Genomic DNA, 144,179 nt, shown 5'->3' on the forward strand with positions numbered 1-144,179 from the left:
GCGATTAAGTCACAAAGAAGGGTGTTCATTAAAGCGTTGTAATAGCCAAAACCTGCACATAACTTAAATGGCCACCAATAGAGGAACATGATGTAGCCATTATAAAGAACATGGCACATTTATATGTACTGACATTAGAATATATCTTCAATTTATTAAGGGAACTAGAGATGCAGAACAATTTACAAAATATAATTCTATGCTGGGAAAAATGATCTGTGCAACCTGCTTTCCTGCAACTTTACAAAACATTTTGTTGTTGAGACAGTATCTTGCTCTAACACCCAGGCTGGAGTGCAGTGGCACAATTTTGGCTCACTGCAACCTCTGCCTCCTGGGCTCAAGCAATTCTCCCACCTCAGCCTCCCAAGTATCTTGAGACCACAGGTATACACCACCACACCTGGCAAACTTCTTTATTTTTTGTAGAGACGGGGTCTTGCTATGTTACCCAGACTGGTTTCCAACTCCTGAGCTCAAGCAGTCCTCCTGGCTTGGCCTCCCAAAGTGCTGGGATTACAGGCAGGAACCACCCTGCTGCCAAGTTAAAAAAAATTTTGTAAACGGATTAAAGAGTTTGGAAATATATACAAACCTCTGTAGTGGTTCTCTGGATAGAAAAATCAGCTTAAGAAAATGAAGTTTCACAGTATATGTAATTCAATTTTTAGAAAGTATGCATCATGTATGTTTAATTACATTTAAAAGATTTTTTATGATAAAATATTCTAGAATCCCAAGAAAATCTGAAATTGGTAGAGACTGTTTATACGTCTTATTTATATTTTACTAATTTATATTCATAAAAGTAACTTAGGCCAGGCACAGTGGCTCATGCCTGTAATCCCAGCACTTTGGGAGGCTGAGGCGGGCGGATCACGAGTTCAGGAGATCGAGACCATCCTAACACGGTGAAATCCCGTCTCTACTAAAAACACAAAACATTAGCCGGGTGCGGTGGCAGGCGCTTGTAGTCCCAGCTACTTGGGGGCTAAGGCAGGAGAATGGAGTGAACCCGGGAGGTGGAGCTTGCAGTGAGCCGAGATAGCGCCACTGCAGTCCGGCCTGGGCGACAGAGCGAGACTCCGTCTCAAAGAAAAAAGGCAACTTAATATCCAACAGTGGAGGATTCTTTTACTGGTACAGTCACGTTATAGACTACTATACAGCCACTGGGCCAGGTGTGGTGGCTCACACCTGTAAATCAAGCACTTTGGGAGGCTGGGCAGGCAGATCACTTGAGGTCAGGAATTCGAGACCAACATGGTGAAACCTCGTCTCCACTAAAAATACAAAAATTAGCCAGGCGTGGTGTCAGGTGCCTGTAATCCCAGCTACTCAAGAGGCCAAGGCAGGAGAATTGCTTGAACCCGGAAGGTGGAGGGTGCAGTGAGCTGAGATGGCGCCACTGCATTCCAGCCTGGGCAACAGAGCGAGACTCCATCTCAAAAAAAGAAAAAAAAAGAGAATATTATACAGCCAGTATAAATCATGCTGTAATTTTTACTAAAATGGAAAGTTCTCAGTACGTCAAGTGAAAATGAAAGGTTACAACATATTATGTGCAGTTTGCTTGGCATTAGTTATTACCTTTGGTAGGATTACAGGTGATTTTTCTCCTTTTTCAGTCTCTTCTTTTACACATTTACTAAAGTTTTTCTAATTTCTTACAATAATTATGTAATCAGGGGAAAATGCCATTAAAATATATGCTTATAGCTAACTCTAAGCTTGCTTTAGAGCTTGGGTATTACGTAACCATGATGCGAATGACTGGTACAAATCCAAGTAACACTTCAATACGTTTGTAAGGGATTATAATTGAAAAGTCACCATTCCCCTGGAACCTTAATAATAAAATGTTAAAGACATTAGTTTATCAAAAGAATTTATTAGAAAATATTACACACTACATACATATTTATTTAAGAGTATAATTTCAGTAGACAGCACTCCAACTTCATAATACAAACAATATCTCATGGACCCTGGGGCAATCACTGTGCTTCTGAAGCTACATCTTTTGGATGGAACATTCCAGCAGTACACACTGTGGCCATTTAAAGGAAGGTAAGAGAAAAAAATGTGATAATTACCAAAACAAATTTTAAAAAGCACAAAACTTTTGGAATGTTAATGGATAACTACTATTAGTCTCAAAATTCTAGGCATTTCTATAAAACATTGGTCAATGTGACTAGTAAGTTAACGGGACCAAGGTTTCAAAGATCAATACTGAACCTTGATAAATAATAAGAGGAAATGTAACTCCACAAAATGTTTCTGATTAAGTTTGTGCCCATGCAAAATTAACATAAATTTCTTAACTCAAGAATGAGGAATATTAAAGCAATGTATTTTTTCAACATAAAGCATGCATTTTCTAATACATTCTTAAACATTTCAAAATTTTAAAAGTTCGAATTCTAATCAAGTAGCTATTAATGCAGTCTAACCAGTGCCCCAAATCAGACATGGAACACACACTTGTTACTGTCACGGAAATAATTCATGGGAGTGCTACTAAAGATATATGAGACTTCAACTCTTGACCACATCACTTTTTCTCCAAAACTTTAGAACTTGTTTGCAAAAGCTAAATGGTATAAAACACATTTTAAAATGTCACCCAATTCTCAAATGTCACTGAAAGAAAATGCAGGAAAAGTATGTATTGTGTGATTAATCAGCTTAGGCTTAACTCAAAATACTTTCAATGTTCACAAAATTGTTTCTAGAGTTCTAATCTAAAACAACTAAGGAGGTGTGCCTTGATATTCTGAAACACTGTCTTAATACTTTATTAGAAGAAATATGCTTGAAATTTCTTTACCATAATCTAAACGCAAACTTTAAAAATATATACCAGTAGAATACCATATTACAAATGCCCAGAAATGTAGAATAAAGGTCAAAAACTGCTTGGAAATATTTTTATGATTACACTCATAACAACAAAGCTTATGAACTAGCACAATCATTATGGGACCAACATTTCAAAATATTTTGCCTATCAAAGCTAGCACCAGGAAAAGTATTATGCACATAAAATTGAGAAACAGATAATCTTTACTTTAGAAAAGCACAGTTCTACAGAGTATTGCTCTGGCTAAATAGTTTAGCTAGTAAAAAGGTCAGTTTATCTCACTGAGGCATGTATCTCCTTGGATCTATTAACTTATCTGAAGAACTTTCCAGGTACTTGGTATGTACTGAAAATTCTTACTGGAATCAGTTTATCATGGAGAAAACCTACTGTTCTTTCAAGATGCCAGTTAAAATAATGGCACAATAAACATTTTAAACTTACCTTTTATAAAAACTGAGATATTCTAGTATTAAAAAGAGAAAAAAAAAAAAACCCAAATCCCTAATCCCTGAAAGGCTAACCAGGACTCCATTATTTAAATTTCCCCTCTGTTTCTAAAACACAGGTTTTACTGTCTAGAATTTTGCAACATGGCTAATGGCTACCACCTGGTCACCAAATTAACACTTCATTCATTGTAAAGCATTTGGGGATTTTCAAGTGTGAAAATATTTCATCAGTGATTAGATAAACAACAACTTTACGCCAGTGCCATGAGTCTTGTAATTCTTAGCCCCAAGGAAGGGAGGATAACAGCCTAACAGCAATTCTCGAATTGGCACAAATAATTTATCGTCTGCAACGGGTAGAAGAAGATACTATGAAAGAACATAATTTCTACAAAGTCAACACTTTTTTTTTTCTTTTTTTTGAGACGGAGATTTGCTCCTGTTGCCCAGGCTGGAGTGCAATGGCATGGTCTCGGCTCACTGCAATCCCCGCCTCCCGGGTTCAACTGATTCTCCTGCCTCAGCCTCTCGCATAGCTGGGATTACAGGCGCCCACCACCACGCCTGGCTAATTTTTGTATTTTTAGTAGAGACGGGATTTCACCATGTTGGCCAGGCTGGTCTCGAACTCCTGACCTCAGGTGATCCGCCACCTCGGCCTCCCAAAGTGCTGGGATTACAGGCGTGAGCCATCATGCCCGGCCGAAAGTCAACAATTTTTCCAAATCTTTTTCCTCAAAGTCTTCAACAAAGACTTTGAACTGCCAAAGTTGTAATCTAGTAAGTCAAACTGCTTATCTCAATTAGGGGTAAACAAAGGCACAAAAGAAAAACAAGCAGCATAACCTTTATTTGGTCATACAATAGGTGAAGAGTGTCTCAATGTTTTGAACACTAAATTTTACTCGTGATAATTTTTTTTCTATCTAGGCAATTTATTCAGATATGTGCTTTAAAAATACACATTAGGAACTTTGCAACTGATATGTTCTATTTAATATTAGAAACATTTTTCATGGTAATACATTATTTAACTTTCTATAATTAGAGGGAAAAAATCATAAAGATCATACTTTACATTTTAACCTGACAGAATAAATGCATTATATATATCTCTTTGAAAACCAGTGCACTTAGAAGTTTCTAATTTATGCACTCCATTGCCCTAATCAAAAAGCTATACATTTTCCAGTATCCACACTATAACACAGTCCTAGTAAAGATGCACATTCCTTTAAACCCTTTACTTTCCCTTGAATTTTGTGGGGGAGGGTGGAGGGGAAGGAAGGATACAGAAGTTGCAGTGCAGACCTATATTTATTTAGAACAAAACATCATATCCTATGTTAAAAAAATAATTTTATCAAAACCAAATTTCAATCACAGTTATGTATGATTTTCAGTTAATGGTACATGTTGAAATTGCACTTTGCAGATATCCTGATAATGTCCTTGACAGCGTTCCCCATTTCAGCCTATGTTTTTTTCAGTAGACACAGGTTCTTCCAGAGTTTTCTTTTGGCTCCCCTTCCGTGAATATTTGTATTTGTCTACATAGGCTTTAACCAGATTTGCCACTTTAGTAGAATTTACTTCTCCACTCTTACTATGACAAACCTAAGAAAAAAGGGGTGGGGGGTAAACTTTTTTCATGCTTAAAGGGATTAAAGCCAAAATAGAAAGCTTTGTGAAAAACAACCCCAAAGAGATAACCAGACTTATTTTCATGTTTCATTATCTCACACAAACTAATCAAAAGGCAAAAAAGTAGACAGGAATTAGTAGGAGCTAGCTTTTATTATTTTAATTAAACTTCAGCATTCATTTATTAAAACAGAGGTGGTTCAAAACAACGTGCACATACTCCACTAAAGCCATAACTTACTTTATCTACTGCTTTCCGTACAATTTCTTTATATTCTTCCTTGGTGATATCTTTATTTTGGTAAAATGGCTTGATGGCCAATTTTACCTCTTGTGCTGCTTTTTCTTGAATTTGCAATTTCTGATGAGAAGAAAATGTATAATTTATTATTTGCCAGTCATACTGCTCTCACAAAATCCCAAACAAGAAATTGAAAATACTTCATATTTACAATAAGAGACTCTCCAACTATTAACGTGACAAATATAAAACAGTTTATTTACTAAAACATATCAAACATTTCTAAAAACAATTATAAAATATTACCAGTAATTTACTGGACATCAACACATCTAGAGAGAATCCTTCAAATAATAATGGCATTTAGACAGCCAATAAGAAATTCCCTTCACCACTCATACAATAAAAAGCTGATATTTTTTCTCCTTTATCATATACAGAATTATGAAGGTTGCTCTCAACCTTGAACTTGCCTTGTCTGTCTTCGAGCTATCTGCGCTGGCTTCCACTGCAACACTTACTTTGCTTTCTGCCAATTTTACAGCAGCATTAGAGGCTTTGCTGTGACTTGATGACGAAGTATTACCAGAACTTGGTCCCTGAACCATTCCCGTATTTCCTGGGGCTGCTGTCGGAGCAGGCAAAACTGGTGTACTCATGTTATTACTTACATGAGAAGAACTAGGAATACCCTGTTTTAAAGAGTTATCATCAGTTAATGAATTACTTGTACTCGATAGAAGTCTTTTAGTGATGCATTAGAAATAACATTAAAAAACACAAAGCAAACCAACCTTAGTACTAAAGAAAAATGCATATTTCAGGTAATTATATCTAAAGGGCCCTTTAAAGAAAAATGAGTAACATTCTTAAACGGGGCCTTATTTAGATATGTCAAGATGACTTTTAAATTATATATATGTATTGTAACATTTTGACAGCAATACTAAACACAAGGAGGAGAATAGCATTTAAAGAATTATATCTTTCCTGCAAGGATCTTTAGGAATATTAACAAATATTAAAGTGCCCTCACTTTAAAGCCTGGAAAAAATAAGGCAGTAAAGTCAAATGGCTTGTAGTAAGTTGACAGGAGAAAAAAGGCTTGCAGTAAGTTGACAGGAGAAAAAGATTAAGATCCCAAATACTAAAATCCAATTTCCCTATTCCTTCAACTCTATCTTACTGTCAGGATTCTATTTATTTTATTTTATTTTAATTAATTATTTATTTATTTAGAGACGAAGTCTCACTCTGTCTCCCAGGCTGGAGTGCAGTGGCGCGATCTTGGCTCACTGCAATCTCCGACTACCAGGTTCAAGTGATTCTTGAGCCTCAGCCTCCGAGTAGCTGGGATTACAGGAATGCATCACCGCGCCTGGCTAATTTTTGTATTTTTTTTTTTCTAGACAGAGTCTTGCTCTGTCACCCAGGCTGGAGTGCAGTGGTGCAATCTCGGCTCACTGCAACCTCCGCCTCCTGGGTTCAAGCAATTCTCCTGCCTCAACCTCCTTAGTAGCTGGGATTACAGGCGCTTGCCACCACACCCGGCTAATTTTTGTATTTTTAGTAGAGGCAGGGTTTCACCATGTTGGCCAGGCTGATCCTGACCTCGTGATTCACCCACCTGGGCCTCACAAGGTGCTGGGATAACAGGCGTGAGCCACCATGCCCGGCCTAGGATTCTAAAATTTTTAAAAGGCAGTCATAAAATTATAAGCAACAAATTGTTTGCAAATTATTCAAATTTTCTATGTCTCACAGAGGCACTTCTCCTTTCTTTTTAGCATGATAAATTCATGAAAATGAAACACAGATGGTAATGGATAATAAACAGCTTTATCCAGTGTTTGTCTGAACAAGACAATAAAAGCTTCATCACAGTACTTAATCACTAGTTCCCACCGTCCCCATATACCCCCTAAACAGTGCAAAACAGGGGAAAAATGTAAAGCACCCACCACTCGATTCTAATTTGGCTTATAATTTGGTTTACTTAATATGAATAAAAAAATCCTGTTCAGATATAAGTAACAGCATATATGTAGCTTGGATTTGGTAATAAGTATTTAATTAATTTTCTAATTTGGGAGTTGGGGGGTTTTGAGAAGGATAGTGAAAGAGGGATTATGAAGGTTTACCATAACTGAAATCAAATAAACAATTGTTTTTGAATGCCAGGATGCCTTTTTTTGAACATCTGTCATGAACAGCTAAATGTTTACAATGGCTATATTGATTAAACTTGAGTTGCTAAAAACATACCTGCAATTGCTTTCCATCTGGTTGTGAAGCAATGTAGTTGACTTGTTGGGATGGTGGGGGAGGGGGTGGTGGTGGTGGTAGTCCCTGAGATACACTGGTAGGAGTGGCTACCTGCATGAGGGGCACTCCTGTGTGGAGATGCAAGGGTAGCTGAGGATGAATGTTAAATGGATTGCGTTGGATGTTCATCAAAGGAGCATGAACACCCACTGGATATGGGAAGATATTCATAGGCTGGTGTTGTGCATTCATTTGTTGCTGCATTACATTCATTTGCGGTTGCATCATATTTATAGGTAGCTGAGAACCATCAACTTGCTGGTTTGTTTGGTCTTTTAGGCTAGAATCTATCAAAAGAAAAAAAGCTTGTGAAAAAAATCATGTTATAAATCTCTTTAGACAGAGAAACAAAGAACCACTGGTTACAGTAAAATTAAATAGCAATTAATAGGCTCAGTATACCAATACCAATCTCCAATTGCTTAATTTAATCCTGTCATTTCTAAATAATGTGGACTGACTTTCTAATGAAAGAAAACATTTGGCGAGGCACGGTGGCTCAAGCCTGTAATCCCAGCACTTTGGGAGGCCAAGGCGGGCAGATCACCTGAGGTCAGGTGTTCGAGAGCAGCCTGGCCAACATGGTGAAACCCCGTCTCTACTAAAAAAATACAAAAATTAGCCAGGCGTGGTGGTGAGCGCCTGTAATCCCAGCTAGTCAGGAGGCTGGAGAATTGCTTGAACCCAGGAGGTGGAGGTTGCAGTGAGCAAAGATCATGCCATTGCACTCCAGCCTGGGCAACAACAGAGAAACTCCATCTCAAAAAACAAAACGAACATTCACCTGAAAATATTTTTAAGAATAAGTTCATGCAAAACATACATCAACAATCAGTAGCTCAAGAAACTGACTAGTTAAAAAAAAAAATCACATAAAATTTAACTACTAAATTATAAGGTTATTCAATTTTTACATCTTCAACAGCCTTTATCTTGCAATGTTCTTAACAAGAAAAAAAACAAGGAAATATAAATCTTTACTATTAAAACAATGGCTTATTTTATTTGTATGAGAACAATTATCAAAAAAATTAAAAGTGTACATATCTGAAATAAACAAATTAGAGGTTAAATCCTGCATAGGAATATCCCAAACTCTTCTATTGTAGCAAACAGTGCTGAAAATATTTAAGTCTTTGGCAAGGTTTGGAGCAGAGGTAGCATTAATAATATACTTATGTAGATAAACGTACGTGTATATATATTTATATAATGCTAAGTGACTTGTAAACAACTAAGGTTCAGCTTATTATAAAAACTACAAATAAGGATCATTTCAACTCATACAAATAACATATTAAATTTATAATTCTTCAAATAAAACAGTATCAATAAACCAACAAGAATACATTACCCTGTCCAGATGTTTCCTCCTCTTGTTTCATCCATCCAGACTGTGGACCTGAAGAATTTCTGCCTCGTCGTGAGTAGTAGTTTTGTACATCTGCTGGCAAAGTCTTTCTCACGGCCCAGCTGGATGCAGATGTCCATCCAGATCTATCTGCTGGTGTATCAAATGAGAACTCCTGTTCACTTTTTCGCTTATAGGATTGCTGTTCCACAAACTTGAAAGATTCACTCCCTGAACTGTTTGAATTCCCTGAGAGGGGTTTTCGATTTTGCCACCGATTTTCATTCTGATCTTTATAGGCAAAACTACTTCTGTAAGTGCCTCTGCCACGGTTGCCTCTGCCTCTACCACGGTTAGATACCCAACCAGAACCAAAGTTTTTATTCCAAGAATTTCCTGAATTTTCATTTCTATTTTCTTCCCAATGAGACTCTTTCAACTTTTCTGGATTTCTGGTTCTTGGATCAGGCCCAGAGTTTATTTTTTCTGTTATCCAATTGGGACAGTCATTTCTATGTTTGTCAGCAGAATTTGGATCATCAGCATCTAGATGGATGTCATTTTTTTCTTTTCTTGTATTTTCATTCTGTTTCTCTGGGTCATTCTTTCTGTACCGATCATTTCCTCGTGGACATCTCCAACCATCATTTGCCCATCTTCCCTTCCACCGGGGAGAGTAACTATCTCTGTCAATTCTACCAAATGATGAACTCTTACTTTTTGTTCTACATCTTGAGGGGGACCTAGAATGAGATCTGGACCTAGACCACTTTCTGGTTCTCCTTTCTCTCTCTCTCCTCTGCCCATCTCTATCACTTTCTCGTTCTCTGCTCTGGGACCTGGATTTTTCTCCTGGGGAAGAATCTTTCACTCTTGGCTGAGATCTTTTGTTCTCTCTAGAAGTTTCTCTTCTTGGGGACAGTGATTCAGATCTTCTGCTTTCCCTAGTAGTATCCCTTTTTGGAGACCGAGACTGAGATTGCCTCCTTTCTCTTGCAATATCCTTTTTTGGGGACTGAGAACGGGATTTTTTCCGGCCTCTGGCTGACTCATTCTTAGGAGATGGTGATTGAGACTTCCTGCTTTCTTTCCCAGTTTCTCTTCTGGGAGATGGAGACTGGGGCCGCTTCTTTTCTTGTGGAGTGTCTTTGTTGGGTGACCAAGTTGTAGATGGAGAATGAAATCTAGATCTTCGAGTACGAGGCTTTTTGGTTTTATCTATGGTATCTTTTGGGCTTTCAGATGGTTGAGAAACAGTTTCAACCTTTTCATCCGCAAGATCAGAAGACGGCATATTATTTTCAGAACAGTGTGTCACAGAATTTTCATTCATTTGTTTAAGATCAGCATTTACAGATGGTTCAACTTCAGATTCATTTTGGTCACTGCAAAATGAATCACACTCCATAGGTATCATTTCATTGTTGTCCTCACTAAAATGCTTCTGAATCTGTTCAATGTGTGTTTTAGGCAACTCTGTAGATCTAGGATGTTCGGTCAGCGATTCATTCTTTTCTTCTAAAGATTTTTCCAATTTGGTGTTCAGAAGATTATTTTTTAGTAAGTTATTTTCAGAGTCTTGAATATTATTGAAATCTTCATTCCCAAAAGTATCACATGTTGCAATTATTTCTACATCTTCAGTTTCAACATGCCCAAGCAATTGAACCTCTGGGCTCTTAACAGATTGTCTGTCCACTGTCTGTATAATTTCACCCTCAGAAGATTCTAACTTGGGGCTCTCTATAAGCTCCTCTGTTTTTAGTGTAAAATCTTTATGTTCAGTAATTTCTACTAGGGAACTCTCTGTTATTTTTTCTTCATTAACCACTGACTCTACATTCTCAGATAAGTCACTTAGGGGACAAGATACAGGTTGGTACACTTTGCTTTCAGATGTTAAACATGTAGGAAAATCATTTGGAAGATGAACTGTACATACATCTGTCTTTACCTCTGATTGTGAAAGTCCAGATATCTGGTCTTGCTTTTCCAATGGATCACCTCCTTTTTCAAGAATATTTTCAGAAATCTCACTTTCCAAACACAAAACATTAGCCTCTATACCTGTATTCTCGAGTTTTTTAACTTCCCCTTCCTCACCAACTAGCACAGGAAGATCTTGAGCACAAGACTCAGAAGATGAAGATCCTACTCTTTCCTCTGTATCATAATTTGCAGTATGCTTCTCACTTTCTTCTATTTGCTCATTGCAACTTTTCAAGCAATTAGCAGACTGGTTTTCTACATGAGTCTGCACAGTACAAATGTTACTACTGTCTACATCTGGTTGGTGCTCTTTTTCTAACACAGGTGATGTGTCAGATTCTGCTGTTTCTTCATCTACTGAATCATTGGAAGATGATTTTTCAGGGGCAGCTACAGAGCTCCGAAGTTTCTTTTTCAGTAAAGGTGGTTTTCTTCCTCTTCTTACAGACTTCCGTTTTGGAGCCTGTCTTGTTTGCTTTTCTGACTCAGCTGAAGAGGGAACACTTAAAGATGGATTACTGTTACCTGGGGCATCACACCCAGAATTGTCTGATATTGGGGATCTCTGAGACTGACTGGCTGTTTCAGCTCTTGTGTTACGTGTAGACCTCCTTGTAGGAGTTGTCATTGCAGGTTTTCGTCTTGATCCTCTGGTATTTGATGTACCAGAAGTTTGCTTCTTTTCTTCCCCTTCTTGAGTATGTGCTAATGCATATCCCTTGCAAGAAGTACCTAATAATATTTAAAAAAAAAAAAAAAGTAAAAAATATGTTTTAAGAAATAGTAATTTGGCTTTAGCTAATTTTAGCATAAAATAGTCTGCAACAGAGTGAAACTAAATACTTATAAATAAAACTATTAATAAATGCATAGCTACTAACATCTGAGTAATATGACTTATTCATCAACTTTCTTAATGACACTGAAATAAGTTATAACTAGATTTGGTCCAAATGGGCAATTTTATAGAGAAAAAAAAAAAGGAAAATAACTTTTGGTCTTGTAACTGCTACTTGCTTAATTTTTTTTTTTTTTGGAGACAGGGTCTCACTCTGTCACCCAGGCTGGAGTGCAATGGCGTGATCACTGGAGCAATCATCGCGCACAGAAGCCTCAACCTCCCAGGCTCAAGCGATCCTCCCACCTCAGCCTCCCAGGTAGCTGGGACTACAGGCATGCACTACCATGCCCAGCTAATTTTTGTATTTTTAATAGAGACAGGGTTTTGCCATGTTGCCCAAGCTGGTCTCAAACTCCTGAGTTCAAGTGATCTGCCTGCCTCGGCCTCCCAAACTGCTGGGAATACAGGCGTGAGCTACTGTGCCCGGCCATGATCTGGGATTATCTAAGCAAAAGGAGAGAGAAAATGGTCAAGTTATCCATGAATTAATAAAGACTCAAACTATTTATTAATAATTAATTAACAGATGTTACTTCTAAAGATCTATGGTTTGGATATGAAAGCCTGAAACAGAAAGGAGACTTCTAATCAGTTCCTCAAAGCCTCCAAGTTGTAATTTCAAAAACTACAACAGAGTTTCTAGTTGGAATATTTTTTATTTTTAAAACTGACTAACAGATAAAACTGTGTTTCTCATGTACAACATGATGTTTTGAAGTACATATACATTGTGGAATGACCAAATCTAGCTACTTAATATATGCACTACCTCACATAGTTATAATTTGTTTAGTGAGAACACTTTACGTCCACTCTCTAGCAATTTTCAAAAATACAATATAGTCGACCCTTTAACAACACAGGGATTAGGAGCACCAACCCCCAACACAGTCAAAAATTGAAACAGTTTTTACTCCCCAAAACTTAACTGTTATTCACCAGACTCCTTACTGATAACAGTGAATTAATATATTTTTTATGTTATGTGTTACATACTGTATTCTTACAATAAAAGAAGCTAAAGAAAAGGTTATTACAAAAATCATAAGAGAAAATACATTATAATGCTGTACTGTATTTATTGATACCCTAAGTTTATATCATTTGTTTACAAGATGAATCATCTGTCTGAAATGGCAGGCAACTGCAGCTATAGATCTCAATCTGTTCCTATCAAGGAATTAAACTTCTTCTTATAAAGCCATAATTTTGCTTCTTGGGAGCACTTCCTACATCACTAATGGCACTTATGTGGGTCCCAAAGGTGTTACTCAAGGTTTACAGTATTGCACTAAACACTATGAAAAATATGCATGCACTGCAAGAGATCACTTTTTACTGTGATATGCAATCTATTAGAAAGACAAATGCTCACATGGAGATGATTACATTAAACCAGGTTTTGCGTTGTGTTTTGTTTTTTTTTTGTTTTTTTTTTTTTTTGAGACAGGCTGTTGTTCTGTTGCACAGGCTGGAGTGCAGTGGTGCAATCATGGCTCATTGTAGCCTCAACCTCCCAGACATTCACAACACTTGAGTACACCAGAATAGCAACAGGTGGCGGCCACAAAAATTGTTACACTGGTAAATACGTACTATATTTAATTTTACACAGCTATGATTTAATACTGTATCTTTACAGCTGTTTACATTTCTTATGACTGCAAATGGTGGAACCATGTGGTTTGAGTGTGTATATGTTTTGATAAATTTTAACTTGTTATCATAGATTTGTATATATTTTATGGTAGTAAATGATGAAATAGACTAGTACCTACATATATTTTATACATTAATGACATACCTTTTTCTTAATTTTTTTCACTATTTATAGGTTATGCGATTTTTCTGTTTTTTCAGTGTTGCAAATCTCCAAACATTTTCCGATATATTTATTTTTTAAAATTCATGTATAATGTCGCCACCCAGTTAAAACCTATGTTGTTCAAGGGTCAACTGTATTATTATAGTCATCACGTTTCACAATTGATCTTTAGAACTTATTCTATCCAGCTGAAACTGTATCCTCTGACCAACAACCTCCACCCCACCACACCTACCCCACCCCCTAATCTACAATCTAGTTCTACGAGATCAACTTTTTTAGATTCCACATATAAGTGAGATCATGTGGTTATGTGCCTTTCTGTGCCTGCCTTATTCACTTAGCCTAATGTCCTCCAGGTTCATCCACGTTGGCACAAACAAGATTTCCTTCTTTTTGTGGCAGAATAATATTCCATTGTGTGTGTATATAGATATATGGAGAGACTATGTATCTATCTATCTATATATACATACACTCTAGTTGAAGCAATTCTAAAGTTAAGTCATTGTCCAAATATTTATAGACGTATTTACAAGTTACTATGCCTTACTTTACAGCTTTTCTAAGTCATCAAACACACATTTTTATGAAACTGGAAGAAACTAATAATAATAATTTTTAAAATAGAAAATGATTTCACAAACTTTACCAAAATGTTCGAAAGATATGGTACTTGTTGGAAAAATAGTTCTTGGCAACACAGAAGAAATGAGAGGAAGGACTTCTGTTTCAACATTCCAGGGTATAAAACCAATTCTGAAAACATAATAAAGACATTTTTGTTTAAATGGTTTAAAAAATTAAACCACCAATTTAAAAGTATTAATTCTCTAAATCAGGTTAGCAATATTAAAATACAGTGCTTAAATGTTTTTTGCCCAAATAGCTAAAAATGTAAATTCAAGGTTACTCCTTGTCTAAAGATAGCTACCAATTGGCTAAAATTCAGAAAAAAACCTTTAAAAGTATGTTTTTCTGATAAATTCATGGCAAAGAAAAGATGAAAGCAACTTAACACAGATGTTTCTCTTTGAAATAATTTATGTAGTATTTTGTCAAGAATTTTTCCAGCTTTCATCATGTTCTTCACTACTCTAAAAAAATAAAATCAACTTTGAGGTGTAATTCAACATAAAATGCAGACTTTAAGCGTACATTTGCTAACTTTTTACCAAAGTGTGTGCATATATATATATATATGTCTGTGTTAACCACCACCCCAATCAAGAAAGAGAACATTTCTGCCCCCCTAGAAAGTGTCCTCACACTCCTTTGTATCCTTCTCCCTCCTTTCCAGGCAACCAAGGAACTGATTTATACCACTATGTTATATTCTAAAATTCCTCGACCTGGTGATGGCTCTTCAAAGTTCTCAGTGTCCCTAGAGACCTGTTAAGACCCCCTCCTTCAAATTTTCTCCATTCAAACCCAAACCACTTCTTGGCTTTCTTTTTCTTATTCATTTAGGTCTCCTAACAAAAGACTATCTGATTCAATATAAGGTAAGATTCTGGAGTAGGAGAAGCATGGGAAAAAAAATGTAACTTGTACATGTATAAAAATATGTAACTATAAGGAAGGGTTTCATAGTACATACATCTGGAATTCTTCATCTGACTTCTATTATGTTCTGCCATCATTCTTAGAGGGTGAATGCCCTATACAGAACTATATTATAGTGACATATAAAATAAAGTCATAATATGTTATAGGAATTAATATAAAACTCAGGCAGCGACCCTAATCTTTACTTAGGAGCTTGATTTAAGTATATATTATTTATCTAGCACCATCTTAGTAGCTTCAAGAATAAACTAAGAAATAAAAAACTAGATTACAGAAAGTCATGAGTGTCAGGGTAGAGTAGGCACTTGATCAAATAGTTATTTAGAAAAACATTTTTGAGGAGAGGAATATGGTAAAAGCGTGATTCAGCGGACAGCACGCAGGTAAGACTGGAATGGGAGAAGAGTAGAGGAATGATGACAGATGTATTACTAACAATAAATCTTAATATTCGGGTTCTCTCCCTTTTAAATAAATCTAGCATATACACAGCTATACTTGTTAAACAGATAAATTAAGGATTCTTTACTTTCTAAGGGGTCCTTTATATAGCAATCTTTATTGGGCATTTGAAACACCAAAGTTTAATTTGCACAAAACTTCCTTAGGAAAATAACAATTGAATAAGGTACCCTTGTACTTAAGTACTAATGCTATCTTGTTCATGTTAGCATGTAAACACCTGAGTAAATAATTTTTTATTTTTACCTTCCAATTCCAGGTAATGTATCAGGAAACCATGACAATTCCAGTTCATGTCTCTTCTGCCTAATCAATGCACTGATTTCACTGGCTTCTATAAATTCTGTACTAAAAGATAAATTTTAGACCTTCATCAGAATCTCACAATTTTAGGTTCAAAAAAACAATTAGGTTGTACAAAGAATAGCAGTCGTTTTTGTACCTGGCATTATGAATCACACTTACAAGCATGTGAGCTCTTTTCTATTTAAACACTTTCAAAATAAACTCATTCCTAAAATAAGTACAATTTTTATATTGCAAATCAGAGTTGTATTTATATGATTGTTAAAAATAACCCTTGAATTTCTATCTTAAGTGACAGAATTTTTTAAATAAAGTCAAGTCAGAGTAATATCCTCATTATTGAAAGGAAGAAATTCTAGGTGCAATAGTTTCCTACTTGAAACTAAGCCTAAGACAAAAGAAGAAAATAAAGTAGGGTAAGATGACTGCAACCAAAAATGGGTATAGTTCAGCTTTTCAAAAGCCTACTTAGACATAATTTTTTTCTTGGTACCTTGCCAAGTTCTAAAATTAAATCACACAATCGTATTCTGTGCTGCTGGCTCAACTAACTGTACGTGATTTTAAAACCTCAATTTAATCTTCAAATTCCATAAATATCAACTTAGTATCTACATGCCAGTCACTAGGATTCAAAGATGAATGGATCAGCTGTAAAAGGGTTCTTCTTTAGGTAACATCCCCACAAGCTAATAAATAAGCTACTTCTCAATCATATAAACAGCTTATATAGAACAACTTATTAATGAAAACAAAGCACACTGGCATAGGCAATCACTGCACAATAGAGAAGCTCCCAAAATTAACAGGTTTTCTCTTTGCTAGAGCTAGTTTACCTTCCCCCCCGCCCAAAAAAAAACTAAAGCAAAACAACCAGGTGGGCCTTTCAGTTTTTATTGGGCCCAGAGTTTAAATTTCTAGCAAAAGTTAATAATTATTAAACATCAAGTATAAACAGCATAAATTAAAAGTAGAAAATACTAACCAATAAGCTCTATAGGTAAAGGAAGATTCTCCAGAGTGGCTAACAGAAGAAAACATATTGGAGAAAAAATTTCTGAAGCACTGATTTGTACTCCAATTTGATCTCTGAGGCTAGAAAAGTAAAAAGTAGTTAGTGAAACAGCAAATAAATAACAGGTAAATAATAGTTATACTTAAATATTTTGATACACCTGAAGCACTGGTTATTTATGGACTAAATAACCCTAAAGTGTTATCATCTAAGAAAAAGATTTTTCTTGGTTTCAACAAACCTTATTTATCTTTATTGCTGCATTTTTCTTTCCTCCTGTTTCACTGTATAAAGAGTTTCCTGTACAAAGACATAAAAGGACTTGGTTACCTTGTATTAATTTTTATTAAAAAGGCTGTAAACCAGCATCGATACCAGCACATTGGCAAGGGTTGAAATACGTAGAAAAGCTGTATTTCAAATAATACACAATTTTTTACACAATTTTCCCAAATGCTGATTTCATCTTACCTTGTTAAGCTATTACTACAAGTAAAATATAAAAGGCCACAATACAGAAACTGGGTGAAGTATGTCAAACCTGCTATGTTTACAACATATGAGTTAAAATTCTAATCAACATTTTCTGCTACCTTATGCAAACTTAAAGTATCTTGTAACAAAAGGTATACACAAGAAGTCAAGCTATTTAATATCAATAATACACTTAACATTTCTTTTCCAGCTATCATCTAGAAAACAGGTAGCTATCTCAAGCAGGGGCTGACTAGGTGGCCTGGGGCCATCAGCTCTTGTTAACCATAAATTACCATTTAGCCACTGGCACCCACTTCAGGTATGTTCTTTCCTTCCAATTTTATACTAAGATGGAAAAGTAGATGTGCTGACTGAAACAGCTTTCTGTTACAACGTTGGTGGCTGCATTGCTTATGACTTGTCCACAGTGCATATGACAACTGCCTTTTAATTTTCCCCCTTGCTTGCCTCACAAAGGGCCTATTGACATTGTTCAAAATAAATCACACTAACTAGGAGGCTTGTTTCCTGCACTGCAAGATCATATGTATTTTGGTTTACTTCTGTTAGTTCAGTTGGTAATAGCCTACTTTCTACTTAATAGCATACTAATTTCCTTTTTAGTTATTATACAACAGCTGTTTGGTTTTGCACAAGTCCCTCTCAGAACTACTGTAACAAATGTAATTTCAATGTTAGTGGAAGACGAACAGGCTGAGTTCCGGAACTTACTGCCTTACCCCTTTGAAAATCTGTATCTAAAAGATGATACGCTGATTTTTTAAAATGGCTTAAGAGGCAAGAAGTAAAAATGTGTGGTAGGTACACAGATAACACTCTTAGAAATAACCATGTTCCTTCAGCTAGACATAGAATTGCTGTGCTATACCTACATAGTGTCTTTTATGCCCTAAGGATGCTGAGTTGTTTTGTTTCAGGTTGCATTCACTCAACACTTAACGAGTATGTAGTGTTTACATAGCATTCTTTCATTTGGAAACCTATCTCAGAAAGCCATCATTAGATAAAATGCTCTCTACTGAAAGAACTGTTAGTTTTCTCTGAGCAATGCTACATGTGAAAATCCAGTTCAAAAGCTGTTTCACATATTTCTGGGTAATTCTCAGGTAATTACTCAACAGCTTCAATGGCAATCTCTAAAGTATTCGATACTGGTGAATTTGTCTAAATTGTGGTTTCCTGAAGATCGTTTCACAAATCCACCCTACTTGTCTGTTTTTGGTGGGCAGTGATACGCCTTTTCATTTAATTTTTATCAAAGTAATGCATGTACATACTTTAAGATGTCAAACAGTACTTCCAAACTTATAAAGAAAAATTATGGAAATACCCACTCTTGATTTCTGCTTCCCCAAAGCACTCATCAAATCCTTTGGCTGTTTCTTCTAACATTTACTTATTACTAAATAACACCCTTATACTACTCTATGTGTGGTTTTTTTTGTTTTTTTTTTTTGAAACAGAATCTCGCTTTGTTGGCCAGGCTGGAGTGCAGTGCCACAATCTCGGCTGACTGCAACCTCTGCCTCCCAGGTTCAAGCAATTCTCCTGTCTCGGCCTCCTGAGCAGCTGGGACTACAGGCGCACACCACCACGCCCGGCTAATTTTGGTATTTTTAGTAGAGATGGGGTTTCACCATATTGGTGAGGCTGGTCTTGAACTCCTGACCTCAGGTGATCCACCCACTTCGGCCTCCCAAAGTGCTGGGATCACAGGCATGAGCCACCACGCCCAGCCAGCTTCATTCAGGTATTTTCCTAGGGTTAATAATGTCTTTGTTTTCTCTTTTCCTTTTCTTCCTTATTATCCATCATTAATTTAGCTAACTACAACAAAAGTATAAATCTGAGTTTAATACACTCAAACACAACAACTCATCCATAAGGTTTGTTCCCCACTCTCCTGGCAAAACTCTTTCTTTGTCCTGGTCCAATATGAACTGGTAACTCTCAAAGCTGCTGTTCAATAGTCATTTTGGGATTGTCCTTTGTCATTATCCCAATAATCCTCTTTGTCCTGTTTAATCTTTTCCTGAGTTGGAACTCATTTTCTGAATCTCACATTGTTCTTCCATTTACTATCTCATTTAGTGAAGTATATACATACATCCTCCAGCAGAAGTGGAAAAGGGTGGGAATTCTGAGTTAGTGCACGATGGATAGTTTGATAGGTTATAGAATTGTCTAGGTTAGTAATTATTTTCCCTAGAGTTTTCAAGGCATTGCTTCACTACTCCAACTATTGTTGATGACACTCTGTAACCCCAATCCTCTATGTGGTCTGTTTTTACTCTCTCTCTTGTCATCCTCAGACTTCTAGAACTTTATGAAGTATTTGGTATGATTTTTTTTTCATTTACTAAGTATTATATTATTTCTTCATATCTGGACACCTGTGCTCTACTATTACGGAAAAAATTTCCTTTGTATTACTTTTTTAAAAATAAATTTTTGCATTTTTCCTTCCTGAAATTTTATTATTCGATATTGAATCTCTTAAATGAATATCCTATCATCTCTTTTTTAGTCCTACTTTGAGACTTAAGAACTTATCTTCTACTCCTGTTGAATTTTTGTATTTTTGCTGTAATATTTTTAACTTCTGAAAGCTTTTTCTTAAATATTATTTTTCTTGTATCATTGATAAAATATCCCTTCTTTCAGGCTTTGAGGATATTAAGTTTTTTAAAGTTATTCCCTATTTTTCAGCATTGGGTCTGTCCCATCAGGTTGCTTTTGTCTTTGTTTTGATCTCTATTATGTTGATTTTCCTCAAACATCTGGAGATCCTTGATTGTTTGCTGGACACTAAAATATTGATTGAAAATGGTGTAGATGGGTGGTCAGAGCCTTTCAGCTAATGTGTTTCACTGTAGGGTGATCAAGCAGACATCTGGTTACTTCATTGGGAGACTCTCAAATGACATTATCTTTAAGTCTTTTCTTTTGGGCAAGTCAGTTTTCCAAAAGATGTCCCTTATTTCCTACTTTGGAAAATTATAATAATCAAGACTGCCAGTGCTTTGAAAAATGCTCTTAGGTAGAGGACTAGAAGCCTCATCATTTGACTTAATTTCCCTCTCTGTTGTTTCCTGTACCATCATTTATGCTAAAGTTTAAATCTGGTTCAAATACTCATTTTAGAGTGTAAATCTCCAGTCTTTCATTGGGTACTCCCCTTCCTCTACCCACAGCCAGGAATCTTCAGGATCTAAAGATTTTTAACCAATTCTGTTTTCCAAAACCACCCCATATCTCTGCCTTCACAGATAATGGAGGCCTCCAAACTCAACTTGCTAAGGTTTGATGGTATGTGTACTGTCTTGAGATTCTTAACTCCATTCTTCCCATGAAATGTCTATGTATCAGCTTTCTGCTAAGACAATTTACCATCCCCCTCATACTGTTTTACTTTCTATTTTGTGGACACTTATGTGCTGTCCCCCTCTCTCCAGCTTTCTTGTCTTTGTGGCTTAAACTTTGTGGCTTAAAACTCTTCTTTCTGGCCAGGCACAGTGGCTCACAACTGTAATCCCAGCACTCTGGGAGGCCGAGGTTGGCGGATCACCTGAGGTCAGGAGTTCGAGACCAGCCTGGCCAACATGGTGAAACCCTGCTCTACTAAAAATACCAAAATTAGCCGGGCATGATGGCGGGCACCTGTAATCCCAGCTACTCAGGAGGCTAAGGCAGTAGAATCACTTGAACCTGGGAGGCGGAGGTTGCAGTAAGCTGAGATTGTGTCACTGTACTCCAGCCTGGGTGACAAGAGCGAGACTGCATCTCAAAAAAACAAACAAACAAACAAACAAAAAACACACTTTTCTTTCATTCCTTTATTGTCATTTTAGTAGAGATTTGGGATGAGAGGGATCACAGCATTAAACAAGTACTCAATCTGCTATGCTTAACTAGAACCTTGTTTTATTTATGTTAATTCAGCATATCCCTAAACATGTTTCATGAAACACTAATCCGAAAGGATGTTTCATGAAAACATCCTTTTGTACGATACAAACAAGTATAATAAAGGCTCTGAGCTTAGAACCCAGTACTTGGCAGGCATCCAATTAAAGTCTGACTAATTGATTCCAAAGTTTAATAAAGACATAATTAGATGGATCTAGTATGTACTTAAAGAAGTACTACATTAAGAAATGCCTGAAAGGGAGATCCTGTCTGTAAACTATATCAATTATAAACTACTATCCCAAACCAAAGATTAATGTTCATTCCAAGAAACAAAGTGAACATAAAGGAGATTAAAAACAAAAATGTATAATTCAGTTATCTAGTATGACAGAAGAAAGAAAGTGATATTTCCTCAACAAATTTGCTAATAGGTTTGCTGTCTAACCTTTCACTATACCTCTAGTGTGGCAACATCATCTTCATTATATGAGAAAACTAGACAGTTTATATAATTTTACTAAAGTCACAGGTGTTTTAATGGTAAAAACTGTACAAAACTCAAGGGGCTTGACTTCCAGTAAAACCATCTATTAGACCTGCTGAAGTTTTAACTAATAGTATACTATATTTATAGGCTATAATAATCTCTAATCAAGATATAAGAATTCGCAACTTCACAAACTCTATTCATTAGTTTGATTACTGTATAACAAATGACTTCAGATAGAAAGTCACACACCTATGTTTAAAGAACAGTCCCATCCTGCTTCACAAAACTTTAAGAAATTAAAGAAGTTTGGCCAGGTGCAGTGGTTCACGCCTGTAATCCCAGCACTTTGGGAGGCCGAGACGGGCAGATCATCTGAGGTCAGGAGTTTGAGACCAGCCTGACCAACATGGTGAAATTCCCCTGTCTCTACTAAAAATACAAAAGTAGCTGGGCATGGTGGCGCATGCCTGTAATCCCAGCTACTTGGGAGGCTGAGACAGAAGAATTGTTTGAACCCAGGAGGCGGAGGTTGCAGTGAGCCGAGATCGTGCCATTGAGATCGTGCCATTGCACTCTAGCCTGGGCAACAAGACCGAAACTCCATCTCAAATAAACAAATAAATAAATAAGAAAACAAGAAGCTAAGCTAAGTAGAGTTGCTTCTAAAATCTAACCAATCAATCCTAGATAAAGAGACAGACAACAGTTTCTCAAGTAGTTCTTTTATAAAAAGAAATTTAAATTATCCTTAGGCTATATCATGGTTTCTGTTCAGTGTAACTGGGTAAATAAAGATGTATTCAATTTGCACAATCCCCCACTAACTCTACCTTCGTGACTTTGTCTCTTGGTTCCTTGCTTAGTCATCAAATGTCAACATTTAAGGATACAAGCTGTCTTTTCTGTTGCGTGACAGACTCATTTCTGCCCCTAAACTTTGCAATAATTCCAAGTTACACTTACAGGTTCTCTTAGTCTTCTAATTAGTCAGTTTGTTAATAAATACTGTCTAAGAAACCTCATAAGAAATGTGAAAATTAAAAGAAAAATTAAAAACAAAAGAAATGTCCAAATTAAAGGCAAAAACTCTTAAAGGTTCTAATCTTACAGCTATGATTTATGACCTTTAACCTGAAGGAAAAAAAAATCACAGTTAACTGATAAGTGGGGAGCAGACATTCTGCTATCAAAATGAAAGAGAACTAATTTTACATTAAAAATTATTTTTGAGCTCAAAAGTACATCCAAACAAGATCCACCAGAATGGCAATAATTTCAGTTACAAAGGTTGCAGACAACCATAAAGTGAGAGGCTTAATTAAGGTCGGTAACACTAACAATATCATGCTTTGGTATTATTTTGTAGTAGAAAGTGGCATTGGATATAGAGTCAGAAGACTGGATCAAATTCTGGTGGCTCCAATTATTAGCAATGTGATCTCGGACAAGACATTTAGCCTTTTAAAAAAGACTTTACAAAATGATGTTAATACATAATCTCAGAAGACAGAGTTATCTTATTAACCTCCTCTTTTGACATCTTTAGAAACTTTCTAACAGATTACTTGGCTTCCCATCCTTTTGGAATACTTCAACCAGGTTAGTTTATCTAAAACAGTTTCACCGCATTGTATCTCAATGAAAAAAACTTTTAATTGTGTCTACTTGCATAGCAATCTTCCTTTTCAGTCTTATTTCCTTTTATTTATTCTTTTGAGAAAGGGTCTTACTCTGGCGCCCACGCTGGAGTGCAGTGGCATGATCATGACTCACCTGCAGCCTCAACTTCCCCAGGCTCAGGTGATCCTCCCACCTCAGCCTCCCGAGTAGCTGGGACTACAGGTGTGTATCACCACACTTGGCTAATTTTTGTATTTTTTGTAGAGGTGGGTTTCGCCACGTTGCCTCAATCTTATTTCTGATCATCATTAGTCTTAAACATTCTGCCTGAACTCAAGAGTGAGAAAAGAAATGACAACTGGAAGAAACCATCAATTTAACTGAGGAGTCAAGCATAAATAAACATATATCAACACAAACTGTTCACCATTAAAATAACATGAAGATGAGTAGATCTTATTTGTACATGAAATGCAAATATACAATTTCTTCAGAGCATCTCTATGGTCGTAGACACCTTACTTATCGAAAAACGAATTTGCCTGTCATCTTTATTGAGGTACAATTGACAAAAATTGTATATATTTAAGGTATACTACTTAATGTTCTGATATACGTACACATTGTGAAAATAATCACCACAAACCAAACATATGCATCACCTCACAGTTACCATTCTCCCTTTTTCTTGTAGTGAGAACACAAGATCTAAATTTCAAGTGTACAATACACCATTATTAATTATATCCACACTGCTGTACATCTATACATTAGGTATCCAGAATTTATTCATCTTGCATAACTGAACCTCTGAATCCCTTGACAAACATCTCCCTATCTTCCCCGCTCCCAAAAACCACCACCATTCTACTTCCAAAAGAGAATTCTTCATTATACCCTCCCAAACGTTCTCCCACCAGCCTTCCCCATTTCAGTAACTGGCAACTCCTATTTTACCAGTTCCTTAGGTCAAGACCTTGTAGTCAACCCTGACTTCCTTCTTTCTTGTAGCCTATATCCAATCCATCAATGAATCCTGTTAGCTTCATCTTTCAAGTACGATGCAGCTGACCCTTGAACAACATGTGTTTGAACTCCATGGGTCTGCTTATTCATGAATGTTTTTCAATAAAAGTTACACTGAGTGTGCTTGCCTCTCCTGCCTCCCCTTCCACCTTTTCTGCCATTGCCATCCAAGACAGCAAGACCAACCCCTTCTCTTCCTTAGCCCACTCAATGTGAAGACAAGGACAAAGACCTTTATGATGATCCACTTCTGCTCAATGAACAGTAAATGTATTTTCTCATCCTTATGATTTCTTAATAACATTCTTTCTCCAGCTTACTTTATTGTAGGAATACTGTATATAATACATATAACATATAAAATGTGTTTATCAACTGTTTATGTTATCTGTAAGGTTTCCAGTCAACAGGAGGCTATTAGTAGTCAAGTTCTGAGGCAGTCAAAAGTAATACACTGATTTCTGACTGTGCAGGGGTACCCCTAACTCTTGTGTTTTCAAGGATCAATGGTACATACAGAATGGAACCACTTATCATCATCTCCACTAATATCTCCTTGGCCCAAGCCACTACAATTTGTGGCCTAGAAAAACGTCACCTAAAATAAAAAGAACAAAAAAGAAAAAAGCCACCTAAATAGTCAATTTCCACTTCTACTCTTATTCGTCTATGATTTTCTTCCCTTCACAGCCAGAGTAATCCTTTTAAAATGTACCAGATCACGTTACTCCTGAAAACACTCCCTAGCTCACATTGGCCCTAAATGATCTCCCCTTATGTCTTACTCTTTCTCCTCCATCTACCTAATTCAGTCATTCTAGCCACACTAACTTCCTTGCTATTCTTTGGAGACATTCCAAGAATATTCCTGTCTCAGGCTTTTACACTTGCTGTTCCCTTGCCCCAAACAAGATTCCCTGAGATATCTTCATGGCTTAACTTCTTACTTCTTGAAGGTCACTGCTCAAATATATCTTTATTCAAGAGGGTTTCCCTAACACTTTAAATAAACGGTCATCTCCACAATGTCATCACCCTTTAATCTTTTACCCAGCTTTATTCTTCTTTAAAGCATTTATTACCGCCTGTTTTATATTTATATTTGCGTTTGTCTACGAGAAGATCCCATTGACAAGCACTTTGTTGTTTTTGTTCACTACTATACCCCTAAGAGTCACTGTGCTCAGTATAGTTAGGTATTTGTTAAATGTATGAGTGATCTCAATTCCCTTTTGCTTCTCCGAGTATGAACATCTAATACTGAGTACGTATTGAGTATGAATCTAGAATTTAAACCTGAATAATTTTCATCAAATGTAATATCTAAATATAAGCTGCTTCATCCAATAAATAATCTATTTCAATATAGGAAGAAAAACTGACCATGTTAGACTTATCAAATTTCCCTAGTAAAAAGTAACATCACAGCAAAACTATTAATAACGAAATGGATAATCCATGAGTAAAGTGGTCCCCCCTTATTTATGGTGTCTCTTTCTGCAGTTTCAGTTACCTGTGGTCAAATGCAGCCCAAAAATATTAAGTGGAAAATTCCAGATACAAACAATTCTTAAGTTTTAAATTGTACACCATTCTGAATAACATGATGAAATCTTGTGTCACTCTACCTTCATCACAAGAAGAGTAAGAAGAGTAAGTACAATAAGAAATTTTGAGAGAGCCCACGCTCACCTAACTTTTATTACAGTATATTATTATAATTGTTCTATATTATTATTCATTATTGTTAATCTTTCCACCACCTAATTTATAAATTAAACTTTATCATGGGTATGTACATATAGGAAAAAACAAAATATACACAGAGTTTGGTACTATCTGTAGTTTCAGGCATCTACTTGGAACATATCCCCCATGGACAAGGGGTAACTACCATACCCAGTTCCCTTCAAATCAGTCCAGGTTGGTCAGTGAAGACATTTGCTCATAATTACCTCAGCATCAGCACTCTTGTATTACCCACTCAAAGTATAATGAGTATTTCTGCCTATCCTAAACCAAACAAACGACTTCAGGCATCTTAAGTAGATACAGCATTGAGTTACAGGCCTTAGATAATGCTAACCTTCTGGCAGAAATTGTTTTTTTCCTCATTATAATTTTAAAATAGCTATCCAATCTAATATGCCACATTCTAAACAGTAAAACAAAATCTCAAATCAGAATTAATCATAGATGCTTATAAATGAGCTTTACTATACTGAAGCATATGGAATTTAAGATTTTCCTGTATTTCACCTTCTAAAAATGAGCCCAGGCAAGAGATAAACACTTTAAGAAAATTACAGTTGTCAGTGGTCTTAAAACTAAGACTAGCATAATTTAGTGGGCCAAATTACCTAGAAAAAATCTGTAACATCATTTAATCTTCCTCAGCAGTAAATTTTATATTGGTTCTTAGAATTGGCAAGCAAATGCTATTCATAAAAAAAGAATGCTAATCTACAGCAATGACATAGAAAAGCAAAGACTGTTTTCATATCTAAAGCTGACAAAAGAAAAATGCCTTTTTAACCACAGAAGTCCAGAGATCAAAACAACTTTTGCTTCAATTTCACTTTAATAGTAAAATTTCAAAGGCAGAACGTTTGTTAATCTGTAAATCTAACCTGAGGGATCATATTAATTCTAATCAAAAACAAAGCCAACAAAAAACCAACAACTTGGTATTCATAGTGCATAAAAAATGAAGTTATTCACTTTTTAAAACAATAAATTAATTCTTTCACAGCTCACTAATTTACTAGTTCTAGCTGTAAGTGGAAATTCACTGTGACTTAGTCTGGAAAATAAATGCCCACCTCCTCGCTTACAAACAGATCATAGTAAGATGTTCTTTGGGACAGAATAAACAGCCTGAACCCCCAAGGAGGAGTCACAAAGAACTATGGATGTTGTCATTTTTATTCAGGCTCTGCTGCAAAGCCTTCCTGTGTATTAGAAAATCATGTACCAGACAAAAACAGAAGACAGGAATATTTAACTGCTCATGTAGATAAATATGTTAGAGGTGCTTTTATTTCTAAAGTTTCAAATTAGAAGTAAGGCTAGAGGCCAAACTACAACTTCCTTCAGGAACTGTGAATTACTTTCTTGCTGTCACAGTCTTCCTTTGCTACTGCTTACAGTAACTGGCCCACAAGGTATTTAATCTCATCTCCCCCAAGGACTTCTGCACTAATGGGTGGAATAAGGCCACAGTATGAGCTGGTCAACACCAAGAAATTGTGAAACACTCTTTTCTCCCAACACACGCACACACACACCCCTTTTAAGAGGAGCAAGAAGGAAAAAAGGGGCAGAAAACAGTATAAATTGCTCCATGAAAACAAAATTTATGTAGGATTTAACACAATGTACAGAGTTCTGAGGACTATTTTCCAGCCTGAAGTGTTACTGATGAGAACTCTGACACAACCATTAAATTAAAAAACAACAAAAAAAAAGGTAGAATCCACAAGCAAAAAGTAACTTACTATGTATCCACTTCAAGTCACAAACTTTTGCACTTAATAGATCTTCTCTTACGATGGCTTTTCTTCTGTAAACATCAATAAAGACAGGAAAGAATTAAGAAAAAAACTGTCATTTTGCTCACTTATTTTCAACTCATTCTCCTCCATCAAAATGAAATCTATCATGCACTGATTTTGGTAACTATGCTGAAATCTGGTAAATGGTTTAAGGATATTCTCACAGACTCCTATGAGATATTAGAATGTCAAGTTAGGTTTTAATATCTATTGAGTTGTATTATCTCAGTCTTTTTTTTTTTTTTTTTTTTGAGACAAGATTTTGCTGACACCCAGGCTGGACTGTTGTGGTGCAATCACGGCTTACTGCAGTCTTGACCTCCTGGGCAGAAGCAATCCTCCCAGCTCAGCCTCCTGAGTAGCTTGGACTACAGGCATGCACCACCTTGTCAGGTTAATTTTTTCTATTTTTGCAGAGAGTTTCCCTTTGCTCATGAGGCTGTTCTTGAACTCCTGGGCTCAAGTGATCCTCCCGCCTTGGCCTCCCTAAGTGCTGGAATTACAGGTGTAAGCTACCATGCCTGGCTAATATATTTTTTATTCTTATTCTTATTATTATTTTTTTTACTAGACACGAGGTCTCACTATGTTGCCCAGGCTGGTCTCAAACCCCGGATCTCAAGCGATTCTCCCCCTCAGCCTCCCAAAGTGCTGGGATTACAGGCATGAGCCACCACGTCTGGCTTCATCTCAGTCTTTAAACAACAATCTTACTGGCTGATCATGACTGACTGGCTATTGAGCCACGCAGACTAGAGGTAAGCAGATATTGTCTTTTTTAAAAGGACCATTAGGAAATTCTAGCAAAGAAAGCATGATTAGTTTCACTCCTCACTCAGTTACCATTCTCTACAATGACTTAAAATGGAGGTTCACTACCAAGAAACAAAATACCACTGCAATGCCTTCTTTGGAACTGGTAAAAAGTATCAGAAACAGAGAGGTCCCAGGGTTTTATTGCTTTGGAAGGGAGAGGCAAAATTGAATGAAGTTTGTCTGTGTGTTGGAAGACCAAGTATCCAGTAAATAGAAGACTGAATGACAGGACTACTAAAAACATCCAAGACTCCAAAAAAGAGTATAATGTAAATATCCAACAGCTGACAGAGATTTTCCACCTTGGGAAAAATAGTTAAGCTATGCCTTGGTGGGCAAAGGCAAATTATTAATTTTGCAGCTGTTATTTCCTTATGACAAATCTCAGAAAAAGCAGTTAAATATGGGGACGACTTTTGCTATGTTAGACTCAAATAAGAGCTGTGAGCCTTATAGGTAATTCTGTGATGACCACTACACCCTTGGCAAGAGCCAAGAGAATTGGGTAATTTTGAGGGAGAAAAAAAAAAATGCATATCTATGATACTGTCACAGCCAGTGATATGAGTTGTATCAAGAATTAAAAGTATTTCTACCAAAAGGTTATTTCTTCACTATGCCTGGGAAAAGTGTACTATTATCTACTATGTAAATACAAATGCAAGAACCAAAGCTGATAAGTATTTTTCAGAAATAATTATAAAATTTGGTCTAATGCAGTTACTAACTTTGGGGCTCATGGGTAGGCTCTTGGAGGGGGTATTCCATGAATACCTTGAAATCATATACAAAGTTTTATGTCTGTAAACGTGTATTTTTCTAGCAGAAGGGATCTGAATCATTCTTCACATTCTTAAAGAATGCCATAACTACCCAAAAGTTAACATCTAAGGAGCTTACAGTGTTATAAATTAGTAATAGGTTGAATTAATCTCAGTGACTACTGCCAACTGTTTTAGGAACTAAATAAACTTACTCTTTTAAGAAATTAGTATTCTGATGAAAAGTACTAATGAATCATAGATTTAATTATGAATCTGACAACATATTGACTTAAAAATTCAACTCTTGGACAGCTCTAAATACATTTCAGATCAAAATGAGCTTAAGTTTCAAATGTATTAGAACAAGTTATTTAAGCATTAATTTCCAGTGTACTACTCATATTCAATTTACCTCAAAAATGTGTTAAACACCTACTAAACTCAAGTATTAAACACCGCATTTCTAGGCATTTATGTTAAAATAGGCAATGGTTTTAACAGCAACTAAAAAAAAGAAACCTGTATATTTAAAAAAATGTTTTAACATAAACACTTGTTATAGTAGACAGCAAGTGCCTGCTGCAACACAGGAAAGCAGTACGTGAAGGTTAATAAACAGTTTAAATTATAACTGATGAAGAATGTTGTGCTATACTATTAGGTATTCCGTACTTTTTGTCCATAAGTAACTTGATCAGTGCTATTTACAGTGTGGTATGAGCACCAATGCTTATCTATTAGGTGTTTAATATTGGTATGTGATTAAGTACAAAAATGAGGGTAAGCATTCAGAATTTTGGTTTGTTTTTGAGACAGAGTCTTGCTCTGTTGCTCAGGCTGGAATGCACTGGTGTGATCATAGCTCACTGCAGCCTCAGATTCCTGGGTTCAAGATATCTCCCTGCCTCAACTTCCTAAGTAGCTGGAACTGCAGCCATGTGTCACCATGCCCGGCTAATCTGTAAATTTTTAGTAGAGACAGGGTCTCATTATGTTGCCTAGGCTGGTCTTGAACTCCTGAGCTCAAGTGATCCTCCCACCTCAGTCTCCCAAAGTGCTAGCCTTAAAGGTGTGAGCCACCACACCTGGCCAGCATTCAGAAATTTTACATTGCTGAACATTTTATTTTACAAAAGGTTTGGTCTAAAACAGATTCAGAAATAAACTGAAAAGAACGAATTCTTTTAATTCTTTTTATTTTGTGTTATTTTTTAGTAGAGACAGAGGAGGGGAGGACGGTCCTCACTATGTTCCCCAGGCTGGTACCAAACTCCTGGTCTCATGTGATCCTCTCACCTTAGCCTCCCAAAGCACTGGGATTATAGGAGTGAGCCACCATGCCCAGCCAGAACCAATTCTTCACCAAAAACAGAGTAGAGCTCAAATCAGATTCTCAGATTTCAGCTAGTCCCTCCTTAAATTATCAAGTGTGTGCTTTTGAATAAGTGATTAAATACATTTAAACCCCACTTCATTTTTTTAATACCTTTTTTGTACTAGTTAACTTCTGTTCCACTCATTTGCATTCCACTTCTAAAGTTAATCACTAACCTTATACAGCTTTTAGAATTTTCATGACAGGAGACCTGTTTCTCAAATGAGTTTTCATTTTTCTTGTCTTTTGTTTCTCTCAGCTGTTTTTTTACTTGAACCTATGAGAAAAGCAAAATCAATTTAGAGCAACAATCCAGCCTTACAAATAACTTTTTAAATTCTTCCTTGAAATGATTAAAATTACAGAAACAAAACTGTCCAATTAAAAAGTGTAGTCCAAATACATATGCTTATTCATTCAAGCATGCTAAACCATAAGCTTAGTAAGTATGCTTAGGTCTGGGGAAACAAAATAGTGACAGCTAAGCATAAACAGATTAAGTGCTTATAACAGAGATATGAACACAGATTTGTATATACATATAGGACTCAGAAATTAACTGAGGATGTCACAGAAGACTTTAATGAGTAGATGATGTATGAGTTGGTCTTAAAGGATAGTTAGGAATTGGTCTAAGAAAAAAATATTCTAGGTGGAGGAAAGAACAGAGTTGTAAGGAACAGTGAGAAGCCAATGTAGACAGGTAAAAACAGAGTAGCTAGATGTGAAATTGGTGAAATGTGTTAGGACTCGACTGTAAAGGTTCTTGAATAAGAAAATCTACAGGCATCAGAGAGTAAGCGGACTTTTTAAAGCAAGTGAATGCGATGATCAAATTTGTTTTTAGGAAGATAACTTTGGTGTGATATGGGGAATCAACCAGTTAAGGAGAGACTATAAAAACCAGGCTCTTATAGATAAACTAGATCTTAAAAGAAAGCTCTTAAGATAGACTAGATCTATGCTGTCCAAGACAACAGTCACTAGCCACATATGGCCACTCAGTGCTTGGAATGTGGCTCGTCTAAATTGGAATGTGCCGCAAGTATAAAATAGACACAAGATTTCAAAGACTTAGTATAATTTTTTAAAAGAATGTAAAATCTCTCAATAATAATTTTAAAATATTACATGTTGAGCTAATACATTAGATATATTGGATTAAAAATAAAATATATCATTCAATTTATTTCATTTTTTTATTATTTTAGGATGCTTACTTAAAATTTTAGTTATTTAGTGGCTTATAGTATACTTCTATCAGACAGCACTAGTTAGATGAAAGAATAGGGGTCTACAAAGAGGGAACAATGGAGGGATACAGAAGAAACATATTTAAGACATTGAGCAGAAAAAAACAGATGAGGGAGAGAAAACTGGAAAAGTCCCAGATATTTCTGATCTTGGTGACTAGGGCTGTGATTCCATTAACAACTGGGGCTGGGGAAAGGGGTAGGGAATGTGATTAATTTGGAGTTTGTTAATGTCAGATTTTGTTGGTATTCCAGATAGAGATGCACAAGTGGTTGTAAATACAGGTCTGGCTCTCAGTAAAGAAGTCTAGGACAGTGACAGAATTTTAGAAGCATCCAAATATACGTAGTACTTAAAGCTACTGAAGTATAATAGCTGAGAAGACTTAGAAAGAAAGTATACTGAAAGAATTTAAATGAAGATCCTATGAGTCCTAATGATTAAGAAAAGGAACAGGAGGGTAGGGATATGACAAAGAAGATTGTGAAAGGACAGAGAAGTAAAACAATCATTCATACATACATACATACATACATACTTACATACATACCCACAAGAGAAGGATGTTTTAGAAGCCGAAGGAATTAGAGGGTAGTCAGCAGCACTACACGCAGAAAACAAACCATGGAATGTGGAAGTCTGAGCCTGGACCTTGGTGAGGGTAGTGTTTGTAAAATAAGATAATAGAGGTAAATGTTCTATGGGAACTGAAAAGTGAGTAAGAATTGAGAAGAGGTAGTTGTAGAATTCAAGAAGTTCAATTGCAAAGGGAAAAAGATAATGAAGTGAAGATTCGAAAGAAGTAAAGGTCTAGGGAAGGCACTTAAGAGAATGTGGAAGATATCTCATGTGCCAAGAAATACCTTTTAAGTTAAACAAAAATTAAACTAGCACTGTACCAAACTTTTAAGTAAAATACAAACTCTATCAAATAAATTTTATTCTAAGCAAGAAAACATAATTTCACAGAAAAATATATTTGGAATCTACTTTACACTAATGAATCTTTTGCAATGTAATTATACATACAAACAGCGTTTGGAAAAATGGAGAATATGTCTTCAGGAAAAGCCACACTTACTATATTACACTTCTATAATGTTTTATCTTTTTTCTGAGATATAAACTAATTTGCATTGATGGCAAAGTTATACAATTACAACAAGCAAACCGTTTATTTGAATTGCAGTCCTGTTTGTACCTTGCATCAAGATTCATCTGGTAAAAATATATCAAAACAAATTATGAAAACCTACACTGAGAAAGACAAATAATTAAATAGTTGTACATTGCTTCCATCCCCTTTTCTACTTACATAGACAGTAACCAAGTGGACAAAGACTAACAGTGCTACCTAAAAACGGTTTGTTTCTCCTATTAACGGCATCACTTATGTTTATATTGAGTACTCTCATTTTTAGCTATTTTTCATTCATGACTTGGTAGTGATACATCAAGAAATCTTTCTCATATACTTAACTACTACTCTTCTCCTTTTCTCTTTTCTTCTTACTCAACTCAGACATGTTTTTTTGTTTTTTCAGGTAAGCAAAAAATTAACATAAATACAAATCATAATCATGGCTCACAACAGTAAGTAACATTAATGAGGTAAGCAGAATTTAATTTTATTGGCTAATTTCAAAATTATTGTTTTTCAGGAAAACACAGTTTTCAGTTATTTTGGACTTAAGGTTTTGTGGGAGTTGGTCTTTGAATCTAATACTTCATTTCAAACATTTTTTCAATGGAAAACATGTATTCAAAGTGCTAGCCAATTAAATTCTTTGAAATATGGGAAGAAGTCCTCGCATTCAAGATATTCTAAAATGTTAAGTATTTTATAATTAAGCCTTAGTACAAAACGTCCTTCAGATTATCAGAGATCTAATACATTTTGTGGTATACTACAAGGTGATCATTATGGATATGCCCTCTTTAGGGGGCAAATGAATAAAAGGTTCAGAATTTAAGTATATTAGTTGAAAGGTATAAATTTATCATGCTAAGGAGGATTAAAATAACATATTAAACCTTAAGTTGAACAATTTTCAAATATACACAAACTGGAAATCAAAGTCAAACAGCTTCAATTAATTTTTATATAATTCATGTTGCAGAATAAAAAGACTTACCTTAACATAACCTTCCAATGCACTGAATTTAAACACTGCCTGAAAAGGTTTACGGTCAATAGGACATGAAGCCAGTGTCTGAAAAGTGATTAACAAATTATATCTTTACAAATGTTTCTTTAGATCAAAATTATAAATACAATTATAAATTTTCCATAAAATTATTTTTATCTCTATCTTCGAAAGAAAAAAATATTTTTATACCTTAAATTTGTTTCATTCATTCAAACATTTACTGAATACCTCCTGTATGCTAGATAGTTGGAATACAATGATGAACGAGACAGAATCTGTTATTAAAATCCCATTAAGATATGCTGCCCGGTTGAGAACTACTAGTATAGTGAAAGATGAGTTGGGCTGACAGCAGTAGTTCTGTGATGTAAAGCTGGCTGTTACACTAAACTTGGGCCACTCCAAATGGCTCCGAAAGGTTCCTCACAAATTTTAATATTCTATGACTTAATATTTTCCCCCCAAATTAGTTACATTAAATAGGCAGTTGTGCCAGCAATAAAAACATTTGAAAGATATGAAGAAAATGAAGTACTCCTTCACCCCTCCCCTCAGCCACCTAGATGGCCACTCCAGAGGCAGTTTCTTACATAACCTTTTGTGGATATCCATTGCATATGCATATATGTGTATCTTTTTAATATATAAACTTAAGATTGATTCATATTAGTAATTCAGAGCTGCCTTATCCTTAACAGAATAATATGAATAAGAGTTTTTTACTTTACATTTCCTTTTATAGGAGTAAGGTTGAGCACATTTTCCTATTTTTAAGGACTATCCAAAGTTCCTTTTCTTTAAGCTGCCTATTCAAGTTCTTTGCTTAGGTTCTTATTAAGTTGCTACTCTTTTTCAAATTGAGTTATAGGTGCTCTTTATTTATTAAGGAAATTGGTCCTTAAGTGATACTATGATTATAAGTCAACATTATCTTGCTTTATTTCCTGTCCTTTTAAAATTCCTGTGCATCAACTCTAAGAGTTTCTCTGATAAAACTACTAAATATTTGTGTAAGAATGGGTTTACATTATTTAAAGAATTTAAGATGAAATGTATTTTCTATTAGGGTAGGAGGGAAAACTCTGCAAAGAGCGTACCAAAAGGTGATATTATTAATACCTATGGTTACAAAAATAAAACGGAATTTTAACAATCTAATAGCAATAGTCTCAAAGAGCAAAGATAGTAATGGAAACTAGATATATTATTCCTATGTAAAAAATGTGATCTTTGCCTTTCTGGGTTTTACCACGTATCAAGACATGCTTATACAAGTAAAAGTAGAGCAGATTGTGTATGGTCCTTGATCATTTAACACATTTTCACAAAGCTCACAAGTCACTTTGGGAGCAGCCAAAATATGGGCTGAGTTACTATTTTCTTTCTCTTTTAAGTGGGCTTCAATGGGAAAAAAGCTTTACCACATCTGAATTAGGAAATGTGACCTTACTATATTAAATTGGTTCAGACTGGAAGAAGCCAGTTCAGCCTACTTTTAAGTACTATGGATTTAGGAGGCTATTACTTTCCCTATAGAAAACTTGACCTTAAGAAGGTTTGCTTCAGCAACAAAGAAGTTCATATATTTTTTAATAATGCATTGTCTAGTTCGAAGAACTTAACATCATAACCATTGCTGTTTATCCCAGTGGCATACCCTGTATGAAATTTCTTAAGAGATTATATTAATGCTACATTTATGGTTTTCAAAAATATTTAAAAGTTGAAATCTGGCTGAGCATGGTGGTGCATGCCTGTAATGCCAACACTTTGAGAGGCCAAGGCAGGAGGATCCCTTGAGCCTAGGAGTTCGAGGCTGTAGTAAGCCATGATCACACCACTGTACTGCAGCCTAGGCAACAGAGTGAGATCCCATCTCTGAAACATAGATAAATAAAATTAAAAGTGTAATATTTCTAGTGCTTCCTATTTTTACAAAAGCTTCAAAATGTTTTTTATTCCTATTTTAAAGGTAAATTTAGAGAAACATTAAAAAAAGGTTATGTGGTAATAAATGAAAATTTGTTTTTTCGTAAAAACTAAGATGTATAGAGGCCATGAATTTACTGTGCTACTTTCGTATCTTTTTAATAAACTCGAGCAAGTTACAGTCTCTCTGTGCCTCAGTAACCTTATTTGTGAAAATGAGAAAAAATAACTTACCTCTAAGGTTTTTATGGGAATAAATAATTCCTAGAAGAAAGTGTGGCATATACTAAATATTATGTAAGGTCTTGTAATCAACTAGTTTTAGTAACAAAAAAACTTGGTTAATTAACAAAAGACAACCACAATATGATACATATACAAGTGAGAGACATGAGTTCTTAACAATTTTTATTGGAATTTGCAAAGTTTATGACGTAGATGGAAATCCAAGTACTTCATTATTTTAGCTATTTTGATTTGTGACACTAAGATCCAAAGAAAGTCACGTGTTCAAGAAATTTGTATCAGATGCATCAAATCTTTCAAAGACTCTCAAATCATACAATCTCATTTTTTCTTTATTAAATTTCCTCTACTGACATCAGCTAAATTGCATTTTTTCCTTTACAATTTTTTCTTTATTTTTTTTATTTTTTGAGACAGGGTCTTGCTCTGTCCCCCAGGCTGGAGTGCAGTGGCACTATCATGGGTCACTAAGGCCTTTGCCTCCCAGACTGAGATCAGATGATCCTCCCATGTCAGCCTCCTGAGTAGCTGGGACTACAGGTGCATGCCACCATACCCAGCTAATTTTTGTATTTTTCATAGAGATGGGGTTTTACCATGTTGCCCAGGGTGGTCTTGGACTCCTGGGCTTAAGCGATCAACCTGCCTTGGAGGGGTTAATGGCGTGAGCTGCTGTACCCAGCCTTCCTTTACAATTTTGAATTATGACAGTTTTAATCTAAGCTGTTACTTTTTTTTTTTTTTTTTTAACACAGGGTTTCACTCTGTCGCCCACGCTGGAGTGCAGTCACCTGATCACAGCTTACTGCAGGCTTGAACTCCTGGGGCTCAAGCAATTCTTCCACTTTACCCTCCCAAGTAGCTGGGATACATGCATGTATCACCGTGCCTAGCTTTTTTTTTTTTTTTTTTTTTTAACTTTTTTCATAGAGACAGGGTCTCACTATGTTGCTCAGGCTTCATCTTGAACTCCTGTGCTCAAACGATCCTCCTACCTCAGCCTCCCAAAGTGTTGGGATTACAGGAGGAGCCATCACACCTGCTCTGAGCCATTCCATTTGATCCGTTTCAAAAAACAGTTCTGAGTAAGATTCCCCCCCTTTTTTTTCCTTAAGCATAATTGTCTTAGGTTTGCCTAGTTTCATTTTAAGAAAAGGCTCCACTGGTATTACAAAAACACAAAGGAAAAACAAGAAAAAAAAGTAGTAGTAATAGGAAAACTACTGCCATATATCATCACAATCTATATAAAATGTAATTACCTAAAGATAATTTAGTTAACACCAAAAAATAAGTTAATTTTCTTTGACACAGACTCAGCCATCATAATTTTTTTTTTAAACAGGGTCTCACCCTCTTGCCCAGGCTGTAGTGCAGCGGCATCACGGCTCACTGCAACCTCAACCTCCTAGGTTCAAGCGATGGCCTCACCTCAGTTTCCCAAGTAGTTGGGACTACAGGCACGCACCACCATGCCCAGCTAATTTTTTGTAGAGATCGGGTTTTGCCATGTTGCCCAGGCTGGTCTCGAACTCCTGAGCTCAAAGCGATTGGCCCACCCCGGCCTCCCAAAGTGTTGGGATTACAAGCGTGAGCCACCACACCCGGCCCAGACTGGCCTAATTTTAAGGAACTCCCAAGGATGCCTCACTCTTATATCCAGCAGATATCTATCCAGAAAGGTCTCAAAGATGTTTTTAGTTTTCAGAGTAAAATTTACAATTAAATTTCCAAGTTGTGAGGTTTTAAAAGTTCACATTTTAAACTAATGTAAAGAAATTTTAACTAATACTTACTCTATTTTTAAGTTATTTTAATTTTGAAGAAAATTATCTCAAATTTTGTTGCCTTAAATACAATAAAAATATCCTTCAATTATTTACCATTTTGATTCCTTATATACAACAAAATATCCTTCAATGACTCACTTGTTTGAATTACTGACTTTCATTTCAATAATTTTTAAAGTATCTAATTCAGTTTCATAACCAAGTAGTCTAATAACATCATTGGCTTTATGATACAGCTACAAAATTAATGGAATTTGCTCACTGCTTTACAGTGTAATGTGTATTAAACAGAGCATATGTTTTACTGTGAATGCTCTGTACTAAGGTTGTTGTATCAGTTAAGAAGGCAATTTTGATAGAAAAAAATAATCTTCCTAATGATTTCAGTAAAACACACCCTACTATTCTGAAGCATTATAAATTCTCAGCTCAGACAAACCCACATTTAAATGTAAGAACAAGAAACCTTCCTTATTTGGGAATTCAGGATCCTCGATTTCTAATTTCTCGCTTCCTCCTGCTGCTCTATCCTCAATCACATAGGCTGCTTATAGATAGCTCCTCTTAGAGAGAGAGAAACAAGTGTTAAGACAAGTGCTTAAAGACTAAATCTCAATACCTATGTTTATAGGTAGGTTTGCCTGTTTGTGGGAATCTCGAACATCTATCTCTCTACTAACAAAATAGAGCATGTTATACAAAATTCTAGTTCAAAATCAAATAAAGATGACTTAGAAATGCATACCATTAGTGGCTAATGCTTATTTTAAAGCTATTTTCCAGGACCTATCTTTTTTCATTTATGGTTCTAAGACACCTCACCTGTACTTCCAAATTAATTGTTCACCTGCAGTCAGCCTACATGTTCCCTATCACATTTAACCAGTTCTTTCAAGACAGTCTTTGTCAATCCATATTAGTGAAACTGTGGTTCTTTATACCAGCATTCAGGAGTGTATCCCTAAAGGACAAATGGCTGTCAGTGATAAAATTAACCCCCAGTAAGAACACATTTCATCAAACTACTTAAAATCCTTTCATGTTCTCCAAGATACCAGTTGGGGAGAATTACATGTAATCTTAATTTATTCTGACAATAGGCAACACTTTATCTAGTGTAAAAACAAGAAACTCAGTAAACTACCCATACAGATCATTTTACATATTCTGACATTTAAAACTAGGCACAAAGAAATGCATGTTAATTTACCTTACTGGTAAACAGAGTACTTAAATTCTTTTAGATATATGCTTTAGGTGATGGGTGTTCACAATGCAAAAATCCTCTTTGCTCTACTAAAAAATTTCCCAAAGGATTAATTCACAGGGTGAAAATAGTGGTGGATCTGAAAAAATTAGCTACAAGTTAAAGTTCTTGTGGAGCTAGCAATCACTCCAACCCACACTAAGGATGAAGATGGAGAGAGCCCTGATCATCTATTGCATAGGCGTAATAAATTTAAAAAATGTATCTGACAATACTTTATAAATTATAAATGACTAATGTTAGTGGTACTACACAGGTACATTTACATTACCGTTCACAGAGAGCTACATAACAGAGGTGTCTGGGTTAGTTCTGGTTAATTTTTTTAAAATTAGAATTTGAGGAAAAATTGATTGAAAATTCCAGATAATAAAGCTTTACTGAATTATATTACTTAAAAGTAGTCTAACAACCAGAATGGACAAATTTCCACCTACTGCATAAAGAAACACCTGTATATAAAACACATGTGCAGTCCAGATATAAGTCAAGAACTCACATCTTGATTTTTTGGTATTTATTATTAATTCAAAAATATAACCTTCACCTATGTTGAACACTATTGTTTGACTTCTTCAAGAACTGCATGTCACCTTAATAAGACACTTCATTTCTAGTTTAGGAGAGAAACCATGCCTTTGCCAACTGCCGAATTTTGATTTCATTAACCTTTACTCTCTCATACTGAAGCTGTTGGCATTTTATACAAAATGGGTGATTTTGTATAAAATGGAGGGAGAATAATCTGCTTATAATGGGAAACTAATCACATTTTTAAAAATAATACTTAAAAGATAAGGGAAATATTTTATATTATGTAAAAGGGAAAAGAATGCCAGCAGATATCAAGAACATCCTCATCACATATACTGCAGGTTCCATTAAACATTGTTAAGAACTCTTAAATGCTTTAAACATGTGTCTTCAAACCATGACCTTATTTTAAGGGCCAAATTTTTAATCACTTCTCGGCAACTGTGGGAAATAATGATTCCTACTTTCTCTCTTTTTTTTGAGATAGGGTCTTATTTTGTCACCCAGGCTGAAGTGCAGTGGCATAATCACAGATAAATGTAGTCTCGACCTCCCAGGCTCAAGTGATCCTCCAACCTCCCCCCATCAGCTTCCCAAGTAGCTGGGACTACAGGCATACTCCACCATGCCTGGCTAATTTTTTTTTTTTTTCCCAGTAGAGATGAGGTCTCACCATGTTGCCCAGGCTGGTCTTAAACTCCTGGGCTCGAGTGATCCACCCTCCTTGGCCTCCCAAAGTGCTGGGATTAGAGGCGTGAGCCATCATGCCTGGCCAATAAATCCCATTTACTTAACCTGTGTGTGTTTGTATGTGTTGGAGATTATCTTGTCTGTAGGAAATCATAATTGTCACTACTACAATGTGTGTCAAGACTTCTCTGTCCTTTACCTTCCTAAAGTATGCAAACTCAGATATATTAAAAGCTATCAATAAGTATATATTGTTTTTGCCCACAATATGGGTAAAATAAATAACTTCCTAACTGAATAGATGATAAGCTTTAGCATACTGGCTCTATATACATTTCATCAGTTCAAATGTCTTTGATTAATTTTAGATTGTTGGATCTAACAGTTATGGTTTAAATTAACAAAAATTTCAGCCTTCCTTAATGTCAATTATTGTGTCATTGTTCAATATTCTATTTCTATATAATCATCATTATTTTATAAATCAACAGGTTTACCATCTATGAATTCCTTGAAACTAAATATAATCATAGTGGACATGATTAATTTCAATTTGTTCTAGTGTCCCTAAGGGCAGGCAATTAGGCTATGGGCCATGAAGGCTACCACAGGTTCACCCTGAAACATTTTGCCCTAAGTAAAGAGGATTCTGACATACCCAAAGACTTTTTACTTAATCACTTTAAAGTCCTTACATAGCTTTTGTTTAAATAACCACAGAACCAAAATTTTAGAGCTTGAAAAGACTGAAACTAACTTTGATCTATGTGGCCAAAATAAATATACTAGACTACGACACACTTTAATTTTTCAAAACACCAGTTTCTTACAGACCAGTGTTTTTAAGAATGTGTTCAATGCCTAAAATATTAAGGTGAAAGTAAATAAATGAGTCCTTTTTTGGTGCTTGATATTCCTTCTGAATCATATTTCAGTGAACCTTGGGTACAAATCTCAGAAAGCACAGAAATTTTGAAAGATACAGAAATCTAGAAAGATGATCCTAACTGCAAATTGTACTGTTCTCTTATGCAGATTTCTCAGGAGCTGTGGCACAAGAATCGCTTGGCCTGGGAGGCAGAAGTTGCAGTGAGCCGAGATGGTTCCACTGCACTAGAGCCTGGGTGACAGACTGAGACTCTGTCTCAAATAAAAAAAAAAAAAGAAGTGAACATGCATAAAATTGTACACCACAAACCAATTTTTTAAAAAGATTTTAACGTCAGGCTATCCCTTGACGTACTTAAAAATCGTAAGTTTAGAATCCTTGTCTTGTATAGCAAATAAATATTAACATAGTGAATTAAATGAAATTAAATGTTAGAATGTGTATGACAGCCTAGGCATAAGGCATGGCCTGTTAGAAGGCTGAAGACACTTATTCCTGATCCTGAAATCCGAAGTAAACTGTAAACTTTGCTTTTAGATGGAAGAAGACTGAGGGAAATGAGAGGATGGAGCTTAATTTATAATGATGAAAAAAAGAAACATACTCCTGAATTTGAAATCTGATTCTATTTGTGAAAGCACTTACATGCTTTGAAACATATCTATTTTTATCACAGCAATAAAAGATTCAAACTGAAAACTTAGTCTACATGATTTTTTTAGCCAGCATTCACTTATAATTTATAATAAGCAATTTATTAATAGATTGCTCTCTTGTTACTGCTCAACTGAAAGGTTTATTTAAATGATGATTGCTATCCCCATCAGGGACAACGAAATAATTCAGAATGTTCTGTTTATTCTCCCCTTTAAAGGTTAATTACCTTTGTTTAAACACTATCACAACTCCTCCCTGCCTACCCAGCATCACAGTTTATAATAGCAGCATAAAGATAAGTACTTTCTTTTGAAAAGCAATTTGAAAAATATTACATGCGGGAAAGGTGTTGGCTGCCATACCATGTATGTTATCCAGTATTTTCAACTTAAAAATATTCAACAAGAGTTAAAAATATAGACAAGTTTGCCACTGTCTAGTAGAGTTAAGTATGTGCATCATCTACAACCCGTAATTCCACCTCTAGATACATACCCTAGAGAAACCTGGAACATGTACATCAGGGTAAAGGTTGTGTGAAAGATGCACTTGAAGTTGAAAGAAAGGATGGAGAACCATTATCTACTTATTACATACACATTATAATTTTCTTAGAGCAAAACATATACTCCGATTAAGTTGTTGAAATTCACAATTATGTGGTCACCAAATACAATCTTATAAAAAAGCACTGTATTGAAACCTTCCACCCATCCAACAATATTATTTCTTTACCCAAAGCAAAATCTCTAAAAAAATTTAACCACAAAGCAACCATGTGCACTAAATTCAACACAGATAAAAATCTTTATTTGGGTGGCAGAAAAAAAATATGCATTATTTCATTAAACAGTGATCCTACACAGAGAGAGATTTACCAACCATATTAATTCAGCAAAACTCAAAATACTTTTCCCCAAAATACATTTTCACCTATCCTGTCACTTCTTGTTAAAGACCAGTTTAGGTTTTACTAAATTAAAATAGTTTATATGTATACTATTATTAATTCAATTTGTATAACAAATCTTCTCTTCCTTCTTTTGAGAACTCAGCCAGAGTCACTATACAGTTACATTCTCCTTTCCACACTATTAATGAAAATTTAAGCAAAACATAGCGCTTTGAAAACCCCAATTATGTAATATGCAATTAATTCCAACATATTTAAGAACATTAACAATTGGAATGCAGCTAATGTTAAAATATTTTTAAGATATTATCTTCTTTACTAATTTTTACAGACTGACAAATATTAACTTAGAAAATATAGCATAATATGAACAATAATTTTTTACTTAACATTTCATAACAATAAGGCTTATATTAAATTAATATTTACTTCAAAGTATTTGGCCCAAATTGAGTCAACATAATACATTAAAAGTCACGAATGTCTTGTTTCTTATTCACTGTCTATGACGGTAATATCTCTAATTCAGACTCTGAAATTAGTCCACACTAAATTAAAAACAGGAATTAGAAAATCAGTTCTAAATTCACTTCTGCCTCTTAAACTATGAGATCTTGACCAAGTCATAGAACATAAAATCCAAGTTTCCTCATCTGTAAAATGGAAGGACACTATCGTATCTGCTCTGGTTATTCCACAAGGCTGATATAAAGAAGAAATCAAATAACCTATGTGAAAAGTCCCTGAAAAATATAAAACAAAAAGCAGACAGAAGGTGTTATTAGTGGTAAACAGATATTATCCTATTAAGCACAGAGTCAAGTACACTGAAAAATTAATTACTGCATTTCTACCAGAAAAAAAGTTTGATCTGTTCTTCCTATAAGGTTATTAACTTTTTTTAAAAAAGTATGCATTTAAAATATTATTTGCAAAATCAAAGCCTGATAAAAGAAAATTAGAAGAAAATGACTGACAGAATTTGAATAATACAAGGAAATTTGTCCAAAGTAGGAAGAAAATACATTACTGTGAAATAATTTATGAAAGGCAGTATCAACTCTTTAGGTGAAATGAAATCATGCTAGGAAATTAAAATACATTAATGTGTCAGACTTACCTCTGCCCATTTAAGAATACAAGTCATACAGAAGACATGATTACAGCTTTCTGGAAAACCAACTTCCTTTTCTAATAGACAATTAAGACATATTGGGCATCTGTCAGCCTCACTGTACAACAGACCAGTGGAAATAGTATTATCTCCGTTTTCTTCACCTGTTAAAGTAAAACAGCCATATGTGCTTTCAAGTTCTCCAGACCAAAAATCTTGTGTTTCTAGGAGTATAGTGGATTAGATACTCTAAAGGACCCTCCTACTATAAAGCAAATAGATCTTAGATAAATTATAGCAAACATACTGCTTGAGCCCAACGTGCCCAACATTTACTTTCTTAAATTTTTTTAACGGGGGACTGAAACAAACTTTTCATTAATTAAATTTAAAGTGAGTAATATTCACACGGATCAAAAATTTAAGAGCAAATTTCTCATTCAAATTTATCCCCATCCAGTTCCAACCAATCCAATAAGTAACAACTGTTAAATTTCTTTTGTGTTCTTCCTAGGAATTTTTAATGTACAGAAAAACAAATGCTAATACAAACTCTTCCACATTCCTTTCTTTACACAAATGCAAGAATACTATACACACTAGTCTGCTTTTTTCTTTATTCAAATCTATTGATGGACATTCACATGTTTTCAACTTTTGGCTATGACAATGTTGCAATAAAAATTTAGTTATTTCACATTTTTAAAAGTATATCTGTAGTGTAAGTTCCTAAAAATGGAACTGCTAGAGTAATGTGTGTATACATTTGTATTATGAATAGGTATTAACAAATTATTCTCCTTAGGATTTGTACTACTTTAAACTCCCACCAGTAATGTAACCAACTCATACAAAAGTATGCATCGCTGGCTCATAAGAAAATAATAGATACTCTGAAATTCAACATAAAAATAAAACAGAAATAAAGGATTGGTCAGCTGAAATGTGAACAGTAATATCAAGCAAAGTTGGAACTGTCCTGGGCACAACTGTCCAAACCAGTGTTTAGATCTGGAGACTAAGCCTTAGAACCGCTTCAGGAAGGAAAACTAATCCTGATAGACTCCAGTATCAAGCCAAGACTTTTAAATGGGGCTAAAGAGGTCCCAGCATGGGCCTGGGAAGAAACAAATACAAATCCTCTGGAGGAAAGAATACCTAAATTAGGCCCTCATAGATTTAATTTATCAAATGTAAGCTCATAATCAAACATTACCAAACCTAAGAAAATAAGCTGTCTTGAGTGAGAAGCAGCAGGAAACACATTTAGAAATCCACTAACTTCAAATATCAGAAGTTTCAAATACCACATAAAATGGACAATCAGCAGATTAGATCCAAGAAAAATACTTGTGAATTGGAAGACAAATCTGAGGAAACCAGCTAGACTCTAGGAGACAGAAAAGGAAATATAAGACATAGCCTGTGAAACAGGTTAAGAAATGAGGTTACAGAACGGTCTAACATACTAATTGAAATCCAAAAGAGAATAAAGGAAAGGCAACAAAGAGGTAATGGTCGGGAAATGATTAAACACATGAACCAACAAAGGAAACACAATGCATACTGTTAAGAGAAATAAAAATAATCCATGCCTAGAAACAATGGAGTAAAACTGTAAAATATCAAAGACGAAACCAAGACCTTAAAAGCAGAAAATTGGAAAAGACAGATCACCTACAAAAGAGAATGATAATTAGACTGGGAAGAAATCTCCAGACAGCAAGGGAAAAAAAATGAGTAATATCTTCAAAGTGCTAAGAGAAAAAAAAACTATCATTTCAGAATTATATACCCAGTAAAACTATCTTTGAATAGTTTTAAAGTGGATAAAATAGATTAAAAAAATTCAGAGTTTACCACCAATAGACCTTCACTAAAGAAACTTCTCAGATTTATTTTCAGAAAGAAAATAAATGAAGAGGAAATAAACTCAAGCAAACATTGCATAAAACATCATCTAACTGGTGGTGTCTGAAATAAAAGAACTCAAATAATGGAACTATAACCTATACATTGAGATTAGGATGATCAGAGTTAAAGCATTCTTGGGTTCTTCTTCTGTTGGTAGTGAAAATTAAATTAGCTTTAGAAGCAGAGGACAGTACCAACGCTAACTTTTTTTCTTTTTTAAAAAGACAGGGACAAAAACATAAACAGTAATTCCTAAACCAGTAGAGAGTAAACCTTTAAGAAAAAAGGGAAAAGTAAACAATTTAACAAATCAAAAAACTTGATCAGTCGAAAATAAGATATGGGAAGAAAAAAATGTGTATACTTAGGCAGCTTATTTTGGAATTTAAGAACAACAATAACAAAAAACTCCTGTGTATTCTGAAATGTATACAAGTGGACAGTTTGGAAACAACTGTTTTGCTTTCAACAAACAAACTTTATAAAAATGAAAAGTTACCTTCCATGTCTTCATACTTCTTATCTCCCATATTTAGGGTACATACAGTTTTCTTCTTCATTTCTCTTTGGAAAAGGGTTTCCTATAAGATAAATTATAATAGAGAATTTTATGTTTGCCTTCTCCCAATAATATCAATTAAAAAAAAATCCTAAACTGTAAGAAATTATTTTACACATAAAAGAACACAGTACGAGCCAAGCCAGTTTGTGGATAATCCAGTACTCTTTTATACTCCTTGCTATCAAAATGCACAGTCTTATTGAACGGAAAAGCCTTGGCCGTGCACGGTGGCTCACGCCTGTAATCCCAGCACTTTGGGAGGCCGAGGCGGGCGGATCACAAGTTCAGGAGATCGAGACCATCCTGGCTAACACGGTGAAACCCTGTCTCTACTAAAAACACAAAAAATTAGCCGGGCGTGGTGGCAGGTGCCTGTAGTCCCAGCTGCTCGGGAGGTTGAGGCAGGAGAATGGCGTGAACCTGGGAGGCAAAGCTTGCAGTGAGCCCAGATCGCGCCACTGCACTCCAGCCTGGGGGACACAGTGAGACTCTGTCTCAAAAAAAAAAAACGGAAAGGAAAAGCCTTTTATAACTATTAAGCAACAAAGCCTAAATGATATATTTTGTGGCACAGACATAAATGCAATTGAAGCTTAAGGAACAGAGATCAATTTGGAATAGAGTTTTCAGAGAATGTGATAGGTTAGATGTGTTGAGGAACTTCAGGCATTCAAGGAGCAACACAGTATGGAGAAATACAATAACATTTAGCTAGGCCAATCTCACAATTGAGCGGGTGAGAGAAAACAGTGGGTGAAAGTGTGTGTGTGTGTGTGTCTACTAAGGAGACAGTTGTGTGTGTGTATGTGTGTGTCTCTACTGAGGAGGGGGTTGGCATGTAAGCCATGAATTTTATCTGAAAAATCACAGTGAGAGGTAATAAGAAATAAGCAGAGCAATGTAAATCAAGTATGGCTAGATTATAGATGGATCGCTAATGATTGACTGAGAACCTTAGATTCAATCTTACAAATTCTATGAAGAAGAGTGACAAGATAAAAGTGATATAAGTGAATTTTTTTAAAAAAGATAGATACGCCAGCCAAGTATGGATTGAATTACAATGGAAGGAGATTATAAGCAGAGATATTTGCATAGCTAAAGTAACTGGCTGTGAAGTATATTTGAAAAGCACGGAATTAAAAGGCTGCAGAAATTCTGAGATTTGGTGAGCAACTACAGTGAAGGAGACAATATCCTGGCCTAAAAGACTAGGAAAATGGTGCTTATAAAAAGGTAAAAATGAGAAAAGTGGGAAAGGATGTTAATATGGCAAAGGCAAGAAATTCATACAGTAACATTTTATTTTAATCAACTTTTTTTCCTAAGAGATGGGGTCTTGCTGTGTTTCCCAGGCTGGTCTCCAACTCCTGGGCTCAAGCGATCCTCCTGCCTCCACCTCCCAAAATGCTGGAATTACAGGCATAAGCCACTGCACCTGGCCTTAAATCAACTCTTAATATTCCTTCCTGAACTGATGCAAGACATAATTGCAATGAAATGTCCAAATATGCATTTATATCTACGCACAAGAAATCCTTGATTTTATCAGTTGTGATTCTCCTATATGTATCTGAATGGGTTTTTCTATTAATTTCTAAAATAATTTACACATGGTAGTTTCTACATTAAAGGTATGAACTCCCCAGGAAAATTCCCTATTTGGTTAAATAAGGAGAAATACAAAGTCCCAGACTTATAGTTCAAAAACTAACCATAAAAGCAGAAGAAACTTAGTAGCATATGTAAGAATGATTTAAAGGTTGTAGCAGATCAAATACAACCTCAAAATGAATCAGCATTAGAATCTAAAAACTTTTTTTAATCCAATCAATCTGACAATAAAAGTTGGATGAGGAATATTTCCCACTCTTAGCCTATGTGTGCAACATTAGTTTTAGTTCTGGTGCAAACTAACTTGTTTTAGTTCTGGTATTTAAGGACAAACAACATAATGATGAATGTCCAGGGAAGATGACTAAAATGGTGACAGCCCTGGAAACCCTATCATATGCAGAAAGGTAAACTAGTAAGAATGTTTAGCTTGGAAGAACAGAAAGCTTAAGAACATTAGCAATTATCTTCAAATAAAATGAACTGTTCTGAAGGGAGGTAGAATAATCTATCAATGAAAGTATTCAAGCAAAGGCCCAGTGATCTTTTGTGGGATTTTTTTTTTTTTAGCTCCAAGATTTATAGAATACTATAGGTATACTAGGCAATTCTCTTAGTACTGAACAAGGCAGAAATCTCTACCTTTATGTTCTAGTGGGGAAGACAAAATAAACAAAATAGTAAGTAAAATATCTAGTATGTTAGACGTTGAGAAGTGCTATGGAGAAAAATTAAAAACAGTGTGGCTATTAAGGAATAAAAAAAGAGGAAGCTGTTGTTTCATACAGAATACTGAGGGAAAGCTTCTGTGATAAAGGGACATTTGAACTGGCAATCAGAAAGCAGCAAGGGAGACAGTTATGTGAATATCATCCAGTGCTTCCAGGCTAAGCATTCTTGGCAGAGAGAATAGCCAATATGAAAGTCCTAAGGCATGTCTGGTATGTTCAAGGAACAACAACAAAGAGATGAATGACTGGAATACAGTGAAAGAAGAAAAGTAGATGAGGACAGAGTTATATTGCACTGCTGTATATTATTATTTTTTATTTGGGGAAATTCATACCATACTATCTCCTTCATTATCCTAAATATCTGAGAATAAAAAAATATTAAGGTTGGAGTTAACTCAATGTGATAAAATGTCATTTGAAAGTTAACACAGTATTTTAAAAACCTAAGAGATGTTCAGATGTAATATATTATCCCTTTATGTAACGCAATGATTTATTTGTCCTATTTAATAGTCTAACCTATGCTATTTTCACATTTCCTCCTTTAAGCAAACTAACCTGATATATAATTTATAATTTATATTTTAAAGTGGGGTGCATTGGTATATGCCTATAATCCTAGCTACTTAGGAGGCCGAGGTGGGAGGATCGCTTGAGCCCAAGAAGTTCAAGACCAGCCTGGGCAACACAGCAAGACCCTGTTAAAAAAAAAACAACCTACAATTAATATTTTATAGTAAGCACTGTCTTCTCTATTTTAAGACCCATATAGTGAAATATACATGAGAAACTGAGAAACCTCAATCAAGTTACACACTGCCTTTGTTAGAAATCTGCCTTAATGGCCAGGTGCCGGTGGCTCACGCAAGTAATCCCAGCACTTTGGGAGGCTGAGGCGGGAGGAGCGTCTGAGATCAGGAGTTCGAGACCAGCCTGGCCAACATGGCGAAACCTTGTCTCTACTAAAAATACAAAAATTAGCTGGGTGTGGTAGCAGGCACCTATAATGCCAGCTACAAGGGAGGGTGAGGCAGGAGAATTGCTTGAACCCAGGAGGCGGAGGTTGCAGTGAATCGAGATTGCGCCACTGCACTCCAGCCTGGGCAACAGAGTGAGGCTCCATCTCAAAAAGAAAGAAATCTGCTTTAAAAACTGTTTAAGCATTCCAAAGTTTTAGAAGTTGCATGCTTTATTCCTTAACATGTCCTCTATTAACTGTTTTTATACCTGAAAATGATTATGCCATGTTACTAATTTAGTCATTTAAAATGACAGGAACTTAGCATTTTGCTAGATGAAAGTCCTAAGTCTCAGTTCAACAACTTATAAACTTGTAACTTGTCCTGTTTATCTGTTCTATCTGCCTGGACTCCAGTTTTCAATCCAAGGATCCACAAGTATTTTTGAATAAAAGCTTTGCTTTGAATATCCAGTGACAGGAACACAGTAATACCACACAGAGTCATAGTCCTAGCCAGTAATTTGTGGTCAATAGCCCTAAGAGGTAAGATGTGGGTAGGTAGGACTACCCTTCCTTGTAGTTACCTGAAAAGTTAGATATATCTCAATTTTGTGTTATTAACTATTTATGGCTTTATAATCATGTTATATTCTACCTATACTACTTATTAGTTCTACTAAGTTCTGTAAGTTAATTATCTATAAGTCAAATTGTATTTTCTTTTATTGGTTCTACATTTACTAAATGGATGTTAATTCTAGATTTTCAGTAAACTTTGCTTTTCTGATTATTTTAATTTACAAATGTCAATCTTTAATGTTTCCTCCTAGGCTTTATCTTTCCAAGCTAAAATATCTTTTTAGTCTGTGACCCCTAATATAATGATCTAACATACTTCTATCGTCCAGTTGCTCTTTTCCATTTCATAACATATTGTTTCTGCTAGATACTGAAAGTGATACTCCAAATATGTTCATATAATAATTGGGGAAGAATGGTCTAAGTTTTAAATTTTATTTATCATATAAGAAGGTATTAAAGCTTGGAATTTAAAATTTAAAAAAAAAAGCACTGATAAAAATCAGTTTTTAGGAACTCAAAACTCATTTTCCCATAGTAGAATACATGGAAATGAGTGTCCTAGGCCAGCCACTACACTGCATTCAAATAATGGTAGTGACGCAGGGCACAGTGGCTCACACCTGTAATCCCAGCACTTTGGGAGGCTGAGGCAGGCGGACCACTTGAAGTCAGGAGGTTGAGACTAGCCTGACCAACACGGTGAAACCCCGTCGCTACTAAAAATACAAAAAATTAGCCGGGCGTGGTGTAATCCCAGCTACAGGCTGAGGCAGGAGAATTGCTTGAACCCAGGAGGTGGAGGTTGCAGAGAGCCGAGATCATGCCATGGCACTCCAGCCTGGGCGACAGAGCGAGACTCCATCTTAAAGAACACCCAAAAACGCAAAAAACAAAAACGGTCTGTATTAAGTCATTTCGGTTCTCTAGAATAGTGCTGCCCAACAGGGAATTCTTCTATCAAGCACTTCAAGTGTGGACAGTGCATGTGAGAAACTAAATTTTAAATTTTTGTGAAGTTTTAGTTAATTTAAATAGCCCAATGTGCTACTGTACAGCTATTTAAAAATATATTTAATAGCTGCACTGCTACTGTAGAGCACAACTGTTAAAAACCTGTTTCAAGTTATATTTGGGATGCTAAGAATGTACATTCCATTTTAACAGTTGCTGGGTACCTCAAGCCGCGGGGAATCAGAAGTAGCCAGGGTTCCTAATAATGTAAACTATTCTTTAGCCTAGTCTGGTTTGGTTTCAAATTACTACCCTTCTTTCCTTCTATTTTTTTTCTTCCAAAGTCTGTTTCTTTCTGCTGTTACAAAACAGAGCTCCTTTCCCTTCCAGTTCACTTCAAAACTCCCTCTCCCTCCTTGCTCTTGCTGTTCTCTTCAAGTAAGCCCATGGTATCTAAAGATACCTACATCCTGGTTAATACTACAAACTTTAGAATCCAACAGGTCTAGATTCAAATCCTAACTCTACCATCATTCAATAAATGGCTGTTATCAAGATCATTATTATTCTTATTGTCAGAAACAACAGAGAAATAGGAAATAGTAATAAAACTGTTGCTTGCCACTTTCTTTGTTTTCCCTAAAGCAAATGCAAGGACTAAAAAAAGATAAATCAACATTACTAAATAACAACTAAATTGATCAAGTCTCCTATTAGAGTGTGAGTGTGTGTGTTTGTTTTAAGAGAAACAGTCTTGCTCTGTCGTCCAGGCTGGAGCGTGGTGGCACAATTACAGCTCACTGCAGCCTTGAATTCCTGGGCTCAAGCAATCCTCCTGCCTCAGCCTCTCAAGTAGCTAGGACTGCAGGTGCACACCACCACATTCAACCATTTTTTTTTTCTTAAGACGGAGTCTCGCTCTGTCGCCCAGGCTGGAGTGCAGTGGCGCATCTCAGCTCACCGCAACCTCCGCTTCCCAAGTTCAAGCAATTCTCTGCCTCAGCCTCCTGAGTAGCTGGGATTACAGGTGCCCGCCACCACGCCCAGCTAATTTTTGTATTTTTAGGAGAGACGGGGTTTCACCATCTTGGCCAGGCTGGTCTTGAACTCCTGACCTCGTGATCCACCCGCCTTGGCCTCCCAAAGTGCTGGGATTACAGGCATGAGCCACCGCGCCCGGCCTCAACTAATTTTTTTATTTGTAGAGATGGAGTCTCACTCTGTTGCCCAGGCTGGTCTCAAATTCCAGACCTCAAGCAATCTTCCCACCTTGGTCTCCTAAAATGCCGGGATTACAAGCATGTGCCACTGTGCCCAGCCTTCTAGTGATATTTTGTCAAAAAGGTAAAATCAGATTCTCTGGTTACACAGAAAGAAGAGGGATATAAATGGCCACGAGGAAATATCACACTATTACCAATCCTACTCCCAAGCCCAATCCTGCCATGACAGACCCTACTATGGATGAGCACTGATATGATAAATGAGAGACAGAGGTGAATAAAAGGGAAAGTAGAAGCAGTCTCTATGTTGGGCACACTTATGCCAAGGGCATACCAGTCCCCAGAATTAGTTTCTAGTTCAGTTTCTAAGAAGATTATCAGTGACCTGATTGCTTGTTAGCAGTTGATCAACAAAAGCAATTTCTAGGAATCTTTCATATTCACTTCCTCCACTGTGGACCTATGTTAAGAAAAGGACCAAGCACCATTCACTGATGAACAAATTATCCTATTATCTTGTGCTTACCAGATAAATGGAAAATTAAGAAGCTGAAGTCACCCACATTTACAGGTCTTTTAATAAAATCAGTTTCCTATATCAATCCAGAAAGTAAGGATATGTTTCAGAACGTCTCTAAAATTCTCGTGCAGTGTGGAAGCGAGTGCCAAAATAATCCATAATGATGCATGTCACCTCACACTATGCTCTACAATGATCAAAAACCTAATTATTGAAACAAATCATTTTCTAAAGAGTAAAATGAATAAAGAATAAAACACTTTCAAAGTGAAAGGCAAGCCAGAAATCGTCAGCCAGACAATGAAGACTGAATTGAAAATAGGACAAGTTTTTCAAAGCTAATACATTTATTTAGAAAGTTCATCAAGTGTTCTAAAAAAAGAATTAATTTTCCTGCTTCCTTCTTCATTTAATGTAGCATCATCTCCTTAACAGAAATTGTACTGTTGCATGCAGCAAGGTCACCTACATGTTGAAAAAAATTATAAAATATAATTCTCAAACTGTATTTAACATGAATATGAGGTGATTAAAGTTGGCATTACATTCCAAAATATATCAAAAGTGAGATCAAGGAGTTCCAGTTCCAGGTAAGATGGAATAAACACATCCCACCTTGTTAATCTCACTGAATGAAACTACAAAATACTGACAGAATGAATGGAGCAGCTATATGAAGACTCAGGAGTAAATAATAGCATATGGACTAGAGAAGACACCAGAATCTGATGCATCATCAAACTGTCAGTAAGTTTACCACCTTTTCTCCATCCAGAATCCCCTGGCCTGGGATTAATAAAGCCTGAAACCTAGAAAGTAGGCACTGGTAACAACAGAGAGCAAGCTCTAAGAGAATCCCTCTAAATATAAAGTGAGGTGGGTAAGGGGGAGGGGAGCTGGGGGTAAGGAGTGTCTCCTTCCTAATGTTCAGAAAGAGAGGGGGAAACTGCTCCTTTTTTTTTGTTTTCCCCCTTTCTCTGTTCCTCATGTCCCAATTCCCAAATGATCTGGTGATGGTAGTGGGTGCAACAGTGGCAGCAGCAGGAACCTAAAACTCTTAAGAAAAGAGAGAGATGAACCATCCTCACCAAATAAAAAAACTCTGGGCCAATCTTGTTGACTTCTGTCTTCCTGTTACTTGGATCCAGACACAGTTACAGAAAATGGAGTAAATGAAAACCAATTTTCTGGCCAAAAGACAGAAAAGACTGTCCCAGGGATCTAGAAAATACCATGGATATAACAGAGAGAAAAGAACTCAAGAAAGTAACAGCTGTTTTTGAACTCCTAACTCACCCAAGCTGAACGTATGTGGATTTAAACCCAAGCAGCATACCACCGACTCTGAAAACTGAAATATAAGATAAACCTCCACACATGTCACAGACTGGCTACTGGGTAGCGCATATTGAAAAAGTATAAATAGTAATGTAAAGTTTTGAAAACAGAACTGAAGTTAAAAAACTACAACCTACAGAAAGCTAATTGGAACTTGTGACCAACCTGAACCCAACTGGATCAACTGCCTGTAAAAATAAAAATATTGGCTGGGCACAGTGACTCAAGCATGTAATCCCAGCACTTTAAGAGGTCAAGATGGGAGGACTGCTTAAAGCTAGTAGTTAGAGACCAGTCTGGGCAACAAAGTGAGATCCTCTCTCTACAAAAAATAGAAAATAAAGTAGCCAAGCATAGTGGTGTGTCACTGTAGTCCCAGCTAATCAGGTGACTGGGGCAGGAGGATCCCTTGAGCCCAGGAGTTGAAGGATGAAGGAAAGTACAATCATGCCATGCACTTCAGCCTGGATGCGACAGCAAAACCCTGTCTCTTAAAAAAAAAAAAAAAAAAAAAATCCAAAAAACAAAAACAAAAACATCAACATTTTCCATAGCATTTAAACAAAAGACAAAGTTTTGTAACATAATATTCAAAATGTACAGAACACAATCCAAAATTACTTGGCATAGAGAGAGGTGGGAAAAATAACACTCTCATGGGAAAAGACAATTAAAAGAAAACACCACCAAGATGATACAGCTGGGTGAATTATCTAAAATGAATTACCTAACAAGCAGACAAAGATTTAAAGCCAGTATATATATATATATCGATATATATATATATAGATATATATATAGATATATATATATATAGATATATATATAGATATATAGATATATATAGATATATATATAGATATATAGATATATATATAGATATATAGATATATAGATATAGATATATAGATATATATATAGATATATAGATATATAGATATAGATATATAGATATATCCCAACAAGTATAAGCAAATACTTTTGAAACAAATGGAAAGCCAAAAGATCACAGCAAACAAACAGAAGACATAAAGAACAACCAAATGGAAACCAACAAAAAGTGAAAACGGAAATAAAAATACACTGAATAGACTCAACAGAAGAATGGAAATAAAAGAGTAAAGAGTCAGTAAACTTGAAGATAAACCACTAGAAATTACCCAACCTAAAAAACAAAGAGAAAAACATTGAAAAAAAAATATTAAAGGCTTAGGGACCTGTGAGGCAGTACCAAAAACCCAACATTCACATCAAGAATGCAAGAAAAGGAAAATCACTGCAGAAAAGAAGAAAAAAGAAAGTAGAAAGAAGAAGAAAAAGAAGAAGAAGAAGAAATAATGGGTGGAAACTTCCTGAAATTTGGTGAAAGGCATAAACTGCTACATTTAAGAAGTTCTCAAAACCTCAGACAGAATAATCCCAATGAAATCCATGCCTGGACACACATCAGAGTCAAGCTACTGAAAGTTACAAAGGAAAACCTTGAAAGCACCCAGAAAAAACAATGATGCATTACTTACGAGGGGGAGGGAGTTTAATGATTTGAATCACCGGTGATTTCTTATCAGAAACCATGCAAGTCAGAAGAAAGGGGAACAACATCCTTCAAATGCTAAAATGGAAAAGAACTGTAAACCTAAAATCCTCTATCTAGTGAAAATATCCTTCAGGAATGAATGTGAAACAAAAGGTATTCAAAGTGGAAGAAAAATGATGAGAATTCTTTTCCAGCTCTAAAAAAATTCTTAAATGAAGTTGTGTCAGAAGAAAAACAATGTTAGGAATGATGGAAGATCAACAGAAACAGTAAATGCCTGAGCAAACATAGTTAACTATTCTCATCTTGAATTCTTTAAAATAGGTTTGGCATTAAAGCAAATATTTATAACACTTTCTGATAAGATTTCCAATACAGGCATATATACCTCAAAGACATCATGGGTCTAGGTCCAGACCGGAGTAATAAAACAATATTGCAATAAAGCAAGTCACACAAAATTTTTGGTTTCCTAGTATATATGTTTATATTATACTGTAGTCCATGAAGTGTGCAACAGCATTATGTCTAAAAACTGTACATACTTGATTTAAAAATACCTTATTGCTAAAAATGCTAACAATCATCTCAGCAAGGCTTCAGCAAGTCATAATCTTTTTGATGGTGGAGGGTCTTGCTTTGATGTTGATGGTTGCTGACTAATCACAGGATGGTAGTTGCTGAAGGGCAGGGTTGGCTGTGGCAATTCCTTAAAATGAGATAACATTCAAGTATGCCACACTGACACTCCTTTCACAAAAAATTTCTCTGTGTACAAGATGCTATTTGACAGCATTTTATCCACAGCAGAATGTCTTTCAAAATTGGAGTTAATCCTCTCAAACTCTGCCACTGTGTTATCAACTAAGTTTATATACTATTTTAACAATGTTCACATCTTCAGCAAGAGCACATTCCATCTCAAGAAACCACATTCTTTGTTCATCCCTAAGAAACAACTCTTCATTCAAAATTTATCATAAAATTGCAGCAATTCAGTCATGTCTTCAGGCTCCACTTCTAATTCTATAATAGTTCTCCTGCTGTTTATACCACACCTGTAATAGTTACTTCCTCCACACAAGTTTTGAATCCCTAAAAGTCATCCATGAGGGTTGGAATCAACTTCTTCACAATCCTGTTCATATTTTAACCTCCTTCTATGAATTACGAATGTTCTTTATGGCATCTAGAATGGTGAATCCTTTCCATTACTTTGCCCATATCCATCCAAGAAATCACTGTCTGAAGCAGCTGTAGCCTTATGAAATGTATTTCTAACAGAATAAGACTTAACAGTCAAAATTACTTCTTGATCACTGGGTTGAAAAATGGATGTTGTGTTAGCAGGCATGGCAACATTTATCTCCGTGTATTTCCATCAGAGTTCTTGGATGGCTACGTGCACTGTCAATAAGTAAGTACTATGTTGAAAGGAATCTTTTTATCTGAGCATTTGGTCTCAACAGTGAGCTCAAAATATTCAGTAAACCATGCTGTAAACGGATGTGCTGTCATCCAAGCTTTGTTGTTCCATTTATAGAGCACAGAGTAGATTCAGTATAATTCTTAAGAGTCCTGGAATTTTCAGAACGGTCAGTGAGCACTGGTTTATAAATTTATAGTCACCAGCTGCATTAGCCCCTAACAAGACAGTCAGCCTGTCCTTGGAAGCTTTGAAGCCAGGCATTGACTTCTCCTCTCTACTTATGAAAGTCCTGGATGGCATCTACTTTCAATAGAAGGCTGGCTCATCTGCATTAAAAATCTTTTGTTTAGTATAGCCACTTTCATCAATGATGTTAGCTAGGTCTTCTGGATAACCTGATGCAGCTTCCGCATCACCACTTGCTGCTTCGCCTTGCACTTTTATGTTATGGAGATGGCTTCTTTCCTTAAACTTCATGAACCAACCTCTGCTAGCTTCAAACTTTTCTTCTGCAGCTTCCTTATCCCTCTCAGACTTCACTGGCTTGAAGAGCGTTAGAGACGCGCTCTGGATTAGGCTTTGAGTTAAGAGAATGTTACGACTGGTTTGACCTTCTACCCAGATCAGGCAAACTTTCTTCATATCAGTGACAAGGCTGTTTGGTCTAATTTCAATACTGTTGAGAAACAGGGAGGTCCAAGGAGAAGGGGAGAGATGAGAGAACAGCTGGTCAGTGGAGCAGTCAGCACACAGGCAAACATAAGTTACCTGTCTTATATGGGCGCTCTTCGTGGTGCCCCAAAATAATTACAATAATAACACTAAAGATCACTGATCACATATCACAACAGATATAATAATAACAAAGATATTTGAAATACTGTGAGAATTACCAAAATGTGAAAGAAACATGAAGTAAACACAAGTTGTTGGAAAAACGGTGGCAAACCTGCTTGATGCAGAATTGCCACAATCTTCAATTTGTAAAATATGCAGTATCTACAAAACACAATAAACTGAACTGCAATAAAAAGAGGTATGCCTATATGTGTACATTTAACACAAGATAACTGCAACATAAAGGGGGAAAGGTAAAGGGACATACATGGTGGTAAGACCTCTATTTCACTTCAAGTGGTAAAATATCAATTCTAAGTAGACTAAAATTTTAAGTATGTATAATTCTTAGAGCTACCACTAAAAACATTAGTCAACGTCTTGTGTCGTTCCACCTTCATTTCAAGAAGGGTGAGTAAAGTACAGTAAGATATTTTCAGAGAGCCCACATTCACATAACTTTTATTACAGTATATTGTTATAATTGTTCTATTATTTGTTATTGTTAATCTTTTCTGCACCTAATTTATAAGTTAAACTTTATCATGAGTATGTACATATAGGAAAAAACATGATAGACATAGAGTTTGGTACTATCTGTAGTTTCAGGCATCTACTTGAAATATATCCCACATGGAAAAGGGGTAACTACTATACCCAGTTCCCTTCAAATCAGTCCAAGTTGGCCAGTTAAAATGGAATACTAAAAAAATGTTCAAATAACCCAAAGAAGGAAGTTACAGAGGAACAAAAACAGAGGGAACAAACAGAAAATAGACTTGAACCCAAACATATCCATATTTAAAATATGTGAGATGTAGCAAAAGCACTATAGTATTAAATTTCTTCTATCAGAAAAGGTCTCAAATCAGTAATTTAAACTTGCACCTTAAACTAAAAAAGGAGCAAAGTATATACAAAACTGGCAGAAGGAAGAAAATAAAGGAACAGAAATCAATGAAATTGGAAACAGAAAAACAGATAAAAATCAATGAGACCAAAAGCTCATTCTTTGAAAAGATCAATAAAATTTAAACCTCTTGCCAGACTGATGATGTAGATAGCCTGAATAGCCTTAGGACTATTTGAAGAAATTGAATTTGTAGTTAAAAGCCTTCCAAAAAAGAAACCTCGAGGCCCACATAATTTCCCTGGTGAATTCTAAGAAATATTTAAAGGAGAAATAACACCAAATCAACACAATCTCTTCCAGAAAATGGAAGATGAACACTTCCCAAATCATTTTATGAATCCAGCATTATCCTCATGCAAAAAAAAAATAGTACATGAAAAGAACAAATTTATATTCTGCTCCTCATCAAAACAAAAACTATGGTACATTCAATCATATAATGAAATACTGCTCAGCAATAAAAAGGAATGAACTAGCATTTCATTCAACAAATTGTATGCATCTTAAAGGCATTCTATTTTGTGAAAGAAGCCAGTCTCAAAAGGCAACATATTCTAGAATTGCATTTACATGCAAACCTATAGTGATGAAGAACTTGTTAGCAGTTACCTGGGTTAGGGGAATGTATGACAACACAGTTTTTGGCGGGGGTGGGATGATAGAACCATTGCAAATCTTGACTGTAGTGGTAATACAGATCTATACATGTATTAAAACTCACAGAACTATACACCTCAAAAAGCTCAATTTTACTGTATATAATAAAAGTTAAACTTTCTTAAAAAGACTAACATGAGAGCAATTTTTTGAAAATATTATGAACTAAAATATAAATTGTTAACATTTTCAGGAAAGGCACTTTTTCACTGTCAACTTCATAGTTTCAGTTGTTCCAATTCTTATAACTACTGCCAACACAGAAGGCACCCAAATTATACTGCCACAAGATGAGCTTGGGAGGGGGTGTTTGAATGTTTTATCTCTGCTTTCTCCATTTCTTCAGCACTGACAGTTCTGAGAGACAACAGATATCTATAACCTGTACAGACACAGAGATTAAAAACAACAGGCTCAATTTAACAACTGCACTAAATTCTAAGGCAGAGTTGCAGAAACAGATCAGTTCCAAAACCCTAATGATAGCATGGGTGATCACCAAAAGAAGACATCTATTATGACTCCCAGTTAGGTTACACTCTTATGTGACAGTCATCCACTCTATGGGAAGAATATATTTACAACGCAGTACTTTATTTAAGAAAATACAAATGAGTGCCTTTTATGTGCCTGGATAGTTTACCATGAGAGTCTGAAAAATCATCAAATGACAGGCTTCCATTACTTCTCCAAATAAGAAACAACTGTAAACAGTAGCATATGTCCTTTGATAACTTCAATATATTTATGCAATTGTTGTCTAATAACCCCACCCCTGCTTAAGTTATGGAGGACAGAACACAAAGAGTTGGTTACACAATCTTCATTTATCCTCAAGATTCTCATCCCCATTTACTGAAGTACAATGACATAACTAATTTATATGCTAAGGGCAAACCTAAAGCTCTCTTATATTTATTTCCGCCAGGCAATTTCTGAATGCCTGTTACAGGTACTTTTAAGGGATGAGTTATACATTTGGAAAAGTAGAGTTTACACGTAGAAAACTAAACTTTATGCCTATTAGTGACAAAAAGCAAAAGAGCAGTGAGATGTTACAGACTCATTTTACAACCAAACTTCCCAAGAAGACTACAGGAGCACTTGGGTCAACAGCACTGTATTTTCACATCTGGGAGGCAGAATAACAAAGAGAAGAAAGGCATCTTGGATGGACGTATGGAAGTAGAGGAAGAACTGGTGAATTTTTATCCTTTTAAGAAAAACAGGAAAACTGTCAACTATATTTTTACTTCAACACTTGGTGTACCCTGGAAAGACTTCTGAGCAGAAATGACAATGCCTGTCCATCTACTCACCTCCCAAAAAAGGGAGATGGGAAAATTGTGTAGGGCACAGAAAATACTTGCAAATAATAAAGAAAGCTCTCTTAGTTCATTTGTGCTGCTGTACAAAAACAAACAACAAATAAAAACAAACAAACAAACAAAAGACACTTGAGACAGTTAATTTATAAAAAATAGAAATTTCTCACACAGTTGTGGAGGCTAAGAAGTCTAAGATCAAGGCATCAGCAGGTTCAGTGCCTGGTGAGGATCCGGTCCCTGCTTCCAAGATGGCACCTGTTACTGCATCTTCAAGTATTAGGTGGTGGGGCTTTTAGGAGGTGATTAGGCTGTGAGGCTATGCCCTCATGGATGGAATTAGTGCCTTATAAAAGGGCCCTGTTAGTTCTCTCCAGCCCTTATAGAAGGCACTAATTCCATCCATGAGGGCAGAGCCCTCACAGCCTAATCACCTCCTAAAAGCCCCACCACTTAATACTGTTGCATTCAGGATTAAGTTTCAACATGAATTTTGGAGAGGGCATAAACATTGAAACCACAGAAAAATCCTAAGAGTTAAAGGGGGAGAATTAGTGAAAATAAATGACCACATAAAAATGCTTGTCACAGAAAAATGAGAATGGATTTAATAGGAAAAAAGGGATGATGTTCAAAACACTGCTTCTGAAATTCTACCCCGTTCTGTTTAAACAAGATTTTTAAAACTTTACAGAGTTTCAATTCCAGAAATTAGTTTATTTTGCACAAATGCTGAAAGTTACTCTTTCGTTGGTTTCTTGAGAACTGATCACTTTCTTCATACTAATCCCTTACAAATTGGTACAAGTAGTTATTATAAAACCAAGACAGAAAAAAGCAATTATCTTGCACAGTGTAAACAGGACATCTACTCTTTTCTCTAGCTATGCCTATTATCTGAATTTCTTAAACACAAACTCATCCTTCTAGGTATCTCAGAGATAAGTACAATTATGTTACATAAATGTATATGTATCAATGTGCCCTCATATGAATATTTTACACATAATTTAAAGAAGCATTTCACAATCCTACTCCTATGAAATACAACTCTAACCCAGATACCGATTGTATTACATACTATGCAAACTTAAAATTAAAAAAAAAAAAATTCTGCCACATTAGCATAAGGCATGAATAGATATTGGGATTCTTTCCTAAATGTAATCATATCACAAATGCTACAAATGCCCATAACCTAGATTTTTGTGTAAGCGTTTCATATTATTTTTGGCTACTACTTTCTAACAGGTCACGAATGATCTCATTTAACTTTTATAGAACCTGGTGAAAGAGGCATCTCAATTTTACATACAATGAAAATAAGTAACATGCCCAAGATCGAAAAGCCAGCATTAAGTAGTAGGACTGGAACCCATTAGCAATTTACCAACAAATAACACAAATATTAATCCAAGTCACCAGAAATCATGAGTATTCAAACAACAAGAAGTGGTAACATTCTTAATGATTCAAATGACTGCAAAAATGTTAAGCTTTTAACCTGCCTTCTTTATCACTATATTACTAGGATCCAACAGCATGCCTTCAAAGGAATGCCCAATTATTTATGGATATGTTTAGCAACCATAGCACATGTTATTTGTCAGGCATGATTCTAAACACACTTAGTCCCTCTCTCTACATATATTAACAAACCACTATGATCTTGAGAGATTAACTTCATTTTACAGTGATACTGTCATTACCCCCATTTTATTGTGGAAACACCTAGCAAGTGATGGAGCTGGGACTGAAATTCAGATAATCAGGCTCCCTTATGCTCTTAACCATTGACACTAAACGGCCTAATACACAAAAGGATCTCTATAAGGGTCATAAGTTACCCAACAACTCACCTGAACATCATATCCTTACAGTATTTATGTAACTAATTAAGTAACATTTATCTGAGTCCAGTGGTAATAAATAGCAGCTAACTCTATGTTCCATTCTCTTAAATTAGCTCTATTTAGTGAGTGACTCTCATGCCCTTTTAGTGCAAAGAACCTGAGAGTAGAATAACTGGATTAAGACTGTCCTGCTCCACCAGGTTCCAAAATACCTGTGTTTGGGAGGAGTGTTCCTCCTCCCAAAATACACTAATAGGAAAAACTAAACTGATATTAGTAAGATACTAGTTATCAATGTCTTAGGACATAACCTAATATATCACATCATTTAGAATAGTTTGTTTTAGGGAAACAGGGCAGGTGATTTATAAATTAACAAAATAAAGAAATATTGTCAAAGAGTATATATAGTTGGTTTTTGGAAGAGACAACTCAGACCAAAATAATGCTGTTAGAGATTGAGTGATATTCGGATTATCACCTAAATGTAATCTTATTATAAATGCTACAAACTGCCAACTACCTTTTCAAGTGAAATTTCTAACTGGCCAGTCTTCTGCTATGTTCACCATGACTAACACAGGATATGATTTGTTCGACACCATAAAAGTATATCAGTAAGACATGTTAATGAGAAAGGAAACAGGGATGAAGAGTCAAAAACGATGAATGAACTCATCCCTAAAACAAACTATTCTAAATGATGTGATGATGTAGAGAACAGTCTTACAAATCCATGCCAAAGAAATAACCCTGATATTAATCCAAGTCCCTTAAAGTTGTATCAAAATAATCTCTAAACAAATAGCCCCTTACAGCTCTGAGATTCCTGTCTCCCAAAAAGATCCAAAAACCGAAACATCATTCTCCCATTTTCTGAGGAATAAATATAATCCGTCATCCTTGAATAAATACGTTTTTGTTTTTTATCTCATTTCCCCAAGTTATTCTAGTTACAGATTAACTCTAGACTGTTCACCTATCTCTAACAAAAATTTAAAAAATTAGCCGAGTGTGGTGGCATGCCTGTAGTACTAGGTACTCTGGAGGCTAAGGCAGGAGGATTACTTGAGCCCAGGAGGTTAAGGTTGCAGGGAACTATGGCCATCCCATAGCATTCCAGCCAGGGGACAGAGTGAGACCTTGTCTCTCCCCATACCTCCCAAAAAAGGAAGAAAATAGAGGAACAAACATTATTATATTAAATGTAAATAATGTAAATAATCGTGCACACCAATTAAAAGAGATTATCAAACTGGATTTTAAAGAAAGACTGAATTATATGCCTGTCTACAAGAAACTCCCTTTAAAAATAAAGATAGGTTAAACATATAGAACAAGATATGCCAAATAATGCAAACAATAATAAACGATGGTTGGAATGGCTATATTAATATGAACTATATTTTAAACCTTTTTAAAGAGTCTAAGTGGATTTGTTTACCCTCCATTCAGTTTTAATTATATCTAGTTCTGTGGCAGTTTTGAAACAATGAAGCTATTTCGTTTCATCCATCTCCCTCATATTACTCAAGCTGATGTCTTAAGTAACTGGACATGCACAACAGTTTCTAAAGAAATATGACCTATTACATTAAAACTGTCCTATCTGAAGGGTTTTCTATGATGAAGTTTTCAGGTGAGTGATAGCTTATAAATTTTTTGAGTCATTAATATTTATTCCCCATTATAACAGCTTACAGAATCATTCTTCTTGACAAGCCATCTAGGCATACAAAATAGTGCTATACGTATATTTACATTAAAAAATCACCTATCGGGGCCGGGTACAGTGGCTCATGACTGTAATCCCAGCAATTCAGGAGGCCAAGGCGGGCAGATCACTTGAGGTCAGGAGTTCGAGATCAGCCTGACCAACATGGTGAAACCGTTTCTACTAAAAATACAAAAATTAGCCGGGTGTAGTGGTACACGCCTGTAATCCTAGCTACTCAGGAGACTGAGGCAGGAGAATTGCTTGAACTTGGGAAGCAAAGGTTACAGTGAACCGAGATTGTACCACTGCACTCCAGCCTGGGTGACAGAATGAGACTGTGTCTCAAAACAAACCAAACAAAACCTATCATTTGTAGACTGTTTCATTGATCCCAGAGAATTTTTATAACAGTGTTGTTTTGGCCGCTGTCTTTCATGTTTGTACTTCTGTTTTGGTTTACTTTAAGCTGCTAAATAACTACTGTGGTCAGGGTACTGAGCCTGGTATTGGAATATAAAGACGGATTAAGATACTGTATCACTTCCCGGTACAAGGAGTAGACTTGGAGACATAGGATACAGAAGATGAACAAGATAGCATATGCCAAGTGCCAAATGTGAGAAATAGGCAAAGAGTTTCTAAGACATTTTTTTAAATGTACCAGTGGGGGAGTAACTAACGACTGAGGCAAGTAAAGAAAAATAATGATAATAAAGTGCAAAAAGTTAATGTTCTTAAGTCCAATTAGGACTTACGTTGTGTTTCCTTAGGTGGACTTCAAGTCTATCTCTCTCCCATTTATTTGTTTTGAAAGTGGTTTATAAGATGTTTAAATTGGGGATTTTGAGCTTAATGTAGTAGCAGAAAGGTGGCAGTGGTGGAGAGATGGAAAGTACGAGAAACTAGTTAGGAGAAAATGGAAAGAAGACTAGATATCAAAAAAGAAGGCCTGATTAGGACTAAGCTCCCCTAGGGCACAGACCTAATAGACACATAGATATCAACAAACCTGGAGTTCAGAACTATGGGTAGAGTGAATGCCTACAATATACTACGTAATGAACTACACATTCTGGCATGCCTTTCCACATTTAATCCTCAAAATACCAGAACACGATACATTTAAAAAATTAAAACACCGTCAATACTGAACAACAGAACACTGCATTAAAAAGGCTTAAAAATCACCCACTAAACAAAGCTAACTTAAGAGTATGAACAGAGACAGAGTTAGCTGCTATTACCACTGGACTTAGATAAATGTTATTAAAAAATTAGGTGAGGAAATTGAGATACTGATTAGATCACCTATAAAAGGTGACAATCAGTCATCTAGGACAACCAGAGTTCAAAACCAGGTCTGACTGACTCCTAAACCTAAAACACACACACACACACACACACACACACACACACACACACACAAAGACTGAACTAATTTTTACCTTACTGTCAAAATTACAATAAAAAGACAACCCTAAAAGTACATCTGAGAAGTCTAGGGTAAAAGAAAGGATAAAAAAGGAAGAAGTTTAGTCTTATCCCTAATAGAGATGTGAGTCTTAAGAGGGTTTAAATTTACTCAAGAGGGTTTAAAGATTGAGAACACTTTTAATTTTCACTAAAAGTGTTGGTATAATAATCTTTTACAAAAAGGAATAAGTATAAACTTTAAAAGAACACGTCTGTATGCTGCTATTCTGGCTGGAGGCATTGGAGCCCAAGTTAGTGAGCAAAATGCTCATGTTACGAATAGTGAGGGAACCCAGATTAAGATTCTTTTTACCTTAATAAAAAGAAAAAGGGATTACTTCTTTTTAGACTCCTTCAACTTGGAACAGTCCCCCAGTCTTGACTTTCATGACCTTGTTTGTACTCCTTAAAGCTTATAGATTAGTTCTGTTGCAAAATGTCTTCCAATTTGGGTTTGCCTGATACTTCCTTTTATTTTTTTTCAGATGTAGTTTTCTTTCTGTAGGATGCCAGATATTTCCTTATGGTTAGATTCAGGTTGTACACTATTTGACAGTAATTATGATGTGTTTTTCTCATTGTGTCCTGTCAAATGGCATACAATTTCTGTTTGTCTCATTACTGATGATGTGCACTTTGATAACTTGATTGAGGTAATATCATCCAAGCGTCTTCACTGTAAAGTTACTTTTGTCCCATTGGTAATTAACATGCATTTTTGTGGAAAAGTATTTTGAGACTGTAAAATAGCCCATTCCTTATTAAACTTGCTATTTATTTATTCCGAGATTATCTCAGCTTTGGCTAGTGAAAGCCTTTCAAGATAGTTTCTGTTTTCTTTTGACTTGCTCTTCGCACTTCCTTTTTTTTTTTTTTTTTGAGGTGGAGTCTCACTTTGTCGCCCAGGCTGGAGTGCAGTGTGGTGATCTTGGCCCACTGCAAACTCCACCTCCCAGGTTCAAGCGATTCTTGTGCCTCAGCCTCCCATGTAGCTGGGATTACAGGCATGGGCCACTACACCTGGCTAAATTTTGTATTTTTAGTAGAGACAGGATTTTGCCACATTGGCCAGGCTGGCCTTGAACTCCTGACCTCAAGTGATCCACCTGCCTTGGCCTCCCAAAGTGCTGGGATTACAGGTGTGAGCCACCACACCCAGCCACTTCCTTACTTTTGGACATAAGAAAATGAAGCTCACCTTGTACTTTCCCTGCCCCAGCACTGGAATCAACCATTCCTCCAAAGAGTGGTTGCTTTTAGTGGAGAAAGGTATTTAGAAAACAAGATTTGGATGCTCTAATTATTTCAATGTCTATGTGTAGAAAACCATGAATTGGTACCAATTTCTCCAATTTCAGTCCGCAAGATTTGTTCTTGTTTTCTCCATTACCAAATTTATAACTCCCTTCTCACCAGGAGAACTCTGACTCATTATCATTACTTACTAAATTTGATCAACCCCCTGCATGTGGCCAGTTTCCCATTGCCTTTGCTGTTCCCTACCTTCTTTGCATAACTTTTTTCTCTACTTAGGCTCTGACATCCTGTCCTGGGATGCACCCCTTACCCCATACTTCTTAGATACCCCATACTGAAGATTTTACCATTCTGTTTGAGCTCTAGTACCTTAATCTGATCTAGAGGTTCCTCTAGATCAGTGAAACAACTGAAGGCCGAAAGTCAGATGGACCCAGCTATAGATACTTAGCAACTTCTCTGACACTTAACAAGTCATTTAACTTCTCCAGAGCCCCAGACTCATTTCTGTAAAATGGACTAACACAGTCAACATTGCAAGGCTACCGAAAAGATCAAATGAAAATGTATGTAAAATGTCTACAACAGAGTGGCTGACACATAGTAAATATCTGATAAACATTAGCTATCTTCTGTAATATGGGTGATAATTTCTTAAACTTTGATCTCAATACTTTTAGATCTAGTTAAGCAATTAGAGAAGCATCAATCTGAAAATAAGAACCTTACTGTCCTGCTTGTTCAAAAGGCCAATGAGCTTCACATTGTTACACTCAACAGAATTTTTTTTAGTTCTTACCTTATTAAGCTCTTATCAACACTTGACCCAACTCTCTCTTCTTGACTTCTATCTCCTTGTAACATTCTCTTTCTTTGGTTTCTGTAACACCCCACTCACCCTCTACTTCTCTGATCTTCACGGTATTCTCTGGGAGCTCACATTCTTCCAGCAAAGTTTTTTAAATGTTAGAGGTCATTGTGGTTCCATCCTAGGCCTTTTTTCCCCCAAGTTATATTCCCTCACCTAGGCAATTTCATCCATACCTATAGTTCCAATTACCTGTATGGGAGATTCCAGTTTTCCATTTACAGCCAATACTCTTCCTCTGAATTTCAGAACCATGTATCTAATTGCTTACAGGAACTTCTACCTGAAAGCTCCAAAGGTACTTTAAGCCTGATATGTTAAAACCAAAAGAGCTCTGGTCCTTATCTGGCACAACCCAGGAATGTAATCCAGAAATCATCTTTCAAATTTCTTTCTCCCTCACTTTCAATCTATTAACTAAGGCCTGCTGGTCTCAAATCCCATCCACTGAGCCCATCTCCACAATTATCATCCTAATTCAAGCTATCCTCATCTCTCCCAGACTACTAAAAAAGCCTGCTAACTAATTCTCCCAGATCTCTTGCTGCCTCTCTCCTCCCTTTCAATACACATCACCACAATCCTAGTTTTGCCTTCTGGAACTATAAGAAATTAATATGGCTTCTAAATGACAACATTTTTAACAATAAGATAGTTATACTGCTTGATATGGTTTGGCTGTGTCCCCACCCAAATCTCTCTTGAATTGTATTCCCATAATTCCCACGTGTTGTGGGAGCAACCTGTTGGGAGATAATTTGAATCATGGGGGCAGTTTCCCCCATACTGTTCTCATGGTAGTGAACAAGTCTCACAAGATCTGATGGTTTTAACAGATGTTTCCGCTTTTGCATCTTCCTCATTTTCTCTTGCCACCAACCACTATGTAAGAAGTGCCCTTCTCCTCCCACCAAGATTCTGAGGCCTCCCTAGCCATGTGGAACTGTAAGTCCAATTATACCTCTTTTTCTTCCCAGTCTCAGGTATGTCAGCAGCATGAAATCAGGCTAATGCACTGCTCTACTCTTAGCTGAGGCATTCTTAGCTCCTTCTATATTAAGACAAATGATAGTTTCAAGGTCACATACTGTTATACTCCTCTAAAAACACAGACCCCTTAGGCTGGGTGTGGTGGTTCATTCCTGTAATCCCAGCACTTTGGGAGGCCAAGGCGGGATGATTACTTAGCCCAGGAATTTGAGACCAGCCTGGGCACCAAAGTGAGAGCTGTGATCACACCACTGCGCTCCAGCCTGGGAGACAGCGAGATGCTATCTGAAAGCAAAAACAAAACAAACAACAACAAAAAACAAGGACCCCTGAAATGAACATGGCCCACATGCATGGATATAAGTAACTTGGCAGTTTATGCTACAGACTGAGACTTGCTTAGTCTAAAGTTTCAAACCACAATCACTATTTGTAACGTTTACAGCTGAAAGCAGGTTAATTCATTAACTTACACTGAAGGCATTGTTCAGGTGTTTAGGTGACAAATACTGACAAATGCTGATCTCACAGAAGATAAATCACAGTGAAGAAAATAAACAATAAACCTAAGTTAGATTACACAATATGTTGCAAAATGATAAATGCAATGGAGAAAAATCTAGCATAAAAACAGATACAAAATATCGGGGGAAGGCTGTTGTTTTATACACAGTAGTTAGAGAAGACCACAACAGCGTAGGGGAAAGGAGATTGGAGAAAGGGTGAGGAGATGAAGTCAGAGAGGAAGAAGAGACTTAAATCATAGAGCCTTGTAGACCATAGGAGTATGGAATTTACTATGACTGAGAAGGGAAGCCATTTGAGAAAAGAAGTTACATGACCTGACATTTTATCAGGATCACTCTGGCTATGGAGTGTTAAAGACTGTAGATCAGCAAAGGTCACAGTGACTTTTTAGGAAGATATTTTTGAAAGCAAAATAGTGGTTGTGTTTTTACGTTATGTATTGAATTTTTATGTGTCTATGTACTAGGATTTCATACATTAAGTTCATAGACACAACTTAAAAAAATACAATGCAAAGATGAGTTTTGGGAATAGCAAGAGAATGATACTGGATATTTTAACTCTGGGCTCTACTCAGCACTACTAACAGTTATTACTGCTCAGAAGCAAGACAAGGTGCAAGGTTATTAACTTATTTTGGGGGACAGAGTATAATTAAAAATCTGGATTTTAAGTTTATTTCACTGGGCAAGGTAAGTCAAGGTACAATTTACATCTTAAAAGACAAAAGCAGGTGATAGCAGGGCTTGCTAAAGGGAAGTTACAATGAAAATTATTCTACAGTTGACTTTCTTTTTATTACTTTTATGCCTGCTACTCTCTTTAATTAAGGTGCTACAACTATCTCTGATATACTTTAAAAGTTCAGTATTAAGTTGATGGGTAGTATAGTACTGTATTTTCTGATTACTAAAAGATGTTACTGATGATGAATCAACAGTATCATGTAACTGCACTGATTCATCCTATCTCTGCTGAATAAAAGCACAGGTTTTCCAGAAAACTGTCTAAGCTCTAGTTGGTGCCAAAGGACGATAGAGAGCTAAGTAACTCCTGAAAAGTTTCGATCTTAACACACTAGCCCTATTACCACATGAAGGTATTAACAGAAAAAATTAAAAAATTATCCGTAAAATTTTCTCCATGACATGTTTTCTGGCAACATATTTAGAAACTTTAAATTTTCTTCTACAGTTTTCTTCCCCTTTATACTGAAGAATGTCTTTAAAGCATGAGTATACTTACAGTAAGCAAACATTCAAATTTTACCCCAGTGAAATCTTAAAATGTACTCAAACTCTCAGGCAAAAAGTTCACTATCTGAATGTGAAAAACTGAATGACTGTTAAAATATCTGCAAGCACCAAAAAATATTATAGCTAAAATGCAGCTACCCTAAGAACTGTTTTTAAAAAACTCACATTGCATAAAAAATATAAATTCAGATTATCCGATAGGATAATATAAAACAAAAGAAATCCAAAGACAGTTTCAAGATTTCATTTCTCTTGCTTAGTTAAAACAACAAAAACAAAAGGCCCATGAACTTTTTCTTGCATCTTTTAACCAAAATAGTGACATGATCAAGCCAACTGCCAAAGAAACAGGAAAGAGAAAGCAATTGTTTAGAAACAGACTTGATTACATGTCAAAATTTTAATACAATTACTAATAAAATACAAAAACCAACCGTTATTTTAAAATGTACTGCCCTGATATTCTGCTGCTGAGGTAGGTGGTGATATGTAGAAATTAATTTTTCTTTTAAAACGAAAAAATAATGCATTTATTAATATGCTTTTCCCAAAATTCGGGGAAAATTCCCAAATCGGAGAAAAAAATTTAACATCAGCATCTACTACACAAAGCATTAAAAACATTTTTCAGCAGTTTTGCTTAAGTATCTTAGGTCAGTGGTAGCATGTTAGCCAAAATGTAATCCAAAATGAATGAACAACAGTCAGCTGGTAGACACTGTATGTAATACAATACGGAAATATATTGGAAGTATTTCAAAATTCAACATTTGAATCCGTGAATGTCTAAATCAAGTACTCTAAATCAGGCGTCTACTTTTGAAACAATACTTCAAAATACGTGTTGGTGGCAAGACCGCCAGCCATCTGTAGGAAATCTTTTTAATGGTTCAAAATTCCTAGGTCTCAGAAGGGGCGACTGATTAGGCTAAATTTATATCTCCCGGCCCCGTAGTTGTCAGCCCAGGTAGCGAATTTAAAACACTGGGGGTGGATGAGTAGTTTGAAGTTCAGATCAAGGAGTGAAAAAGGCTGATGCTTAGAAGCGCCGGCTCTTCCCCATTCGCGCACTCGAGAGGTCACGGCGTAGTAAAGTTTGGTTTCACTAGCGGGCTTGGACGCTCGCGACCAAAGTCTCCCAAGAAAAGCCGACACCGCGGTCGGGAGCGCCCGGAAGCTCAGCAGGACACGTTTCCACTGCAGGGAGGAGGGTGTCTGTGGCGGTTCTGGCGTGGAGCCCCTTCCCCCCCCCCCGTAGGACCCTGCACCCGGACGGGGACAGGCTTCGCCAGCTAAGGCGGCGGGAGACGCGTAGGCCACAAGGAGGAAATGGGACAGAGTGCGACAGAGAGGCGGCGGCGGCCCAGGGCCGGGCCGAGCCTCCCTCGCGGGGCAGCGAGAGGGAAAGGGGCCCTCCCGGCCGCAGCCTCCCCCACTTCGAGAGGTAGCTCCAACTTTCCTCCCAGCGCACGACGTCGCACGGGCCGCGCGAGATTCCGAAACTTTGTCAGCCCTCGCGTCGCCCTAGGCCCGCTCCAGCGCTCTGCGCCGGCCGCTAACCCTCGTCTCTCCCAGACAGCTGCCCAAGCCCATCCACCCCGCGGGTCGACCAGTGTTTACCTCAGACCGAGGTCGAGGCGCTCGGTCCGGCCGCGGCCCCACAGTAGGTTCCCAGGTCCCAGTCACTCCGCTGCCAAGTTCCCCAACATGGACTCCTTCGTCCGCTTTGTGGTGTTACAGGGTCTCTAGGACACTGACTCCGCTGGCTCGGTCCGGAGGCGGCGGCGAAGCAGGGAGCGACCCAGGTTGCGCTGCTCCGCGCGGCTTAAGCCACCGCTACTCCCCCTTCCCCCGCCTTGTCTAGCCTCCTCCCTCCCCTCCCCTCCCTGCGCGTCTCCCTCCTCCTCCCTTCCCTCGCTGTCGGCGCGCTAAGGTGACGACGGCGGCAGCCGGACTCGCCACATTCTGCTTACTCGCTCGCTCTGGCCCTGAGTGCATGTTCGTAGTACCCAGTTGGGCCGCAGGGGGGCGCTGGCAAACTGCTGTTTGAGACCGAGAAGCGTGGTGGGTGGAGTCACGTCACGCGGCCTGTGAGCGGGAGGAAGGGCAGCTGCGCTGGAGGGGCCTTCTGGGAAACGTCCTTCCAGCACCGCCCTTCGCCCACACTGCGGATGGTGCGCATGCGCAGCGCGTGGACTTTGGCCTCTGCCCTCCTTTGGCAGTTTTACAGGCTGCGTCGCGGAGGACAATGAAAGAGGCTTTAAGGGAACTGGACAGGAAGGATTTTGCGCAGGGTGTGCTCCTTATCTTTATGGTAATCTGATATTGAAAAGAGTGTCCGCATGTTTGCGGTGGATTGAGTGTTCACCTGGCTGCGCTGCCCACCTGAAATGCAGCCTGTGGAGTGAAGAGTCGGCAATTTGGAAGCCCACCTTTCCTCCTTTCTGGTGGGCATTTTTTTAGATGCCAGGGGGAGAGCTTTCCCGCCTGACTCCCCGAGCCTAGGGGCTTTCCCATGTCTTAACCCCACATCACAAAATTAAATTTGGGCCAGGTGCGCGGTGGCTCACGCCGGTAATCCCAGCGCTTTGGGAGGCCGAGGCTGGCGGATCGCTTGAGCTCAGCAGTTCGAGACCAGCTTGAGCGACGTATTAAGATCTCGTTTCTACAAAAAATAAAATTAACCGGCCGTGGTGGCGCGCACCTGCGGTCCCAGCTCCTCGGGAAGATGAGGTGGGAGAATCGCTTGAACCCGGGAGGCGGAGGTTGCAGTGAGCCGAGATCGTTCCACTGCACTCCAGCCTGGGCGACAGAGCGAGACCCTGTCTCAAACAACAACAAAAACTTTATCATTATTTACTTAAAAGGCCTCCGCGTTGTGGTTAGATAGTGACGTGTGTGCCATCCTCCACTTTTTCCCCCGGCGGGTTGTTAAATGTTTTGTTTTACCTCGGAGGTATTTTGACTTTTTCAAAGTCACTGATTATTTAACCTCCTAGTTTCTCTTCTCGTCGACTGCAGCAAGCTTCCGGTTGCTCTGCCTGCCCTCAGTGTCCCCCATCTACCAGCTGACCTTCCAGTCCTCCCACCCACGCCCTTGTCCTGCTTGCGGCTCCCGCAGGACTAAGCTCTGCTCCCCGCGCGCGGCTCACCCAGGTCCCAGTCGCTTTCAGCCGCGCGCTCACACGTTTTCCTGTCGCCTGCCCCCGTTCTGTTCGCGCGTGCTGCGCTCTCCAGCCACCCTGACGCCTGCCCGGGATGAGTTTCCTCCCCACTTTGCCGCGGCCCCGCCGACCGACCGCTTCACTGCCGCCTTCCTGCATTCTCGCAGACTACGTTGCGGCGTCCCCTGCTCCCGCCCTGAGGACGTCGCTTTTCTGGCACTTTCATCCTATGCATTCTGTTGAGTCTGCTCACTGTCTCACACTGTGAGGATTGGGACAGTGTCTTATCACTTTCATAACAGCGTCTGGCACTTGCTGAAGGAACACATGAATGGCGGTCTTGTCGCTGTCAAAGTCTTTGGAGTTTTTCAGTGTACTGTTTTTGATATGGGGTTTGGGAATTTAGGTGGCTTTACTGTATTTGGGATATTTGAGGGGAAAATGAGCTAGAGGCGTTAAAATGCTTTCTTCTGATGGAACAACAAAATTCTTATGAAGGACCTTTCCCTGTCAAAATCAGAGCAAATAGTAAAGGATATATACTATTTGGATATAAAGAATGATTATAAAGGATGATTGTTAAGAGAAATAGTGAAAATTAGTGTGGAAAGCTATAACCAGATCAACATTTATGAGCCATCCAACAGAATAAGGGTGTAGCTTTTTTATGTATACAATCTCTAGGATTCACTCTAGAGAGTGTAACTCCTGATATGGACTCCTGGTGCAACATGCTTCTGTGTATGTTTTATATTTTAAAAAATCTATATATATTTAAAATCTAAATATATTTTTAAAAATCTCAGTTTTGTTTTAGGAAAGTGTTTTTTCTCAAAATTTAAGCCCAAATGATAAAATCTGCCAAATAGAAAACTATTTTAAATTGATAATAACAGTATAGTTTCATCAAAACTAAAAATACCAGATCTTTTGATGTATTTGTTTCCTAGCAGAGAATTAAGTTTTCACGTTCTTACTGTTGGCCTCCTAGATATCATGTGAGCATGTCTTAAGGAAAAATGCTCTTAATGCCACTGTGGTTTCTACCTTCATGTGCAAATAGAAGAGAGTGGTGGTTTGTAATAGGCCATTCTTTCCAGAGAAAAGTTCATGTGTATTTCTGTATATGCAGCATCCTCCTTATTATGTTTGGATGTAAAGATTTATTATTCTCTCTGATGTTTTCATATTTTTTAAATTTACAATATAATAAAGAGGTACAGAGTTCTAAATCAATAAAAGATGGGCTATAAAATGGAGGAGTAAAGTTGATATATGAACCATCATTGTCAACATTTTAGATTTGATTTTAACTGTAAAAAGCACAAATGATATGCATCATAAAACAGCCTTAAACTGAATGTCCACTTGGTGTGTTGCACTTTACCAGGCACTTAAAATATCAGTCCTGTCACATAGCAACAGAAACCCACAGTGGCACGTTTAAAAATGGGTAATCAACGTATTGATTTTGATGGAGCTTTTTCAGAAATAACTGCTATTTTAATTTAACTTATAAATAGAATACAATATCAAGTTCAAATTAAGGGAGGAAATCATGCTGTAAATATACTGGATTGAAAAACATGGTTCTGGCCAGGCATGGTGGCTCATGCTTGTAATTCCAGCACTTTGGGAGGCTGAGGTGGTTGGATCACTTAAGGTCAGGAGTTCGAGACCAGACTGGCCAACATGGTGAAACCCCATCTCTACTGAAAATACAAAAATTAGCCCGCATGGTGGCATGTGCCTGTAATCCCAGCTACTAGCTACTCAGGAGGCTGAGGCAGGAGAATCACTTGAACCTGGGAGGCGGAGGTTGCAGTGAGCCGAGATGGCGCTACTGCACTCCAGCCTGGGTGACAGAGTAAGACTCCATCTCAAAAAAAAAAAAAAAGAAAAAGAAAAAAAAGAAAAACATGGTTCTAATACTGTCACTTAACACCTTTTCAGTTTTGAATAAATCACCTAACTTTTTGGTCTTTAGTTTCTATAAGAGGACATTTTTATTTTAATGATCTCTGGCATTTTTATGGCAATAAAAATGTGTGAATTCAAAGGACATACTGTCTGAGCAACATAGTGAGACCTAGTTTCTACTAAAAATAAAATTAAAAAAATGACCAGCTGTGGTGGCGTGCACTGGAAGGATTGCTTGAGCCTGGGAGGTCAGGGATGCAGTGAGCTGTGATCACACCACCACACTCCAGCCTGGGTGACAGAGCGAGACCCTGTCTCAACAAAAAGGGGTGATGTAAATTTTAAAATTCATGTAAGGAAAACATGACCAAATATACAATATCCACGTGAGGAAAAAATAGTTTGCAGGAATTTTTTTAAAAACCAGTGGTGGCTGGGCATGGTGGCACACACCTGTAGTCCATCTACTTGGGAGGCTGAGGTGGGAGAATCGTTTGAGCCCAGGAGGTTGAGGCTGCAGTGAACCATGATCATGCCACCTCACTCCAGGCTGGGCAACAGACTAAGACCCTGTCGCCAATAATAATAATAAGAATAGTTATTTCATGTCACAACTATGAAGTATTTTAATCAGGATGATACTATCCAATTATTTTCCATGTGGAATTAAATTTATTTCAGCAACAATTAATTGGACATCTATTTGGGAGGTGCTTTGAGCTTGTATATAAATGAATACAGTGTCTCACAGACAGTATAGTGGTTTCAAATATGTACAAAGACAAAGTTGCATTCCTTGAAAGAAAATAGAAAACAAAAAACAAAGGAAGAATATAAATATAAAAAGAATATAAAATAATAAAAACAAAGCCTGGGGAGGGAGATGGAATAAAAGAAGGAGAGAATAGAAAGGAAACTGTGATGATTAATTTTAGATGTCAACTTGACTGGATTAGGAATACCTAGAGAACTGGTAAAACATTATTTTGGGGTATGTCAGTGAGGGTGTTTACAGAGGAGATTGGCATGTGAGTCTGAGTGGACTACAAGGGGAGGATCCGCCCTCAAAGTGGGCAGGCACTATCCAATCAGCTGGGAGCCTGGGTAGAACAAAAACAGTCTCTGTCTTCTGGAACTGGGATACACTCTTCTCCTGGCCGTGGACATCAAAATACCAAGCTCTCTGGCCTTTGGATTCTAGTGCTTAACACCAGCACCCCTGCCATCAGGTCTTCAGACTTGGACTGAACCACACTCCCAGCATACCAGCATCTCCAGCTTGCAAATAGCCTGTTGTGGGACTTGTTAGCCTCCATAATCACATGAGCCAATTCCCCTAATAAAGCCCCCCTCATGTGTCTATATATCCTATTAGTTCTTTTTGCCTCATATCTAAAAATAGTTCAAATTCTAAGACTACTTCTTCATTTCAGTTTATATTTACTCTTTTTAAAGGTAATAAGCATTCATTTTAACAATTTAAATAACACAGAAGTATGTAAAATATACTCAGAAGTAAATAAAGAAAAAGACTGTTTTCTTCTCCGTATCCCAGTCCTAGACAAAACCAATGTTAAAGATTGAAGTTTCTCTCAATACTTATTCTAATGTTTTAAAACACTTGGAAGTTTTCATTTGTATATTTACAAATAATCACGCCATATATATTTTTCTTCAACTCTTTCTAACTCAGCAGTTAATTATAAATAGCTCATTCTTTCAACTAGCTGCATAATATTATGTAGAATTAATGTACCATAATTTTTTTTTTTTTTTGAGACAGGGAGAACTCTCTTTGGAGAACCCTAATATAGGAACCAAAGACAATTTCATTAAAGAAGTGGTAACCCAAACCAAATACAGACAGGTATTATTCCAAATTTGAAGACTCTAGTACACTCTCAGGTTGGTCTTCCATCCCCGACACCACCTCTTCTACATGTTTATCACTCCCCTGAAGTCTCAACCTCACAGCCACTGCTGCTGAGCCCCTTAACCCTGAACCCAGCAAAGGATCTCACCACAGTCATTATAAGAGAGAAACTCCTCAACTTCTTTCCCTCTACCGACAAAGTCTATCTAGAACTGTGTACATCCATGACTACTTGTCTTCCTCTATCACAGAGGAAGAACTATCTAGTCTCTTGTTTAACCCATTCATGCCTGAGGTTGCAATTTTTTTTATTTTTTGAGACGGAGTCTCGCTCTCGCCCAGGCTGGAGTGCAGTGGAGTGATCTCGGCTCACTGCAAGCTCCGCCTCCCGGGTTCACGCCATTCTCCTCCCTCAGCCTCCAGAGTAGCTAGGACTACAGGCGCCCGCCACCACGCCCGGCTAATTTTTTGTATTTTTAGTACAGACGGGGTTTCACCGTGTTGGCCAGGGTGGTCTCGATCTCCTGACTTCGTGATCTGCCTGCCTCGGCCCCCCAAAGTGCTGGGATTACAGGCGTGAGCCACCGCGCAAGGCCACAATTTTTTGAATTTTTGCAATCAGACCTCGGCGATGATCTTGAGCAGTAGGATATAAATAACTCCCACATGCTTAGCGTTCCAATAATGGAACACTAGGCATGGCTTAGCTTTCTACTTGTGCTGCAGATCTGTTTTTTTCAGACTTTGATTTATAGACCATTCACATTTCTAACAATTTGAAAACAGATATAGGGCTGGTAACTTTTTAATCTTGACAAATAACTATATATTTGTAAAGTCCTTCCATATTTGTCACCATGATTTCTTAAGTACATTTTCAAGCCAAAAAAAACTAAATTTTATGAAATACTATTCTGTTTGTTTACATTTCCCTGTGGAACAGTGAAGCCATCACAGCCCTTGTACATTGGGGCTCTGCTCTGAAACAGCTCCCTTCTGTCCCCTCAGGATGTGGCTCCGTGAGTTAGTTGGTCTTCGATAGGTTTAATGTCTCCTTTACTAAAGACTAACTTATGTCTCTTTGCTCCAGGTTTAAACACAATTTAAATTCTAAGACTACTTCTTCATTTCAGTTTCTATTTACTCTTTTTAAAAGGTAATAAGCATGCATTTTAACAATTCTAACAACACAGAACTGTATAGAATATATTCAGAAGTATATAAAGAAAAAGATCATTTTCTTCTCCCTATCCCAGTCCTAGACAAAACCAATGTTAAAAGATTGACCTTTCTTTCAATGCTTTTTCTAATGTGTTTTAGAAACACATAGGAGGTTTTTATTTTTATTTTTACAAGCAATCACACTATGTATGTTTTTCGGCAAATTTTCTAACTCAACAGTTAATTATAAATATTTAGCTTATTTAGCTCATTCTTTTAACTAGCTGCATAATATTATGTAGTATTAATGTACCATATATATATATTTTTTTGAGATCTTTCTCTATCATCACCCAGGAATGATGATAGCTGACTGCAGCCTTGAATTCCTGGACTCAAGTGATCCTTCTGCCTCAGCTTTGCCAGTAGTTGGCACTACAGGCATGAGCTACCATGCCTGGCTAATTTTTTCTTTTTTAACTTTTGGTAGAAACAGGGTCTTGCTATGTTGCCCAGGCTGGTGTCCAGCTCCTGGCCTCAAGTGATCCTCCTGCCTTAGCTTCCCAAAGCACTAGGATTACAGATGTGAGCCACCACACTTGGCCTGTTGTACCATAATTTTTGAAACTATTTCTGTATTGATAAATAATACAGATTTCTCCAGATTTTATGTCATTACAAGTGATGCTGGAATAAATATCCTTATATGTATATCTTTTTTAAATTATGCATTTTTGTGTAGAATTGATCCTAAAAGTGAGATTGTCAAAACCATAGATACGTGCCTTTAAAAATACATTTTAATAGATACTGCCTGCAGAGGGTTGTGGGATTTTATGTTTTGTTGGGATTTTTTTGGTAACAGTTTTCAGATGAATTAGTCTTCTTCCTCTCTTAATCTGTGGGTTACCAATGGAATTGGGTCCTCCGTTGGCTTCTACATTGGACTTCAACTCAGGACTGGCTAACAAGAATGTAGTACCCCACTAGTTTTAATGTTCTGTAGTTCAGGGATAGGTACATGAATCAATTCAAGCCAAGCAGAATTACATCGAAGACTTTTGTTCTATGCTGGGCTTGTCGATGTGAATATGTAAGCTCCCTTCACAAAGAGAGACCCTTACTGAGAATGACTTCTCCTCAGAGAACAAAAGTAGACATGAAAAGAGACTAGGTTCTAATGATACCATTTAGGTAACCTAAATACAGCTGTGTCTGGACTTTCAATTATGTGACTTAATAAGTAACTTTTTTGAGTTGGGTTTGCTGTTACTTGTGACCAATGCTGTTATGACTGACACACTGCCAGATTACCTCTACCTCTAGAATTATTTTAGTTCATTTTCCAATCTAAATGTAGAAGAAACCCATTTCCCACACCCTTGCCAGGACTAACGCATGAATCTTAAATTTTTGTCAGTCTGATAGGCATTAAATGCTATTTCACTGTTGTTTCAATTCGCTTTTTGCTGACTGCTAGTGCGGTTGATTTCTTTTCGTATATTTTTGGACTGTTCATAGTCGTTGTATTTTTGTGTTGAGTTTTCATCCTTTTCTGATCTGTCTATATGATCCCTTGTGTATTACAACTCTTAACTCCTGGCATTCCATATGTGCAGGTACTATTTTTTTTTTCATAATCATCTTTGGACTTTGCTCATGGTAGCTTTTGTCATAAGAAGGTTTTAATTTTTATATTGTCAAGTCTGACCTGGAAAAAGTCACTGTGACCTCATACATGCCAAATACAGTGAACTCTTTTTTTGTTTTGTTTTGTATTGTTTTTTTGTTTTTTGAAAAGGAGTCTCGCTCTGTCACCCATGCTGGAGTGCAGTGGCACAATCTTGGCTCACTGCAACCTCCTCTGCCTCCCAGGTTCAAGCAATTCTCCTTGCCTCAGCCTCCCGAGTAGCTGGCACTACAGGCATGCACCACTATGACTGGCTAATTTTTGTACATTTAGTAGAGAAGGGGTTTCACTATTAGTTAGCCAGGCTGGTCTCAAACTCCTGACCTCAGGTGATCCGCCCACCTTGGCCTCCCAAAGTGCTGGAATTACAGGTGTGAGCCACCACACCCGGCCTACAATGAACTCTTTATAGTCCTCAACAAGCAATTATCTCATATTGAGTACCTACTGTGTACCGGGCTCTACACTAGGCATGTTGTCCTTGCCCTTAAAGAAATTACGGTTTAGTGCAGCAGTCAAGCAGATGAACATAATTAGTATGTAGTTGATGCTGATGTTGGGTTTGTGTTAGGGGCTGAAATATGTCCCCTGAAATTCATGTTTTGAAGTCCTAACTCCCAGTAATGGGAACATAACCATATTGGATATAAGGTCTTTAAAGAGGTGACTGTTTTAAAATGAGCTCTTTAGGGTAGGCCTCAATCCAATATGACTGATGTCCTTATAGGAAGAGGGGATACAGACACAGACATGTGTGCACACAGAAGGAAGACCATAAAAACAGAGACAAGACAGCCATCTACAAGTTAAGTAGAGAGGCCTCTGAAGAAGCAATCCTGCCAGCACCTTGATCTTGGACTTGAAGCCTCTAGAACTGTGAGAAAATAAATTTCTGTTTGTTGAAGCCTCCCAGTCTGTGATTTTTTTTTATGGCAGCCCTAGCAAACCAATAGAGTTTGCCTCCACAACATCCCTTCCATTCTAACCCCTTGTGTAGTAGTCATGTGATTGTCGGCGGGGGCAAAGAATAAAACACAACACCCTCTCCCTCTCCCTCCCCCTCCCCCTCTTCCTCTCCCTCTCCCCTTTCTTGGGTCTCCCTCTGTTGCCGAGTCCCTCTCCCTCTCTCTCCCTCTTCTTTCCTCGGTCTCCCTCTGTTGCCGAGGCTGGACTCTACTGCCGTGATCTCAGCTCGCTGCAACCTCCCTGCCTCGGGCTCCTGTGATTCTCCTGCCTCCACCCGTGGAGTGCCTGGGATTGCAGGCACGCGCCGCCCCGCCTGACTGGTTTTTGTATTTTTGGTGGAGATGGGGTTCTGCCGTGTTGACCAGGCTGGTCTCCAGCTCCTGACCTCGAGTGTTCTGCCCGCCTCGGCCTCCCGAGGTGCCGGGATTGCAGATGGAGTCTCGCTCACTCAATGCTCAATGTTGCCCAGGCTGGAATGCAGTGGCGTGATCTCGGCTCGCTACAACCTCCACCTCCCAGCCGCCTGCCTTGGCCTCCCAAAGTACTAAGATTACAGCCTCTGCCCGGCGGCCACCCCGTCTAGGAAGTGAGGAGCGTCTCTGCCTGGCCGCCCATCGTCTGGGATGTGAGGAGCCCCTCTGCCCGGCCGCCCCATCTGGGAAGTGAGGAGCGCCTATGCCCGGCCTCCCCGTCTGGGAAGTGAGGAGCGCCTCTGCCCGGCCACCCCGTCTGGGATGTGAGGAGCGCCTCTGCCCGGCCGCCCCGTCTGGGATGTGAGGAGCGCCTCTGCCCGGCCGCCCCGTCTGGGATGTGAGGAGCGCCTCTGCCCGGCCGCCCCGTCTGGGATGTGAGGAGCGCCTCTGCCTGGCCGCCACCCCCTCTGGGAGCCGCCCCGTCTGGGAAGTGAGCATCTCTGCCCAGGTGCCCCGTCTGGGAAGTGGGGAGCACCTCTGCCTGGCCGCCCCATCTGGGAAGTGAGGAGCGCCTCTGCCCAGCCATCCATCATCTGGGATGTGAGGAGTGCCTCTGCCCAGCCACCACCCCGTCTAGGAAGTGAGGAGCGCCTCTGTCCGGCCGCCCCGTCTGGGATGTGTACCCAACAGCTCCAAAGAGACAGCGACCATCGAGAACGGGCCATGATGACGATGGTGGTTTTGTCGAAAAGAAAAGGGAGAAATGTGGGGAAAAGAAAGAGAGATCAAATTGTTACTGTGTCTGTGTAGAAAGAAGCAGACATAGGAGACTCCATTTTGTTCTGTACTAAGAAAAATTCTTCTGCCTTGGGATGCTGTTAATCTATAACCTTACCCCCAACCCCATGCTCTCTGAAACATGTGCTGTGTCAACTCAGGGTTAAATGGATTAAGGGCAGTGCAAGATGTGCTTTGTTAAACAGATGCTTGAAGGCAGCATGCTCGTTAAGAGTCATCACCACTCCCTAATCTCAAGTACCCAGGGACACAAACACTGTGGAAGGCTGCAGGGACCTCTGCCTAGGAAAACCAGAGATTTTTGTTCACGTGTTTATCTGCTGACCTTCTCTCCACTATTATCCTATGACCCTGCCACATCCCCCTCTCCGAGAAACACCCAAGAATGATCAATAAATACTTAAAAAAAAACAAAAACAAAAAAAACACAACACCAATTCCAGGAATCAGCCCTGACTATTTTAGATCATTCAAGGTAATCCTATACTTCTTGCTACAGTGGGTAGTTTAGGAAACGCAAGCATTCCTTTAGCCAATTTGTGTCAGTAACACTTGAAGAGCTGGTGACTGAGAAAGACTTCCTTGTTCTTCAGATAAAGCTACTAAAAGTGTGCTCTCTTCCTGTTTGGATGATGAGAGGTGAGAATTTAAACCTGGAATTACTGTAGCTACTCTGTTATCATAAACTAGTCTAGCTTTGGAATAATGCTGCCTCTGTGGAAGGCCCAGAAGGGAGGTGGAACAAAACTAGTTTCTTGTTGAAATTAGTAAGCCACTGATCAAATAAATCCTGATACCTGCCTAGTTATGTAAGCCAATAAGTCCCCTTCATTATTTAAGCAATTTTGATTTTTTAAAAATTTACAATACTAAGGGTCTTCGCAGTTAAGGGATATGTGGGGAAAGGAAACTGTCACAGGTCAAATTCCCTGGGAAACACTTTAAGATAAAGATTAGAGTGCAGAAATGTCATTGGTGGGTGCTCTTAGAATCCGCCTGTAGAGAGAGTAAAGAAAGCAGGCTTAGGCAAAGGAAGAAGTTGACCTGCAGTGAAGTCCAACAGAGGCCTCAGCCATTCCTACAGGGAACTCTGAAGACTTTATGCCATCTCATTGACCAATCATTTTGGCTGTACCCAGAAATGTGAGGAGGCCCTCTTCAGCAGAGGGTAAGTGATAGTGAAGGATTCAGTTGAGAGTTGTCAGCCTCAAACACTTTCAGCATCTGGTGGAATGACTGCTTCATTCCTGGATTGGGGGAAATCTACAGTACACCATGCATGATATCCACTACTGTCTACCTCTATGAATATAAGATCTAGGAGCAGCTCTTCCAAAATTCTGTGGGGCTTCCAAGAAACTGGAGAAACTTACTAGAAGAAGGAGGTTGGTGGGATTAATTACAGCCTCGAAAGCTGCTCCTGGGGTCATAATTGGTGCTGATCATTTCCTTCTTCCACTACCTATTCTAGAGTCCCCTCACTCTCTGCTGGTCTAGGTAGCTGCTATGGACTGAATGTTTGGGTATCCCCAGAATTTGTATGTTGAAACTAGTCACCAATGTGATAGTATTAGGAGGTGGGTGATTTGGAAGTGATTAGGTCATGAAGACAGAGTCCTCAAGAATGGAATTAGTGCCTTTATAAAAGAGGTCCCAGACAGCTGCCTTGCCTCTTCCACCACGTGAAGACACAGCAAGAAGGCACCAGGAAGTGGGCCCTCACTAAACACTAAATTTGCTTGTACCTTGATCTTGGATTTTACAGGTTACAGAACTACAAGAAATAATTCTGTTGTTATAGGTCATGTAATTTGTGATATTTATTATACCAGCCCAAACACACTAAGACAGTAGCTTACCTAGTGGAATAACTCAAACCCTCTTCAGTGAGGGGGCCAAGTCCTTCATCACCAAATTCTTCCCAGGTTGTAGCTGCTGCACTTTTCCATGGACCATGTAAATTGGGCAAGCAAAAACCAAGAGAAAAACAAATGGGTCACTTGGGTATCAAACATATTATTTCCTATCCCTTTTGTGGAACAGCTGCCCTACTGAAATCAGAATCAATTACCGTTGCCAGAATGGTGACTCCTTTCCTTGTTTCTTGGAATGAGAAGACTAAAATGACCAGGCAGCAGCTAGAGTTTAATGGGACTCTTCCTGTGTCTGCTAGTGGAAACATTTTCTCTCTCGTAGCCAAAATCTCTAACTTACGGAGAAAGAAGGTACGACTTCCCTAAACAAATCCCTGGGAATCATAATATATGGAGATATTCCTATTTGCACTCTTTAGCTCCCGGATTCTTGTATTCTTACTTTTGAGAATATCAATTTAGAGTGTACACTGAGTCCTGGGGTATGATGCCTCCTCACAGGGTATCCTTTGCAAGCTAGCACCCCAGCTGAAACTTTAACAGGTCATCCCAATGCTCAATCAGTACAGTTTCAAGGTGGTGTAGTATATTGTAGGACCAGTGGAACCCATGGTCCTGTGCCCACTGCTGCACCAAATCTTAGGTCAGTGGATCAAACAATTTAAGCCCTCAGTGGTACTACCTGAGACCCTTCAGGCAGGAGATCCAACTTGGAATATGTTTAAGTTCCAATAAAGATAAATTGATACTACTTCCAGGATGGAATGAGTCCTGTGTAGACAACTTGCCACCAAGTAGCTGGTAAGTCTGCTGAAGGAATGGTGCTGCATTGGGGGCCAAGCATTGGCCTTGTTGCTGGCAAATTGGACATTTGACAGTGGTGGTAGCTAGATCAGCCTTGTTAATTGGGAACCATGCTATTAGGCCCATGTATAACCTCCATCTCTGCACCTGTGGCTACCCTTGTCATGTGCCTATTGGGCCAATACTAGTGTAGCCAATGGCAGAGACTGGCTGATGTCATCTGGCCAGGGCATTGTTCCTTATGGTTGTCTAGTGCTTATTCTGTGATGGATTCTCTCTGTTGCCTATTAACACATGAAGCAAAGATCTTCACATTTCATATCCATTTTATAGGGTCATCCACATGCCTCTTTCCCAGAACTCTTTATCCCCAATCTTTGTCTTTCCAGCCCCTGACCAAACAGTAAGCCTTTTGCTAGTGCCCATAAATTAATGTATAAGTTTACTTTGAGCTACAAACCAAAGCTCTGCCCACTTAGAGATATTCCCCTCACTACTGTCTTTCAGGACACTCCTAAGTGATTGCCTGTGGCACTTGCACATCAGGACTGTCACCTTTGGGTCCCCCCAAAAACTAGGGCAGCAATGGAAAAAGGGCAGGCTAGGCCAAGAGTGAGGAATAAACAGTCTTTATTGGCTTTGGACTAGGAGTCCTTGGGTCTTGAGTATCTCTGTGTATTTGTCGATATTCTTCAGATTCTTCTCAGCCTGTTTCTGCAGCCTCATAAACTGCTCCTTCTCCCTTTGCCCCTCCCCATTCTTTCTCCTAATGGATCTTGACCTTCTCCTTCCTCTTCTCCTCCAGAATGGCTGTCACTGGTTGGTACTTCCAGGCAAATTTATGAACCAGGTGCCCCAGGTAGGCAAACTTCAGTGTGGGCTTCAGGTGCACAACCTTGAGTAGAGTAGAAATCACCATCCACTTTTGCAAAGGGCAGGGCACAGGGGGTGTGGATCCCATCAAATACCTTGAGGTGGTCCAGGTGGCCAGGCCTCACTTGGTTTTATGGGGCAATATACCACTCATGGTTCAGCCAAAAGATGCAGTTAGGTGCCCGAAAGTAGAAGAGACCCAGAAGTGGTAGGGTCTAAAGACAGAGTTGGTGCTCCTGGTCTTGTGGAAGGTTAGATACTGAAACTTGTTCCTGTAGAAGTTGACAAAAATGCTGATGTCCTTGCAGTGCAGGACCTCCAGCTTCCTGCCCAGCAGTACTTGCTTGGCCATTATGACCACCAGGCAACTCAGGAGAGGCCTAGGCCATCGATCACCAGAACCTGCCCCTTCAACATCTTCAACAGCCACTTGGAAAAGGCCAGGAACTATTTTACCAAAGGGATTTAAGTCTGCACTGCAGATGGCATGACCTTGCTTCATAACCATAGAGATCTGTGTTGTGATTCTTCGAATGGGATTTGATGTAAACTTTTTTATTTTTACAAAGGCAAGGAAATTCAAACATTGAAATGCTTAAGAAAATAAAAATCTTTCCAAATCCTATAACTGGAGACAATTTGTCGATTCATCAATATCCTAGTGAGCATTATTTTAAACCTTTTACTATATATTTATACAAATAGAACTACGTCTGTAATTTATTTTTTATTTATTATTTACTCTGTTTATAGAGACAGGGTCTTGCTCTGTCACCCAGGCAGGAGTGCCATGGCAGAATCAAACTCACTGCAGCCTCCAACTCGTGGGATCAAATGACCCTCCCACCTCAGCCTCCCCAGTAGCTGGGACTATAGGCACACCACCACATCTGGTTGTTTTTTGTTTGTTTGTTTGTTTTTTGTAGAGATGGTATCGCTGTGTTTCCCAAGCTGACCTTAAACTCCTGGTGTCAATCCTCCCTCCTCAGCCTCCCAAGGTGCTTTGGTTATAGGCATGAGCTACTGAACCCATCCAAATTGCTGCTTTTTGATTAAACACTATTTTTATATAACATAAATTAACCAGTTTGCTATAGATAATTCTTAATTGAGTGGTACTGCCCTCTAGAGTATGTTTTGTGTCTCGACTATTTACATGATGAAATACATATTTTGTTATAAATTACTGCTTTTTTCACATTACAGTTAGTATATTTTGTTGTATGTACCTATGACTTTCATTTCAGGACTGTAAGGGAGTGTTACAAAGTATTTATTATAAAAAGGGCATGAAGTCAGCTGGGATTGAGAAGCACTGCTTGTAGATGGACACAGAGTATCTTCAATTTTCAATACTAAAAATATTCTGATGAACATCTTTGTATATTCATGTTTTGCAGTGGGTTTGTTAGGCCAAATGGTACACATGTGCAGAAATTTGGCACATTGTACCAATTCACCTATATACCAACAGGGCATGAGAGTGCCAGTTTCCTCATATATTCACCAACAATAATGTTGCCATGGTTTGGATGTGATTATTTTGCCAAAACTCATATTGAAATTTGATCCCTGATGTGGCAGCAGTATTCAGAGGTGGGACCTACTTGGGGATGTTTGGGTTACGGGGACACCACTGTCATGAATGCCTTCCGGCTGCAATGAGTTCTTCCTTTCTCAGGAATGGATTATTTTACATCAGAGAGAGCAGCTTGCTAAATAGTGCCTGGGTTCCTTGGATTCTCTCTCTTGCTTCCTCTCTCACCATGTGGCCTCTTTGCATACACCTCCCCCACCTTCCACTCTCTACCATGAGTGTAAGGAAGCAGTACAAGACCCTCTCTAGATATAGCTGCCCAATCTTGCACTTTCCAGCCACCAGGATCATGAACCAAACAAATCTATTTTCTGTATAAATTATCCAGCGTCAGGTATTCCATTACAGCAACACTAAGTGGACTGTGACAAATGTAGTCCTCTTGCATATGCCAGTCACTCTTCCCTTAAAAACTAGTTAAGATTTTCTTAAAATTTCTATTCTGTGTCTTGGGGTAGAGTCCTTCAAGTGATTCTGAAAGTTCCAGGATTTTACTTTATTTCTAGTAATTCCTGGGTTTAATTTCTGACTTTAATTGATTTCTCTTTTCCATTTTTTAAAAATAACAGCTATACTGGGATATACTTCATACACTACACAATTCACATATTTAAAGTGTACACTTCAGTGGTTTTTAGAGACATGCACAGAGACATGCAACTGTTACTACGATCAATTTTAGAACATGTTTTTCTTTTCTTTTCTTTTCTTTTCTTTTTGTTTTTTGAGACAGGGTCTCACTCATTTGCCCAGGCTGGAGTGCAGTGGCCAGTCTCGGCTCACTGCAACCTCCACCTCCCAGGCTCAAGTGATCCTCCCACCTCAACTGCCCAAGTAGCTGGGACTACAGGTTCACAGCACCATGCCCAGCTAATTTTTGTGTTTTTGGTAGAGATGAAGTTTCACCATATTGCCCAAGTTGGTCTCCAACTCCTGGCCTCAAGCAAACCACTGACCTCAACCTCCCAAAGTGTTGGGATAACAGGCGTGGGCCACTGTGCCCTGCCGCAATATTTTTTTCATCACCCTCTAAAACCCCATATACCTCAGCAGTCACTCCCTATTTTCTCATAACCCCCCAGTCCTAGGCAACCACTAATCTACTTTTTGGGTGGATTTACCCTTTCTGGATATTATATAAAAATAGAATAGTCAAGTATGGGGGCTTTTGCCACTGGCTTCTTTTACTTAGCATAATGTTTTCAGGATTTATTCATCTTACAGTATGTAGTAGTACTTCTTTTCTATTGTTGAATAATAGTCTGTTGTATATACATATCACATTTTATTTATCCACTCATCAGTTAATGAACATTTGGGTTGTATCTACATTTTGGCTATTATGAATAATGCTGTTATGAACATTCTTGTACAAGTTTTTGTGTAGACATATGTTTTCATTTCTCTTGGGTATATATCTAGGAGTGAAATGTCATATGGTAACTCTATGTCTAACCTTTTGAGGAACTGCCAAACTGCTTTTCCAAAGCAGCTGCACCATTTGACATTCCCACCAGCAGTGCATGAGAGTTCCAGTTTCCTCATGCCCTCAACATTGCTTGCAATAGTCTGTGTTGTTGGTTATTGCTATTCTGTTGAGTGTGGATTGGTATCTCATTGTGGTTTTAATTTGCCTTTCCCTGATAGCTAATGATGCTGAACATCTTTTCATGTGCTTGTTGGTCATTTGTGTATCTTCTTTGAATGTCACTTAGATCATTTGCCCACTTTTAATTGAGCTATTTGGTTTTTTATTATTGAGTTGTAATAATTCTTAACATATTGTAGATACAAGTCTCTTATTAGATATGTGTTTGCAAGTATTTTCTCCCATTCTATGGATTGTCTTCATTTTCTTGATGGTATCCTTTGCAACACAAATGTTTTTAATTTTCATGATGCCCAATTTATCCTTTTTTTCTTCCCTTGAGTGTGCTTTGGTGTCATATCTAAGAAACTATTGTCTCATCTAATGTCACAAAGAGTTATGCCTATGTTTTCTTCCAAGAATTTAGCAGTTTTAGTTCATACAGTTAGGCCTTTGATCCATTGATTTTTGCCTATGTATATGCATAAATTTTCTGTACATGCAATTTTATTATTTTGCTTCTGGATATGCAGTTGTACCAGCATCATTTGCTGGAAAGATTATCCTTTCCCCATTGAATTGTCATGACACCCTTTTCAAAAACCAATTGACCATGAATTTGAGAGTTTATTTCTAGACACTTAATTCTCTTCCATTGATCTATATGTCTATCTTTAATGCCAGTACCTTACCATTTTGGCTACTGTAGTTTTGTAGTAAATTTTGGAATTGGGAAGTGTGAGTCTTTCAACTTTGCTCTTTTTTTTCAAGGTTGTTTTTCCTATTCTAAAGCAAATTCAAACTTATTCTAAAGGAAATTCAAGAGAATTTCCATATAAATTTTAGGGTCAGCTTGTCAATTTCTGTAAAAAATTTAACTGGGATTTTTACAACGATAGGTTGAATCTGTAGATCAGTTGAGAAGTATTGCCATTTTAACAGTATTAAGTCTTTCAATCCAGCACATGGAATGCCTTTTCATTTATTTAATTCTTCTTTAATTTATTTTAATAATGTTTTATAGTTTTTAGGATATAGGTTTTACAGTTTTTTGGTTTAATTTATTCCCAACTATTTTATACGTTTTGATGCTATTGCATCAGTTTTCTTACTTTTATTTTCAGATTGTTCATTGCAGCATATAGAAATATAACTAATTTTCATATATCAATCTTGTAGCCTGAAACCTTGCTGAACTTATTTATTAGTTTGTAATGATGTTTTAGTGGATTCCTTAGGATTTTCTATATACAAGTTTGTGTCATCTACAACTATAGTTTTACTTCTTTCTTTCCAATCTGAATGCCTTTTACTTCTTTTTCTTGCCCAATTGCCCTTTCTACAACCTCCAATGCAATGTTGAATAAAAGTGGTGAGAACAGACATTCTTTTCATTTATTGATCTTAGGAGGAAAGCTTTCAGTCTTTCATCATTAATTATGTTAGTTGTGGCTTTTCGTAGATATCTTTTTTTTTTTCTTTTTTGAGACAGGGTCTCACTCTGTCACTTAGGCCGGAGTGTAGTGAGTGGTCCAATCTTGGCTCACGGCAGCCTCAACCTCCCGGGCTCAAGCAATCCTCCTACTTTAGCCTCTGGAGTATCTGGGACCACAGGTGTGTGCCAGCATGCCTGGTGTTTTTTTTTTTTTTTTTTTTTTTTTTTTTTTGATAGAGAAGAGGTCTCACTATGTTGCCTAGGCTTGTCTTGAACTCCTGGGCTCAAGCAATCCTCCCACCTTGGCCTCTTAAAGTGTGGAGATTACAGGAGTGAGCCACCATGCCCACGCCTGTAATCTTAACACTTTAGGTGGTTGAGGAGGGAGAAGTCGGAAGGAGATGCCTGATGAAAGACATATCTTTTATCAGGTTGAAGAAGTTCCTTTGTATTCTTAGTTTGTTGAATGTTTTCATCCTGAAGGGATTTTGTCAAATGCTCTTTCTGCGTGTATTGATATAATTATGTCATTTTTGTTCCTTATCCTAATGATATGGTATATTAAATTAATTAATTTTCTAATATTAGCCAGCTTGCATTTTAGGGATAAATCCTACTTAGTCATGGTGTATAATTCTTTTTATGTGTTTCTGGATTCCATTTGCTAGTTCTCTTCTGTACTTTGCAATTGATTCTTTGTCAATGTCCAGATATTAGGCCAAATGGGGGGTATGTCCACTTCCTGATATTTCCCCAGATAAGACTGTTTTGGTCATTTTTCACTCATTCTGGTGCCTGGAAATGGAACTCTTTATGAGTCTTGCTAGGGGGAAAAGTCAATTTCTTACTGTAAGAATTAAAACAAATTTTTATTACTATATGAGTTTAATATTATTTCTTACTATAAGAATTAAAAGCTAGGCATGGTGGCTCATGCCTATAGCTGGGAGGCCAAGATGGGCAGATCGCTTGAGCCCAGGAGTTCAAGACCAGCCTGGGTAACATGGTGAAATCCTGTCTCAAAAAAAAAAAAAGAAAAGTCAGGTGTGGTGGTTTGTGCCTGTAGTCCCAGCTACAGAGGAGGCTGAGGAGGCAGGATTACTTGAGCCCAGGAGTTGGAGCTTGTAGTGAGCTGTGATCACACCACTGCACGGCACTCCAGCCTGGGCAACACAGCAAGAACCTATCTCAAAAAAAAAAAAATAGAATTTAAAAAAATTTACTTTTGCAATCTTCCTTGGTGCTAGGGAAGAGGCATATGATCATTCAGACACACGTTAATTAATATTTAATTTGGGAGTGAATGACACCTAAAGTAAGGTCTTTCTCTCTTTCTACAGCGATACTGTTAGAATAGCAGAATCAGGCTTGAGGCATGATTTAGGGTGTTTTTCTCAGCTATTTAGTCTCAACCCTAGTTCTCTAGTTCTCTTAGTAATTCATGGCACTGCCCAGTTTTTTTTACTTTTATTTTTCTTTTTGATCACCATGAACAAACAATTTCCTTTTAGTAAGTCCCGTATTGCTTAATTCAGCCAGGGTCCACTTTTATTAAGAGCAACTAGTAGCCTTGTCAGATAAAACACTCACACATGGCATTGTTGTTAGTTGCCTTATACTAATAATTCAGGAGATGATGTCAGAGATTACATCAATGAAGAACCATACAGAAAATAATTTAATATCAAATATTTGACTTTCATTTTTAAAAGAATAGCATTGTCCATTTCTCCCAACATGGCCCCAGCCTTCCACAAGGTGCTTTACTCCATTCTCTTTACATTTTCTTCTCCCGGCTCCATCCCTAAATCCTTGATCATTTCTTAAGTAGAGGAGTTTATCTTACTCTTTTTTCTTGCCAATCCCAAGTAAGTTTTAAAGAACTTTTCACAAATAAAAGCACCTCTTTTCCTAAAACAAAATGGTTCCCCTTTTGTTTCATTCCACCTGATATGGTTTGGCTCTGTGGTCCCACCCAAATCTCATCTCAAATTGTAATCCTCACATGTCAAGGGAGGGAATTGTAATCTCCACGTGTTGACCGAGGGAGGTGATTGGATCATGGGGCAGTTTCCCCTATGCTGTTCTTGTAATAGTGAGTTCTCATGAGATCTGATCGTTTTGTTTTTTTTTTTTCTTTTTGAGATGGAGTCTCGCTCTGTGCCCAGGCTGGAGTGTAGTGGCACGATCTCTGCTCACTGCAAGCTCCGCTTCCCGGGTTCACACCATTCTCCTGCCTCAGCCTCCGGAGTAGCTGGGACTACAGGCGCCTGCCACCACGACTGGCTAATTTTTTTGTATTTTTAGTAGAGACGGGGTTTCACCGTGTTAGCCAGGATGGTCTCGATCTCCTGACCTCGTGATCCTCCTGCCTCGGCCTCCCAAAGTGCTGGGATTACAGGCGTGAGCCACCGCGCCCAGCCAATGTGATGGTTTTATAAGGCGGTTTTCCCTGCTGTTGCTGGCTTTCTCTCACCCGCTGCTATGTAAGATGTGTCTCTTCCCCTTCTGCCATAATTGTAAGTTTCCTGAGGCCTCCCCAGTCATGCAGAACTGTGAGTCAATTAAACCTCTTTCCTTTATAATTTACCCAGTTTCGGGTATTTCTTTATAGCAGTGTGTGAACAGACCACCACATTAGAATTGCATGTTGCTTTGTCATTGCCAATCTGACAGGTAACAAAAGATATCACACTTATACAAACTCACATTTGTTGCATTTATTGTTGTTGTTTTGGGACAGAGCCTCACTCTGTCACCCAAGCTGGAGTGCAGTGGCCTGATCTCAGCTCACTGCAACCTCTGCTTTCTGGGCTCAAGCAATTCTCCTGCCTCAGCCTCCCGAGTAGCTGGGATTACAGGTGTCCACCACCATGCTTGGCTAATTTTTTTTTATTTTTAGTATAGACGGGGTTTCACCATGTTGACCAGGCTGGTTTCAAACTCCTGACCTCAGGTGATCTGCCCGCCTCAGCCTCCCAAAATGCTGGGATTACAGGCATGTGCCACTGTGCCCAGCCTATTGCATATTTTTAAATTAGAGACTAAGATTTCTTCTTTTCTGAATTGTCTGTTATTTTAACTATTTTTCCATGTTGGAATATTAGTCTTTTTCTTATTCTTTTGTAGATTCTTTTAAGCTCTTCATATACAGGGAATATTAGTACATAGCATAAATATTGCAAATAGTTTTCCAGGTTGTTATTTGGCATTTGACATTGTTTATGATGAAGTTTTGCTTATTTTCCTAAAAACCAAAACAGAATTTTTGGTTTTGTTTCTAAGAAATAAAAGCTTTCAAGCTTTTCCTTTTTGACATCTAGATTTCATGTCATCTTTAGAAAAGCTGCCCCCACTGCCTTTGGCACAAAAATCATATAACTGTTTATGTGTCTTTTTTCTCCACCTGTAATTCATTAAAAATTAGAAAACTGATGTCCAGATTGATAATACGACTTGCCCAAGGTCTTACAACTAATTAAAGGAAATAGGCTACAGAAAAGATGGTGCTCCTACTGAAAGCAGTAATGCATAATTAGTGGTACACTTCTTAATTAAAAATTTTAATGTTAAGTGAGTTTTTTACCCTTTAAAAATTATGGCTATTTTCTGGAAGCTTTTTTAGGAAATAAAAGGAAATACTCTCTTAAACAGTGATAATTCAAAAGACACATTGGGACTTATTACACAAATGAATATTCAGAGTCATAATTTTCTTTATTAAAACATATGGGAGACCAAGCACAGTGGCTCACACCTATAATCCCAGCACTTTGGGAGGCTTAGGCAGGAGGATTGCTTGAGGCCAGGAGTTCAAGACCACCCTGGGCAACATAGTGGGACCCTGTCTCCACAAAAAATAAAAATGAAAAAATTTTATTTTAATTTACTTTTTTTTGGTTTCTGTTTTTGTTTTGAGATGGAGTCTCACTTTCTCACCCAGGCTAGGGTGCAATGGTGCAATCTTGGCTCACTGCAACCTCTACCTCCCAGGTTCAAGTGATCCTCCTGCTTTAGCCTCCCAAGTAGCTGGGACTATAGGCATGCACCATTACACCCAACTAATTTTTGTATTTTTAGTACAGACGGGGTTTCACCATGTTGGTCAGGCTGGTCTCGAACCCCTGACCGCAAGTGATCTGCCTGCCTCGGCCTCCCAAAGTTCTGGGATTACAGACGTGAGCCACTGTGCCCGGCCTGATTTCTAGTTTTATTTCATTGTGGACGGAAAAGACTTGTCATATGATGTCTGCTTTTTTCAAATTGTGTAGACTTGTTTCATTACTTGAGATATGGTCTATTCTGCAGAATGTTCCATGTACTGATGAAAAGAATGTATATTCTGCAGCAGCTGGGTAAAATGTTCTGTACATGTCACTTAGGCACTTTGATCTCATGTGCAGTTTAATTTCAATTTTTTTTGTTGATTTTCTGTTTGTATGATTTGACCATTACTGACAATGGGGTGTTAAAACCCCCTACAATAATATTGCAGTCTATCTCTCCCTTTATATCTATTAGTGTTTGCTTTATACTCTTGGGGGCTCCATTGTTGTTTGCATACATATTTATTTATTTATTTTTTGAGATGGAGTTTTGCTCTTGTTGTCCAGGCTGGAGTACAATGGCCCGCTCCTGGCTCACTGCAACCTCTGCCTCCTGTGTTCAAGCAAGTCTCCTGCCTCAGCCTCCCAAGTAGCTGGGATTACAGACATGTACCACTACACCTGGCTAATTTTGTACTTTTAGTAGAAATGGGGTTTCACCATGTTGGTCAAGCTGGTCTCAAACTCCTGACCTCAGGTGATCCTACTGCCTCGGCCTCCCAGAATGCTAGGATTACAGCCGTGAGCCACTGCATCCAGCTGGGTGCATACATATTTATAACTGCTAGTTCCTCTTGCTGTATTGACCCCATTATTATTATATAGTGATCTTCTTTGTCTCTTTTTACAGTCTTTCACGTGTAGTCTATTTTATCTGACATAAATATAGCTACTCCTGCTTTTTCTTGGTTTCCTGTTGCATAGAATATCTTTTTCTATCCTTTCACCTTCAGTTTATGTGTGTCCTTATAGGTGAAGTGGGTTTCTTGCAGGTAGGATAGAGTTGGGTCTTGTTTCTTCATCCATTCAGCAACTGTATGCCTTTTAATTGGAGATTTAAGTCCATTTTACATTGTGTTATTATGGATAAGTAAGGACTTACTATTGCCATTTGTTGCTTGTTTTCTGATTGTTTTGTAACGCCTCTTTTTCCTTCTTCCTTTCTTGCTCCCTTCTTTTGTGGGTAAGTGATTTTCTCTGGTAGTATGTTTTAACTCTTTGCTTTTAATTTTTAGTGAATCTATTAAAGGTTTTTGTATTGTGGTTACCATGAGGCTTACAAAAAACATCTTACAGATATAACAAGTTGTTTAAAAAAGACAGCTTATCTTAGATCAAAAATACAATAATAGAAACAATCAAATATAAAAAATGAAAGCAATACACTTTAGCTCCTTGTATCCCGCATTTTGACTTTTTGTTGTCTCAATTTACATAATTTATATATAATAATTATATTACATTATATATTATGTAACATATAATATATATCATTATGCATATTATATATAATTATTTTTACAAATTTTTACCTCAAGTACATTTTTTATATTACCTATCTCTTAACAGGTTGTTATGCCTTTTTTAAAAAATTAGATTTGCATTTCAGTATCTTTGTACTAGAGTTGTGAGTGGATTGATTGCACACATAATTACAGTATTAGAGTATTATGGGTTTGTCTATATGCTTAATTTTTACCTTGGATTTTATACCTTCAAATAATTTTTTTTTGCATGTTAGTGTTTTTCTTTTCCTTTCAGACTGAATAATTCCCTATAATAGTTCTTGTAAGATGGGTCTGGTGGTGTTAAATTTTCTCACCTTTTGTGAGAAGGACTTTATGCCTCCTTCATATTTGAAGGATAGCTTTTCTGGATACAGTATACTTTGATAGCAGTTTTTAGAATTTTGGCACTTTCAACTTACCATTCTGCTTTCTCCTGGCCTATATGTTCTCCATAGAGAAGACCGTTGCCAAACAAATTGGAGCTCCTTTATATGTTGATTCTTTTATTTTGCCACCTTTGGCTCCTCTCTTTGTCCTTGACCTTTGAGAGTTTGATTATTAGATGCCTTGGGGTAGTCTTATTTGGCTCAAATCTGTTTGGTGTTCTCTGACCTTCTGGTACCTTGATATTTATCTCTTTCTCAAGGTGTGGAGAGTTTTCTGTTATTATTTCTTTCAATAAGTTTTCTAACCCTGCTGTTGCTCAACTCCATCTTGAACACCAGTGATTCTTACATTTGGTCTTTGGAGATAATTTTCCATATCTTGAAGGCAATCTTTGTTCCTTTGTATTCTTTTTCATTATTTCTACTTAGACAATGTATTTTCAAATATCCTGTCTTCAAGTTCACTGATTCTTTTAAAATTGTGTTTATTTTTTATTTCAATAGCTTTTAAGGTACAAGTCATTTTTGGTTACATGGATGAATTCTATAGTAGTGACTTCTGAGATTTTAGTACACTCATCACCTGAGCAGTGTATGCTGTACCCAATAGGTAGTCTTTTATCGCTCCCCCCTCCCCACTGAGTCCCCAAAGTCCATTATATCACTTTGTATGTCTTTGCGTCCTCATAGCTTAGCTCCCATGTATAAGTGAGAACATACGGTATTTGGTTTTCCATTTTTGATTACTTCACTTAGCATAATGGCCTCCAGCTTCATCCCACTTGCTGCAAAAGTTACTGCAGAAGACATTATTTCATTCTTTTTTTTTTTTTTTTTTTCAAGACAGAGTTTCGCTCTGTCACCCAGGCTGGAGTGCAGTGGCACAATCTCTGCTGACTGCAAGCTCCGCCTCCTGGGTTCACACCATTCTCCTGCCTCAGCCTCCCGAGTAGCTGGGACTACAGGTGCCCACCAGCGCGTGCGGCTAATTTTTTGTATTTTTAGTAGAGACGGGGTTTCACCATGTTAGCCAGGATGGTCTCGATCTCCTGACCTCCTGATCCACCTGCCTCGGCCTCCCAAAGTGCTGGGATTACAGGCGTGAGCCACAGTGCCTGGCCTTATTTCATTCTTTTTTATGGCTGAGTAGTATTCCATGATATATATATATATATGTGTATATATATATATATATATATATATATGTGTGTGTATATATATATATATATATGTGTATATATATATATATATATATGTATATATATACCACATTCTCTCTGTCTACTCATTGGTGTCAATGGGCACTTAGGTTGGTTCCATATCTTTTCAATTGTGAATTGTGCTGCTATTAACATACTTGTGCATGTGTCTTTTTCATATAATCTTCTTTACTTTTGGGTAGGTACCCAGTAGTGGGATTGCTAGATCGAATGATAGATCTACTTTTAGCTCTTCAAGGGATCTCTATGCTGTTTCCCACAGAGGTTGTACTAATTTATATTCCTACCAGCAGTGTAAAAGTGTTCCCTTTTCAACACATCTACACCAACATCTATTGTTTTTTGACTGTTTTATCATGGCCACTCTTGCAGGAGTAAGGTGGTATCTCATTGTGGTTTTAATTTGCATTTTCATGATGGTTACTGATGTAGATAATTTTTTCATACATTTTTGGGCTATTTGTATATCTTTTTTTGAGAAATGTCTATTCGTGTCTTTTGCCCACTTTTTGATGGATTTTTTTTCTAATTCATTTGAGTTCCTTATAGATTCTGCATACTAGCCCTTTCTCAGATGCATAGTTTGCAAATATTTTCTCCTTTTCTGTGGATTGTCTGTTTACTCTGATGACTATCTCTTTTGCTGGGTAGAAACTTTTTTGTTTAATTAGGTCCTATTCACTTATTTTTGTTATTGTTGCATTTGCTTTTGGGGTCTTGGTCATGAATTCTTTTCCTAGGCCAATGCCCAGAAGTGTTTGTCCAGTATTATCTTTTAGAATTTTTATTGTTTCAGGTTTAAGACTTAAGTCTTTGATCAGTTTTGAGTTGATTTTTGTATAAGGTGAGAGATGGGAATCCAGTTTCATTCTTCTACATGTGGCTTGCCAGATTTCCTAGCACCATTTATTAAATGGGATGTCCTTTCCCCAATTTATGCTTTTGTATGCTTTGTCAAAGATCATTTGGTTGTAAATATTTGGCTTTATTTCTGGGTTCTCTATTCTGTTCCATTGGTCTACATGCCTATTTTTATATCAGTACCATGCTGTTTTGATAACTATAGCCTTCTAGTATAGTTTGAGGTTGGGTAATATGAACAAATCCAGATTTGTTCTTCTTCCTTATGGTTTCTTTGGCTATGTGGGCTCTTTTTCAGTTCCATATGAATTTTAGAATTGTTTATTCTAGTTCTGTATAATTTGAAGTCCAGTAATGTGATGCCTCCAGCTTTGTTCTTTTTGCTTACTGGGGCTATTTGGGCTCTTTTTTGATTCCACATGAAGTTTTGGATTGCTTTTTATTGTTCTGTGAAAAATGATGATGGTATTTTGATGGAAATTGCATTAAATCTATAGATTACTTTGGGCAGTTATAGTTATTTTCATACTATTGATTCTTTTATCATCATGGGATGTGTTTCCATTCATTTGTGTCATTTATGATTTCTTTCAGTAGTGTTTTGTGGTTTTCTTTGTAGATATCTTTCAACTCCTTGGTTAAGGATATTTCTAGGTATTTTAATTTTATTATTATTTTTGCAGCCATTGTAAAAGGGATTGAGTTCTTAATTTTATTCTCAGCTTGGCCATTGTTGGTGTATAGCAGGACAACTGATTTGTGTACATTGATTCCGTAACCTTAGACTTTGCTGAATTTATTTATTAGGCCTAGTAATCTTTTGGATGAGGGATGAGTCTTTAGGGTTTTCTAGGTATACAATCATATTGAGAGGTGACAGCGTGCTGGCAGTCCTCACAGCCTTCGCTCACTCTCAGCGCCTCCTCTGCCTGGGCTCCCACTTTGGCGGCACTTGAGGAGCCCTTCAGCCCACTGCTGCACCGTGGGAGTCCCTTTCTGGGCTGGCCAAGGCCGGAGCCGGCTCCCTCAGCTTGCAGGGAGGTGTGGAGGGAGAGGCGCCAGCGGGAACAGGGGCTGCGCGGGTGTTTGCGGGCCAGCTGGAGTTCCGGGTGGGCGTGGGCTTGGCCGGTCCGCACTCGGAGCAGCGGGCTGGCCCTGCCGCCCTGGGCAATGAGGGGCTTAGCACCTGGTCCAGCGGCTGCGGAGGGTGTACTGGGTCCCCGAGCAGTGCCAGCTCACCCGGTGCTGCGCTCGATTTCTCACCAGGCCTTAGCTGCCTTCCTGCGGGGCAGGGCTCGGGACCTGCAGCCCGCCATGCCTGAGCCTCCCACCCCTCCCTGGGCTCTTGTGCGGCCGGAGCCTCCCCAATGAGCGCCACCCACTGCGCCACGGCGCCCAGTCCCATCGACCACCCAGGGGCTGAGGAGTGCAGGCGCACGGCGCGGGACTGGCAGGCAGCTCCACCTGCAGCCCCCGTGCGGGATCCACTAGGTGAAGCCAGCTGGGCTCCTGAGTCTGGTGGGGAAGTGGAGAACCTTTATGTCTAGCTCAGGGATTGTAAATACACCAGTCGGCACTCTGTATCTAGCTCAAGGTTTGTAAACACACCAGTCAGCACCCTGTGTCTAGCTCAGGGTTTGTGAATGCACCAGTGGACATTCTGTATCCAGCTACTCTGGTGGGGCCTTGGAGAACCTTTATGTCTAGCTCAGGGATTGTAAATACACCAATCGGCACTCTGTATCTAGCTCAAGGTTTGTAAACACACCAATCAGCACCCTGTGTCTAGCTCAGGGTTTGTGAATGCACCAATTGACACTCTGTATCTAGCTACTCTGGTGGGGCCTTGGAGAACCTTTACGTCCACACTCTGTATCTAGCTAATCTGGTGGGGACCTGCAGAACCTTTGTGTCTAGCTCAGGGATTGTAAACACACCAATCAGCGCCCTGTCAAAACAGACCACTTGGCTCTACCAGTCAGCAGGATGTGGGTGGGGCCAGATAAGAGAATAAAAGCAGGCTGCAAGCCAGCAGCGGCAACCCGTTGGGGTCCCTTCCACACTGTGGAAGCTTTGTTCTCTCACTCTTTGCAATATATCTAGCTACTGCTCACTCTTTGGGTCCACACTGCTTTTATGAGCTGTAACACTCACCGGGGAGGTCTGCAGCTTCACTCCTGAGCCAGTGAGACCACGAACCCACCAAAAGGAAGAAACTCCGAACACATCCGAACATCAGAAGGAACAAACTCCAGACGCGCCACCTTAAGAGCTGTAACACTCACTGCGAGGGTCCACGGCTTCATTCTTGAAGTCAGTGAGACCAAGAACCCACCAATTCCAGACACAATATCATCGGCAAACAATGCTAGTTTGATTTCCTCTTTTCCAATTTGGATGTACTTTATTTCTCTCTCTTGCCTGGTTGCTCTGGCTAGGACTTCCCGTGCTATGCTGAATAGAAGTGGTAAAAATGGGCATCCTTGTCTTGTTCCAGTTCTCGGAGGAAATGTTTTCCACTTTTCCTGATTCAGTATAATGTTGGCTGTGGGTTTGTCATATATGGCTTTTATTATTTTGAGGTAAATCCCTTCTGTGCCTAGTTTATTGAGAGTTTTTAATCATAAGCAATGCTGGATTTTATCAAATGTGTTTTCTGCATCTATTGAGATGATCATATGTTTTTTGTTTTTAATTCTGTTTATGTGATCTATCATATTTACTGACTTGCATATATTCAATCATCTCTGCCTCGATGGGATGAAACCCACTTGATCATGATAAATTTTCTTTTTGATATGCTGTTGGATTTGGTTAGCTGGAGTTTGTTGAGGATTTTTTCATCTATGTTCATCAGGGATATTGGTCTGTAGTTTTCTTATTTTAATACCTTTCCTGGTTTTGGAATTGGTGATATGGACTTCATAGAATCATTTATGGAGGATTCCCTCTTTCTCTTTTATTTGTTTATTTGGCATGTGTCTCAAGATATTACCCCTTTTCTCAATCTTTTTGAATAGTTTAAGTAAAATTGGTACCATTTCTTTCTTTGAATGTCTGGTAGAATTCAGCTGTGAATCTGGTCCTCGGCTTTTTTTGTTGTTGTTGGCAATTTTTTTTTTTTATTATTGATTCCATCTTTCTGCTTGTTATTTGTCTGTTTAGGATTTCTATTTCTTTCTGATTTAATCTAGGAGGGTTGTATGTTTCCAGGAGTTTATCCGTTTCCTCTAGATTTTCTAACTTGTGCACATAAACGTGTTCAGAGTTGTCTTGAATTATCTTCTGTATTTCTGTAGTATCAGTTGTAATGTCTCTGGTTTCATTTCCAGTTGAGCTTATTTAGATCTTCTCTCTATTTTCTTGATTAATCTTGCTAAGTTCTATCAATTTTATCTTTTCAAAGCACCAGCTTTTTGTTGCATTTATCTTTTGTATTTTTGGTCTCAATTTCATTTATTTCTTCTCTGATTTTTGTTATTTCTTTTCTTCTGCTGGCTTTAGGTTTAGTTTATTCCTGTTTCTTTGGTTTTTTGAGATGTGAACTTAGGTTGTCACTTTGTGCTCTTTCAGGCTTTTTGATGTCGGTATTTAATGCTATGAACTTTCTTCTTAGCATTGCTTTTGCTTTTGCTGTATCTCAGGGATTTTGATAACTTGTTTCACTACCATCATTCATTTCAAATAATTTTAAAATTTCCATCTTGATTTTATTGTTAACCCAAAAATCATTCAGAACCAGATTAATTAATTTTTATGTATTTGTATAGTGTTGAGGATTCTTTTGTCATTGAGTTGTAGTTTTGTTATACTTTGGTCTGAAAGATATTTGAGATGATTTTTATTTTCTTAAATTTATTGAGACTTGTTTTGTGACCTATTACATGGTCTATCTTGGAAAATTTTCCATGTGCTGATGAGAAGAATGTGTATTCTGCAGTTCTTGGGTAGAATGTTCTGTAAATATCTGTTAAGTCTATTTGTTCTAGAATGTAGTTTCAGTCCATTGTTTCTGTGTTTACTTTCTGTCTCAGTGATCTTTCTAGTCCTGTCAGTGGAGTATTTAAGTCCCCCACTAATATTGTGTTGCTGTCAACCTCATTTTTTAGATCTAGTAGTAATTGTTTTATAATTTTGGAAGCTCCAATGCTAGGTGCATATAAATTCAGGATTGTAATCTTGTTGGATTGGTCTTTTAACCATTATATAATGACCTTTTTTCTTTTTGCTGTTGTTGCTTTAAAGTCTGTTTGGTCTGATATAAGAATAGCTCCTCCTGCTCGCCTTTTGTTTCCATTTGCATGGAATATCTTTTCCACCCCTTTACCTTGAGTTTGTAAGAGTCCTTATATGTTAGGTGAGTCTCTTGAAGACAGCAGATATATGGTTTTTTATTTTTTTTATCTACTCTATCATCCAGTATCTTTTAATCGGAATACTTAGGCCACTTACATTCAACATTAATACTGAGATATGAGATACGGTTCCATTCATCATGTTAGAATTACCTAGATACTTTTTTGTTGTGTTATGGTTTTATAGGCCCTGTTTTATGCTTTCAAGAGGTTCTATTTGGATGCATATTAAGCTTTTGTTTCAAGATTTAGAACTCCTTTTAACATTTCTTGTAGTGCTGGTTTGGTAGTGGCAAATTCCCTCAGCATTTACTTGTCTGAAAATAATTTCATTTCTTCTTCATTTATGAAATTTAGTTTTGCTGGATACAAAATTTGTGGCTGACAGTTATTCTTTTTAAGGAGGCTAAATGTAAGACTCCAATCTCTTCTAGTTTGTAAGGTTTTTGCTAAGAAGTCTTCTGTTAATTTGAAAGTTACTTGCTGCTTTTGTCTCACAGCTCTTGGCATTCTTTCCTTTTTGTTGACTTTAGGTGGCCTGATGGTCATGTTCCTTGGTGTAATCTTTTTACAGTGAATTTCTCAGTTGTTTGTTTGTTTGTTTGTTTTTGAGGTTCTTGTATTTGGAAATTTAAATCTTTAGCAAGGCCAGGGATGTTTTTCTCAATTATTTTCTCAAATAAGTTTTTCAAACTTTTAGCCTTCTCTTTTCCTGCAGAAACACCAATTATTCTTAGCTTTGGCCATTTTACATAATCCTGTATTTCTTAGAGACTGTGTTCATTTCTTTTTATTCTTTTTCCTTTATCTTTTTCTGACTGAGTTAATTCAAAAGCCTTGTCTTTGAGCTCTGAAATTCTTTCTTCTACTTGTTCTAATCTATTGTTTAAACTTTCCACTGCATTTTATATTTCTCTAAGTGTGTCTTTCATTTCCAGAAGTTCTGACTGGTTTTTCTTTATGATATGTATCTCTCTAAGACACTTTTCATTCATATCCTCTTTTTTTTTTTTTGAGACACGGTCTCACTCTGTCACTCAGGCTGGAGTGCAGTGGTATGATCACAGCTCACTGCAGCCTCGACTACCCAGGCTCAATTGATCCTTCGATCTCTCAGCCTCTTGAGTAGCTGGGACTACAGGCATGTGCCACCACACCCAACTAATTTTTATATTTTTTGCAGAGATGGAGTTTCACAATGTTGTCCAGGCTAGTGTTGAACTCCTGAGCTCAAGCAATCCACCCGCCTTGGCCTCCCAAAATGCTATGATTACAGGTGTGAACCACTGTGCCTGGCCTATATCCTGAATTGTTTTTAAAATTTCTTTATGGTGGTTTTCACCTTTCTGTGGTATCTCTTCAAGTAGCTTAATAACCTTCTGAATCTTTATTTGGTATTTCAAAGATTTCATCTTGGTTTGGATCCATTGCTGGGGAGCTAGTGTGATCTGTTATAGAACTCTGGTTTTTTTTGTGTGTGTGTCACCAAAATTAACTTTTCTGGTTCCTTCTCATTAGGGTAGACTATTTCTGTTAAGTATTCTTGAATTTAAGATTTCTTTTCTTTCTTTCTTTCTACCCTTAAGGATGTGACTTTAATGTGTGTAGTTTATTATAGCCTAATTTGGTTGGTCGTGCTTTTAGGGTGATGACTCTGTATGAGTTCCTTGGTTATGGAGAGTGTTTGTATGATAGCTTCCTCAGATACTGGTTGTAGAAGCTACGTACTTGGTGTGTGGATAAGTTCACTATCTCCTATGGGGTTGGAATGACAGAGGTCTTTTGAAGCTTATCCCATTTCCGTGTGGTGTGCACTTATTTATTTATTTATTTATTTATTTATTTATTTATTTATTCCCCAGTATTCTATTTACTGAGTTGATGATTCAGGTCTCAGGTGAGTAGGGAAGATTTTCCTCGGTAGAAACTGGTTGTAGCTAAAGCAGGTGGGTAAGTGCAATGGCCAGTGGCGGGCAGAGATCCCAGCCTTGATGATGGTAGCTGGGGGAGCTCTCAATTAGATGCACTGAGGTCTTAACAGGGGAAAGGGTAGGAGCCACCCCAGCTCCCCCTGCCAGGCCAGCAGGAAAGCTGTCCACCTCCCAGACTCACTCCTGTCCCAATGTTTCAGCTATTCAGATTAGACAGGCACCCCTTTTCTTCTGCATGAATGTTGATGTTCCACATAGAGAAGAACTGTGACTCTGCCTCTCATGGAAGCCTGAACCTGGAAGGTGCTCCTCCTGTGGAGATGCAGTCACCCTGCAATGTTCCAGGAAGGATGTCTGTAGATGCACCCATGCTGAGCTACCATGGGAGAAGCCTCAGCTGTGTCTGTAGTGGTGGACAAGGAGAGAAAGAAGACCCCTTCTTCAAGACCCTTCATGAGCACCAAGGCTGCCTGACTGTTGGGATAGTACTGCAGACTTTCCCTGCTGAGCCCAGCACTGCAATTGCATCTCTACAGAAAGAAACTTCCCACCAGAGTGAAGATCTGGAACTCAAAGCTTGCTGTCCAGATTCTTTTGTCCTATGAGGTGTTCCTTTCATGTAGTGTTCTCCCTCTTCCCCTAGGAGTAGGAGTTTCTGAGAGCCAGACTGCAGTGATTGCTATTGCTCTTCTGGGTCTAGCCACCTGTGAGGCTGCCATACTCCAGGTTGGTGCCAGGAAATGTCTGCAAGCGATCTGGTGATGTGACCTGTCCTCAAGTCTCCTAGCAGTGGGTACCAGCACCAGCTCTGATGAGGGTGGCAGGGGAGTAACGTAAACTCTGTGAGATTCCTTGGTTATAGATAGCCTTAGCGTGCTGTCTTTCTCAAATGCTGGTTACAATAGTAGTAAACTGGTCATGTGGACAGACTCAGGACCTCTTGTTGACAATGGTGATAGCTGAGGTCACACACTGGTTTTCTTCTTCCTGGGTGGTATGTTAGTGTGCCTGCAGATGCTGTAATGGACTGTCAGTTACCCTCCAGCCAGCAGGTGGTGCCTGCAAAAGAGCAGCAGCTTCAGTAGTAACTGTGGGATTTGAGCTTGCCTTATGTTGCCCAGGGGAGGTATTTTGGTTTCTCAGGTGATGGGTGAGGACATAAAGTTCCCCAAAATTTCTGTCCTTTGTGTTAAGCTACCAGGGTGTGTGGAGGGCCATAACCGGGTGGGGTCTGAGTCAGGTGGGTCTGCATTCTGACTCCCTGTGTGTGGGGCAAGCTGTGACCCCTGTTGGGGTAGGAAGGTCATTCTTAAGCCTCTGAGGTAATGTTCCATAGGTGAGTGTAACTGCTCTGCTGTTCAGAAGAACTTGTACAAGAGGTGGGGAGTAACATGTGGCAGTAAGCCTCACTTAGATCCCACACAGTTGGCCAGGCTGATCTCACTCCCACAGTGCCCTGCTAGTAGCACTGGGCTAAGTTTCAGGTAGCCTGCACTCAGAACTCAAACCTTCCTCAGGCCATAAACTTTCCCCATGAGGATAACAACCACAGCTTTCAGGCCACATCCTTCCCCATCCACCTGCAAGGATGGGTGCCTGGCTCCTGTGCTCACAAATATAGCATACTTTCCACTTGCCGTCCCCACCCCTCCAGGGTTCTGACCAAGAGAATTTGTCCCTACTTGATGTTATATTGTGAAATTCAGTTGGGAGTTGTGACTACTGTCTGAGCTGGTTGGTTGACTTTGCTGAGGTTCCTGTGAGATATAATAAGGAATGGCTTCCCTTGGTCTGCACTGGAGATTGGGAATGCCTGCAAGGCACTTCCCACTGCTGCTTCTACTTTTATATTTCACTGCTCCCTAAATCAGTTCCTGTTCTGTGTTGGATTAAGGCCTTCACCTGTGGCCTGGATTTTTAAGTTCCTTAATGGGGATATGTATCCTGGAGGCAGTCTCTCCCACTCTAACACTCTGGGGACTTAGTTTTTGGCCTGTTTCATGGTGTAGGCTGAAGCCTGCCACTTCTTTCAAAGAGTCTGTGGATTCTTTCACTTTTCCTGTTAAGTTCCTGTATTGCTTCTTGGAAAAAAGTTCACAATGTGAATCTCTACACCTATTTTGTCCTTCCAAGTGGAGAGGCATGCTGACATTGCCTCCAATTCCCCATCTTGTGGGGGAGAGGGGAAGCTCACTGATTCTTTCCTCTGCATGATCCATTCTGCTATTGAGGACCCCCTAATGAATTTTTTAGTTCAGCCAATGTATTTCTCAGTTCCAAGATTTCTGTTTGATTTCATTATTTCAATCTCTTTGTTAGATTTTTTGATAAGATTCTGAATTGCTTTTCTGTGTTATCTTGGAGGTCATTGAATTATCTTAAAACTGTGCCTTGGTGTGTGTGTGTGTGTGTGTGTGTGTGTGTGTGTGTGTGTTTGGAGACAGGGTCTCACTCTGTCACCCAGACTGGAGTGCAGTGGCCTGAACCTGACCTACTGCAGCCTTGACCTCCTGGGCTTAAGCGATCCTCCTGCCTCATTATCCTGAGTACCTGCAACTATCACCATGCACGTATCACCATGCCTGGCTAATTTTTAAATTTTTTTTGTAGAGATGAGGTCTTGCTATGTTGCCCAGGCTGGTCTTAAACTCCTGGGCTCAACTGACCCTCCTACTTTGGCCTCCCAAAGTGCTAGGATTGCAGGTGTGAGTCAACACACCCAGCAATTTGCTATTTTGAATTCTTGGTCAGAGAGCTTACATATTGCCATCTCTTTAGGGTCCGTCACTGGTTTCTTGCTTCATTAGTTTGTGGAGGTCTTGATTCCCTGTTTGCTGTTGTTTATTGATGATGTGAATCTATGTCTTTGCACTGATTATTTATTTTTCCAGTCTTCTTTGACTAGCTTGTTTTTTTTTTAATTGGATATTTTTCTTAGACTTTTTTTTTTTTTGGTAATTTTCCTGTTGAATTTCTATTTTTTTTTTTTTTTTTTAAGATGGAGTCTCGCTCTGTCACCCAGGCTGGAGTGCAGTGGCGTGATCTCAGCTCACTGCAAGCTCCGCCTGCTGGGTTGATGCCATTCTCCTGCCTCAGCCTCCCAAGTAGCTGGGACTATAGGTGCCCGCCACCATGCCCGGCTATTTTTTTTTGTATTTTTAGTAGAAATGGGGTTTCACCATGTTAGCCAGGATGGTCTCGATCTCCTGACCTCATGATCTGCCCGCCTTGGCCTCCCAAAGTGCTGGGATTACAAGCATGAGCCACTGCACCTGGCCTTCCTGTTGAATTTCTTTCTTTTTTTTCCCACTAGATTGCTGTGTCCATTTAGCACTAGATAGTATTTTAAGCCCAGGTTTGTTTCAGGTCTAGAAAAGGATCAGAGTGCTGCCTGTCCCAAATGGAGAATGCCCCAAAAGTACATCCCAGCAGTATGGGAAGGCTGGTTAGGGGTTCATGTCCAGGAGACCTATGGAACACTTTTCCTACAGCATGGTGCTGCTGAACATTCACTCTGGTTTAGTATCATCTTTGGCTGAGTTACAGAGCAGTTTCCAGGGTAGGGGATGGCAGTCCCACCATCTCCCTTTGTCTCTGGCTGTCCACAGGGCTATTTCTCCCATTAGGCATTCACAATGCTTCCTGTGGGTTGGGGCAGGGACATGTCTTCTGTCATGGAACTCAACATAGTGGGGAAGCTGATTATTCATCTTGATCTCACTTTTTCCAGTGTAAAAATTGTGAGTTGAGGAGAAATTTTCTGCATGTTTGGTTTGGGGCAAATTGAGGGAAGGGGTGTTATGGACATGGAAGTCTGATTTTCTTATCATCTACTCAGAGGTTTTTCACTTCCCTGTGACCCCAGGAACTGCTTTATCTTCATTTTTGAGTTCTGGGATATTGCTGGTGATAATCTCAGCACTGTATGCCACTTTTGGAACTGGAAGCCCCTTTCTGTCTCAGATTGTCTTTATCTCTTTTTCATTCTTGAAGGATAGTGTTGCCATGTATATTATTATTTGATTGTTTGTTTGTTTTTTCCCACAGCACTTTGAATATATATCATCCCATGCCATTCAGACCTGCAAGATTTCTGCTAAAAACTAGTGATAGTCTCATGAGGATTCCCTCATATGTGACATGTTGTTTTTCTCTTGGTGTTTTTTCAAAAATCTTTCTTTGTCTTTGACAATTTAATTATAATATTTCTCAGTGTGGATTTTTAGGGTTCATCTTAAGTTGGGTTCTGTAAGTTTCCTGCATCTAAATGTCCATTTCCTTTCTCACATTTGATACTTTTTCAGCCATTATTTCTTAGAATAAGCTTTCTGCTTATTTTTTCTCTCGCTGTCTCTCTTCCTCTTCTGAGACTTCTATAATGCTTGTATTGGTCTTTCTTAATGGTGTGCTGTATATCCCTTAAGCTATCTTTGCTGTTTTTCTTTTACTCCTCTGATGAATAATTCCATGTGATCTTTCTCCAAGTTCTCTCATTTTTTCTTCTGTTTGCTTTACTCATACATTTTACCCCTCTTTTGATTTTTTCAGTTCAGCTATTGGTATTCTTCAGCTCCATGATTTGTTTGGTCCTTTTTAAAATTTTCTCTCTTAGTTGAAATTATCCTTTTGTTTTTACATTGCTCCCCCAAGCTCATGAAGTATTTTTTGTGACACTTATTTTGATTTTTCTCTGAAGTAATTTATATATTCCCATTTCATTAGGATCAGTTTCTGGAGTTTAATCTTTTTCTTTTGTTTGGATAATGTTTCTTTGTTTCTTAATTTTCCTTGATTCTTCCTGTTGATATCTATGCATTAGAAAAAACTTTACCATCTCCCAGTCTTTCTGGATTTGTCTTGTACAGGAGAAGAGCTTCACCAATCAACCTGGCCCAAACTTTTGTGGGCCTCTCAAACCTTCATGCTAGTTCAAACTTCTGTCTTTGTTCTTAGTGGCTTCCAGACCTTTAGAGTATGCCAGGTTCTGTCAACATTCTTAGATAGCTGGAAAAGAAGCCAAGTCATCAGGTAGCTCCTATAGAAGTTGGAAGTCTAGGTGCATGGTCCAACTCTTTCCCTCTCCAGGGATAAGCTGGTTGCTGAGGTTTTTGGGGTTTTTGTTTTTTTATCCACTTGCTCTGAATTGAGCCATAGAGAGGAGTTGTGCTGACTGCCTGGATACTAGTTCAAACCACTGCTTTGTTCTCTGTCACTTCTAGAAGACAGTGTATGCCAGGCCATGTCAACTTTCTAAGACAGGAAGATGGAAGCCAGCTCCTCAGGTAGCACCTAAATAATTTGGGGCATTAGATGTGCAGTCCAACTCTTTTGCTCTTCTGGAAGAAGCTGTGAGCTAGAGTTTATTGCCTACTCTTTCTGTGCTAAGCCAGGGGAGGACCTCTGGTGATTATCTGCAGGTTAATTGTAGCCACACTAAGCATATTAGTCATAGTTCTAAATTCCCTTTCTGATAATTTCAATATCCCTGCCATATTGAAGTCTGGATCTTATGCTTGTTCTTCTCTTCAAAATGTGTCTTTTGCCTCTAAGTGTGCCTTATAATCTTTTTTTGATGTATTGCAGTTAAAGAATTACTATAAACGGTACTTTACTAATGTGGTGGTAATATGTGGGGATGGGGATGTGTTCTGTAGTCCTGTGATTAGGTCTCAGTCTTTTAGTGAAACTGTGTATCTGGACTATGAATTTCCCAAGTGCTTCTCCATCTCCCACACTCTCCCCAACCTCTTAGATTTGGGGACAAGATGGTTAGAGTAGGCTGGAGTTGGTTATTTTCCTTCCCTCAAGTCAGTTAAGCTCTAGCAAAACCCCAATAATTTAGGCTCTGGTAAATTAGTTTCTCTGGAGAGCAGACATTCTTAAGAAGAACAAAAGGTTCTGGCAAATTTCAAAAGGTTTCTTTCCCCCTTCATCACCATAAGCATGAAGGAATTTTCCTCCAATATTCACTGTGAAAACCTGGTCAACCTTCTGGATTTTAAAATTCACAAAACTATGGCTTCAGCCCTAGGACTGGGTTGCACTGGAGTTTTTCCACACTGAGCCTCCGGCAATTTGTCAGTTACAGTTCACATTTTGCTACCCAGGCATTGGTTCTCATGGAGATTTTTTTCTTGGGAGTTTCAACTCCTGTAAGTTGGGATTCTCTGTCTCTCCAATTTGTAGGACAATTGTTTGCCCTGTGACCTTGCTCCTCTGACAGATCTAAGAAGAGTTGTTCATTTTTCAGTTTGTTCAGGCTTTTACTTGTAATTAGGATGGCATGGTGACTTTCAATCTCTTTACATGCTAGAGCAGAGACCAAAAGTCTCATGATAGCTTTACAGTGATTAAAACAAAAACGTGAAGGAATAATAAATAATTGCCAAATCAAAAATAAAACCATTGAAAGTTAGATATTATCCCTTTGAACACTCTATATTTAATAAGACAAACAACAACTTGTTGAAGTTTCTCTCTAATTGAGCGTAGAAGATTCTCAAATCTCAGCTTGAGATTTGGCCATATTTTCTTCTGAGAGAATAAGGATTCTGCATAAAGCCTGATGGTTGTTGATCAATCTGTCTTCAGTCCAGCCTTCTGGATACATTTCTGGGTTTCAGGGACAGAAAGCTACATATTTAAGTAAAAACCAAAAGAACTGTTTCATTAAAATCTTTAACCCATGGGTTCCCAAATGTCCTTAGTATTGCACTCATAGAGTGAGTTATAATGCTGAGGAAACATCTGCTAATCCCTGATATGCACAGCGATGCAGTTTGCACACCTTGAGGTCTAAGTGTACCTCTGGAGAACTGCTGCATGTGGCAAAGTCTCAGTAGGGATTATATTGAATATAAAGGAACAGTATGGGATGGCGTTAAATTTCCACAAGTGCTTGATAGAGTAGCACTAGTCATCAGGAGAGAATTACTTTGCTAGATGGAACAACAGGAGATTTTTTTTTTTTTTTTTTTTTTTTGCAGTCCCGTGGAATAAATATGGTAGAAGTTTAGGACAAATGAGACATTTCAGGAATACTTAGAGACACTTTGTGAGAAATCAGAGACTATGCATCATCATCAGGGAGTAACTAGGAGATAAATGTAGGCCTTAATAACATTGTGTCATAATTAGTGATGCCAAATGAAATTTAGGCTGCACTATATTAATATCCATGCAATACCTTGACTTGTGCCCTCCCTACTCTTGTTACCATAAGTAAGAAGATTTTTTTCTTAGACTGAAGTGCAATCATTGAGGAAATGAGGCAAATAAGGTGAAAGAACCTCTACTAAAATCACAACTACTCATCTGCTGAGAGGATGAAGTATCACTCATATTGGCTTACATACAGTGTGAAAGGGGATAGAGCAAGCCAATATTTATTACCCATAAGTCACATTATTCATTCTTCAAAATGATTTTTTTGTATTAATCTATATTGAAGAAAGGACTCTTCCTAATTTCTTCTAAGGAAATTGAAGAACTTCCACTCCCCCACCCACAGCACATTTTAAAATAAAGTACAAATCTAGTTTAAAGACCACCAACCTCGACACTGTTTCTTCCAAATTAAAACACACAAAGAAAACTTTAATAGCATCTAATAGAAAACGTTTCTTCATTACAGAACCCCAAAGAAAGAATTCCTGTGTTCTGGAGGCACAAGGAAGTGAGATGTTAGATAATTGACCATGTAATGCTGTCCTGCTGTATTGTCTCCTGAGGAAAATACTGGATAGACAGTTTCCCTTAAGCAGAGATAAAGTTATTTCAAGAGGAATCCTCATTGATTATTTTAATATCATATTGTTTTAGTTCTAACATTTAACATTTCCTGAAAATTCTGAAACATTTTTTACTAAAGACATTTGAAATTTATATTACTCAAGGGAAGAAGTGAGAATTATTAAGTTTCTTTTTAAATTATATTAAAAATGAATTTCCCTGAGATTTCTTGCTTGTTTAAAAAAACCCATCATTCTGAGTACCTTGACTAATTTAGAGGCAGGGACATTAATTCGTTTGCAGCCTTGAATTATCCCTGAAGCTAAAAGGGTTTCTACAGTCCTTTAAAAGAACCTACTCTCATGACTTTTTCTCAGATTTACTCACGTCTTCCAGAGACATCAGGAATCAATATAGGGCATTTGTCCATATTAGCAACATTTTCTTTAAAAATTTATTCATTGGTAGAGGGCTAGCAAGATGGCTGAATAGGAACAGCTCTGGTCTGCAGCTCCCAGTGAGATCAACGCAGAAGGTGGGTGATTTCTGCATTTCCAACTGAGGTACCTGGCTTATCTCATTGAGACTGGTTAGATAGTGGGTGCAGCCCATATAGGGCAAGCCAAAGCAGGGTAGGGTGTCACCTCACCTGGAAAGCATAAGGGGTTGGGGAACTCCCTCCCCTAGCCAAGGGAAGCCATGAGGGACTGTGTCGTGAGGAATGGTGCATTCCCGCCCAGAAATTACTCTTTTCCCATGGTCTTCTCAACCCTCAGACCAGGAGATTCTCTCGGGTTCCTATGCCACCAGGGCCCTGGGTTTCAAGCATAAAACTGGGAGGCTGTTTGGGCAGACAGCAAACTAGCTGCAGGAGTTTCTTTTCATACCCAGTGGCACCTGGAATGCCAGCGACACAGAACCGTTCACTCCTGCCCTTAAACCCCACAACAGGAATTAATCAACCTCGCCTTCAAGGTGTACAATAATAGAGAAGAGGTAGCCAGACAGCAATGCATTTCTGAGTTACAGCTACTTGCCTCCGCTGTAAGACAGCCCACAACCACATCTCCAGCATACAAAAACTTCAGAACATCCAAGCCACAGCTCCCAGGGGCTCCTTCAAAACATCCTCATGGGCCTTGCTTCAAATGCCAAAAGCCTGGCCAGTGGGCCAAGGAATGCCCACAGCCCAGGATTCCTCCTAAGCCGTGTCCCATCTGTGTGGGACCCCACTGGAAATTGGACAGTCCAACTGGCCCAAGGCTCTGACTGACTCCTTCCCAGATCTTCTCGGCTTAGCAGCTGAAGACTGACGCTGCCCAATCGCCTCAGAAGCCTCTTGGACCATCACAGATGCTTTGGTAACTCTTACAGTGGAGGGTAAGTCTGTCCCCTTCTTAATTAATATGGAGGCTACCCACTCCACATTACCTTCTTTTCAAAGGCCTGTTTCCCTCGCCTCCATAACTGTTGTGGGTATTGACGGCCAGGCTTCTAAACCTCTTAAAACTCCCCAACTCTGGTGCCAACTTGGGCATTCTTTTATGCACTCTTTAAGTTATCCCCACCTGCCCAGTTCGCTTATTAGGCCGAGACATTTTAACTAAATTATCTGCTTCCCTGACTATTCCTGGGCTACAGCCACACATCATTGCCGCCTTTTTTTCCCAGTTCAAAGCCTCCTTCACATCCTTGCCTTGTATCTCCTCACCTTAAACCACAAGTATAGGATGTCTCTACTCCCTCCTTGGTGACCAATCATGCACCCCTTACCCTCCCATTAAAACCTAATCACCCTTACCCCACTCAACGCCAATATCCCATCCGGCAGCATGCTTTTTTTTTTTTTTTTTTTTTTTTTGAGACGGAGTCTCGCTCTGTGGCCCAGGCGGGAGTGCAGTGGCTCAATCTCGGCTCACTGCAAGCTCCGCCTCCTGGGTTCACGCCATTCTCCTGCCTCAGCCTCCCGAGTAGCTGGGACTACAGGCGCCCGCCATCACGCCCGGCTAATTTTTTTTGTATTTTTAGTAGAGACGGGGTTTCACCGTGTTAGCCAGGATGGTCTCGATCTCCTGACCTCGTGATCCACCCGCCTCGGCCTCCCAAAGTGCTGGGATTACAAGCGTGAGCCACCGCGCCCGGCCCGGCAGCATGCTTTAAAAGGATTAAAGCCTGTTATCGCTCGCCTGTTACAGCTGGCCTTTTAAAGCCTATAGACTCTCCTTACAATTCCCCCATTTTACCTGTCAAAAAACTGGACAAGTCTTACAGGTTAGTTGAGGATCTGCACTTTGTCAACCAAATTGTCTTGCCTATCCACCCCGTGGTGCCAAAGCCATATAGTCTCCTGTCCTCAATACTTCCCTCCACACCCCCTCCATAGCCCATTATTCTGTTCTGGATCTCAAACATTCTTTCTTCACTATTCCTTGCACCCTTCATCCCAGCCTCTCTTTGCTTTCACTTGGACAGACCCTGACATCCATCAGGCTCAGTAAACTACCTGGGGTGTACTGCCACAAGGCTTTACAGACAGCCCCCATTACTTCAGTCAAGCCCAAATTTCTTCCTTATCTGCTACCTATCTTGGCATAGTTCTCATGAAAATGCACACGCTCTCCCTGCTGATCATGTCCAGCTAATCTCCCAAACCACAATCCCTTCTACAAAACAACAACTCCTTTCCTTCCTAGGCATGGTTAGGTACTTCCACCTTTGGATATCTAGTTTTACCATCCTGACTAAACCATTATGTAAACTCACAAAACCAAACCTAGCTGACCCCACAGATCCTAAATCCTTTCCCCACTCCTCTTTCCATTCCTTGAAGACAGCTTTAGAGACAGCCCCCACACTAGCTCTCCCTGACTCAGCCCAACCCTTTTCATTACACACAGCTGAAGTAAGGGCTCTGCAGTTGGAATTCTCACACATGGACCAGGACTGCGCCCTGTAGCCTTTCTGTCCAAACAACTTGACCTTACTGTTTTAGCCTAGCCCTCATGTCTGCGTGTGGTGGCTACTGCCACCAATAGTTTTAGAGGCCCTCAAACTCACAAACTATGCTGAACTCTCTTTCTACAGTTCTCATAACTTCCAAAATCTATTTTCTTCCTCACCCCTGACACATATACTTTCTGTTCCCCGGCTCCTTCAGCTGTACTCACTCTTTGTTGAGTCTCCCACAGTTACCATTGTTCCTGGCCCGGACTTCAATCCGGCCTCCCACATTATTCCTGATACCACACTTGACTCCTATGACTGTATCTCTCTGATACACTTGGCATTCACTCCATTTCCCCATATTTCCTTCTTTCCTTTTCCTCACCCTGATCACACTTGGTTTATTGATGTCAGTTCCACCAGGCCTAATAGCCACTCACCAGCAAAGGCAGGCTATGCTATGGTATCTTCCACATCTATCATTGAGGACACTGCTCCGCCCCCTCCACTACCTCTCAGCAAGCCAAACTCATTGCCTTAACTCGGGCTCTCACTCTTGCAAAGGGACTATGAGTCAATATTTATACTGACCCCATATCCTGCACCACCATGCTGTTTCATGGGCTGAAAGGTTTCCTCACTATGCAAGGGTCTTCCATCATTAATGCCTCTTTAATAAAAACTCTTCTCAAGGCTGCTTTACTTCCAAAGGAAGCTGGAGTCATTCCCTGCAAGGGCCATCAAAGGGCATCAGATCCCATCGCTCAGGGCAATGATTATACTGATAAGGTAGCTAAAAAAAGCAGCTAGCATTCCAACTTCTGTCTCTCATGGCCAGTTTTTCTCCTTCTCATTGGTCACTCCTATTTACTTTCCTACTGAAGTTTCCACATATCAATCTCTTCCCACATGAGGCAAATGGTCCTTGGACCAAGGAAAATATCTCCTTCCAGCCTCACACGCCCATTCTATTCTGTCATCATTTCCTAACCTCTTCCACATAGGCTACAAGCCGCTAGCCCATCTCTTAGAACCTCTCATTTCCTTTCCATCTTGGAAATCTATCCTCAAGGAAATCACTTCTCAGTGTTCCATCTGCAGGCCCCCTCCCTTCCCTATGCATCAAGCTCGGGAATTTGCCCCCACCCAGGACTGGCAAATTGACTTTACTCACATGCCTCAAGTCAGTAAACTAAAATACCACTTGGTCTGGGTAGACACTTTCACTGGATGGGTAGAGGCCTTTCCCACAGGGTCTGCCGTCATTTCTTCCCTTCTGTCAGACATAATTCCTCAGTTTGGCCTTCCCATCTCTATACAGTCCAATAACGGGCTGGCCTTTATTAGTCAAATCACCCAAGCAGTTTCTCAGGCTCTTGGTATTTAGTGGCTCCTGGTTTTACCTCAAGTCGCCACCCTTAAGTCTCTCTTTAAGTGGATAGAACATCTTCAATGGCAAGGTACCCTCCAATCCTTTCACCCTGATGAAGTCCTATTCTTTACTTTTATATTTACTCTTATTCTGGTTCCCATTCTTATGCCACCCTCTACCTCTCCCCAGCTATCTCCACCACACTATCAATCTCAGTCACTCTCTCCTAGCCATTTCTAATCCTTCTTTAACAAACAATTGCTGGCTTTGCATTTCTCTTTCCTCTAAAATCACTGAGGCCTCGACTTACTCACTGCTAAAAAAATAGGGGGGACTCTGTATATTTTTAAATGAAGAGTGCTGTTTTTCCCTAAATCAATCTGGCCTGGTATATGACAACATTAAAAAAACCCCTCAAAGATAGAGCCTAAAAACTTGCCAACCAAGCAAGTAATTATGCTAAACCCCTAAACCCCCTTGGACCCCCTTGGACACTCTCTAATTAGATGTCCTAGGTCCTCCCAATTCTTAGTCCTTTAATACCTGTTTTTCTCCTTCTCTTATTCGGATCTTGTGTCTTCCATTTAGTTTCTCAATTCATACCTTCATGCGCGTCCTTGTGAAGAGACCACCAAACAGGCTTTGTGTGAGCAACATGGCTGTTTATTTCACCTGGGTGCAGGTGGGCTGAGTCCAAAAAGAGAGTCAGCGAAGGGAGATGGATTATCATTAGTTCTTATAGATTTTGGGATAGGCGGTGAAGTTAAGAGCAATGTTTTGTGGGCAGGGGTGGATCTCACAAAGTACATTCTCAAGGGTGGAGAGAATTGCAACAAACCTTCTTAAGGGTGGGGGAGATTACAAAGTACATTGATCAGTTAGAGTGGGGCAGGAACAAATCACAATGGTGGAATGTCATCAGTTAAGGCTATTTTTACTTCTTTTGTGGATCTTCAGTTACTTCAGGCCATCTGGGTGTATACGTGCAAGTCACAGGGGATGTGATGGCTTGGCTTGGGCTCAGAGGCCTGACAAATACAAAACTGCATCCAGGCCATCATCAATAATTCTATACGACAAATGCTCCTTCTAGCAATCCCACAATATCACCCCTTACTACAAAATCTTCCTTCAGCTTAATCTCTCCCACTCTAGGTTCCCACATCACCCCTAATCCCGCTCGAAGCAACCCTGAGAAACATCGCCCATTATCTCTGCTGCCCCAACACTTTACCACTATTTTGTTTATTTTTCTTATTAATATAAGAAGACAGGAATGTCAGGCCTCTGAGCCTAAGCTAAGCCATCATATCCCCAGTGACCTGCAGGTATACATCCAGATGGCCTGAAGCAACTGAAGATCCACAAAAAAGTGAAAATAGCCTTAACTGATGACTTTCCACCATTGTGATTTATTTCTGTCCCAACCTAACTGATCTATGTACTTTGTAATCTCCCCCACCCTTAGGAAGGTTCTTTATAATCTTCCCCACCCTTAAGAAGATTCTTTGTAATTCTCCCCACCCTTGAGAATGTACTTTGTGAGATCCGCCCCATGCCCTCAAAACATTGCTCTTAACTCCACCGCCTATTCCAAAACCTATGAGAACCAATGATAATCCCACCACCCTTTGCTGACTCCTTTTTCGGACTCAGCCCGCCTGCACCCAGGTGAAATAAACAGCCTTGTTGCTCACACAAAGCCTGTTTGGTGGTCTCTTCACATGGACACATGAAACACCCTGAAAAAGGGACTGAAGCCAGTGAGCCAAGTGGTCTAGCTCAGTGGATCCCACACCCACAGAGCCCAGCAAGCTAAGATCCACTGGCTTGAAATTCTTGCTGCTAGCACAGCAGTCTGAAGCCGAGCTGGGACACTGGAGCTTGGTGGGGGGATAGGCATCTACCGTTACTGAGGGTTGAGTAGGCAGTTTTCCCCTCACACTGTAAACAAAGCCACAGGGAAGTTCAAACTGGGTGGAGCCCACTGCAGCTCAGTAAAGCCACTGTAGCCAGACTGCCTCTCTAGATTCCTCCTCTCTGGGCAGGGCATCTCTGAAAGAAACGCAGCAGCCCCAGTCAGGGGCTTATAGATAACACTCCCATCTCCCAGGGACAGAACCTGGGGGAAGGGGCAGCTGTGGGCGCAGCTTCAGCAGGTTTAAATTTTCCTGCCTGCCAGCCCCAAAGAGGGAAGCAGACCTCCCAGCACAGCACTAGAGCTCTGCTAAGGGACAGACTGCCTCCTCAAGTGGGTCCCTGACCCCCATGCCTCCTGACTGGGAGACACCTCATACAAGAGAGATCCTGCTGGCATCTGGCGGGTGCCCCTCTGGGACAAGGCTTCCAGAGGAAGGAACAGGCAGCAATCTTTGCTGTTTTGCAGCCTCTGCTGGTGATACCCAGGCAAACAGGGTCTGGAGGGGACCTCAGCAAACCCCAGCAGACTTGCAGCTGAGGGGCCTGTTAGAAGGAAAACTAGTAAACAGAAAGGAATAGCATCAACATCAACAAAAAGGACATCCACACAGAAACCCCATCCAAAGGTCACCAGTATCAAAGATCAAAGATAGATAAATCCATAAAGATGAGGAAAAACCAGTGCAAAAAGGCTGAAAATTCCAAAAAACAGGATGCCTCTTCTCCTCCAAAGGATCACAACTCCTCGACAGCAAAGGAACAAAACTGGACAGAGAATGAGTTTGACGAATTGACAGAAGTAGGCTTCAGAAGGTGGGTAATAACAAACTCCTCCGAGCAAAAAGAGCATGTTCTAATGCAATGCAAGGAAGCTAAGAACCTTGAAAAAAGGTTAGAGAAATTGCTAACTAGAATAACCAGTTTAAAGAAGAACATAAATGACCTGATGGAGCTGAAAAATGCAGCATGAGAACTTCGTGAAGCATACACACGTATCAATAGCCAAATCGATCAAGCGATAGAAAGGGTATCAGAAATTGAAGCTCAACTTAATGAAATAAAGCATGAAGACAAGCTTAGGGAAAAAAGAATGAAAAGGAATGAACAAAGCCTCCAAGAAATATAGGACTATGTGAAAAGACCAAACCTACGTTTGATTGGTGTACTTGAAAGTGACAGGGAGAATGGAACCAAATTTGAAAAGACTCTTCAGTTTACTATCTAGGAGAACTTCCCCAACCTAGCAAGATAGGCCAACATCCAAACTCAGGAAATAGAGACAACACCATGAAGATATTCTTCGGGAAGAGAGCAACCCCAAGGCACTTAATTGTCAGATTCACCAAGGTTGAAATGAAGGAAAAAATGTTAAGGGTAGCCAGAGAGAAAGGTTGGGTTACCCACAAAGGGAAGCCCATCAGACTAACAGCTGATCTCTCTGCAGAAACCCTGCAAGCCATAAGAGAGTGGGGGCCAACATTCAACATTCTTAAATAAAAGAATTTTCAACCCAGAATTTCATATCCAGCCAAACTAAGCTTCATAAGTGAAGGAGAAATAAAACTCTTTACAAACAAGCAAATGCTGAGAGATTTTGTCACCACCAGGCCTGCCTTACAAGATCTCCTGAAGGAAGCACTAATCATGGCAGGAAAAAAACAGTACCAGCCACTGCAAAAATATACCAAATTGTAAAGACCATCAACACTGTGAAGAAACAGCATCAACCAACAGGCAAAATAAACAGCTAGCATCATAATGACAGGATCAAATTCACACATAACAATATTAACCTTAAAGGTAAATGGGCTAAATGCCCCAATTAAAAGACACAGACTGGCAAATTAGATAAAGAGTCAAGACCCATTGATGCGCTGTATTCAGGAGTCCCACCTCTCGTGCAAAAACACACATAGGCTCAAAATAAAGGTCTGGAGGAATATTTACCAAGCAAATGGAAAGCTAAAAAAAAAAAAGGCAGGGGTTGTAATCCTAGCCTCTGATTAAAACAGACTTTAAACCAGCAAAGATAAAAAAAGACAAAGAAGAGCATTACATAATGGTAAATGGATTCAATGCAACGAGAGGAGCTAACTATCCTAAATACATATGCACCCAATAAAGGAGCACCCAGATTCATAAAGCAAGTTCTTAGAGACCTACAAAGAGACTTAGACTCTCACAAAATAATAGTGGGAGATTTTAACACCCCACTGTCAATATTAGGCAGATCAATGAGACAGAAAATTAACAAGGATATCCAGGAATTGAACTCAGCTCTGGACCAAGCAGACCTAATAAACATCTACAGAACTCTCCATTCCAAATCAACAGAATATACATTCTTCTCAGCACCACATTGCACTTATTCTAAAATTGACCACATATTTGGAAGTAAAACACTCCTCAGCAAATGCAAAAGAATGGCAATCATAACAAACAGTCTCTCAGACCACAGTGCAATCAAATTGGAACTCAGGATTAAGAAACTCACTCAAAACTGCACAACTACGTGGATACTGAACAACCTGCTCCTGAATGACTACTGGGTAAATATATGAAAATCAATAAGCATAATCAATCACATAAAGAGAACCAATGACAAAATCCACATGATTGTCTCAATAGATGCAGAAAAGGCCTTCGATAAAATTCAACATCACTTCATGCTAAAAACTCTCAATAAACTAGGTATTGATGGAATGTATCTCAAAATAATAAGAGATATTTATGACAAACCCACAGCCAATATCATACTGAATGAGCAAAAGCTGGGAGCATTCCGTTTGGCACAAAATAAGGATGCCCTCTCTCACCACTCCTATTCAACATAGTATTGGAAGTTCTGACCAGGGCAATCAGGCAAGAGAAAGAAATAAATCATATTCAAATAGGAAGAGAGGAAGTCAAATTGTCCCTGTTTGCAGATGACATGATTGTATATTTAGAAAACCCCATTGTCTCAGCCCAAAATCTCCTTAGGCTGATAAGCAACTTCAGCAAAGTCTCAGGATACAAAATCAATGTGCAAAAATCACAGGCATTCCTATACGCCAATAATAGACAAACAGAGAGCCAAATCATGAGTGAAGTCCCATTCACAATTGCTACAAAGAGAATAAAATACCTAGGAATACAACTTACAAGGGACGTGAAAGACCCCTTCAAGGAGAACTACAAACCACTACACAAGGAAATAAGAGAAGATACAAACAATTGGAAAAACATTCCATGCTCATGGATAGGAAGAATCAATATCATGAAAATGGCCATACTGCCCAAAGTAATTTATAGATTCAATGCTATCCCCATCAAGCTACCATTGACTTTCTTCACAGAATTAGAAAAAAACTACTTTAAATTTCATATGGAACCAAAAAAGAGCCTGTGTAGCAAAGGCTGTCCTAAGCAAAAAGATCAAAGCTGGAGGCATCATGCTACCTGACTTCAAACTATACTACAAGGCTACAGTAACCAAAACAGCATGGTACTGGTACCAAAACAGATATATAGACCAATGGAATAGAACAGAGGCCTCAGAAATAATGCTACACATCTACAACCATCTGATCTTTGACAAACCTGAAAAAAACAAGCAATGGGAAAAGGATTCCCTATTTAATAAATGTTGTTGGGAAAACTGGCTAGCCATATGCAGAAAACTGAAACTGGAACCCTTTTTTACACCTTATACAAAAATTAACTCAAGATGGATTAAGACTTAAACGTAAGACCTATAACCATAGAAACTCTAGAAGAAAACCTAGGCAATACCACTTGGGACATAGGCATGGGCAAAGACTTCAGGACTAACACACCAAAAGCAATGGCAACAAAAGCCAAAATTGACAAATGAGATCTAATTAAACTAAAGAGCTTCTGCACAGCAAAAGAAACTATCATTAGAGTGAACAGGCAACCTGCAGAATCTGAGAAAATTTTTGCAATCTCTTCTTTCGACAAAGGGTTAATATCCAGACTCTAAAAGGAACTTAAACAAATTTACAAGAAAAATCAAACAACCCCAACAAAAAGTGGGCAAAGGATATGAACAGACACTTCTCAAAAGAAGACATTTATGTGGCCAACAAACATGAAAAAAGCTCATCATCACTGGTCATTAGAGAAATGCAGATCAAAACCACAATGAGATACCATCTCGCACCAGTTAGAATGGCGATCATTAAAAAGTCAGGGAACAACAGATGCTGGAGAGGATGTGGAGAAACAGGAACGCTTTTACACTGTTGGTGGGAATGTAAATTAGTTCAACCATTGTGGAAGACAGTGTGGTGATTCCTCAAGGATCTAGAACCAGAAATACCATTTGACCAAGCAATCCCATTAGTAGGTATATACCCAAAGGATTATAAATCATTGTACTATGAAGACACATGCACATGTATGTTTATTGCAGCACTCTTCACAATAGCAAAGACTTGGAAACAACCCACATGTCCATCAATGATAGACGGGATTAAGAAAATGTAGCACATATATACCATGGAATACTATGCAGCCATAAAAAGGATGAGTTCATGTCCTTTGCAGAGACATGGATGAAGCTGGAAACCATCATTCTCAGAAAACTAACACAAGAACAGAAAACCAAACACTGCATGTTCTCACTCAAAAGTGGGAATTGAACAATGAGAACACATGGACATAGGGAGGGGAACACCACATACCAGTGCCTGTCAGGGTGTCGGGGGCTAGGGGAGGGATAGCATTAGAAGAAATACCTAATGTAGATGATGGGTTGATGGGTGCAGCAAACAACCCATGGCACGTGTATACCTATGTAACAAACCTGCACATTCTGCACATGTATCCCAGAAATTAAAGTATAATAAAAAAATAAATTTAAAAAAATTATTCATTGGCAATACTAGCATGGAATGTGACAGACTATCTCTTGGGTGCATTTTGTCGCAGACATTACTTTTAGATGAAAATCCCAACACTCTTAGTTATCCTAATTTTAAAGCATAGGCTTGGGTCGAAGCCTTTGTGTGTTAAATCTAGTAAAGTTAGACCTCTGTCATGACGATCAAGGTGTCATAGTGGTTCTGGTAATAGTAATAGTTTTTTTTTAATAGTAGATTCACAAATTCGAACATTGATCTAACTAAATCTTTTGTATGATAATCATATATGGAGTCTAGGGATCCAAAACTGTGGTGTTAATAACTCCACATTCTCCGCAGTTTTTTAGGGTAGCAGGCTTCACACATTTTCTAATTTTTCATACATTTTTAAATGTCTTTTCAACAAATCCTTTTATTGTTTTTCATGTTTGACTAACAGAGGACCATTGGTACACCTTTATTCCTCTTTCTCAAACACATTTACCTAATATTTCATAGTTTTAAAGTTCACCATGCTTGGTGGTTATTCATTTATGAGGTGTTTAAAAAAGACAATGCAAAGATATAGATCTGGACCCAGAATAGCCAACGCAAGACCCCCCTCCCCTAGAAAAAAAATGGAAAAAAATGGGAGGACTCACACTAACCTATTTTCTTTTTTGAGACTGAGTCTTGCTCTGTTGCCCAGGCTGGAGTGCAGTGGCATGATCTTGGCTCACTGCAACCTCTGACTCCTGGGTTCAAGTGATTCTCCTGCCTTAGCCTCCTGAATAGCTGGGACTACAGGTGTGTGTCACCACGCTTGGCTAATTTTTGTATTTTTAGTAGAGGCAGGGTTTTACCACATTGGTCAGGCTAATCTTGAGCTCCTGACCTCAGATAATCCGCCTGCCTCGGGCTCCCAAAGCGTTGGGATTACAGGCGTGAGCCACTGCACCCAGCTGACACTGCCTTATTTTAATACCTACTCTAATGCTGCAATAATCAAGCAGCATGTATTGGTGAAAGAATAGACACATAGATCAGTGAAATAGCATATATTAATAGAATCAGGAAATATATTGGCACAAATATAGTAAAATGATTTTTGATAAAAATGCAAAGTCAATTCAATGGAGAAAGAATAGTCTTTTCACAAATAGTGCTGGAATAATCAGGCAACCATATGCAAAAAGAAAAAAAAGTGAACCTAGGCACAGACCTTACTCATTACACATAAGTTAACTTAAAATAGATTATAGACCTACAAAATAAAAATTTATGAAGCTTGAAGAAGAAAACATATGAGAAAATCTACATGATTTTGAGTTTGGTGATGAGGTTTTAGATACAATACCAAAAGCATGATTTGTAAAAGAAAAACTTTGATACATTAGGTTAATACAATTAAAGACCTTTGCTTTGCAAAAAAACACTGTTAAGAAAATGAAAAACGAGTCATCAACTAGGAAAAAATATTTACAGATTACATATAAGGTAAAGAATTTGTATCTAAAATGCACAAAGAACTCTTAAAACTCAACAATAGGAAAACAAAGAAACCAATTTGATGATTGGAGAGATATTAGTGAAAATGGCAGAAAAGGGAACTCCAAAAGTCCATCATTCCACAAAAGCAATGAATAAGCTGACAAAAACTGTCAGAATTAACTGTGTGTGTGTGTGTGTGTGTGTGTGTGTCTGTGTGTGTGTTGCGAGGGTGGGGGTGGAGATTATGGAATCTAATTAAAGATTACAAGAAAGGCGACCATTAATAAATTATACACAGCTTGGTACAATTTTCCTTGGAACCATTGGTATCATTTCTCACTCCCCAGCATGGCAGTGACCTTTAAGAACCACAGCCCTTATTCCTGGTATATATTGCTGGTACCTGAAAGAGCAATATAGGTGTTATTCTCAAAGAATAGTGGCTGTTAGTTTTGACCTGTCTGGTGGCTTCCTAAATACCAGCTCAGAGCTTTGCATTTATTTTGCCTAACTTATAATGCAAATGTATTTGCTGCTGCCACCTGGAGCAAGGAATAATAGTTGGGATGAACAACAGAGAAGCTAAAAAGCCTGGAAGGCAAGAGTAGAGAAGAGATGCTTTGTGGAATAAAGACCTTGATAAATTCCTGCATATTATGGGGAATCTAGAAGGCATATGTTGCCCAGTGCTGGGTGCATTTTATGAAATACCTCAGGAGGCCTTATGTCTTCATCTCTATCTGACCCTCAGAGTCCACACAAACAGCAAGGGAAGGCTAAGGTAGAGTTGTAAACTGCTTGGCTCATTGCCCTAACCCACACAGGGAGTGTTGGCAAAGACAGGGAGAGTTTTGTCGTTGCTGTTCCATGTGTTTAAAAAAATCTCTATCAAATCACTAGCTGACCACTAAGTTAATGAAACAGAGACTTCAGTGGCTACATATGACAAAGGACACAGACTTTAGAAAATTAGTTTGGAAAGCCATTAATCGAATAAACAAGCAATAACTATGTAAACCAAAAATAAAATTCTAAGGCCCTCTGACCATCTAAAAGGACCCCTCCTCTCAGCCAAGGGCATTCCAAAGTTAACCTAAAAAACTAATTCAGGCCATTATGGGAAGGGGGATTAGATGTGCCTCATTATACCCTCCTCCCTTTCAGAATTCAGGAAAAACCAACCAGCGTTAACATCAACCTAGACCTTAAGTCTGAGAAGAAACATTTGCAATCTATTCTTTCAGAAGCCTACTACCTGGAAGCTTCATCTGCATGATAAAACTTTGATCTTAACAACTCCTTATTGTCATATCATTATTTTCTGTTGATTTCAGGTCTTTAGATAATAACTTAACTCTTTCAACCAATTACCAATCAGAAAAATTTTAAATCTATGTATAACTTGAATGCCTCTGCTTCAAGTTGTCCTGCCTTTCCAGATTGAACCAATATGCATCTTATAGGTATTCACTGATGTATTATGTCTCCCTAAAATGTATAAAAGCAAGCTGTATCACAACCACCTTGAGCACATGTCATCAGGACCTTCCAAGGCTGTGTCATGGGCACATCCTTAACTCTGGCAAAATAAACTTTCCAAATTGATTTGGACCTGTCTCAGATACTTTTGAGTTCACAGCTACAACAAGCAGCAGTAAGAAACCTTTTGAGGGAGGAGAATGTTATAATATTGCTACATTTTAGATTTTGAAATGTCTAGTTTCAACACAACATTACAAAGCAGGCAAAGAAACAATAAGGTATGGCCCATACATAAGAAGAAAAAAAATAATAGAAATTGTCTCTGAGGAAGCTCAGCCATTGGACTTATTAGACTTTAATTCAAGTAATTTAAGTGTGCTCAAAGTGCTTAAGGAAAAAATATATACAGAACAAAAATAAACCACAAGAAAAATGCCTCATCAAAGAACATCAAAGAGTAAGAAATTTAATTATTTTTTTCTTTCTCGGGGTCTTGATCTGTTGCCCAGGCTGAACTGCAAGTGGTGTTATCATAGCTCATTGCAGCCTCAAACTCCTGGACTCAAGCAATCCTCCAGCCTCAGCCTCTTATGGAGCTGGGACTACAGGTGCATGCTACTGCACGCAGCTAATTTTTCATTTTTTGTAGAGATGAGTTCTCTCTATGTTGTCAAGGCTGGCCTTGAACTCCTGAACTCAAGCAATTATCCTGCTTTGACCTCCCAGCATGTTGGGATTGCTATTATGAGCCCCTGTACCTAGCCAAAGAGTAAGAGATTATAGAAAGGTATCAAATAGAAATTCTGAAGTTTAAAAGTACAATAACTGAAATGAAGCATTCACTGAGGAGTTCAACAGCAGATTTGAGTGTGCAGAAGAAAGGATCCCTGAACTTGAAGATAGGCCCATTGATATTATCCAGTGTGAGTAGAAGAAAGAAAAATGAATGATGAAAAAATAAACAGAGGTAAAGATACTTCTGAGTCACCATCAAACATCTAGGATTAAGGCAGAGACAGGACCATGAGAAGAAGTAATACATGCGCTTTGTTGGGCAGTGCTTAGATAGGGCTGCATGAAAGATGTTCCTCCCAAGAAGAAATCTTCAAGACAACATCATGAACCCACCGCCTAGAAAGGAAACAGGACAAGAGCACTCCCAGGGAAGAAGTGAAAATAGGAGAAGGGGCTTAGATGTCTAGGTGATGTTGCTAAGTAGCAATGTGGGAAGTCAGAGAGCTTCAAAAAGTAGCAGTGGGTTTGTTTGTTTGTTTTTAAAAATAGTTATAGGGTTTGTCTTACCTATGGTTAAAAAATATTGAGAGCAGTTTCAGAGGATGTGTAAAGTGAGTAGGTTGTAAATGGCTAAAAATTGTTTAGACTATATCCAAAGGAACTGGATGTGTGAGAATTTGTGTTTGGCACCAGTGGGCTTTGGGCTAATGGTCTTGGGCTGCTGTCAAGAAGTAAACAACATGGGAATTATTTTAGGCCAGAATTGAAGGACCATCTCCAACTCATTTACATAACATATAAAAACATGTGTCCCAGAGGAGAGAAGAGAAAGAGGCCGAAAGAATAATTGAAGAAATAATGGCCCAAAGGGATGAAAGACATGAATATACACATCTAAGAAGCTCAAAAAACTCTTAAGATAAACTCAATGAGGTACACACCAAGACACATTATAATCAAATTGTCAAAAGACAATTCTTATAGACTGAGTTGTAGTCCCTTCCAAAATTCATATATTAAGTCCTAACTCCTAATGTGACAGTATTCAAATATAGGGATTTTAAAGAGGTAACTAAGGTTAAATAAGGTCATAAAGGTGGGGTCCTAATCCAATACGACTGATGTCCTTATAAAAAGAGGAAGAGACACCAGAGATGTCTCTTTCAGTGCACATATACAGAGAAAAGGCCATGTGAAGGCATAGCAAGAAGGGGCCACCTGCAAGCCAAAGTGATAGGCCTTACCAGAAACCAACCCTGCTGGCACCTTGATCTTATACTTCCAGCTTCTAGAACTGTGAGAAAACAAATTTCTGCTGTTTAAGCCTCCCAGTCTGTGGTTATTGTGGTCCTAGCAGGGTAAGACAAGCAAGAATTCTATATTTTGCAAGACTATGCTTTAAAAATGAAGGCAAAATTAAGATATTCCCAGATAAACTTTGACAGTGCTAGTAGACCTGCTCAGATCCACATGAAGAAATAAAAACACTGGTAAAAACCAACAGCTGGGTGTGGTGGCTCACACCTGTAATCCTAGCACTTTGGGAGGCCAAGGTGGGCGGTTCACAAGGTCAGGAGATCGAGACCATCTTGGCCAACATGGTGAAACCCCATCTCTACTAAAAATACAAAAATTAGTCAGGTGTGGTGGTGCACACCTGTAGTCCCAGCTACTTGGGAGGCTGAGGCAGAAGAATCGCTTGAACCTGGGAGGCGGAGGTTGCAGTGAGCCTAGATGGCACCACTGCACTCCAGCCTGGCAACACAGTGAGACTCTGTAACAAAAAAATATAAATTAAAAAAAAAGGTAACTAACAGGTAAATATAAAGTCAGTTTTAATGTATTTTTGATTTGTAACTTTCCTATATGATTTAAAAGGCAAATTCATAAAACAATAATTTTAAATATATGTTTATAATTTTTAAACCAATGTACAAAGATGTAACTTGTAACAGTAACAACATAAAGGCTAAGTTTTTCGCATACTGCTGAAACTAAGTTGGTATGAATTTGAACCAGGTTGTTATAAATTAAGATGTTAATTGTAATTGCTAGATAACCAGTTAGAAAATAACTAAAAAATATGTAGTAAAAGAAACAGGAGGGAATAAAATGGTACACAAGAAAATATCTATGAAACAGAAAAAGCTTTCTTCCCCCAAGATGGCAGATTAGAGACTTTCAGCATGCCTCAGCCACTTGGAAATAGCAAGATAGTACATGAAGATCAACTTCGTGAGCTTTAATTTAAGAAGGAAAATAGGAATCCACTGGCATCATGAAGGACAGTCTGAGTCCTGGAAAGGAGAATGCCAGCAAACAGCTTCCATGATGGTGTCCAGCTGATATAAGTGAGTGAAGCCCCAGTACGTCAGACAGTCAGAGGGCCTCGTTCTGTGACTCACCTTGCCACTGTGGATCTCAGCATCCCAGGCTGTAGGAGAGCACTTTGTTTCTCCCAAGCCCTGCAGCTAACTTGGGGAGAGGCTTGGAGACACCGTGAATGAAAAACACCAGGGAGAGCTGCAGACATTTTCCTAGACCCAGCGCTGAGAGCAGGATGCCATTTTTAAACTTGGCGTGTACAAAGTCAGCTGTTCCTTGGTGAGCCAGCAGCATGGCTGTGCAGGCATTTTAGTCCCAGGCCACAGATTGCAGCACTTGCTCTAGAGCTGAGTAGGAGCCTCCATAGCCAGAAATGAGGAAAGTGTCTCACCAGTAGGCTCTGGAATCATGTTCTCCCCTGTTGCAAGCCTAGGGTAGGAGGAGAGCTGCTGTAGCTGCAGTTTCTCCTGGGTGGCAAGATTTGCAGCCAGGGCCAGCTTGGTGACCTGGAAGTGGTCTGTGTGTGCCATTGCCGGGTCCTCCATCCTGCTCTCCTGAGATAGAGATGGAGCAGGGCCCTCTCTGCTCTACCCCTGGGCTGAAATCAGGCATTTGGAGCACCTGCTTGCCTGGATGAGCAGCCTGAATTTTCCCATCCTTCCTGGACATAGATATTTCGCAGCAGGCTCTTTCTGCTCTATACCCAGGTAGATCTGCAGGCATTTGGAGCACCCATTCACCTGATTCAGCAGACTAGCCCACCCTTTCTGTGCAGAGGTCATGGTGCAGTGGGGCTCTCTCTGCACCATGTCCAGGCAGATCTCCAGGCTTTCAGAGCATTCACTCACCTGTATTACCAGCCTGACCCACTCCACCCTTCCTATGAAGAGATCATGGTGCAGTGGGGCTGTCTCTGCTCCACACGCTGGCAAATCTTCAGACATGTGGAGCACCTGCTTGCTTAGTCCAACAGCCTGAGCCACCCCATCCCTCCTGTGCAGAGATCTTGGAATTCGGGGCCCTCTTTGTCCTTTGCCCAGGCAGATCTCCAGGCATTAGGAGTATCCACTTGGAGTGATTCAGCAGCCTGAGCCACTCCACCTTTCCCAGACATAGATCATGGTGCAGTGGGACTTTCTCTGTACCACACCCAGGCAGATCTCTAAGCATTTGCAGCATTGTCTAACGTGGATCAGTAGCCTGAGCCATCCTACCCTTCCTGTGCAGAGATCCTGGTGCAGGGTGGCCCTCTGTGCTACACAACTAGGCAGACCTTAAGGCATTCAGAGCACCTGCTTGCCTCATTCAGCAGTCTGAGTCATCCCACCCTTCCTGTGCAGAGATCCTTGTGTGTGGGGCCCTCTCTGCCACACACCCAGGCAGATCTCTAGGCATCTGGAGTACTCACTCTCTTGGATTAGAAGTTTAGGCCATCTCCAAACCCCTTGCAGTGAATCTGGAGCCAAGTTTTCCCAACATCATGCCTAGGCACACCTCTGGGCACTTAGTGGGCTGCCCACTGGATTCTCCCTCAGTGCTGGTGCTGGTGCCTGCTATTGGGAGAAAAGAAGGTGCACCTGCCAAGCCTGCCCCTGTCCTTCATGGCCCTACACCTCCCCAGGGTTGAGCAGGGAGCTGAGACCACTGTGCGTTCCATAAGTCAGACCATTTCCTGAGGCAACAGAGAGCTTCTGCCAGTAAATAAGGATCAAGTATATACCCAGCCATGTTGGCTATAGCCAGCTCTTACCTATAAGCGCCATCTAATGGGCTTGCAAGCTAAACTGCACAGCCCAATATAAAACATTCTGAAAGAAGTGCATAGGGCTATAGAACAAAGTCAAAATACCCTACCCAGCATTCACTACAGTTACCCCTCCCCACTGGGAAGGGGGTAAAGGAAAAGGAAGAGAAAAAAATAACATTATAGGGAAAGTGAAAAAAAAGAAAAATCCTACCCACATGAAAATAATTACAAAAATTAGAAGTGCAAGTGTCTCCAGATGACAAGGAACCAGGGCAAGACTTTTGGCACCATGAAAAATATGAATGTAGTGACACCACCAAAGGATTCCACTAGCTCTCCAGCAATAATCCCTAATAAAAATGGAAACTCAGAAGTGATAGATGAATTCAAAGCATGGATTGCAAGGAAGCTCAATGAGATCCAAGGCAAGACCAAAAATCAACACAAAGAAATTTATAAAGAAATCCAGGAAGTGAAGGAAGAGATAAACATCTTAAAAAGAAATCAATTACAGCTTTTGAATTTTAAAACTCACTTAAGGAATTTGAAAATACAATAGAAAGCTTTATTGATAAATTGGACCAAGCAGAAGAAAGAATTTCAGAATCCGAAGATTGCTCTTTTGAATTAACCCAGTCAGACAAAAATAGAGAAAAAAGACTCTAAAAATGAACAAAGTCTTTGAGAAATATGGGATTATGTAAAGTGATGAAACCTATGAAATTATTAGCATTCTTGAGAAAGAAGGAGAAAAAGTAAACAACCTGGACAATATATTTGAGGGAATAATTTGAGAAAACTTCTCTAATCTTGCTAGAGAGGGAGACATCCAGATACAAGAAACCCAGAGAACACCTGAAAATACCATACAAAATAAACATCACCAAGGCATACAGTCACCAGATTGTTCAAGGTCAACACTAAAGAAAAAACTTAAAGGCAGCTAGAGATAAAGGGCAGATCATGTACAAATGGAACCCTATCAGGCTAACAGCAGACTTCTCAGCAGAAACCCTACAAGCCAAGAGAGATTGGTGGCCTATATTCAGTATTCTTAAAGAAAAGAAATTCCAACCAATAATTTAATATCTTGACAATATAAGCTTCATAAGTTAAAACTACATAAAGTCTCTTCTAGATAAGCAAGCACTAAGGGAATTCATTATCACTAGACCAGCCTTACAAGAGATCCTGAAGGGAATTCCACACATGGAAGCAAAAGAATGATACCTACTACCACAAAAGCACATATAAGTACATAGCCCACAGATCCCATAAAGCAACCACACAATAAAAACTACAAAGCAACAAGCTAACAACTTCATAATAGGATCAAAACCTCACATGTCAATACTAACCTTGAATGTAAATGGCCTAAGCATCCCACTTAAAAGGCAGAGGGTGGCAAGTTGAATTAAAAAACAAACAAGACCCAAGGTGGATTGCTTGAGCCCAGGAGTTCAAGACCAGCCTTGGCAACATGGCAAAACCCTGTCCCTATGAAAAATACAAAAATTAACTAGGCATGGTGGCATGCACCTGTAGTGTCAGCTACTTGGGAGGCTGAGGTGGGAGGATCACCTTAGCCTGGGAGGCTGAGGTTGCAGTTAGCTGAGATTGCATCACTGCACTCCAGTTTGGGTGACAGAGCAGGACTCTGTGTCAAACAAAACAAAACAAAACAAAACCAAGACCCATCTGTCTGCTGTCTTCAAGAGACTCATTTCACATGTAGTAACACCCATAGGCTCAAAGTAAAGGGTTGGAGAAAGATATAACATGCAAACAGAAAACAAAAAAAAGCAGGGGTTGTTATTCTTATATTGGATACAATAGACTTTAAGCCAACAACAGTAAACAAGGGCAAAGAAGGGCATTACATAATGATAAAGAGTTCAATTCAACAAGAAGATTTACCAGTTCTAAGTATCTATGCACCCAACATTGGAGCATCCATATTATAGAACAAGTACTCTGGACTTACAGAAAGACTAAGAGAGCCACATAATGATAATGGGGGACTTCAAAACACCACTGACAGTGTTAGACAGATAATCAAGACAGAAATGTAACAAATAAATTCTGGACTTAAACTCGACACTTGACCAATTGGACCTAATAGACATCTACAGAATACTCTGCTCATCAAACACAGAATATATATTCTTCTCATCTACACATGGAACATACTCCAAGATTGACCACATGTTCAGGCATAAAGCAAGTTTCAATAAATTCACAAGACTCAAAATCCTAACAATTATACTCTTGGACCACAGTGGAATAAAAATAGAAATGAATACCAAGGAGATCTCTCAAAACCACACAATTTGCCTGTAATCCCGGCACTTTGGGAAGCCGAGACAGGTGGATCATGAGGTCAAGAGGTCGAGACCATCCTGGCCAATATGGTGAAACCCCATCTCTACTAAAAATACAAAAATTAGCTGGGCATGGTGGCACATGCTTGTAGTCCCAGATACTTGGGAGGCTGAGGCAGGAATATCACTTGAACCCAGGAGGCGGAGGTTGCAGTGAGCTGAGATTGCACCACTGCACTCTGGCTTGGAGACAGAGCAAGACTCCAATCTCAAAACAAACAAACGAAAAACAAAAACAAACAAAAAAAGCCCCCCCCAACACACAATTACATGGAAATTAAATAATTTACTCCTGAATTACTTTTTATAAAACAACAAAATCAAGGCAGAAATAAAAAAATTCTTTGAAATTAATAAAAACAGACACAACATACCAAAATCTCTGGGCTGCAGTAAAAGCGGTGTTAAGAGGAAAGTTTACAGCATTAAACGCCTATCTCAAAAAGTTAGAAATATCTCAAATTAATGATCAACATCATAGCTAGAGAAACTAAAAAAGCAAGAAAAAACTAACCCCAAAGCTAGCAGAAGAAAATAAATAACTAAAATAGAGCAAAACTGAATGAAATTGAGAGCCAAACATTCACACAAAGAATTAAAAAAAAAACAATTGGTTTCTTGAAAGGATAAACAAGATTAATAGAACATTAGCTAGATTAACAAAGAAAAAAGAGAGATGATCCAAATAAGCACAATCAGAAATGACAAAGCTGACATTACAACTGATCCCACAGGAATATAAAAGATTTTCAGAACACTTCTACACATGCAAAATGGAAAATCTAGAGGAAATGTATAAATTCCTAGAATGATAAAATCTCCCAAGATGGAATCAGGAAGAAATTGAAACACTGAAACTACCAATATCAAGTTCCCAGACTGAATCAGTAATAAAAAACCTACCAACCAAAATGAGCCCCAGACCAGATAGATTCATAGCCAAATTGTACCAAATAATTGTACCAAATGTACAAAGAAGAGCTGGTACCAATTCTACTGCAACTATTCTAAAAAATGGGGGAGGACGGACTCCTCCCTAACTTATTCTATGAATCCAGCATCACCCTGATACTAAAACCTGGCAAAGACACAACGAAAAAGAAAACTACAGGCAAAGATCCCTGATAAACATAGATGTAAAAATCTGCAACAAAATACTAGCAAACTGAATTTAACAACACAACAAAAAGTTAATTTACCATGACCAAGTAGGTTTCATTACTGGGATGCAAGGTTGGTTCTAACATATGCAAATCAATAAATGTGATTCACCACAGAAACAAAATTAAAAACCATATGATCATCTCAGTAGACACGGAAATAGCTTTTGATAACATCCTATATCCCTTCATGATAATGACCCTCAAGAAACTAGGCATGAAGGAAAATACCTCATAATAATAAGAGCTATCAATGAAAAACCCACAGCCAGCATCATACTGAACAGTCAAAAACTGGAAGCCCTTGAGAACTAGAGTAAGACAAAGATGCTCACTGTCACCACTCCTACTCAACATAATACTGGAAGTGCTAGTCAGACCAATCAGGCAAGAGAAGGAAATAAAAAGCATCCAAATGGAAAAGAAGAAGTCAAATTATCTCTCTTCACTGGTGATATGATTCTATATTTAGAAAACTCTGCAAAAGGCTACTATAACTGATAAACAATTTTAACAATATTTCAGCATACAAAAATCGATGTACAAAAATCAATATCACTTCTATATACCAATGATGTTCAGTCTGAGTACCGAATCAATAATTCAATTTCATTTACAATAGCCACACAAAAAATAAAATACCTCAGAACACATTTAACCAAGGAGGTGAAAGATTTCTACAAGGAAAACTACAAAACACTACTAAAAGAAATCATAGATGACACAGGCTGGGCACAGTGGCTCATGCCTGTAATCCCAGAATTCTGGGAGGCTGAGGCGGTGGATCACCAGGTCAGGAGAGAGTGAGACCATCCTGGCTAACATGGTGCAACCCGGTCTCTACTAAAAAATACAAAAAAATTAGCCAGGTGTGGTGGCGGGTGCCTGTAGTCCCAGCTACTCGGGAGGCTGAGGCAGGAGAATGGCATGAACCCAGGAGGTGGAGGTTGCAGTGAGCTGAGATTGTGCCACTGCACTCCAGCCTGGGCGACAGAGCGAGACTCCATCAAAAAACAACAACAACAAAAAAAAAAAAGAAAAAAAAAGAAAAAAAGAAAAAGAAATCATAGAAATCACAAACAAATGGAAAAACCTTTCCATGTTCATGGATTGGAAGAATTAATGTCATTATAATGGCCATACAACCCAAAGCAATCTACAGATTAATGCTATTCCTCTTCCTTTTATTTTTATTTTTTAATTTTTTTTTTGAGATGGAGTCTTGCTCTGTCACCCAGGCTGGAGTGCAGTGACGTGATCTTGGCTCACTGCAACCTCCACCCCTGTAAGTTCAAACGATTCTCCTGCCTCAGCCTCCCAAGTAGCTGGGATTACAGGTACGTGCCACCACACCTGGCTAATTTCTGTATTTTTAGTAGAGACGGGGTTTCACCATGTTGGCCAGGCTGGTCTCGAACTCCTGACCTCAGGTGATCCACCTATCTCAGCTTCCCAAAGTGCTAGGATTCAGGTGTGAGCCACCGCACAAGGCCTCAATGCTATTCCTATCAAACTACCAGTGCCATTTTTCACAGAACCAGAAAAAAGCTATTCTAAATTTTATATGGAACCAAAAAAGGACCTAAATAGCCAAATCAATCCTAAGCAAAAAGAAGAAAGTCAGAGGCATCACATTACTCTACTTTATACTATAAGATTATCATAATCAAAACAGTATAGTACTGGTACAAAAATAGACACATAGGCCAGTGGAACAGAATAGTAGACCCAGAAATAAAGCCACACACTAGAAGCCATCTAATCCTTGACAAAGTTAACAAAAATAAGTAATGTGAATGTTCTCTCTATTAAATTAATGGTACTGGGATGGCTGGCTAGGTATACGTAGAAGAATGAAACTGGACCCCTACCTTTCACCATTCACAAAAAGTAACTCAAGATGGATTAAAGATTTAAATGTAAGACCTCAGCCTTTAAGAATCCTAGAAGAAAACCTAGGAAACACCATTCTGGAAATAGAACTTGGGAAAGAATTTATGACTAAGTCCTCAAAAACAATTGCAAAAAATCCCCAAAATTGACAAGTGGACCTAATTAAACTAAAGAGAGAGCTTCTTCACAGCAAAAGAAACTACCAAAAATTAAACAGACCACCTATAGAATGAGAGAACATATTCACAAACTATGTATCTGACAAAGGTCTATATTCAGAATCTATAAGGACTTTATACAGTTGAATAAGCAAAAAACAAATAACCCCATTAAACAATGGGCAAAAGTCATGAACAGACATTTCTTGAAAGAAGACATACAAAAAAACACATCAAAAATGCTGCACATCCTAAAACCATAAAAACCCTAGAAGAAAACCTAGGCATTACCATTCAGGACATAGGCATGGGCAAGGACTTCATGTCTAATACACCAAAAGCAATGGCAACAAAAGCCAAAATTGACAAATGGGACCTAATTAAACTAAAGAGCTTCTGCACAGCAAAAGAAACTACCATCAGAGTGAGCAGGCACCCTACAAAATGGGAAAAAATTTTCTCAACCTACTCATCTGACAAAGGGCTAATATCCAGAATCTACAATGAACTCAAACAAATTTACAAGAAAAAAACAAAGAACCCCATCAAAAAGTGGGTGAAGGACATGAACAGACACTTCTCAAAAGAAGACATTTATGCAGCCAAAAAACACATGAAAAAATGCTCACCATCACTGGCCATCAGAGAAATGCAAATCAAAACCACAATGAGATACCATCCCACACCAGTTAGAATGGCAATCATTAAAAAGTCAGGAAACAACAGGTGCTGGAGAGGATGTGGAGAAATAGGAACACTTTTACACTGTTGGTGGGACTGTAAACTAGTTCAACCCTTGTGGAAGTCAGTGTGGCGATTCCTTAGGGATCTAGAACTAGAAATACCATTTGACCCAGCCATCCCATTACGGGGTATATACCCAAAGGACTATAAATCATGCTGCTATAAAGACACATGCACACGTATGTTTATTGCGGCACTATTCACAATAGCAAAGACTTGGAACCAACCCAAATGTCCAACAACGATAGACTGGATTAAGAAAATGTGGCACATATACACCATGGAATACTATGCAGCCATAAAAAATGATGAGTTCATGTCCTTTGTAGGGACATGGATGAAATTGGAAATCATCATTCTCAGTAAACTATCGCAAGAACAAAAAACCAAACACTGCATATTCTCACTCATAGGTGGGAATTGAACAGTGAGAGCACATGGACACAGGAAGGGGAACATCACACTCTGGGGACTGTTATGGGGTGGGGGGAGGGGGGAGGGATAGCTTTAGGAGATACACCTAATGCTAAATGATGAGTTAATGGGTGCAGCACACCAGCATGGCACATGTATACATAGGTAACTAACCTGCACATTGTGCACATGTACCCTAAAACTTAAAGTATAATAATAATAAAATATATATATATATTTAAAAAAATGCTGCACATCACTAATCATCAGAGAAATGCAAATCAAAACCCACACCACTCAGAATGGCTATTACTAAAAAAGCCAAAAACAACAGATGGTAGCAAGACTGTGGAGAAAAGGGAATGCTTATATACTGTTGGTGGGGATGTAAATTAATTCGGTCAGTGTGGAAAATAGTTTGGAAATATCTCAATGAATTTAAAACAGAACTACCATTTGACCCACTAATCCCATTACTGAATATATAACCAAAAGAAAATGAATCTTTTTACCAAAATGACACACGCACTCACATGCTCATTGCAGCACTATTCACAAGAGCAAAGACATGAAATCAACCTAGGTGCCCATCAATGGTGGATTGGATAAAGAAAATGTGATAAATATACACCGTGGAATACTACACAGCCATAAAGAAGAATGAAATCTTATCCTTTGCAGCAGCATGGATGCAGCTGGAGGGCATTATGCTAAGCAAATTAATGGAAGAACAGAAAACTAAATACCACATGTTCTCACATATGAGTGGAAGCTAAACATTAGGTACTCATGGACATGAAGATGGCAACAATAGACACTGGGAATTACTAAATTGCTAAGATTGTAGATTTTAAATGTTCTCAACACACTATAAAATAATAAGTGTGAGACATGATGAATATGTTAATTAGCCTGATTTAATCATTCCACAATGTATACATGTATCATAACATCACATTGTACTCTATAAATATATATAATTATTGTCAGTTAAAAATAAAATAAAATTTTAAAAAGAAAGAAGAAACACAAATGTGGCAGTAATGGAGGAATAGAGGAATAAAAAGATGTGAGACACATAGAAAATAAATATCAAAATGAAATGGCAGAGAAATTCCTCACTTATCATTAATTACATTAAATGTTAAGGAATTGAAATCTCCAGTTAAAAATTAGAGATTAGTAGGATGAATTTTAAAAATGTTCCAACTACATGCTATCTGTGACTCTTTGGGTGGAAAAACACAAATAGGTTGAAAGTGAAAGAGTAGAAAAAATACATTATGCAAATAATAACTAAAAGAGAACAGCTGTGGGTATACTAGTATCAGACCAAATAGACTAAGGGCATTATATATTAATAAATGAGTGAACCCATCAAGAAGATGTAACAATTTAAAACATACACACCCAACAACAGAACCCCAAAATATATGAAGCAAAACAAAATAGAGTCAAAGGGAGAAATAGATAGGTCAATAATAATAGCTGGAAATTTTAACACCCCACTTTCAATAATGTTGAGAACATATAGACAGAAGATCAAGAAATAAAGAATTAAGCTACAATGTGAAACAATTAGACCTCAGAGACTTACAGAGCACTGCATCTAACAAGACCATACACACTCTTATCAAGTGCACACAAGACATTCTACACGATTGGCCACATGTTATATAAAAAAAAATTTTCAATAAATTAAAAGTGTGAAAAAGCATAGAGAGCTTCTTCTCTCACCAGAATGAAATAAAGCTAGAAACCTAGATATTTGACAAATTTGTGGAAATTAAACAACACACTTAACCAATAGTCAAAGAAGAAATCACAAGGGAAATCAGAAAATATCGTGAAACAAATTAAAATGAAAATACAACATACTTACATTTATAGGATGCAGTGCAAGCAGTGCTAAGGAAAATTATTGCGTAAATACGTACAGTTTAAAAGTAGGAAAGAAATCAATAACCTAACATACTACTTTAAGGAACTACAATTGCCGAGACCAGCTCAGTCGGGGAGACCCTAACCCAGCGGCGCTAGAGGAATTAAAGACACACACACAAAAATATAGAGGCGTGAAGTGGGAAATCAGGGGTCTTACAGCCTTCAGAGCTGAGAGCCCCGAACAGAGATTTACCCACATATTTATTAACAGCAAACCAGTCATTAGCATTGCTTCTGTAGATATTAAATTAACTAAAAGTATCTCTTTTGGGAAACGAAGGGATGGGCCAAATTAAAGGAATAGGTTGGGTTAGTTAACTGCAGCAGGAACATGCCCTTAAGGCATAAATCGCTCATGCTATTGTTTGTGGCTTAAGAATGCCTTTAAGCAGTTTTCCGCCCTGGGCGGGCCAGGTGTTCCTTGCCCTCATTCCCGTAATCCCACAGCCTTCCAGCTCAGGCATTAGGGCCATTATTAACATGTTACAGTGCTGCAGAGATTTTGTTTACGGCCAGTCTTGGGGCAAGTTTATGGCCAGATTTTGGGGGGCTTGCTCCCAACATACAGTAAAAGAACAAGCTAAACCCAAAGCAAGCAAGCAAGCAGAGGAAGGAAATTATAGAGATTAGAGTGGGGATAAACAAAATAATGAACAGAAAAACAATAGAATCAACAAAATCTAAAGTTGAATCTTTAAAAGACAACAAATTGGCCAGGCGTGGCAGCTCATACCTGTAATCTCAGCACTTTGGGAGGCTGAGGCAGGTGGATCACTTGAGGTCAGGAGTTCGAGACCAGCCTGGCCAAAATGGTGAAACCCCATCTCTACCAAAAAATACAAAAATTAGCTGGGCCTGGTGGCAGGTGCCCATAATCTCAGCCCACATCCAGATGGCTTTGTTGGTGAATTCTACCAAATGTTTACAGAATAATTAATACCAATTTTCTCAATTTCTTCCAAAAAATAGAAGAGGAGAGAGAATACTCTCTAACTCATTTTATGAGGCCAATATTACCCTGCTATGAAAGCCCATAAATGACATCATAACAAAACTATTGATCAATATCTCTTATGAATATAGATGCAAAAATCCTCAACAAAATATTAGCACACCAATTCCAGTAGCATATTACAAAAGTTATACACCATGACCAAGTGAAATTTGTCCCCTCCTGCCCCTGCCCTGGAATGTAGAGGTGGTTCAACATACAAAACTCAATTGAGATAATACCTAATGTTAAGAGAATCAAGGAAAAAACCCGCACGATTATCTCAGTTGATGAAGTAAAAGTATTTGACAAAATCCAACATCCTTTCATGATAAAAACACTCAATAAACTAGTACTAGAAGGGGGGGACTTCCTTAACATTATACGGGACAACTATGAAAAACCCTCAGATAACATCATACTTAATGGTGAATGACTGAAAGCTTTTCTTCTAAGATCAGGATTATGACAAGGATGCCTGCTTTCACCACATTGTACTTGAAATTCTAGCTGGAGCAACTGGGCAAGAAAAAGAAATAAATGGTATCCACACTTGGAAAGGGAATAGTAAACTGTCAGTGTTTGCAGATAACATGATCACATGAAAATCCAGGATCTTCTAGAGAATACACAAAAACATTGTATGATACAAAATCAACACACCCAAACCAATCTTATTTCTATAACCTAGCAGTGACAAATCTGAATAGAAATTAAGAAAACAGTTCATTTACACTAGCATCAAAAAGAACAAAATACATTAGAACAAATTTAGCCAAGGAGGTGCAACTTGTACAATGAGAACTATAAAGTATTGCTGAAAGACATTAAATAAATTAAACAGAAATGCCTACTATGTGTTGGATTAAAAAACTTCATATTGTTAAAATCATCACACTTTCCAAAGTAATCTATGCATTGAATACAATACCTCTAGAATCTGCCTTTTATTGCAAAAGCAAGCAAGCTGATCCTAAAATTCATATGGAATCGCAAGGGACCCTGAATAGCTGAAACAATATTGAAAAAGAAGAACAAGTAGAGGACTAAGCATTTCAAACTTAGTGTAAAGCTACAGGTGCTGGCATGAGGATAAATAGAGACCAATGGACTAGAATTATGAATCCAGAAATAAACCCATACAACTATGGCCAATTGATTTTTGACAAGGGTGCCAAGATCATTCAATGAGGGAAAGAGTAGTCATTCCAACAAATGATGCTTGGACAACTGTATATCCATATGCAAAAAAGTGGATCCTCACGCCATGTACAAAAATGAACTCAAAATTAATCCAAGATGTGTGTAAAAGTTAATGCTATAAGACTTTCAGAAGAAAACCTAGGAGTAAATCTTCATGACCTTGGATTTGGCAATGAATTCTTAGACATGACACCAAATCACAAGCAACAAAACAAAAAAATAGATAAAAATTGAACTTTATCAAAATTAAAAACTTTTGTGCACTATCAATAAAATAAAAAGACAACCCATAGAATGGAAGAAAATATTTGCAAATCATATCTGATAAGGTTCTAGTATATTTAATATATAAAGAAATTTTAGAACTCAACAAAAAGGCATCTTTATTAATAAATAGGCAAAGGATCTGAAGAGACATTTCTCCAAATAAGATATACAAATCGCCAGTACGCACATGAAAAGATACTTAATGGCATTGGTTATTGGAAAAATGCAAATCAAAATGATAATGATATACCAATTCATACACTTTAGGATGGCTATATAAAAACAAAAACAGAAAAAATTAAGTGTGGGCAAAGGTCTAGAGAAATTGGAACCCTCATACATTCCTGGTGGGAGTGTACAATAGTACAGTTACTGGGAAAAACAATTTAGCAGTTCGTCAAAAAGTTAAACATAGCATTACCATATTACTCAGCA

General features: G+C 38.5%; 1 protein-coding gene and 1 pseudogene across 11 annotated transcripts, besides 13 other annotated features; both read right to left on the reverse strand.

The window, feature by feature from the left end:
• Positions 1-1,871: 1,871 nt before the first annotated feature.
• SCAF11 (SR-related CTD associated factor 11) lies at positions 1,872-74,800 on the reverse strand. Of its 11 annotated transcripts, none has more exons than XM_047429882.1 (16): positions 74,626-74,800; positions 73,447-73,561; positions 46,848-46,929; positions 44,441-44,598; positions 34,391-34,468; positions 31,178-31,278; positions 27,990-28,054; positions 17,188-17,246; positions 16,917-17,026; positions 15,872-15,973; positions 14,247-14,353; positions 8,883-11,600; positions 7,469-7,815; positions 5,677-5,895; positions 5,204-5,323; positions 1,872-2,050 (listed from the first exon to the last, which is right to left on the reverse strand). In XM_047429882.1, the coding sequence occupies exons 3-16, from the start codon at positions 46,906-46,908 to the stop codon at positions 2,015-2,017; spliced, it is 4,281 nt and encodes a 1,426-aa protein (XP_047285838.1). In that variant the 5' UTR covers positions 46,909-46,929; positions 73,447-73,561; positions 74,626-74,800; the 3' UTR covers positions 1,872-2,014. The 11 variants fall into 11 exon arrangements, with proteins under 11 accessions (XP_047285838.1, XP_047285835.1, XP_047285837.1 ...); XM_047429879.1 differs by having other exon boundaries at positions 1,872-4,935; XM_047429881.1 differs by lacking the exons at positions 73,447-73,561; positions 74,626-74,800 and adding exons at positions 56,931-58,475; positions 73,094-73,315.
• Positions 69,444-69,493: a silencer, noted in NCBI's record as "silent region_4377". NCBI's record gives its function as "represses an Ori minimal core promoter by ATAC-STARR-seq in GM12878 lymphoblastoid cells {active_cell/tissue: GM12878}" and the evidence as "EXISTENCE:reporter gene assay evidence [ECO:0000049][PMID:35858748]".
• Positions 72,389-72,458: a silencer, noted in NCBI's record as "silent region_4378". NCBI's record gives its function as "represses an Ori minimal core promoter by ATAC-STARR-seq in GM12878 lymphoblastoid cells {active_cell/tissue: GM12878}" and the evidence as "EXISTENCE:reporter gene assay evidence [ECO:0000049][PMID:35858748]".
• Positions 72,609-72,658: an enhancer, noted in NCBI's record as "active region_6229". NCBI's record gives its function as "activates an Ori minimal core promoter by ATAC-STARR-seq in GM12878 lymphoblastoid cells {active_cell/tissue: GM12878}" and the evidence as "EXISTENCE:reporter gene assay evidence [ECO:0000049][PMID:35858748]".
• Positions 72,859-72,958: a silencer, noted in NCBI's record as "silent region_4379". NCBI's record gives its function as "represses an Ori minimal core promoter by ATAC-STARR-seq in GM12878 lymphoblastoid cells {active_cell/tissue: GM12878}" and the evidence as "EXISTENCE:reporter gene assay evidence [ECO:0000049][PMID:35858748]".
• Positions 73,019-73,228: an enhancer, noted in NCBI's record as "active region_6230". NCBI's record gives its function as "activates an Ori minimal core promoter by ATAC-STARR-seq in GM12878 lymphoblastoid cells {active_cell/tissue: GM12878}" and the evidence as "EXISTENCE:reporter gene assay evidence [ECO:0000049][PMID:35858748]".
• Positions 73,019-73,750: a biological region, named in NCBI's record as "H3K27ac-H3K4me1 hESC enhancer GRCh37_chr12:46384079-46384792".
• Positions 73,037-73,750: an enhancer, noted in NCBI's record as "H3K27ac-H3K4me1 hESC enhancer chr12:46384079-46384792 (GRCh37/hg19 assembly coordinates)". NCBI's record gives its function as "activates a minimal SCP1, AML or CMV promoter by ChIP-STARR-seq in primed H9 embryonic stem cells {active_cell/tissue: H9 hESC(primed)}" and the evidence as "EXISTENCE:reporter gene assay evidence [ECO:0000049][PMID:30033119]".
• Positions 73,299-73,348: a silencer, noted in NCBI's record as "silent region_4380". NCBI's record gives its function as "represses an Ori minimal core promoter by ATAC-STARR-seq in GM12878 lymphoblastoid cells {active_cell/tissue: GM12878}" and the evidence as "EXISTENCE:reporter gene assay evidence [ECO:0000049][PMID:35858748]".
• Positions 73,469-73,668: an enhancer, noted in NCBI's record as "active region_6231". NCBI's record gives its function as "activates an Ori minimal core promoter by ATAC-STARR-seq in GM12878 lymphoblastoid cells {active_cell/tissue: GM12878}" and the evidence as "EXISTENCE:reporter gene assay evidence [ECO:0000049][PMID:35858748]".
• Positions 73,679-73,748: an enhancer, noted in NCBI's record as "active region_6232". NCBI's record gives its function as "activates an Ori minimal core promoter by ATAC-STARR-seq in GM12878 lymphoblastoid cells {active_cell/tissue: GM12878}" and the evidence as "EXISTENCE:reporter gene assay evidence [ECO:0000049][PMID:35858748]".
• Positions 74,229-74,428: an enhancer, noted in NCBI's record as "active region_6233". NCBI's record gives its function as "activates an Ori minimal core promoter by ATAC-STARR-seq in GM12878 lymphoblastoid cells {active_cell/tissue: GM12878}" and the evidence as "EXISTENCE:reporter gene assay evidence [ECO:0000049][PMID:35858748]".
• On the reverse strand, positions 86,767-87,426 carry RPL13AP21 (ribosomal protein L13a pseudogene 21; annotated as a pseudogene).
• Positions 131,573-132,074: an enhancer, noted in NCBI's record as "H3K27ac hESC enhancer chr12:46442615-46443116 (GRCh37/hg19 assembly coordinates)". NCBI's record gives its function as "activates a minimal SCP1, AML or CMV promoter by ChIP-STARR-seq in naive and primed H9 embryonic stem cells {active_cell/tissue: H9 hESC(naive and primed)}" and the evidence as "EXISTENCE:reporter gene assay evidence [ECO:0000049][PMID:30033119]".
• Positions 132,075-132,574: an enhancer, noted in NCBI's record as "H3K27ac hESC enhancer chr12:46443117-46443616 (GRCh37/hg19 assembly coordinates)". NCBI's record gives its function as "activates a minimal SCP1, AML or CMV promoter by ChIP-STARR-seq in primed H9 embryonic stem cells {active_cell/tissue: H9 hESC(primed)}" and the evidence as "EXISTENCE:reporter gene assay evidence [ECO:0000049][PMID:30033119]".

Source organism: Homo sapiens, chromosome 12 (assembly GCF_000001405.40).
Source record: "Homo sapiens chromosome 12, GRCh38.p14 Primary Assembly".
Lineage (NCBI taxonomy): Eukaryota > Metazoa > Chordata > Mammalia > Primates > Hominidae > Homo > Homo sapiens.

Excerpts from the sequence above, each read along its gene's own strand:
- SCAF11 (XM_005269230.3), bottom strand. The coding sequence starts at position 74,796 with ATGCAGGAAGGCGGCAGTGAAGCGGTCGGTCGGCGGGGCCGCGGCAAA. Across the intron at positions 17,247-27,989 it reads TGACTTGAAGTGGATACATA|GAAACTCTTTATACAGTGAA; the intron begins GTAAGTTACTTT and ends GTCTTTGTACAG. Across the intron at positions 4,936-5,203 it reads TACGGAAAGCAGTAGATAAA|GTTTGTCATAGTAAGAGTGG; the intron begins GTAAGTTATGGC and ends CTTTTTTCTTAG.